At 39.0% G+C, this 107,406-nt stretch overlaps 34 protein-coding genes and 1 long non-coding RNA gene across 42 annotated transcripts in view; 13 read left to right on the plus strand and 22 right to left on the minus strand.

Moving 5' to 3' along the window:
* LOC108594325 (conserved oligomeric Golgi complex subunit 4) overlaps positions 1-1,559 on the plus strand; it is a 2,825-nt gene extending 1,266 nt beyond the window's left edge. Inside the window, exons 3-7 of the mRNA XM_017979475.2 lie at positions 1-90; positions 152-285; positions 341-1,130; positions 1,184-1,410; positions 1,472-1,559. The exon at positions 1-90 is cut by the window's left edge and continues 226 nt beyond it. Of these exons, the coding sequence (XP_017834964.1) occupies positions 1-90; positions 152-285; positions 341-1,130; positions 1,184-1,410; positions 1,472-1,514 (1,284 nt within the window). The 3' untranslated portion in view covers positions 1,515-1,559. The remainder of the gene's footprint in view (positions 91-151; positions 286-340; positions 1,131-1,183; positions 1,411-1,471) is intronic.
* Positions 1,500-4,031, minus strand: LOC108594326 (gamma-tubulin complex component 4 homolog). The gene is made up of 9 exons (XM_017979476.2): positions 3,889-4,031; positions 3,676-3,832; positions 3,412-3,614; positions 3,272-3,354; positions 3,066-3,219; positions 2,508-3,002; positions 2,084-2,450; positions 1,738-2,020; positions 1,500-1,679 (listed from the first exon to the last, which is right to left on the minus strand). The coding sequence occupies exons 1-9, from the start codon at positions 3,955-3,957 to the stop codon at positions 1,523-1,525; spliced, it is 1,968 nt and encodes a 655-aa protein (XP_017834965.1). The 5' UTR covers positions 3,958-4,031; the 3' UTR covers positions 1,500-1,522.
* Positions 4,032-5,782: 1,751 nt separating this feature from the next.
* On the minus strand, positions 5,783-19,145 carry LOC108594312 (RNA pseudouridylate synthase domain-containing protein 2). Of its 3 annotated transcripts, none has more exons than XM_017979457.1 (11): positions 18,873-19,145; positions 15,022-16,010; positions 8,557-8,643; positions 8,408-8,495; positions 8,131-8,353; positions 7,900-7,987; positions 7,559-7,779; positions 7,311-7,501; positions 7,023-7,250; positions 6,601-6,884; positions 5,783-6,542 (listed from the first exon to the last, which is right to left on the minus strand). In XM_017979457.1, the coding sequence occupies exons 2-11, from the start codon at positions 15,895-15,897 to the stop codon at positions 6,450-6,452; spliced, it is 2,379 nt and encodes a 792-aa protein (XP_017834946.1). In that variant the 5' UTR covers positions 15,898-16,010; positions 18,873-19,145; the 3' UTR covers positions 5,783-6,449. The 3 variants fall into 3 exon arrangements, with proteins under 3 accessions (XP_017834946.1, XP_017834945.1, XP_017834947.1); XM_017979456.1 differs by having other exon boundaries at positions 18,777-19,145; XM_017979458.2 differs by lacking the exons at positions 5,783-6,542; positions 6,601-6,884; positions 7,023-7,250; positions 7,311-7,501; positions 7,900-7,987 and having other exon boundaries at positions 7,659-7,779; positions 18,777-19,145.
* A 3,604-nt stretch (positions 19,146-22,749) lies between these two features.
* LOC108608239 (RNA pseudouridylate synthase domain-containing protein 2) lies at positions 22,750-26,556 on the plus strand. Its single transcript, XM_017999525.1, has 9 exons — positions 22,750-23,038; positions 24,750-24,909; positions 24,975-25,197; positions 25,254-25,341; positions 25,404-25,624; positions 25,683-25,873; positions 25,931-26,178; positions 26,238-26,393; positions 26,447-26,556. Exons 1-9 carry the CDS (start codon positions 22,808-22,810, stop codon positions 26,510-26,512), a joined length of 1,584 nt encoding a protein of 527 aa, XP_017855014.1. The 5' UTR covers positions 22,750-22,807; the 3' UTR covers positions 26,513-26,556.
* On the minus strand, positions 26,513-30,906 carry LOC108608236 (lysosomal alpha-mannosidase). Of its 2 annotated transcripts, none has more exons than XM_017999524.1 (10): positions 30,673-30,906; positions 30,018-30,388; positions 29,757-29,962; positions 29,561-29,697; positions 29,134-29,267; positions 28,419-29,059; positions 28,143-28,363; positions 27,680-28,091; positions 27,187-27,629; positions 26,513-27,134 (listed from the first exon to the last, which is right to left on the minus strand). In XM_017999524.1, the coding sequence occupies exons 1-10, from the start codon at positions 30,787-30,789 to the stop codon at positions 26,592-26,594; spliced, it is 3,225 nt and encodes a 1,074-aa protein (XP_017855013.1). In that variant the 5' UTR covers positions 30,790-30,906; the 3' UTR covers positions 26,513-26,591. The 2 variants fall into 2 exon arrangements, with proteins under 2 accessions (XP_017855013.1, XP_017855012.1); XM_017999523.1 differs by lacking the exon at positions 29,134-29,267 and adding an exon at positions 29,366-29,499.
* Positions 30,907-31,450: 544 nt separating this feature from the next.
* LOC108605473 (pickpocket protein 28) lies at positions 31,451-33,348 on the minus strand. Its single transcript, XM_017995164.1, has 9 exons — positions 33,220-33,348; positions 33,022-33,171; positions 32,465-32,966; positions 32,291-32,409; positions 32,076-32,230; positions 31,960-32,022; positions 31,801-31,907; positions 31,631-31,745; positions 31,451-31,580 (listed from the first exon to the last, which is right to left on the minus strand). The coding sequence occupies exons 1-9, from the start codon at positions 33,345-33,347 to the stop codon at positions 31,465-31,467; spliced, it is 1,455 nt and encodes a 484-aa protein (XP_017850653.1). The 5' UTR covers position 33,348; the 3' UTR covers positions 31,451-31,464.
* A 254-nt stretch (positions 33,349-33,602) lies between these two features.
* Positions 33,603-34,150, minus strand: LOC108605595. Its single transcript, XM_017995373.1, has one exon. It carries the CDS (start codon positions 34,137-34,139, stop codon positions 33,627-33,629), a length of 513 nt encoding a protein of 170 aa, XP_017850862.1. The 5' UTR covers positions 34,140-34,150; the 3' UTR covers positions 33,603-33,626.
* Positions 34,151-34,245: 95 nt separating this feature from the next.
* Positions 34,246-44,247, minus strand: LOC108597178 (thrombospondin type-1 domain-containing protein 4). 2 transcript variants are annotated; one of them, XM_033294500.1, is made up of 9 exons: positions 44,195-44,247; positions 43,673-44,133; positions 40,007-40,191; positions 39,766-39,929; positions 36,416-36,617; positions 36,184-36,365; positions 35,130-36,134; positions 34,928-35,078; positions 34,246-34,665 (listed from the first exon to the last, which is right to left on the minus strand). In XM_033294500.1, exons 2-9 carry the CDS (start codon positions 43,882-43,884, stop codon positions 34,529-34,531), a joined length of 2,238 nt encoding a protein of 745 aa, XP_033150391.1. In that variant the 5' UTR covers positions 43,885-44,133; positions 44,195-44,247; the 3' UTR covers positions 34,246-34,528. The 2 variants fall into 2 exon arrangements, with proteins under 2 accessions (XP_033150391.1, XP_017839089.1); XM_017983600.2 differs by lacking the exons at positions 39,766-39,929; positions 40,007-40,191; positions 43,673-44,133; positions 44,195-44,247 and adding exons at positions 36,717-36,847; positions 39,215-39,294 and having other exon boundaries at positions 34,251-34,665.
* LOC117134944 lies at positions 41,359-42,306 on the minus strand. Its single transcript, XM_033294506.1, has 2 exons — positions 42,190-42,306; positions 41,359-42,126 (listed from the first exon to the last, which is right to left on the minus strand). Exons 1-2 carry the CDS (start codon positions 42,235-42,237, stop codon positions 41,446-41,448), a joined length of 729 nt encoding a protein of 242 aa, XP_033150397.1. The 5' UTR covers positions 42,238-42,306; the 3' UTR covers positions 41,359-41,445.
* A 5,859-nt stretch (positions 44,248-50,106) lies between the features above and the next one.
* LOC108599947 (A disintegrin and metalloproteinase with thrombospondin motifs 18-like) lies at positions 50,107-53,364 on the minus strand. 2 transcript variants are annotated; one of them, XM_017987200.1, is made up of 6 exons: positions 53,274-53,364; positions 52,772-53,050; positions 52,340-52,715; positions 51,114-51,312; positions 50,901-51,058; positions 50,107-50,849 (listed from the first exon to the last, which is right to left on the minus strand). In XM_017987200.1, the coding sequence occupies exons 1-6, from the start codon at positions 53,291-53,293 to the stop codon at positions 50,295-50,297; spliced, it is 1,587 nt and encodes a 528-aa protein (XP_017842689.1). In that variant the 5' UTR covers positions 53,294-53,364; the 3' UTR covers positions 50,107-50,294. The 2 variants fall into 2 exon arrangements, with proteins under 2 accessions (XP_017842689.1, XP_017842681.1); XM_017987192.1 differs by having other exon boundaries at positions 52,340-52,718.
* A 118-nt stretch (positions 53,365-53,482) lies between these two features.
* Positions 53,483-54,647, minus strand: LOC108599958. The gene is made up of 5 exons (XM_017987212.1): positions 54,512-54,647; positions 54,232-54,449; positions 54,013-54,180; positions 53,617-53,946; positions 53,483-53,562 (listed from the first exon to the last, which is right to left on the minus strand). The coding sequence occupies exons 1-5, from the start codon at positions 54,633-54,635 to the stop codon at positions 53,497-53,499; spliced, it is 906 nt and encodes a 301-aa protein (XP_017842701.1). The 5' UTR covers positions 54,636-54,647; the 3' UTR covers positions 53,483-53,496.
* Positions 54,648-54,757: 110 nt separating this feature from the next.
* LOC108597199 (sm-like protein LSM4) lies at positions 54,758-55,484 on the minus strand. The gene is made up of 4 exons (XM_017983638.1): positions 55,428-55,484; positions 55,316-55,357; positions 55,155-55,253; positions 54,758-55,103 (listed from the first exon to the last, which is right to left on the minus strand). The coding sequence occupies exons 1-4, from the start codon at positions 55,428-55,430 to the stop codon at positions 54,819-54,821; spliced, it is 429 nt and encodes a 142-aa protein (XP_017839127.1). The 5' UTR covers positions 55,431-55,484; the 3' UTR covers positions 54,758-54,818.
* Positions 55,485-55,532: 48 nt separating this feature from the next.
* Positions 55,533-56,169, plus strand: LOC108597208 (RING-box protein 1A). Its single transcript, XM_017983650.1, has 3 exons — positions 55,533-55,622; positions 55,672-55,786; positions 55,842-56,169. Exons 2-3 carry the CDS (start codon positions 55,681-55,683, stop codon positions 56,060-56,062), a joined length of 327 nt encoding a protein of 108 aa, XP_017839139.1. The 5' UTR covers positions 55,533-55,622; positions 55,672-55,680; the 3' UTR covers positions 56,063-56,169.
* LOC108597192 (NAD-dependent protein deacetylase Sirt6) lies at positions 56,154-57,386 on the minus strand. The gene is made up of 4 exons (XM_017983625.2): positions 57,302-57,386; positions 57,115-57,242; positions 56,508-57,054; positions 56,154-56,442 (listed from the first exon to the last, which is right to left on the minus strand). Exons 1-4 carry the CDS (start codon positions 57,365-57,367, stop codon positions 56,167-56,169), a joined length of 1,017 nt encoding a protein of 338 aa, XP_017839114.1. The 5' UTR covers positions 57,368-57,386; the 3' UTR covers positions 56,154-56,166.
* A 44-nt stretch (positions 57,387-57,430) lies between these two features.
* On the plus strand, positions 57,431-58,580 carry LOC108607974 (methionine aminopeptidase 1D, mitochondrial). Its single transcript, XM_017999131.1, has 3 exons — positions 57,431-57,486; positions 57,639-58,312; positions 58,369-58,580. Exons 1-3 carry the CDS (start codon positions 57,431-57,433, stop codon positions 58,557-58,559), a joined length of 921 nt encoding a protein of 306 aa, XP_017854620.1. The 3' UTR covers positions 58,560-58,580.
* An 8-nt stretch (positions 58,581-58,588) lies between these two features.
* LOC108597712 (cilia- and flagella-associated protein 20) lies at positions 58,589-59,431 on the minus strand. Its single transcript, XM_017984406.1, has 2 exons — positions 59,156-59,431; positions 58,589-59,074 (listed from the first exon to the last, which is right to left on the minus strand). The coding sequence occupies exons 1-2, from the start codon at positions 59,429-59,431 to the stop codon at positions 58,751-58,753; spliced, it is 600 nt and encodes a 199-aa protein (XP_017839895.1). The 3' UTR covers positions 58,589-58,750.
* Positions 59,432-59,763: 332 nt separating this feature from the next.
* LOC108602751 (CD2 antigen cytoplasmic tail-binding protein 2 homolog) lies at positions 59,764-60,936 on the minus strand. Its single transcript, XM_017990922.1, has 3 exons — positions 60,759-60,936; positions 60,499-60,691; positions 59,764-60,443 (listed from the first exon to the last, which is right to left on the minus strand). Exons 1-3 carry the CDS (start codon positions 60,860-60,862, stop codon positions 59,796-59,798), a joined length of 945 nt encoding a protein of 314 aa, XP_017846411.1. The 5' UTR covers positions 60,863-60,936; the 3' UTR covers positions 59,764-59,795.
* Positions 60,937-61,247: 311 nt separating this feature from the next.
* LOC108604238 lies at positions 61,248-61,974 on the minus strand. The gene is made up of 3 exons (XM_017993614.2): positions 61,603-61,974; positions 61,401-61,544; positions 61,248-61,337 (listed from the first exon to the last, which is right to left on the minus strand). Exons 1-3 carry the CDS (start codon positions 61,908-61,910, stop codon positions 61,334-61,336), a joined length of 456 nt encoding a protein of 151 aa, XP_017849103.1. The 5' UTR covers positions 61,911-61,974; the 3' UTR covers positions 61,248-61,333.
* A 421-nt stretch (positions 61,975-62,395) lies between these two features.
* On the minus strand, positions 62,396-63,866 carry LOC108599269 (ER lumen protein-retaining receptor). 2 transcript variants are annotated; one of them, XM_017986075.2, is made up of 2 exons: positions 63,716-63,866; positions 62,396-63,552 (listed from the first exon to the last, which is right to left on the minus strand). In XM_017986075.2, the coding sequence occupies exon 2, from the start codon at positions 63,461-63,463 to the stop codon at positions 62,825-62,827; it is 639 nt and encodes a 212-aa protein (XP_017841564.1). In that variant the 5' UTR covers positions 63,464-63,552; positions 63,716-63,866; the 3' UTR covers positions 62,396-62,824. The 2 variants fall into 2 exon arrangements, with proteins under 2 accessions (XP_017841564.1, XP_017841558.1); XM_017986069.2 differs by having other exon boundaries at positions 63,633-63,866.
* Positions 63,867-64,103: 237 nt separating this feature from the next.
* On the plus strand, positions 64,104-65,030 carry LOC108596620 (small nuclear ribonucleoprotein-associated protein B). The gene is made up of 2 exons (XM_017982568.2): positions 64,104-64,229; positions 64,372-65,030. The coding sequence occupies exons 1-2, from the start codon at positions 64,227-64,229 to the stop codon at positions 64,960-64,962; spliced, it is 594 nt and encodes a 197-aa protein (XP_017838057.1). The 5' UTR covers positions 64,104-64,226; the 3' UTR covers positions 64,963-65,030.
* Positions 65,031-65,081: 51 nt separating this feature from the next.
* On the minus strand, positions 65,082-67,177 carry LOC108596612 (WD repeat and FYVE domain-containing protein 2). The gene is made up of 6 exons (XM_017982556.2): positions 66,814-67,177; positions 66,405-66,752; positions 66,062-66,174; positions 65,880-66,006; positions 65,621-65,817; positions 65,082-65,567 (listed from the first exon to the last, which is right to left on the minus strand). The coding sequence occupies exons 1-6, from the start codon at positions 66,972-66,974 to the stop codon at positions 65,287-65,289; spliced, it is 1,227 nt and encodes a 408-aa protein (XP_017838045.1). The 5' UTR covers positions 66,975-67,177; the 3' UTR covers positions 65,082-65,286.
* Positions 67,178-67,317: 140 nt separating this feature from the next.
* Positions 67,318-69,810, plus strand: LOC108598005 (TBC1 domain family member 16). Its single transcript, XM_017984624.2, has 2 exons — positions 67,318-69,091; positions 69,149-69,810. Exons 1-2 carry the CDS (start codon positions 67,574-67,576, stop codon positions 69,770-69,772), a joined length of 2,142 nt encoding a protein of 713 aa, XP_017840113.1. The 5' UTR covers positions 67,318-67,573; the 3' UTR covers positions 69,773-69,810.
* A 117-nt stretch (positions 69,811-69,927) lies between these two features.
* Positions 69,928-71,296, minus strand: LOC108602010 (transcription initiation factor IIB). The gene is made up of 4 exons (XM_017990018.1): positions 71,206-71,296; positions 70,734-71,145; positions 70,439-70,673; positions 69,928-70,382 (listed from the first exon to the last, which is right to left on the minus strand). The coding sequence occupies exons 1-4, from the start codon at positions 71,220-71,222 to the stop codon at positions 70,099-70,101; spliced, it is 948 nt and encodes a 315-aa protein (XP_017845507.1). The 5' UTR covers positions 71,223-71,296; the 3' UTR covers positions 69,928-70,098.
* A 150-nt stretch (positions 71,297-71,446) lies between these two features.
* LOC108597427 (E3 ubiquitin-protein ligase CHIP) lies at positions 71,447-73,288 on the plus strand. Its single transcript, XM_017983985.2, has 6 exons — positions 71,447-71,852; positions 71,926-72,124; positions 72,189-72,330; positions 72,398-72,503; positions 72,567-72,623; positions 72,689-73,288. Exons 1-6 carry the CDS (start codon positions 71,730-71,732, stop codon positions 72,929-72,931), a joined length of 870 nt encoding a protein of 289 aa, XP_017839474.1. The 5' UTR covers positions 71,447-71,729; the 3' UTR covers positions 72,932-73,288.
* A 74-nt stretch (positions 73,289-73,362) lies between these two features.
* LOC108597418 (replication factor C subunit 5) lies at positions 73,363-74,721 on the minus strand. Its single transcript, XM_017983973.1, has 5 exons — positions 74,562-74,721; positions 74,048-74,498; positions 73,778-73,992; positions 73,641-73,718; positions 73,363-73,582 (listed from the first exon to the last, which is right to left on the minus strand). Exons 1-5 carry the CDS (start codon positions 74,662-74,664, stop codon positions 73,431-73,433), a joined length of 999 nt encoding a protein of 332 aa, XP_017839462.1. The 5' UTR covers positions 74,665-74,721; the 3' UTR covers positions 73,363-73,430.
* A 74-nt stretch (positions 74,722-74,795) lies between these two features.
* Positions 74,796-76,396, plus strand: LOC108596597 (probable trafficking protein particle complex subunit 13 homolog). Its single transcript, XM_017982530.2, has 5 exons — positions 74,796-74,882; positions 74,941-75,328; positions 75,383-75,695; positions 75,747-75,875; positions 75,930-76,396. The coding sequence occupies exons 1-5, from the start codon at positions 74,840-74,842 to the stop codon at positions 76,371-76,373; spliced, it is 1,317 nt and encodes a 438-aa protein (XP_017838019.1). The 5' UTR covers positions 74,796-74,839; the 3' UTR covers positions 76,374-76,396.
* Positions 76,397-76,460: 64 nt separating this feature from the next.
* Positions 76,461-78,617, minus strand: LOC108596606 (protein limb expression 1 homolog). Its single transcript, XM_017982543.2, has 4 exons — positions 78,467-78,617; positions 77,770-77,968; positions 77,537-77,700; positions 76,461-77,472 (listed from the first exon to the last, which is right to left on the minus strand). The coding sequence occupies exons 2-4, from the start codon at positions 77,840-77,842 to the stop codon at positions 76,897-76,899; spliced, it is 813 nt and encodes a 270-aa protein (XP_017838032.1). The 5' UTR covers positions 77,843-77,968; positions 78,467-78,617; the 3' UTR covers positions 76,461-76,896.
* A 653-nt stretch (positions 78,618-79,270) lies between these two features.
* LOC108602280 (FERM domain-containing protein 5) lies at positions 79,271-81,957 on the minus strand. Its single transcript, XM_017990344.1, has 8 exons — positions 81,820-81,957; positions 81,418-81,522; positions 81,306-81,348; positions 81,073-81,246; positions 80,628-81,007; positions 80,471-80,559; positions 80,200-80,417; positions 79,271-80,140 (listed from the first exon to the last, which is right to left on the minus strand). Exons 1-8 carry the CDS (start codon positions 81,907-81,909, stop codon positions 79,500-79,502), a joined length of 1,740 nt encoding a protein of 579 aa, XP_017845833.1. The 5' UTR covers positions 81,910-81,957; the 3' UTR covers positions 79,271-79,499.
* Positions 81,958-82,252: 295 nt separating this feature from the next.
* On the plus strand, positions 82,253-83,762 carry LOC108600912 (selenide, water dikinase 2). Its single transcript, XM_017988747.1, has 4 exons — positions 82,253-82,459; positions 82,513-82,888; positions 82,944-83,137; positions 83,196-83,762. Exons 1-4 carry the CDS (start codon positions 82,294-82,296, stop codon positions 83,576-83,578), a joined length of 1,119 nt encoding a protein of 372 aa, XP_017844236.1. The 5' UTR covers positions 82,253-82,293; the 3' UTR covers positions 83,579-83,762.
* A 294-nt stretch (positions 83,763-84,056) lies between these two features.
* On the plus strand, positions 84,057-88,550 carry LOC108608166 (cullin-associated NEDD8-dissociated protein 1). The gene is made up of 8 exons (XM_017999423.2): positions 84,057-84,147; positions 84,225-84,608; positions 84,663-84,952; positions 85,010-85,172; positions 85,233-86,591; positions 86,653-87,871; positions 87,928-88,074; positions 88,139-88,550. The coding sequence occupies exons 1-8, from the start codon at positions 84,103-84,105 to the stop codon at positions 88,267-88,269; spliced, it is 3,738 nt and encodes a 1,245-aa protein (XP_017854912.1). The 5' UTR covers positions 84,057-84,102; the 3' UTR covers positions 88,270-88,550.
* A 42-nt stretch (positions 88,551-88,592) lies between these two features.
* LOC108608167 (ATP-dependent Clp protease proteolytic subunit) lies at positions 88,593-89,874 on the minus strand. Of its 2 annotated transcripts, none has more exons than XM_017999425.2 (4): positions 89,762-89,874; positions 89,545-89,691; positions 89,038-89,463; positions 88,593-88,974 (listed from the first exon to the last, which is right to left on the minus strand). In XM_017999425.2, the coding sequence occupies exons 2-4, from the start codon at positions 89,581-89,583 to the stop codon at positions 88,678-88,680; spliced, it is 762 nt and encodes a 253-aa protein (XP_017854914.1). In that variant the 5' UTR covers positions 89,584-89,691; positions 89,762-89,874; the 3' UTR covers positions 88,593-88,677. The 2 variants fall into 2 exon arrangements, with proteins under 2 accessions (XP_017854914.1, XP_017854913.1); XM_017999424.2 differs by having other exon boundaries at positions 89,758-89,874.
* A 627-nt stretch (positions 89,875-90,501) lies between these two features.
* LOC108606366 lies at positions 90,502-90,810 on the plus strand. The gene is made up of 3 exons (XR_001915447.1): positions 90,502-90,577; positions 90,635-90,671; positions 90,728-90,810. It is a non-coding gene; the product is annotated as an uncharacterized LOC108606366 (long non-coding RNA).
* Positions 90,811-91,467: 657 nt separating this feature from the next.
* LOC108607973 lies at positions 91,468-92,226 on the plus strand. Its single transcript, XM_017999117.1, has 3 exons — positions 91,468-91,499; positions 91,560-92,059; positions 92,122-92,226. Exons 1-3 carry the CDS (start codon positions 91,472-91,474, stop codon positions 92,224-92,226), a joined length of 633 nt encoding a protein of 210 aa, XP_017854606.1. The 5' UTR covers positions 91,468-91,471.
* A 2,898-nt stretch (positions 92,227-95,124) lies between these two features.
* On the plus strand, positions 95,125-97,290 carry LOC108607969 (P protein-like). The gene has a single exon (XM_017999103.1). It carries the CDS (start codon positions 95,125-95,127, stop codon positions 97,288-97,290), a length of 2,166 nt encoding a protein of 721 aa, XP_017854592.1.
* Positions 97,291-98,752: 1,462 nt separating this feature from the next.
* On the minus strand, positions 98,753-100,796 carry LOC108597784 (P protein-like). Its single transcript, XM_017984498.2, has 2 exons — positions 98,965-100,796; positions 98,753-98,903 (listed from the first exon to the last, which is right to left on the minus strand). The coding sequence occupies exons 1-2, from the start codon at positions 100,705-100,707 to the stop codon at positions 98,841-98,843; spliced, it is 1,806 nt and encodes a 601-aa protein (XP_017839987.1). The 5' UTR covers positions 100,708-100,796; the 3' UTR covers positions 98,753-98,840.
* Between the last annotated feature and the right edge of the window lie 6,610 nt (positions 100,797-107,406).

Below are 107,406 nucleotides of genomic sequence, written 5' to 3' on the forward strand. Positions count from 1 at the left end.
CCCAAGGATATTGATGCTATTATAGCTGAAATAACAGTTATGCATTCCAGAATAGAGCTATATTTTCGATTTATGCGCCGTCGCTTGCAGGTGAGTCCAAAATATATAAAAATATTTATTAAACGCCTTATAATAAATTGTATATTGGCAGGTGAACGCTGAAACATGCTTACAGGAAGCTGATGCACAAAAGAAAATATTAAATGAATATGAGAAGATTGTTAACCGCTGTGATTTAAGTCGGCAAATGCAAGAAATACTCAGCACCTACTTGCTTTTCGAACGGTACGTTTCATATACAATTGTAAGTATTTATTTAATATATTTTTTCTGCTCTCAGCTACTTTATGGAGGAGAGCGTGCTTAAAGCCATTGGCCTGGACACCTATGAGGCAGGACAGCAGTGCTCTTCCATTGTAGATGATGTGTTCTTTATCTTGCGAAAATCTATACGTCGTGCTTTGACCACGCAGTCTATAAATGGCACTTGTGCTGTGATTAATAATGTTGCTGCTTGTCTGGATGGTGATTTCGTCGCTGCTCTTAAAGCACCGTTAAAGAGTGGCTACCCCTCGGGCTATATAGATCTGGCGCAGGCCTATAATGCAATACAAACCAGCTTGCAACAAGGCAAACTTCATTCAAGTGATGCGGATCGCGTGCGCGCAAACTTTATAGTGCAACTGAATAATGCAGACATGTCCACAGAGTACATAGAGACACTATGGCAAGCTATGGAGCAAGAGATAGCAGGCACTTTTCCGAGTATGAGCGCCGTGGAGCGACAATTGTTGGACAGCTGCTTGACAGAGCTGAAGAATGTGCGCGATGCGCTCAAGGCAACCGTTGATTTTGGCATACAACAGCTGAGATCGAGTGCAATACGACCACGACTCAATCCTTGGGTAGATGAGTTTTTAAATTATAGCCATCATTTGACAGAAGAGGAGCTGGCTACATATGAAGCTGGAGAAACATTTGTGCAGTATTTTATAGTTCAACTAGACGGGCTCTTAAATTCCTTTAAGAATGCGCTTAGTCCGCGCAACTATGATGCCTTGGTTAGCATATTGGCCACGGAGGTGACAAATCGTCTGGAACGTGCTATTAAAAAGAGCACGTTTAATAGGGTACATAATATATATTTTTTTATGTACTTTGGCTAAACTATTCTCGTTTACAGCTTGGTGGACTTGTTTTGGACCAAGAAGTTCGCGCCTTGGGCACATATCTTACAGGTGCTACCTCCTGGTCTGTACGTGATAAAATGACGCGGCTATCGCAGATTGCCACGCTATTAAATTTGGACAAAGTCGCTGAGTTAAATGAGTATTGGAATCCAGAAAATAATAGCGATATGCCCTCTTGGCGTCTGACCTCCAATGAAGCACGCACCATTTTGACCTTAAGGTAAACATTTGTCAGCTAGTTCAACAACATTTTTAATTTAATTCAATTTCTATAATCGTAGGAGTGATTTCCGCATGGAGGATATAAAACGCTTGCAGCTTTAGGCCTTAACTTATTCCAAATTTGAAAACGATGTGTGTTTGCCATTCTTGGCACTAAACCAACGATTATAATCCAATCTGAGTATAAGCTGCGATAGCGTTCCAAAACTAGTTGATGACTTAATGTCAACTAATAATTTGATGAGGTTTGCTATGGATACATTGAATCTAAAATAAGAGTAATTTTACAAAAATATATTTACGATATATGTATTTTAAAACTTACTTTTCTTCGAGTATTTCAATCTCTTTTAAATCGTTCTGCGCTGGCTCTTCAAGACAATTTATGTTACTAAACTTTTCACATATATTAAATATTTCCAATATGGTGCCATAGATGGGATATTGAGATTGATATGTTGTCTGTGACAAATCTGGTTTCAACTCATTGGCTTCAGTAAGCAAAAAACACTGTGAGAGCACATTGGCTAGAAAAACGGAATGTCCTTTTTGTATTTCGCCAAAGTCAGCCTTGCTCTTAATAATGTTCATGAAAATGCTATATTGACCTGCAAAATAATATAATTAGCTTGATTGCTAGGTTTTAAGATAAAATAATATGCACAACTTACTTTCCAGCACATCAACTTGTATATAATACTGTAAATTGTCCATAAAGAACATTAGATGATTGCGGAAATTCATAATATTAAGGCTAACTGGTTGCTTTAGTTTGCTTGCCCATTTATGACGTGCCCAGACTAAATGCAAATTATACTGTAGCTTCTTGACGATTAACAGAAATCGAAATACTTTGTTGTAACCCTCATTAACTATAGGGGAAAATAGCAGATTCAATGGCCACTTGCAAACGTATTTCAACTGCAGGTTTTGCAATGTGGCGTATTCACAGCTCTCATCAAAATCAATGCTAGATTTTTGCACGCTCAGCGTAAAGTTGTCCAAGTCATCAGTAATGCCCATGACATTAGCGGCATTCTGTAATCATAACATATAAATAATTATGTATTAACATAATAATAATGCAAAACTCACCTCAAAAGCCTTGGTATAATCCCTTTCGCTCATACTAACTACGTCTTTGGTGTCCTCATATAACTGGCGCAGAAACTCCAAATAAAATTCACCGCGCCCCAGAAGATAGAAGTCTTTGATCAAGCCCAATTGACGCTCCAAGTCATCTTCCTTTGCAGCAATTTCCGATAAGCGCTGACTTACGTGTCTTTTGATTTCATTCACAACATCTTCCAGTCGAAATATATTAAGCTTATCTTCCTGGCTGAGCGCTTCAATCAATTTATAGAATGTTGACTCTTTGCCATCCCAAAGTTCGCTGATATCATCGCAATAGGATTTTTCTAGTTTGGTGGTCCAAGCATTATGCTTTTTCAAATTGTTTTCCAATTTGAAAACTATAACAGTTTGGCCAACAAACAAAATCTTTTCAGCTAAAACGCATGAAACAAATCCTGGCACTTGGCTCATATTTATTTCATACTGCCAAACTTCCTCAACGCTGCTGACTGATAACTGTGGAAGGTAATACACATGTTATGTTAGCTTATAGTAATATATTTTCAGAAGATTCCATACCATACGAGAGTTGTTGGGGGATATTTTATCACTTGAATTTGCTTCTAACGGTTTGTGGTTTATAAAGAACTCGTCATGCGGATCATCAATTAGGCCAAACAGCATCCACTGCGCCAAGTGTGCGAAAAATAGCGTTTTAACTGGTTTGGTAACTCTAAAATATATTGAAATTATTAATAATATAAAATATTTGTAGTTCAACTTACTTAGAAATAATAATATCCATGTCAATTTCCCCGTATTCCGATTGTCGATGCAGATTCTGTAGCACGGCACAGCCATGGAGCTTCTGAAGAGAAATTGTAATCAATTTGTTAGCCTTATTGTTAATATATGCTTAACATGCCTGTATTTTAGCGTCCTGTATAAGCTTACGTAAAAAACGTATAGCAGGCAACTGCAGCTCAAGGGTATTATAAATATATATTAGCGACTTTTCTGCAGTATTCTTGTATAATGACTCCAAGCGCTGTATTTCCTGATAGCACTGCTCCAGCGCGCTTTCCACTCCAATTGCAAATTGTTTAATATAGCAGCCAGTAGAGTATTCTGCAAGATCAAAGGACAGTCAGTCAACATGTATGTGTAAATTTATGTACCATAGTCTGACCTGAAGCTTCATCGAAGTCGTTGACATAAGCAGGCGTAGCTATGCCAAAGTAATTTGCAAATCTTACAATCTCACTGAGCTTATTCAAGATACTCATAATATCCATAAATACTTGGCGCTCGCAGGGATGTATAAATTCGTCGACAGCATTTGTTGTCTGCAAAAAATAAACATTAAAGCGCACATGTCAACAAAATGCTTGTTAATTCTTACCAGAAACTCGGTAATGACCAAGCCTTTGCGGCTTAAGCTTAAGCATGATATCAAAATGTCGTGAATCATTTTTGAATATAGTGCATTTGAGTATTAATGCTTATTTAAATAAATTTAAAGAGCCGGCGCTGCTAATAGCGTTGTTGTGGTGCGAAATTTATCAGTAAACAGCTGTAATCGGTTGCAAATTGACAACCGACAGGCCTCCACGCCTGTTCGAATTCGAATTATTGTAGCCATTGCGCGCGTTACTTTTAAATCTTTTAAAATGCCCGCAACTTCACAATATTGGTACCCATATTTTTTTTTGCTGAAATGCTAAATGGCTCGCTCGTTTAAAGTCTGCAAGTTTTTTTCATTCTATAAGCTGTCAAATTTCTTGTAACAATTTTTTGGTTTTTTTTTTAAGTACAAGCATGTGTGAACAACAAAGGAGAAATATTTTTGGCAACACTTTGTTTTATCTATGTGTACTAGCTCATAAATAATCCTTGGCGCTTTCATAGCATGTAGGCGCATTTTTATTGTCTTTAGATGCGACAGTGTTGACGTTTTACACCCTAGACACAATAAATAATGTTCGTGTGTCGTGGTCGGCGTCTCGATAACCTGGCCAAAAATGTTAACAACTATGAGTGTGTGTGTGTGTGTGTGTGCGAGCGTGTGTTTGCTTACGGTCAGCTTTTATTTTGCACTACTGTTGCAAGCATAAACTTACAGCTATGCAAAAGGACCGAGAGACTTGAAAAGAACATTAAAAGGAGTATGAAGCGACGAACCTAAGCATCCTCTTTGGTCATGTTGCTTGGTCATTGACTAAACTCTGCTGACAAAGGCAAATGGCTAACAAACATAATATGTACAATGGGGTAAAGATGCAAAGTGTAAAAACTTTCGTCCATCCCCACTATGCAGTCAAGCCTTCAAGCTCAATTTAGCAGCTTTGAAGCCAAAAAGGGGCGAAACTGCAATGGTACCGGTCCGGAAATATTTCAAAAAAAGCGCTAAGCAACTTATTTAATTTCGAACGCGCCCCAGAGTGGTGTTGCGATTTTATTTTCATTTTAATTACACTTTTGTTAAATTATGCAGCCACTTGACTTGGGCAAAAGTGCAACCTGGACTAGAAGCAGGACAATACAGTCAAGTGCAGCAGTATTGGTCAGCTGAATTTCGAATTTATTGCATTTTGTATATTGTAGCATGTATTTTTAATTTTACTGCTACGTTAATTAAATTCTATGCGCCACTGTAAGCGGCGACCCTTTGCCATGTTCTTGTTTCAAATAAAGTTGCAACTGCAGAGGGAGAGAGAGAAACTGCGAAATGAAAATGCGGATGCGGAGGTTCCTCTACTTGCTGCCTATACATAATAAATGCGGTTTGAAGTATGGCTGTTTATGTGTGTGTGTGTGTGTGTGTGTGTGTGTGTGTGAAAAGTTTTGAAAGTTGGCTAAATGAGTTTGAGAAGTAAATGCTATAAAAATGTAATTAAAAGATTTCTATTTGAAGTAAAATTGAAATTTCAAAAAATTTAATAAATACAAAAAAATGCAAAATTATTTTAGCCAATGACATGCAACTTAATTAATTCAACTTTGTGTCAGCTGTATAGCCTTCAAAGCAATACAAGTTTTACACTTTGCTACACCAAAAGTTGACCTCAGCGCGCAGACCAAACACAATTTATATTTAGATATGCTTAGCATATATGCTAAGTCTTAGCGCCTCTAATCTCAACCAATTTATGGCCTAGTAGGCCGCACATATTTAGAAGAGCCAACTCTCTGGGATGCCAGAAATACCAACAAACAACGCAGCATTGTAGATGTTTTTTTTTGGTAATTTTTATTTTCTAAGAAACATTTGTAAAATTTATTTATAATCTTTACGTAGTATGTATTGCACTAGATATGTATGTACACACAATATAAAATTAACTATGATATTATATTATGCTTTCTATTAAGTAAAACGCAGCTGTTCTGACAAAAAACGAGTGAATTTATGCACAGAACAGTGTTTTGTTCATTAAAAAGGGCACGGCGCTTAAGTTAAGTTTATTAAATGTTCACAAATTCTAAAAATGTTGTTATTGTGCCCAGTTTGTTGTTGTTGTTGTTGTTATAAGTAAATTTGAAATTGTATTGCATGTCTTTTCAGCTCTTGATTAGTATGTAATATAATATTATTGATTCATGATATGGGGGTGCTGCACACCTAGTAGTTTCTTAATACCAACAAAATTTTGTTCACTAAACTGCGCATAGTTCTACACAAAGCCATAGAGGTTTACGAAGTGCAACTACCAAATATATATATATATATATATATTATACCAATTTGAAAGGCACATTTTGCTTATTGATCTTAACATATGATATTTAGAATTTCAGTTAGATATTTTGTTTTTGGTCAGTTTGTCTTCACACTTTAGCTTGGTCAATATTTGTGTAATTATTCAATATGCATTATTTATATTGCTTGAAAACATTTGCATTATAAATTATCTTAAGCTAGACTAAGTAACATTTATTAAAAATTATTTCTGCGCAGCTGCTTCAATCTACAACTTTATCCACAATTGCTTCACTATCCTCCCAATTGGTTTGCGCCCAGCTTGGCAGCTCCGTTTCGTACTCCCAGCCAGGTCCCTAAAGTTAATGTATTAAATATTAATTGCACAAAAGTTGAGCTAATTAGGCAACAAACCTTGTATTTCCAGGCGTGCAAATACATGACGAGATCCTTGGGCTTGGGGTCGCGATAGTGAACTTTGCACTCATAGCAATGCTTATCAATAACAACTTTATCACTGGCCAGCGCCAAATCCACATTGGTCACTGGATTGGGCAAAGCTATAGCAGCTGCACTCACTGCATTTGTTGTGCACTGTTCTGGCTTATTGCTGGCAGCAACAGGTGGCTGCACTGGCTCTACGGGCGGAGTAGTCTCACGTGAGTTGACGCCCGCGTCATCATCGCTGTGATGCACAGCTGTGGAACAAAGTTGCAATAAAAATATTTTTATGTTAATTTTAAACTAAAGTGTGTGTGTGCGTGCGCAATTTTGTTTTATGTTGATATTAAAAAATGCAAGCGCGCTGTAAATTAAATTCAATTTAATGTGCTTACCGAAAGTTTGATCGCTGCTTAGGCTCTCCAGATCGGTTTCATCTTTAGTATTCTTAAACAGCGACAAGTCCGAGTCACAGTCAATGCCCAGCCAGTTTTCAGCATTATGTATATTAATGAGATCTCGTATAAGTTCATCATCCGACTTGCCGCCAATGTCGCCAGCGCGTCCCTTAACAGGACCAAATACCTCATGATTGTACAAGGGATCGTTCAAAATAGGATAACCTAAGCGAAATATAAGCAATTTATATATGTTTATTAAAGTTAATGTTTTTTAAAGCTCACCCAAGTACTGCAGGTGCACGCGTATCTGATGCATGCGTCCTGTCAGCGGCTTACAGAGCACAACGCTCGTCTTGCCATTCTGCGAGAGCTTCTGAAAGGTCGTAGTGCAGTCCTTGCCCTTCTGCGAGACCTTGCAGACGCCTATTTTGTAGCTGACCACCTCGATGGGCTCCTTGCACTCCACAACGCCGCTGTAGAGCGCAACATTTAAAATAAGCTTTGGCACACACTTTGTGTGTTTGACTTACTCTGGAAAAACTCCCTCAACGCGACAGATGTACTCCTTCTCCACTTGTCTATTGCGTATTTGCTGCTCCATTTGTCTGGCCTTCTTGGGACTGCGTCCGAAGAGCAGCAGACCTGAGGTCAGACGATCCAGACGATGTATGGTGCGTAGATTCTTCAGATTGAACTCCTTGGCAAGTATAAAGACTACAGTATTGTGTCTATAGCGACCACAGGGATGCACCTGAGCAATTAAAATACACAAAGCAATGTTTATAACAATTAAATGATAATGCTGCAGTATTAGTTAGACTTGGTTAGCTGATTACAGCTAATTGCAATGGCAGTCGTTAAAGCCACTTACGGGTATTGAGGCCGGTTTATTAACAACCACAATGTCCTCATCCATATGCACTATGGTGATAGGTTGGCAAGTGACGGGTACTTCGTGTCTGCAAAGATATTTGATGAATTGCGCTGGATTTAGTAACAGTTGGCGCAAATGCATGAGAGCAGCAAACGAAATAAAACTTTGCGCTGTCTTGTGGCAAAAGTTGCTAACAAATTCAAATTCAAAATTTAACATAAATATTACCTGTGCACTATGTTGGCCAAAAGATCGTTGTGCTTCAGCCTGTAGTCAATGGGAACTTTCTCAAAGTTAACTGTCAATGTGCCCGTTTGTATACAACGTTCATATTCCTCAGCTGGATGTGCGCGAAACTCTTTCGAAAATATATCCAATATCTTTTCACCCACCCAACGTCCCTTGGTAAAGGTAGTAAAGGTGAAATAATAAGGATACACCTTGCGTAGACCTGCAAATATAAATATTTATATAAAATTATAAATTGTTAGGCCTGTAAATTTACCATTTTCTGTATAATAGGAAGTCTCCTGATAGCGCTCATCAGTAAATCCCGGACGTTTAGCCTTCAAAGCTTTTGTTTCTAGTTTGGCCTACAAAATTACAGCAATAAGTTAATGCTTGTTTTTATATTCGAATTAATTGCACACTTGCCTTTTTCAAATCCTTAATTTGCTCATTATCCTCAGTTTTGCGCTTTTCTGGTATTTTAAGTTTTTGTTTCTCCGCCTCGCTAGCCAGCTAAAAGAAAATAAAAAATTAATAAATGTGCGCCATAACAATTAAGAGATTAGCTTAGTATGTGTATAAAGTTAACATATATATGTTTGGCATGCTGGCAGCAAATTTGTTTAACAATAATTTAGTAGCCCCTGCAGGCTAGATTTATGCGCAAAGTATTTAATATATATATCTATATAGCCAAAAAAAATAAGAAAAACAGACTGATTGATAGCTGAAGCTGTGACGTCTGTGTTAGGCAGAGGGCAGCAGTTGGGCAAGTTACTTAGAAATCCATCAAGTTATACTATTTATAAATATTTCTGTCTGTTCTCGCTGGCATTTGAAACTTTTGTTGTAATAACTGAAGTGTGCGCTCAAGTGGTACAAAGCGTACTGAAAGGCTATATTTTGTCAGTGACATGCATATGCTATATAATGCACTATAGCTATATATATATGCAAATGCATGTGTGTGTGTGTGTATTGTATATTTTAGTTAGTTGTCGCTGCTAGCTTGAGTTCTTGAGATTTTCATTGGCAGTGCGCCCAACACAAAACGCTGATGAACGCATAGCTTGTGTTATTGCTCTGTTTCCAGTGGTGGGGGAGGGATGTGGAAGGTGTAGGTTTCAAGTAGAGTCTGCTCGTCTGGCTGCATTTATAGGCGTGATTTCATAATTGCATATGCTAACACTAAAAAAGGAAACATTTACTTTCTACTTTGCATGCCAATATTAACTGTGGACTTGCCAAAGTTCAACACTACAACATAAACAGCGGCTAAAGTTCTAAAAATAATAAAAAACCATTCATAAAATTTATACATATAAGCAATATAATATATGCGTTATCAGCTAAGAACTTTTCAATACTTTGACTAATCCAAAACTCTTTGGTTTATGCACTGTGCTTTAATTGAAAGTATAAGTTCGTTAGTTACATAATTTTAAGCATATTAAGCAAATCGAAAAATACCATAGATCAAATTATATAATCAGTCATACAATCTTTTCAGCAAACACATTTTAAGCGCTTTCAATAATTGTTTATAAATGCATTTTGGCGCTAATTTTGTTGCAGCGTCAACTTATTGCAGTCGTGTCTAATTAGTTATTGACACTGCTTAATGAATCGAGCATTAATGCCAATTTTGCTTAATTAAGACAGACAATTCGAACATAATCAATAATAAGCGCACGCGTGTGCGTTTGGCGAAATAAACTGTTTCATTCAACAGATAAATAGCTATATAGTATACACTATATATGCATATTGCTGGCCACTCAGGCATTTGATGTTTCATCAGCGGCGACTTGATAAATTAATTGAATCATTCAGCAGCCGTGGAGACCTGTTGCCAGCAACACTGATCTTGGCAAGCGTATGCTACATATCTATATATATATATATACATAATATGCATCATATATTGTTCATATCTAGTTTTGATATTGTTCCAAGCAACATTATGCCCGCCGGCTGTCTGCCAGTTTGCCAGTTGGACAGCAGCCCAGTTTGAAGCATCGCCGTCGCCGTCGCCGCCGGCAGCAGGCCCACTGCTAATATTTATGATTGTATAATAAGCATACACCAACACCCACACAATAATAAGAGCTGCACTATCTACACACAGCCGCTCTCCCACTCTCTTGTGCTCTCTCTCTCGCTTTTTGTAGCTGCTGAGTGCTTCCCACGTTTGTTGGCCAACTGGAACTACGTATAAAAATGCTGCACGTGATCTCTCGTCTGCCCCACAAGCTGCGGCTGCTTAATTATCATTTTTTTGTTTTCAAGAACATTCAACACTTGAAAATAGCTGACGCTTCCATTTATATATTTTATAGTTTCTAATGATTATTATCGTGGTTCAACTAATGATTGTTCAATCAAAGGGCAGCGGCAGTTTAATAATAAAAATATAAATATTGTAATTTTAGACGAATTGTTAATCCCCATAATAATTTCTTAAGTCGTTAAACTGCTATTTTATGTACTTGGCTTTCAGCATTAAATGTGTAGATTAAAACAAATTAGAAACAATTCATTAGCCGCTTGTTTTCCTTGAAAATTCCTTGAAATTTACTTATTTTAAGCAAACTTTGACGTAAGCTAATATATCATTGTATATAGTTAAGTGCTCTAGAAATTTGATCAAAGTCGTAGCAAAAGCTATATAGCTATATGTCGTCGTCATTGTTTGTCTTCGCCTGAGTACAAAAATATGTTTTAAGAAAACACAAGCGGCGGCTAAGAAACAAAAATTCTTTTAAATTGTCACTTTGGACAGCGAGAAAGAAAAAAAAGCGGAAATGGCACAGGTTGTTAAAAATGGTTTTTCGAAAATTGTAATTTATAATATTTTGACATTTCAAATCTGTTGATTTATAGTTGCAGCTATTAGTTTAACGATATGATAGGCAGTTGAACACTTTAAAGTTAAGCAACATTTAGTGCCGTAATTGAAACCAGCTTAAGCTAGAATCCTGCTATAATTTAGAGCAAACTGTTCAGACGCAGACGCAGACGCTTTGGATTGTTGCATTGACAAGTTGACCGGTTGCTGCAACTTGGCAACTGCGTGTGGAAACATAAAACGCATTTAGACCTGACAACTTGGCCATATCAGTTAGACATTTACCGTTTGCGCGTTCAGTTTGGATTTGTGTGTATATTCTAGTTCTGTAAAAAGCAAAAAAAATAAACTACAACCAAGCATGGAAAGTTGCCACAACAAGTTGCACAAATCCTGCTTTCGTCATTGTTTCTAAACAAACAAGAGCAGCAGCCGGAGCAGCAAAAAGTATAAAATTAATTCTCTACTTTTTTGCCTTTTGTAGTATTTTGTTTATTTGTCTATACAGTTCGATTTGAAAGATAATTAAAAACTTTCTGAGGCTACTTGAAACGCTTTTTTTTCATAGGTATTGATATTTCTGATATTTCTTTTTACGCAAGTCAACGGAATTGTTTACGTTTAGATTTTGTTGTTTGCGTTTTGCTTATGTTTACCTTATCAGTGGGATTATAGTGTATATATAAAAAATAAAGTTTAGTTAACATTGACAGCGCTTGGGCTAATAAAAAAGTTGAACTAATTGCTTGTATGGCAGCTCGATAAAATAAACGAAAATTTTATGCGTAGGCGTTCAAATAAAAAGAAAGCAAGACACAAGTTCAGGTGATAGAAGTTCGATAGTCTAGACTGTAAGCATGCAAATCGTTTATAATAATAATATGAATAAAATACATAACATTTGTTGTTAAGCAAGTCAAATTTATGTTTTAAGCGCTAGCAAATATTCCAAATTGTTGCTTTGATTGAACAACTTGTATAAATTATTTGTAAGCAACATGTATTTAAATTTAATTACATGCTAAATTGCAACTAATTAATTTAGCTCACTGTAGTTAAATATAATACACTTATTATGATTAAACTAAAGACCGCAGCGTGAATAAATCTTGCAAGTTAAATGCTCCGTCTGCATTACACAAAGTCCAGCAATTATGACATCTTAACACATGCGCTTATTAACTTGTTGCAGATACACACACACACACACATGCATACACATAAAAATATAAACGCGTTTGTATTCATCTTAACTTGTTTTCAAGGGCCGGCGCATTCATAACTAAAGATCGCGTGTATGGCCAACGTTTAACTTTGTAAGAGCACACACACACACACACCAATACAGCTGCATTTACATAAGTGTGCGTATTATGAATTTTGAAGACAAAAGAGCGCTTTTGGCTCTTGCTGTATGTGGCGGCTACTTTATGTGGACTAAGCGAGAGAAAACCTTGACCAACTCACTCAAGCGAGGTTTGGCGCACTTCATGTCGGTAGCGGGGGGTGGTGGGGTGTTGCATTTCAAAAGACTATGAGAAATCATTGCAGTCAGTAAGCCACCAACCAACTAACTAAATGCGTAGCCAGGCGGAAAATCTGAAAGGTCTTTATGGCCTCATCATACGCAAGTTGGATTGCAACGTATACGTAATATTTATTTTATTATTTCGCACGTATGCATTTAACAACAAAACTAGCAGCTAATTACTTAAAGTTATTTTTTTTTTTTTTATACGTATGATTTTTTGTTTTGCTTTGTTTAGCAATTATAGAAAATACTTAGCAAAAACACAATCACAGTGCCATATATAATTATATGGTCTGTTTGAAACCGCGCTACACGTAATAAGTAATTTCTGATTACAATCAAAGTGAATGTCCAAAAAATATAAAAAAATGAGGCTTAGCGTTTAGCAAAGCGTCAACAACTTCATGAAGTTTTATTGCCACAAAGCCAATTTAACTAATTTATCTTTAATAGTTATATACTACTTACAATCAGTAGCAGCATCAGCGGTAGCTGGCACTGCCAATAAACGTAAATTCAAGTGTTGTATTACGTCGAACAATGTTTAGTTTACTATAAAGCATCCGCTTCGCTGTTTTCTTAAGCTCTATGAGTTGAATTTTCCAGCGAACTCAGAAATCATTTATAGACAATGCTGCTGAATCATAGATAAAGCTACAAAATTGTTTTCAAATACATTTTGTAATATCCGCTAGGTAAATAAATAACAACAAAACCACAAACGAAGTGTAAAAATATTTATAAAAGTCTTTGGAAACATAATATGGCATTATATGTAATCATTTAATCAACACAATTTAGCAAACAGAACAGAATTTTAGCGCATTTGTGCTTAAGCTAATGTTTAATAAATGCTTAATAAAAAACTGTCACAGCTGTAAGCGCATTTAGTAGTCTGCTACTACTACTTTAGCTACTACTTTTTATTACAGCTTGCTACTACTTTGCTGCTGCTGTAAGTTATGAGTTTTAATAAGTGTAATTATTTCACAATGCGCTTTTGATTAGTGTTTGTGCGCATTGCTTAACAAGTGTTGTTAATTTGTTGCAATATTTTAATGTTGAATTGAACCCTTTCTATTTCTAAGAAATTTATTAAGCTCTTATGCAATTAGGCATCCCTTTTACTTTGCATCATAATTGGCTTAAGTTGTCTTTAGCTTAAGCCTGATTTAAGGCACTTGAGAAACAACAACTGAGCAGCTGACCCCTTTTCCCCATTCACTTAACCAGCTGCCCCCTCAAGCTTTCGCTTGCTAAACGTTTTGTCATGATTTCTGATTGCCAAGCAAGCATCGCATCGCATCGCATTGGGCACCTGCAGCAATCAAGCACTTGAGCGAAGGTCGTTGAGACAGACACAATTGATGTCAGTGCGGCGGCCGAGTAGCCCGGCCAGCTGTGTCTGGCTTACGGCGTGCTCTTGAACCGCAAGTAACATACATTACAGAGCCACAGCGAGCTCCATAGCTTCGCAGCTATGCATGCAATAATAAGTAATAAAAAAAGTCTCATGTGAGCTCATCATTGGCTCACCGGATAAAGATTTATCGTTACCAAAAGCTGTCATGCAGCTGTACACAAAACATATAGACACTTATATATATTATGCATGTACTTAGCGTTATGTACATAAATTCCTAAGGCGCTCGGCATGTACGCAGCTCATCTAAGCGCGTTGTAAGAAATTGTTTAAACAATAAGCCAGCGACAAGTTGAAATTTGTTTTGTTTGCTTGCTTGTAGTTAAAAAGGTGCAGCATTAATTAAAAATATTTATAGGAAATAAAGAGAAAAGCAGCGTTGAGCTGTAAACGAGCATGAGATACACTTTAGAAAAAGAATTGAACGCCATAGCTTATAGCTTGAATATTCAGTCAGCAATTCAATATCTCAGTTACGCAAATCAATAACTCATTATTAATCAACAGTGTTTTATTTAATTAATAATATTTTTTTATAAAATTTAGCTACTTCTACAAGTTACAAGACTTGGCCTAATTTTAAGCTTTAATATTCAGTTTACACCTTCAGTTACTCATATCAATAACTCATTATTAATCATCAGGAATTTATATAATTTATAATATTAACTTTAACATTTATTTACTTGAACCAGTTCCAATCTTTGGCCTCATTTTAAGCTTGAATATTCAGTTTATAAGTCAGAAATTTAATATCTCAGTTACTCATATCAATAACTCATTATTACTCAACAGTGTTTTATTTAATTTATAATATTATCTTTAACATTTATTTACTTCTATCAGTCACATTTTATTCTTCCATATAAATTTCATATCTAAGTCTGAGTAAGAAACTTAATTCAACTCAAACTTCACCCAGATTTGATCAAAGTTTTTCTATAACTTTTAAAACTATAAATTTATATAAACTTAATTCTACCATTTAGCACCCTTAGCCTCAACTTAAGCCACCCTTTTATCCCCTTTTATCAAAGTGTATGCCTAGACGTACTTTAAGCGTTTTATACTTAACAAATATTTGCGTACCTTTCGATTTATAGCAAGGGCGGCCACAGCAGCGCCATTGGGCAGCGCCTTGATGGAATTTATATTGTTGTTGCTGCTGCTGTTGCTGCTGTTGTTGTTGGGGTTACGCAGCGACATGACACCGCCCAGGTTGAGATTAATGGCGGCTAGATGTTGCAGCTCCTGTGGCAGGCAATTCAAAGGCTGCATCAGAGCACAGGCAGAGGAGGCTGGTGGTGCTGCGCCGGCGGCGACTGGGGCACGTGGCATGGAAACGGGCATGGGCACAGCCTGTTGGGCCGTTTGTGGCGGCGGCGCAGGCAGCGGCACTTGCTGTGCGGACAAGGAGACGCCACCAAAGACATGATTAGCATTGGCCACTGCGGCGGCATAGTAGGCGCCCAACGAGAGCGGCGCATACAGCGAAGGCGGCAGCAAGTGCGTCTGGGCATGCGGCTGCCCCAAGGCGTGGGCAGCAGCCTGAGTGTTGCCATAGGGCTGACCGAAGCTGTAGGCAGCAGTTGCAGCAGTTGGCGGTGGAGCTGCTGCAGCTGCGGCGGCGGCGGCGGCAGCGGCTGCAGCTAGAGCATAATGGGTGCCCGCACTTGGATGCAATGCTGGTTGCTGATAGTTTGTTGGCGGTGCTGCTGCTGTGTTCGGCGAGAGTTGCTGCTGCTGTTGCGCATGATGATGTTGCGACAAATGTTGCTGCTGCTGCTGCTGATGTTGTTGTTGCTGCTGTTGCTGCTGTTGATACATAGCGTGGGCTGTTGCTGGCTGCGGCACACCCACTTTGTCCATAAAGGGCGTCTGCATGGCCAGCAGCTTGTGGTGATGCTGCTGGGCGGCCACTGACCACGGCAGGTACCAGGAGCAGGACGACGCCGAGTTCTGCATGCTGCGTTTTTATCACTTTGCGCTTTGCTTTAGTTTTCAACTTGTTTATTGTCTATTGTTTGCTTTTCAAATATTTGCACTAAACTTTAGTTTCAAGCTTGTTGCATGATTTCCTTTAAGCAAAAAACAAATTCAATTTTAGTTAATCTTCACATTGTTTACGCCCCGTATATAAACATATGTGATTTTTATAAAGCATTAAATCTTTAAATCGATCGCTATATGACACGTTTATTCGCCTTGTGGCTGCCTCGCTATTTACCTTGCTGCTTTGTTTATAATTTAACAATTTAATTAGCTATGCGTAAAAATAATTTAAGTTTATTTTTTTCCAAGCAACTGCTGCCAGCCTTGACTTGCTTACCAAGTTCTAACTCTAAATTTCACACCTTGTTTCAATTTGCTATTAACATGTTTATGTTAATGTGTTAACAGTGGCGACAATAACAGTGAAGCGAAAGTTAAAAGTTAAGGAAATAGTTGAGTTGCAATAAAAAGTAGCAGCTCGTGTTGGAAATTAAAACTAAGTATAGAATATATTTGAAAACTTGTTGTAGTAGTAAAAATTTCAAGTTCAAAATTGAATAAACTAAAGCATTGATTTATATTTAATTTGGAAAATCAACTGCTGCTTAAATTTATTGCATAACATTTTGTTTTAAATAATTCACTTAAATGCGTGCTACAAATTTTTATGTATTTTTAATTGCTTAACGGCTGATTAAATATTCTTTTAAATAGTTGTATTTATTGTTATTGCTCAATCTTAAAGCAAAAATCTGTTATGTCAGTTATTCAAATTGTATTTTTATTTTCTTGATTTGAGAAACGCCATTTAAGCAAAGCCACAACTTTTGTCTATTTTGAACAAACACCTACAGTGCGCGGCATGAACACGTGTGTGTGTATATAGTACATATATTCATTTTTTTTCTTTAATGTTTTCTATGTGTTGATTTGTAAATTTGCTGCTGTTGTTAGCGACGCACTGTCAAAAAGTACGCAAAGCCAAAGGCACACTGACACACACGAACAGAAAACAATAAACACCTAACACACACCTATATATGTATGTGTATTGTATCTATAAAAAAGCCGTCGGACAAGCAGCAACAACAAATACAGCAACTACCTGTCTTGACGCAATGAATGTTCAACTGAATGTTGGGTGCACTTGTTTATCGTCTAATAAATGAAAATGGAATGGAACAATGGAAGCAAGGAAAAGCCACTAAATATAGCGTAATGGATTTTAAATGCACATTCGACAACTGACGTCTCTGGGTTGATAGCTGCTGCTGTTGCTGCTGCTGCTCTGCTGGGCTGTTGCTGTTGGTTTTGGTTTCTATGTTGTTGCCTTTATTTTGTTTGATGGACTGCCATCAATGTAAATAGAAAATTTTTTTATGCTTTTAGCGCATTTTTTTATGTATATAACGCGGGCGTGTGGGCTAGTGCCAAATCGCGTGTTTTAAATTTGTTTGCTTGTAACACGCTGCGTATGTGTAATATTAGCTTTTAGTTTAATTTGTGGCCTACTATTAGTACTAGAGCAACTATATTTTTTATCGTTAATATTTTGAATCCACAGCCAGCGCCTTACACTATTTGACAATGCCAGACCCCCCACCCACTGCCCCACCCGCTATTAACTCATGCAGCTGCTGCTATCTATCTAAACTGTGTGTGTGTGTATATTATTTACTTATGTATTTAATTTTTCGGGGGCTTTGTGCTAAAATAAGTCTGATGTATTACTTCTAGGCTTGCCTGGCAAGCTACTACAAAAGAAAAAAAAATATTCTACAAATTATTTTGAAAATTGCTTTTTTCATATGTGTACCCAAATATTTTTACACACACACACATACACACATATTAAGCTATATAATATATAGCTTTATCTGGCTGTGTGTTTTCAGATTTGAAAGCAAATTTTCTTTTTGTTTGATCATAGACAAAAGACACAACATGAGTTCTGTTTTAACGAGTCGTTTTATTAAACTAAATATACAAGTTTATATATCTTGTAGTGTCGGCTGTGTGGTGTAAAAGGATGTGTCTCAATAGAAATGTCAAATAAGCGTTTAGCATTGAAAGCATTATGAGCAATATTTAAATAAAAATTTGTCTGCACATAAATTTTAATTGCAAAGTTTTTGTCGCTTGTTAAAATTCATAGCATAGCGCTCGACTACTACAATATAAGCAAATTCTAAATATTGGCCAATAGTTTACATTAGGATTGTTTGGCTTATGAAATATTTACTGCTGCTGCTTATATTAAGTAACCGCATGTGGCGTTTTGGCTTTTGACGTTGATTAAAGGCCAGAATATCTTTTGTGCTGCGGCTACTGAAATTTACTTGAGAAAAATTTATATTTGAGAAACGTCAGTTCAAACTACTAAAGTCTGTGCCAAGACAAATTTTGTTCGTTTTGAAAAAATATACAATTTTTGTCAGAACAAAAACTATTTGCGTACGGTGAAAATGGACGATGTTCTACGGCAATGGCGCATATTTTTGGTACAGAGCCATGCACGGGCACACACACAAACACATACACATGCTAAGGAAAACAAATATTCTAAAAACGTTGTCCTCAAATAGCTTTGCTCATAGACACACTCCTACTATTTAGTTACACGTCAAACATTTCTAAGCAGACTGATTATAATTATAATGACGTCTAGTCTGTGTGGCCCAGATCAAAGATCATATAACAAGTTGGCTATAGAGAGTGTGTGTGTGTGTGTGCATTTGTTTATAAACAAAACAACAAGGATTGCTATGCAGTGCAGTGGCTGCAAATAAATTTTAAATAAGTAGTTCACATGCCAAGCGCGGCATTTATTTGTAATTGACTTGATTACTAACTTTGAATTCACTTCACTTCGATATCGACTTGCAATATGCTTTGATTGATTTGATAACGATCTGGGGCTTAATGTTGTGGGCTTTGCTAGTCATTACCACGCAAATAAAAATAAACCTCGATTCGTTCAGGCTCGCGTCGTCGTTATTAGTATGTTTTGTTTTTATACTTTTTATTAAACTTGCGTCGCGCAACTCCGCACCCGCACCACACTCTTAACTCATTTACAGCGCCGCGTTGTAAGCCATCAAATGTCGAGACGACTTGTCGACGCTTGTAATTTCTTTCGTTCGTTCGTCGCACACGTTTTAGACACTCGATTGCGCTCCCAGTCACGCGTAGCACACGTCTGAACTGGCTCAAAGCGGGCGACCAACTGACAACTGTTTGGAGCAGCGCCGCCAATGAGCTGCACAGAAATTCAAATAACGCGCGCGCTCGCTCACCTGCTGTGGCGGCGGCGTAGAGATGAGCACGGGCGCGAAACAAATCCAATCAAATTTTCTATTGCGCGTATCCAGCTTGAAGCAGTATAACAAACATAAAAAATAAAATAATTAAATATTTAAGTTTAGTTAATTGTTATTAGTAATTTGTTTGTACCATTGTTTGTTTGCAATTATCCTGCACGAAGCTAATAAACTTTAATTGCTCACGAGGCCCGCTCTCATCTCTAGTTGGGCGCTCTCTTGGGGCACTTGCTCTCTCTCACTCCCGCAAGCTGTGTGCGCGCTCCAAGTAGTGAGTGCGCAGCGGTGTTGTTGTTGTTCTTGCTGCTGCTTGCAAGATAAATTGATAATAAAGTATTAAATCTATGTTGATCAGCGCTAATACTGATCGCTAATACGCACATTTAGCCATATTTTGAAATTTTTTAAATGTTTCTCAGCTGTTTGCAATATTCTGAAGAATCTTTTTATTACGCTCTGTGTTCTTGTTGTTGCTTTTTTGCACTTTGCGAGTTCATTGAAGAAATAACAGCTTATGAAGTAGCAGTTATTAATCATTAAAATATTTAAACCGGTTAGCTAAAAGTGTATATAAAATTATGAACTTTATTAGTTGATTTGAGTTTGTTATAATTAAAATATGAAATCATGCTTAAGCTGTGTTAAATTTCAAAACATAAATATAAATACTTGAACAACCGAATGAAACTTGAAAAGCATTTTTATTATTACGCTTTGTCTGCCAGCATCGTTTGTTTTAATTTTTGTTGTGGTCAAGCATAAAAGTGATATTATAATAAATTTGCCAGCCTAAGTCCTCATAAATACGAATTCTTTTCATGACACACTTGTACTACATACACATACATACATACGCATGCTTTGTATATATGTATACACGTGCCATTACGTATACGTATATAATTGTTTACTTATAGACAATATAGACGTATGAGCGACAACACATAGTACATATGTATAACCATTGTTATGTTTAAATTTTGATGAAACTTTCATACTGTTACGTGAAACAAAAGAATGATGTTTTTTTTTCTGTTGGCGTGGGCCCAACAAAAATTAAATTCCTCGTGATTAGCTGCACAGGGCTAAAATCATCTACAACCAGACTATTTAGATATTTTTACGTACGCAATATGTATTAATTTATGTACGTATGTATTACTGCGGCAAAGACGACTAGACGTCTTACATAGACGGATATGCAAAGATATTTTACGCTCATTTAATGCCACTGTCTCGTAACTAAAAGGAAATTTATGAGTTACGCTCAACTTATGCTCAGTGCAATGAGCTGGAATAGCTTAAGAATTCAAAATTTTCAAATTTGTATTTCACTTTGATATTTTCATGTGTTTGCTATTAAGCTGAAGCGCTACAAACTCTTTTAAAATTATGATTAATATTTGTTGCACGATTTGATAAATTGACTTGCTTTTATTGCTGTTTAAAGTTAACATGGGCGATTAATGTGAATCAAAAAGCTGCAATTAAAGCTTTTGCAGTTAAATATAACTTGTAAATATTAAAATAAAAATCAGTTTGCCAACTGTAGTAGCATTTGAACTTTCTAAATCAACATCTATCCAGGCGAACATGCATGTTTGTAATTTATGCATGTTCGGGGCGCTGTTTATTGTTGAGAGTTGGTTTATGCTGACCTACATTTGGTTAAGCATGTAATTATATTGCAATTATTATTGTTGGCGCTTCGCTATAAATACGATAAGGCGTTCAGGGCAGCGCAGGACAGCGCCGCGAACCCGTTTGGGACAAGTTGCCCTTCATTAAGTGTTTTGACATTGAAATCTCTTTAACTCAATTCCTTTCGATAACTGCGACAAAATATAGTCCCAACCTGTGCTGTTGGCCTCGTCTCTCAGCAGTTTTTGTGCTAAAATTAAGTTTACCAACTTTATTACTTCATATCTGCGGTATACTAATTTTCGTAATGCTCTGACGTAATTCAGGGGGAGGGAAATGTCTCCAAAAAAAAAAAAAAAAAAGTTAGGCCAGAAAGTATCGTGTGTAAAATAGCAAACTATGAGCGCGATTATTGCATGTCCGACTGCGTGACTAGTTTAGCACACCTGCACTCTCCAAAAACTAGCTGCTCTCCCTTCAGCCCCCCGCATGGGCTTTCTATATAAAAAAAAGGACATTCTCCTTGAAAAGCACTCGGTCACGAAAACTACACAACATCCTTCTGTAAAGCCAACAACTCACTGGCTATAAGGCGACCAAAAAAAAAAAAAGGCTTGCCTTATTTAGGGCAACATTTAATGGCCACTGGCCATAAGGCTCTCGCTTCTTGGATAATCAATGTGTGCGGGCGGGCGGGCGGCGGCGCTGAGCGGTGGTTAGTGTGCGTGCATATAGGACGGAGAGTAAAAGTTGGCATTTTGCTGGTGCCAACGAAGAAAGTGATTAAATCAGCACGATATTTTGTAGGTGTGCGCGCTCACCGATTACATATTTTTTATAAACATTCTTAGTATGCGTAGACACACACACACACGCTTAAGCCACAACAACTAAGTATGTGTGTGTGTTGTAAATTGACTTTTCACCTGGACAGGGGAAAAAAGTTAGAAATGACGACATCACGCTTCCTCATCAAAAACTATATAAAACTGTAAAAACTACCCACAGCTACTGCTGCGTGTTTACAAACAATATTGTGAGCAAAATCTTCTATATACAAATATTTATATGTTTATCCGTGGGATTTATATGTACACATATGTATGTTTGTGTGTAATTGCAAAGGTGTGTTTTCCATTATGAAAATCTATCCTCTAGCGACTCAGATTGTATTTAATGCTAACTAAATAGTTAGTTACTAAGATAAGTGCATAAAAGTTAGATAGACATTCTTACATAAATTTTGAAAAACCCCAACTCAATTGAAACCTGTTTTGCGCTGTCAATTGAAATTTACATTTTATGCGCCTTAGCCAAGGTAAACGCTGAACAGATATAAACTATATGAATAATTACATCTACTGGTTAGGCAAACTACAACTTTTAGTTTTATTTTATATGTGCAATAACTGCAATAGTGTTGCATAAAAATAGTAGCTGAATGCACACAATTTGTTTGTTTATCTACATTTCAATTAGCTTAAATCACAAGCACGACAGTTGCCAATTGGATTTTTTGAAAATAACCGCCAATGTGTTGCGCTCTTTTGGGCAACTGAGCGAAATGAACCAGCTGAGCCGATAGCACAGTTCGATAGGCGAATCAGCTTAATGTTATTATCGAACCGCTGCTGTTTACTTTGTTTTTGTTACGGTTGCAGCTAAAAGACTAATTTATTATAAATTAAATACTCTATGAAGTGCTTGCATAACGCCCAACGCTTATTACAATTGGCAAGTGTTGTTTTAATAATTAAATTCGAGTGATTTATGTGTACGTTTGTTGTTTTTCACATGTTTGTGTTTTCGCTTTTGCCGCACACGTGTTGATGTTGTTGTTTTTGTTTTGTTGTTTACAGTTCTTGTCGCGACGTCTTATTAACGCGAAAATCAAAAGCAATAAGAGTCTTAATTGGCCAATTATGACATTGCCCAGGAGTCAACGACATGTGCAAACGCAACATGGAGATGAGCACACTGCGGATATAAAGAATATATTTCTTTTCCAAGCTGCTTTGCAAGACAACCAACCAAATGCGGCTGATGCTGCTGTTGATGCGACAGCAACTGTTGCTGCTGAAGATAAAGCTGTTGAAGGCAAGGAGTGTGTGTGGATACATGATAGTGATGCCAATGATGATCGTGAGAGTCCAGTAAGTAAAGCTCTAATCATAAAAGCATTGTTAGCAACTGCTGCTAATATAAATGCAATTTACCTTAGTCAATGCGTAGATTTAATTAAAAACGCAGATTCTTTAGTCTACGATGAATAGCATAAAAACAAATAGACAACATTTCTAATACAAATCTTTGTATTATATACACGAGCTTATAAAGGCTTTGTATCCTATGCACAATAGAAAAATAAGAGCTGCAATCTATTGATGCCGCATATCGATTTAAATATTTAAAATAGTTTCGCCATCCGCTTGTGTCCAGCCTCAGTTTAATGAATTTTTCAAAAGGCAACGCTTGCGGCTAATACGCTTTAAATGCTGTCAGTCAGTTGTCGCCTATATAGCATATCAATGGCAGGAAGCTTTTAATAAAGCAAGGAAAACTGTCGCTGCCGCTCTTTACTCCTTGACTGTTGTTCCTGCTGCTGTTTGTCAGGCAGGCAGCCAGCCAGGATGGGCATCCATTAGGCGCTGAGTTGTAGTGTAGCTTATGTCAACCACTAAATAAACTCTTACACATTTGTAGCTACCAACCAGCCACCCACATCTCTCGCCCCCACGCTCCACTATTATATTGTGGGTAGCTTACCTTTTGTTTGGGCTTGGCTGGAGCTCCAGAGCTGTAGTTGTAGCTGGTTAGCCGACAGCTTATGGCGTTTGTTAGACGTCGTTTACCTTCCATATTTTAACCGCGGATTTGGCATAATTATTTCTCATTTTGCCATTTTCCTTTTTGGCGAGCGTGTTTCAAGAGTGCCTTTCGTCGTTTTGCTTGCGTTTTGAGCGGAGCTGCTGCTGCTGCTCCTTGGCAAAGTGGGCAAAGCACAACCTGACGCTTCCGCAATTATCAGTCGCAAGTCTCAGTGGCAGTGCCAGTGTCCCGTAACCATGTCCATGTCCGTGCCGTAGTTTTTTAAGTAGTCATACTATTTGCCAGGGCTGTTTGAAAAGTAAATTGCTCCAAATGTTTTTGTCTTCCATTATGCGCCTATTGTGTCACTTGCATTTAAAGCTGCTAACACACACACACACTCACAGAGAGAGAGAGAAGGATATGTACGTATGTATGTGTGGCATCTAGAAGTGTGTCTGCTCGTACTGGCGGCTATTGAAATAAGAAATGAGTCTACACATTAAAATAGAGAATGTCAAATGTGTCTTGGTGTCTACATGTATAAGTGTGTATGTGTGTGTGTGTTTTCACAAGCTGTTTTGTTATTCCCGTTACGTGTTTTGTTTTTGTGTTTTGTTCTTGAATGCAGCCTTTATACACATTTGCTTGGCTTGCCGCCCAGGACCCCAGAGGTAGTCCTTGCGGTGTGTCAACGTGATTGTTTGTGTGCCAGTCCGTCCATCCGTCCGTCCGTCTGTCTGCGTCTTTCTCTAAGATACGATACGAGCACTGAACGCTGTTTTATGATGACAATTTCGGTTTGTTATAGCTCTCTATCGTATATTTTTATATTCATTAGAAACTTCAACTCCAGCTTGTTGTTGTGGCGGCTGCTGTGGGGCTGTTTAACGGTCTCTTAAAGTTCTTTGCTGCTTGCAGTTGTTGTAGATGATGAAAAGCTACTCAGCCAACTTAAAATTGGGTCAAGAAGAAGTTTAAGTTGGCCTGTGTCTGTGTCTTGAATCTTGCTTTGACAACAAGTGCTGCTTAAAGATCTTTTCTCTCTCATTACAGCCAGCTCAATTGCCCGAAAAACGCAAAGCGCCAATTACTATAGAATCACCTGCTGCGCCAGCTAAAAAGAAAGCCAAAGTTGATACTAAAGAACTAAAAGCTACACGACCTGGATTCAATGAGGAGCGCTATGATGAAACATCTTATTATATAGAAAATAGTAAGCATTACATATTATAATTGACTGCTTTATATGTAGATGCTATAGTCATGCGTAACTTGCAGGTTTGCGCAAGGTTTATCCTTATTTCTTTACCTTCACCACCTTCACAAAGGGCCGTTGGGTGGGCGAAAGCATTTTAGATGTGTTCTCACGTGAGTTTCGCGCACAGCCGCCGGAGGAATACAAGCGCAGCATTGAGGCGGGCACATTGACTGTTAACCATGAACAGGTGCCCATAGATTATAAACTAAAGCATAATGATTTGCTTGCCAATACGGTGCACAGGTAAACTAATAACTAATTAAACTGCTTATGACTGCGCTTAACTTTTTAATTTACAGACATGAAGTTCCGGTCACAGCTCAACCAATTAGCATAGTGCATATGGATGAACATATAGTTGTAGTTAATAAGCCAGCTTCAATACCGGTAACTGAGTTTATTATGCATAAGCTTATAATTAAATTGTAATTGCAATTTTTGTTGCTTAGGTGCATCCCTGTGGACGTTATAGGCACAACACAGCTATATTTATATTAGCCAAGGAGTTTAATCTAAGAAATCTGCTTACAATACATCGCTTGGATCGCTTGACTTCAGGCTTGCTGCTCTTTGGACGCACCAAGGAGAAGGCACGTGAGCTGGAGCAACAAATACGCAATAGACAAGTGCAAAAGGAATATGTTTGTCGCGTTGAAGGACATTTTCCAGAGTAGGCGCAAGCTTTTGTTTGCTAGCTTTATATAGCATTAATTTTGTTTTGCTTTTAGCGGTCTAATTGAATGTAATGAACCCATAGAAGTTGTAAGCTATAAAATAGGCGTTTGTAGAGTAAGTGCCAAGGGCAAGGACTGCAAGACAACGTTCAAGAAGTTGGCACAAGCGGACAACTATAGCATTGTACAATGTAAGCCGCTGACTGGACGCATGCATCAGATACGCGTGCATTTGCAATATTTGGGCAAGTAATTAGTTCATATGCTAAACTACTTTAACTAATGTAGACTTATCCTTGCAGGCTTTCCCATTTTAAATGATCCGCTGTACAATCATGAAGTGTTTGGTCCTTTAAAAGGACGCGGCGGCGACACAGGCGGCAAGACGAGCCAGCAGCTTATTAATGATTTAATTAATATACACAATGCAGAAAATTGGCTGGGCATTGAGGGTGAAGTGCAGCTGCCCTTAGCTCAAGACAATGATGTTGCGCTTAGCAGTCCAGTCCAAGTGGTGGCCACAGCTGTAGCGCCTAAGACGTTGCTTGAAGTAAATAGTTAATATAGTTAATTGATTGTTAAGCTACATTTTTGTATTTATGCTTGCAGCATAATGTTGCTACACAAACTGGACATGATGAGCCTGATAGCTGCTATAATGCAGCTAAACTCACTACAGATCCAAATTGCAATGAATGCAAAATAACATATCGTGAGCCACAGCCAAAGGACTTGGTAATGTATTTACATGCGTGGAAATATAAGGTAACGACTAAGTTATATATGTGAGCTTTAAATAAATCTAATAATATTTACAGGGCATTGGCTGGTCGTATGAAACCAAGCTGCCCAGCTGGGCTTTTGTGGATAAAATCGCAGCATAATGTACAAAATACTTAAGTGTTAGCATTGCAATAAATAGTTTGCAATTATTTATTGTATATATATCAATTGTATATAAAGTTAACCCAAGTATACAACAAATGTGCGTATTTCCATGGGACTCAATTCGATTAAATATTTATCCTGTGCCTGCTTGACTGGCTTGCTATGCATATGAGCGCCACCGCGATGCATGGTAAAGTGCTTGGACTCTACACTGCGCTTGATGCGATTGCTTTCGGCTGCCAATGGACCTGCTGGCAGCGCTTCGCTGGAGTAGAGTGCATCCAGTTGCGGTTTGTCCGCACGCAGCAAGTGCACGGACTTGGCAGCTCTGCTAAATGTAGCATAAGAATTGTAATCCTCGCCTGCAGCATCCGGCACAAACTGTAGACGCTGATGTTCATCTAACCACGCATTGCCATCCAAAGTGGTTTCACGCATATTCTGTATATTGAAGCCGCTAAGCACATCGCGCACATTAAACTGCACGTATTTGGATAAAATTGGATCATCTTGTTGCTCCAGTATGTGCTCGAAGCGCACCAGCAGCTCATTGTGGTGCCAAGGCTCCAGCGTAAGCAGATGTATATGCTTGGGCAGCGCTGAGGCAATGCCAGTGTACTGCAATTTATAGTGAAATTAATTAAAGTCTTTAAACAATTTGCTGACTTACCATATTTTTAAACTTGCTTAACCATTGTGTTGAACTAAATGCCGACATATTGCTAAAGAATCTCCAGCTGGGCAGCAGCGTTTCCAGCTGCGCTACACGCTCCAGCGCCTGCAGCGATATGCTTGGCCGCAAATGCGATTGTCCAACAAATAGATGATGCTTGCCACGCGCTATTAAGCCAGCGCCATATTCGGTTTCATTCAAGGACTCATCCACACCGAAGGCATCGTCATGCAGCAGGCGACGATGCACCATTAACTCAAGCGCGCCATCTTTGAGTGAGCTGCCGCCCTGAGCTCTGTCTGTTAGTATAGCCATGCGTGCCAACTTGTCCTCCAAAGCAATCTTAGCTGTAACTGGATAATAGTTGCCCGAAACTGCTTCATGTATGCGCACATACCAACTATCCCGATGATCACGCTGACGCTTCAGCATTTCGCGTCCTAAACAAAAGTTTTTAATAATTATATACACAAATGTAAGCTCCACTCACCATTGGAATCGGTATAGAATATGCCATTGGACTCAATATCCGAATTGAAGCGCGTTATAACCTCCTTGCCCATTTTATCATCAATGGGTATGGGACCCACTAGCCACTCAAACTCCGCATGATTGCTATCGCTATAAACACGCACCACTTGACTTATCCATTCATTAAACTGCTGATGCACTTCCTGCACCAAGTCGCCTTTGTATACAACAATGTCCACTTGATCTGCAGCAAAGTGATATTTGTTTTTATACGGACGGAATATGTAAGCGCCAGACGAGCGATTGAGGAACTCTCTATTGTCGCCTACAGCAGCTTCGTAGTATAGAAACTCCTGGCTAATCATGCGCGTCATTTCATCCGCTGTCACTTGTGAAAGAAAGCCATTGGTATCAAAAGTGAGTTTGATTTGCTGAAAGTAAACAAAATTAAACTTCGTACGGCTTGAGCCTGCAGTGCTTACCTTATTGCCTATGCTGGTGTAGCTGGAGGACTTCTTGGGCATAGCTGTGGGCGCCAAGCTTCTTGTTGCATTGCTGTTCTTTTCTATATAGTAAGTCTTATAACCTACAGGCGGCAGCTGCGTAGCTTGGAAGACGAGCTCAAAGGCAGCGCTGGACTTGCGGTGTTTGATTTGTATAAGAGCCTTGGGCACGGGTACAACTTGAGTGGGCACACGCTTGCCTAAAGGAAATATAAGCTATTAAGTGTCCTAAGTGTCATTTGCTTGACTGTTTACCTGCATGATCCAGCACTATATACTTGTAATCCGGAACAGGTATTCTCACATATTCATTTGTGCTATGCGCCAATGGATTATAAAGCGTCAGAGCAAATCTTTCATTTGTTTCGCTCACCGAGCAGCTGCTTATGTTTAGCAAAGTGCAAGTTTTAAACTCCAGCACATTGTTCTTGCTGCCGTCCAGCTCATTCTGTTTGCTGCCCAAGGATAAAGTGTTCAATATGTTTCTCATATTGGCGCCACAAGCGCGTATGGCCACACTCAAGCGCTTGGCATAGTCCAGCGCCACCTTTTGCTTCTCTGTGCCTGTTACTGCATCATGGTGTTGCATTATGCCCATGGTCTCACGCATGAATCCCAAATGTGCTTCAAACTCGGGCGACTGCTTGGGAGTCAATGCACCCAACTGTTTGCATACTTGTAGAAAATGATTGCCATCGCGTTCGTAGCGCTTGAGCGTGGGCCGTGAGCTGAAGTAACCTGTCCAGTAGGCATGCGGATCGGAGGCGTAGGGAAAGAAGTCGTCGCTCTTGGTGGGCCAAGAGATGCCGGCGTCATGCAGCGATTTCAAATAGCACGAGGGCGTGGAGTAAAGCAAATTAATGTTGGAGCCATTTGCTTGACGTTCATTTGCGTATCTAGAATTTGTTTATGCATAAATATTTACCTAACTAACTTTGGCGCTGCTTTTAACACAAACTCCCCTACTCACTTTATTAATTTATCCAGATTTTTATACCACATATCAGCGTTTTGGTAATGGAAATCTTCACCCATTGTTATTAACAAATTGGGCGTACGATAGCCTTTGGACATTTTAGTAACAAACTCAAAGAATGCATCAATCTAGGCAATCAAAGTTATGCAAATCTTAGTAAAGATTTAAAACTTTAGTAGTTAGGGGTTTTGGTTAAAAGCATGCCAAATGTTTATTAGTAGTTTACCGTATTAGTTTGTCCAGATTCTTGTAATAAATCTGAGCAGCTTGATAAGTAAAATCACCACCCATGGTTATGATGATATTGTCAGTGCGATAATAGTTACTTTGTTTCTCAACAAAATCAATAAAAGTATCAACCTAATGCAAAATTTAGTGTGGCAGTTGTTAAAATAATTGTATTATATGCCAAGCTACTTACCTTTTGCTTTACATTATTATCGGGACTATGCTTGCCATCTATAATGGGCTGATCGGCGCAGAGTATATCAAAGCAAAAACCTGGAGGCGCTTGATAATTATTGTACAAAGCGCCAGTAAACAAATCCGCTTTTTCAGCTACACAAACAATAATTGTTAAGCTTAGTCCGTAGTTAAATAAATGTAATATAGCTTACCCAAATTAGCTGAGCCATGCCATATCATTTCAGCTTTCTTTGTCATCAAGCGCTCGTCCTTATCCTGATAGTCCAGGCGACCAAAGAACATGCCATCGAATCCCATTTGCGCAAACATTGAAGCCATCTCTCTGGAATGTCCAAACGGATCGATTTGCCAGCCCACACGCGGACGTCCACACTCGCCAAAGGTGTCATTGAGCTTGCTATTGTTATAAACAAAAGTCAACAATATTATAAACATATATTTGTTGTACTTACCGCAAGCCCCATGCAAACTGATCGATTGTGCTTTGATAATGCGTTGTCGCCTCATCGTTCATGCTCCAAGCGCCGCCAATGAACTCCAGTCTGCCCTCGTTGACCAACATCTTAACCTGTTCTTGCAGCTCTGGTGTTTGCTCTTTCCACCACTTGAAGAAGAACGCCGACTCCACATAGATAAAGCGCTTCGCTGGATCTTTAAGCAGCGAAGCCACCACCGAATCAATTATATATTGCACTCCAGCTTTTTGTATAAGCGTTTCACTGCCATAATAATATTGATCGACTGTTTTAAGCCAGCCTACGTCATCATGCGTATGTGCAACAAGATGCACATTCAACATATTGGGTTTCGTTGGATGACAGCTCTGCAAAAATAAATTATAAAAAATAAACACAGCTTGCAAAAAGTACTAATAAAAAAAATATTGTGATTTTTCTAGTTTGCTGATAAGTAATGTGTGTTGTTGGTTTTCATTTCACTCGTATGTATACAATTTACAGCTGCGCACTTTATTAAGTGCTCACTGTAGCTAATTTGCCGGCACTTGTACTTGCCTCTAAATTCTCAATTTCGCGTTATCTTTTCAAGCAAAGCGCAATTATAATTCTACACACACACACAATTACATATGTAAGAATTATCACTCACCGCATATCCACATTTCGCTTCGGGGTCTGTTTTTCTAATATGCCGCAGTTCCGCATAATTAATTGTTGCACTAGATATAAATAATAGTGCTAGCCAAGCGCGAATATTGTTAAACATTACAATTGTTTATCGCATAACCTAATTGGATGCAAAGCAAAGTTCTTCTTTTCACAGCGATAAGAGTATACACAATTAAATTTAATTTAGCAGGGCGCACTTGACGTCCGCACGCGAGCACAGCTTGAAAAGAACTGAGCGCCAAAGTGTAGTGGGCCGGCTCATGATACAATAATACAAGGTAGCGGACTGTGCTCTTAGGTTACTTTGCTTCTTCTTCCTTTTTGCTGCTTTCTCGCTCTTTTCGTTTTGTATACGGCGTGAGCGAGAGCGAATGGAGCTAAGTACCCACACACTCAAAAAGAAGAGTGCAGTCCGCTACCTTGTATTATTGTATTATGAGCGCGAGTGTTGGCTTAAGTAATGCAATTCGGCGCTCAGCAGCGCAGTCGCTCTGCGCTCAGCTAACAGCTCAACGCTGTGCTCTCTGACTTGGGCATGCACACACATACACAGTCATGTACATATATGCATGTGTGCACTCTGCATGCATTTTAGTGATAAGAACTCTTGCACAAAGAGCAATGCAATAATTATTGAGACAGTTGTTTGTCAATATGAACTGTGAGCGCGTGACGTCACAGCTGCTTTGTTAGTCTATGCAATGCAAACGAAAAAGATTAAAAGAGAGTTGAGGTAACACAGCAAGCATTGTTTTTTATTTAGAATAAATATTTAAATTTTATAGCCAATCATATGCCATACTAAGCGCAACGTAAAGAAATAAATAAATTCCACCAGACCTAGCACACTGAAACCCAAATACAGACCCGCAGTGCCGCCAATGGAAACTGTAATAGTTTTGTTTATAAATAAATTAATACATGTTACAAACACTTACCTAAAAGATCTGTAAATGAAAATATAACCTGCCGCTTTAGTCGATTGCGTGGCCAGCTATTTACCAATAAAGAACTGCCCAAGCTGCCAAGCAGCTGCCTAGTGCCACGCATAGCCTAACAATTGTTTATAAATAAGTAATTAATTAAAAGTTACATAAAATTAAAGTACCTGTGGCTGTTTAGTTTTGATAACAGCATCGCGACAGTTTTGCTCACAATAGCAGGCAGCAGGTTCTTCATGTTTACTATCTTCTTCGTAAAGTTTTAGAAAAAAACCTAAAAAAAATGCTAAAATATTTAAAAGCGCTTTTACTATCGTAAAACTTACTAGCATGCTTAGGAAAGCAGGATTTGAGTACTCTATAGTTGCAAACAGGTTTAGGATTGCGTACTGCAAATAAAATTGTTTTAAATAAATGCAGGTTGTATATAGTTAAAACCTACTGTTATTGGGATAAAAGTGTGGAATGCAGCGACAAATTTTATAAGCCAAATTGAGACGACATTCCTGCTGGCAAATATTACGCGTATAGATAGGAAAATGTGTCAGGTTAGACTCGTGATAGAAACGACATTTTCGCTGTGAAATGCTAGCTTCCCTAAAATAAAATAATAAGAGCTGCTAACTAATATAATAGATTGTATTAACATAAGCTCACTTTTCTAAATTTGCATCAGCAGTGATTTCCTCGCTTTCGGGTTCATACGAAGTGCCCTCGACTGTATAACCAAAATTATTATCCACTTTCATTACCTCAAAAGGTGAATGCATATAGGTCTGTAATTGTAATAAACAATTAAATGTTAATAATTATAAACTAATAATTACTTACATCAATTGCTTCTGTATCAAAGCCCATTATAGTAAAGCCCACATCCTTTTCAAAAAATGTGCCAATTTTAACTTGCACAAAACGATTTGCATGCAAATATTTGTTATACTCCGGATACAGCCCAAATATAAAATAACGCGAGCTATATTCCTCGCTCAAATAGGAATTACTTAAATAGCATATGCCATATTCGGTGAGCACCTGTCTAACTCCTATATGAATCTGTCCATCAGTACAATGTATGCGTTGTCTTTCAATTGGCTCATAGGTGCCATCGAAGGTAAGATTATAAATCAGTTCCATATACTGCTCGGGGTGTATGTTTAGCTGATCTAGCGTGCTATCTATGCTGTCATAGACTGGTATGCGATCAAAGTTAAAGTAAGTGGAATTGGCCAAGTTCTCCAAAAAGTTCCAAAGCTCTATTTTAAACTTTTCTCTAATGCCATGCTGACGACAATATTTGCTGAAAAGACTTTCATTCAAGCGCTGCATGGGGCAACTGCATAAAATAGCAATTAATATTATAAGCAGCTATCGATACTATCGATACATACACAGTTATGCTGGGCAGTGAGGTATTCCAGTGATAGTAGTTGCGCTCCAGGCCAATATGCGTGCTCTTGTGCTTAAAGCGATCCACAGAAGATAAACAGGATATAATGCAGAAGTAAACCGATACTACCAGCAGTATTAACCAAAGCAGTCTGAAATTTACAACTTAGTCTTAGATTGAGCATAATAATAATACGCACCGCTCTAAAATTAGCAGCACTGTGAGCACCAAATAACGAAATCCATGTATGCAGCAGTTATTAAAGTAAAGCTCTATATAATTTAGTATTAGCCGTGACCATTTAAAGCGATATAATATGCCAAACATTTTGCTGCAGCTCAATTTAAAGTTTAAGCCCAAAATGGTTTAAACACTGCCTTATATAAGTGCGCTATGCTGTATTTAATAGCTTAAAGGGCATATTTATTATTTGTATATATAGTTATATATAGTTGAAGCTAGCATATGTCCTAGTTGTGCTTTGGCATTGACAAATTTGTTTGCGTGCCCGCAACTGAACAGCAAAAATGCATTTGCATTTGTTATTTAACTTTATTGTTACTTGTTATATATTTGGCCAATTATTAGGTCTAGTTTGTAACAATTTTAGCGCAGGTATGAATCATCTCTGACATAGCTGCTGGAGCTAACTATATTACTTTTAGACTTGGACATGAAGGAGCAACAGCGTTTGCGCTTTGGTTTATTTTTATTGTCAGCTGAAGCAATTGACGACTTTGCTGGCTTGGGCTGTTGGTTTTCATTGGTAGCACATACAGCGAAGTCAACGTGCTGTGGCAGTAACTGTGGCAGCTCCTTGACAAAACGTTGACATAGCAAACAGATTAGCATAAGTATGGCAAGTATGGAGGCAATTATGAGCAATATAACTGGCACTTTCCACCAAATTTCTTCATCTGCATCCGGCTCGCCAGCGCCGTCTGAATCTCTTTTCATAGCTGCATAGCACTCCTCCGCTGTGAGCAGCTTTAGCCTGTCCTGCTGCAGTGCATCCTTGGCATGCCGGCGATGAAAACGCGCACGACAAGCAGAGCAAACATTGTTGAACCATTTGCTGCAGCGCTTGGCTTTTAAATTATATTTACAATCAGCTTTCATGCTTGTTTATCACTGAAGTAAAATGCAAAGCTACATATTACGCATACGCAGCGTAAATAAAACTACAAACAATTTTAAAGAAATTATTTTAATAAGTATCTTGTAGCTAACATAAGCTCAACATAATTTGTTTAATTATATACGTATAATGTTTGTTTGTTGTGTGAGAAATTTTAGTACATTTTTTGTTGTTTTACGTATTCACTGTAATGCGCTTAAGTTTATAGTTATTAATTAAAATGTAAATGCGTAATTCACACTGAGAATTGTTGTGTCTATGCATGTGTCTGTGTGTGTGTGTGTGTATTGCATACAGTTCACGCTAAATATATTGTTTATGCTATTAAATAAAGCAAAAATTTAGTTTGATTGTTTGCAATTTTAATGTTTCATTGTGTGCAGGAATTACAGCAATTGTTTCTATAATAATCGTAGCTGCAGAGTTTCGCCTGCACCGCCCAACGGCAGTTGGGGAAATTATCCTTGCAGACATTGGCATCATCACTTTGCAGTTCGTTGATTAGATCTGTTAAGAAAAGATTTACAAATGCATTAGAATAATTAAACAAAACATATAAAGGATTCACAAAAGTTTTTTGCTTGATAACAAATTCGGAATATTTAAGTTAACTTAATGTTGAAGCAGTAATGAGCTTGTAGCTCAATTTTCATAATATTTCGTTCTAACTTTGTATTCCTATTTATCCTTTCTATGTTTTCTATGTCTAAATAATTTAGTTAATTCTAATTACTGCTCAACTGTATTTGCTGCTTAATTTTACTTGTACCTGCGCATTTGTTGGCATTGCAAGGACGATAGATGGACTCTCTTATGGCATATCTGCACTTGTTCGATTCTCGCAGCGCATTTAGTCGCTCATCGTATTCCAAGCACTTGACGCTGCGGCGCTGAGTGCCGCCATCGCAGGATTTGGTGCACTGCAAAGGGAAATGATTAATTAACTTATAAATGGGCTTAGCTTAACTTACCTCCGACCACTCGGAGTAGTGCCAGCGTGGCGCACAGTACTCCACTTCCTCATGCGAGCAGCTTTCGGTGGCCTGCGGCTTCAGCTCCGCCTTGCACTCCTCATCCTCTGTTATTAGCTGATTCTTAATGCAAAGTATGTGACGACTGCGCGTTAGATTGAAGCAGTCGCCATTGCAGGGCGCCCAGGGACCAGCAAACCAGTCACCCAGCTCGCAGGCATTGCGCTCACAAGGACGACGATTGTCGGGCGTATCGCGTGGCTCGCAGCGCTCCGCTTTGTTCTTGGGCCGATCGCAGAAGATGGTGCGATGCTCAATGCCGCTGCCACAAGCAGCGGAGCAGTACTGATTCCAGTCGGACATCAGCCAGACAGCCTCGCCCGCCAGCTTGGCTGTCTTATAGCGCTGCAGATGCGTGCCGTTCCCGCTCCTGTTGTCCTGCATGCGATAGCGCGCCGAGTTGTTGCGACGCCGCGTCTTGGGGCACTCGCAGGGCTTCTCGCTGGGCGGCTGCTCCTCCATGCACGCAGCCTTGTCCACATGTATAACAATGCCTGAGGCAAGCTCCTGCACGCAGCTCAACTCGCGTCGACGCAGCGCCTCGCCATGCTGACAACGACACTCGCTCCACTCATCCAAGCGCCAGTAAGCAGGACACGGCTGCGTGTTGCAGTGCAGCAGATTCTCGTTGAGCACAGGCTTCTCCGAGTGACTGCAGCGACGCTGCGAATAGTAGCGCACAGGATTCTCGCGAGCACAGCGTACTATGGGCGCTTGTGTGCCGCCGCCGCAGGACTTGGTGCAAGGACTAAAGCCTACCACCTTCCAGTTAAACTTGCGGCGTCTGAGCCGCGTGCTGCTCGAGCTGCTGCCATCGTCGCTAACAGCGCCAGACTTCAAAAAGCCATCGCTGCTCTCCAGCGACAATTCATTCTCCTCCGAGTCGCTAACAATAGGCAGCAGATACTCGTACTTAATGCCAGGATTCAAGCCATTGCTATAAACCTGCAATAGCAATTAGTAAATAAATAAATAAATTATTTGTTGCGCTTACCAAAAGTTCGATGGCTTCCTTTATGGGGCCCATGCTGGTAATCCATTCGGTGACGCCCTCGCCATGCTGCATGCCATCAATGCGATGATAATCAAAGCTGGCGCCCACTGCTTCATATAAACCACTCTCAGATGCTACATTGTCGCCATTGAATACATTCTTCTCCTCATTTGTGCGCAGCACTAAACAAATTTTTAAAGTTTAAGTTTGCATAAATTATGGGCGCGCTTACCAAGCAAATTTGGGCTATTCTTGAGTTCGGTTATGGATATATTGGAGGCACCAGCGGGTATGTTGGCTACATGCACATAAGCCTCCTCTGGCAGTGGATCTCTGGTAAAGATGCCAGTAACAGGACGACAGAGCAGCCCGCCACAGCTTACCGAACCGCTATTGGCATAGAAACCTTTGATGGAGCCATTGGACAATACGGCCTGTAAATAAATTTGTATTAAATTTTTATAATTTACAGCATCTCATGCTGTTGGCATTGCCTAATTTTAATATTTCTTAATACACTTATATAGACTCACCAGCCATATAAACAGCAAATGCCACAACTCACGCATAGTTGCAGTTAATTATAATTTAATTGAACTTTTGTTTACGTATTCGTGTGCTAAGTGCACTAAATAAACAATTTAGACAAATGCTTAATACCAAACTGTGTAAACAAAAGGCAAAGCATAAATAAATCAAAAAGCATATCAATTGCTAAGCGCATAAAGCATCTGAAATTTATACTTCCGCGCTCTTTGGGCTAATAGACTGGCCAATGTGTTTGGTAGCTGTGATAAAGTTGTAAATTGGCTGATCGCTGAGTGGCTGAGAGTGCGACTGTTGGCCAGATTACGAATGTGTCATACAACACCATTACCATTACCAAGCCACAGATAGCGCTGTCTTTAATGGCCAACAACTGAAGCTGAACAGCATTTGGTTGCAGTTTTTTGCTTTAGGCCTACACAACTTCCAGCGTCTTGTTTACGATGCGCGCAGAGTCGCAAAGATTAAAATGCTTTTTATACAAATACCACGCGAATTTTGAAGCCAGAAGAGTATTTTGTTGCAAAGCAAAGTATTAAAATAATTTTTAAATCATACAAGTATACTGAGAAAATATTTTAAATAGTTTGAAGTTAGCCAAAGCTTGATAAAAGTTACATTTTAAATATAAGCAGCAGCCTAACACATTAAAAATAAATTAAACTCATTTCTAGCTAAAAATTAATTTGAAAATTTTGGTAAGACACCAAAGCAAAGAATTAAAATAATTTGTAAAGCATTTAAGTAAACAGTGAAACATTTTAAATAGTTCGAAAATAACCAAAGCTTGATGAAAGTAAAGTTTTAAATATGTTTGTAACTTTTTAAAAATAAATTAAACACATTTGTAGCCAATAGTAGCTAAATATGAATGTGAAAAATTATGAGAAAAATATTTTCAGCTAGCATAAAAATAAAATTAAAAATATTGCACAACAATAAATAACAGCAACAAAAGCAGCAGTTAAAACAATTAAAATTGCAATCTAAATTTTGTTTAGAACTATTTAACTCTCCATTTCATAAAATCTATTGCATACTTTTGTTGGCTAGAACTAAATGCGTTAGCTATAAAAATTCTATTGTCTGCTTTTTGGCATTCGAGACTAATTAAAAAATTATACGCATTTATTTTAATGACACTCGATGGATATCTTGAAGCAAGTCAAGCAGCCAGTTCTAAATTGTGCATAAATATTAGCAACTTTTCAATGACTTTGTCTCGTTTGACAGCTTCCTTATGTTTATTTTGTGGCTCTTGAATTGTCAGCAGCCGTCAAATAGAAATTTTATTAGCCACTTAGCGCTTTCTTTTTTTTTTGTGTTTTTATTGCTAAACCAAGAGACAATTGCCCGCAAAGAAAGCTTTAATTAATAAAAAACAGTAAAATATGCTTTTTAAAAACAGCAAAAATTATAAATTCAAATAGCATTAACACATGCTAAAAACAAAACAATCTACGTTGAGATGAACCAATTTTTATTAAGATTGTATCCATAAAATCGAGTGTCTATGGCCGTTGAGTCTAAACAAAGCGCTGACTAAGACATTAAAATGCTATAAAACTAAAAGTCTTTATGCATTATATCTATATGTATTCATAATCTCTTTAGTGTGCTCTTGACAAGCTGTTGCATTTTTCTAAATAATTTTTTTGCGCAAAATGAAATTATATATCATAAAGTGTATTAAGCTGACGCATGCTTATGACGTAAATTCTTATTAAATTAATTTCAATTCAAATTTGCTTTACAGCAGGCCGCAAAATGTTTCTAATTAAAGTCTACAAAGTATTTAGGCATATAGTACATTAGGTTAATGCATGTCATGAGATTACAATATAAACATATATATGTTCACTTGTCTTGTCTTGTCTTGGCATTTCAAGTAGTACGCAATTTTTCAAGTGTTTTGCATTAATTGCAAAGGAAAAGAAAAGTATGGAAATTTGTAATTGCAAAAATTTAACAGGAAATGTAAGAAAAGTAAAAGCCTAAGATAAGTTCAATTAAAGATAATGTCAAGTTCTTTTTGTGCTAGTTCAAGAAGGAACTACAGATTTATTATACATGCCAATGTTTGACAAAAAATAAATAAATACAATTTTTTATAGCGGTCTCATGGGAAATACCCAAATATCAATTTTTGACTGATTCAAATATTTTACTTTTTGCTGCTTTGTTGTCAGGCACTTTTTTGAAATTATTTGCAGGGTAAGTTAGAGTTATAAAACAAACACACACACACACATTGAGTGTTAAACAAAATGGAAATATAATTGCAGTAATAAACCGCAATTTATGCGCACATACAGTTAATAACTATTGAAATCAAGCTGCAAATAATTTGTAGCAATAACAATAATTATAAATAAATCAATATTTTTTTCAAGACCAATGAACAACATTTATATGCAGTTGGCCTAAAAGCAATTAAGCATAATTTATGCCAATTCGATTGTCATTAATGTTAGGAAACCTGTACGCTATATATTTATTTTGTTTGATTTTCCGACGATGTGAGAAATACGTGCGCGCGATTCGATATCGAGATACGGAGAATACGCGTGTGCTGCGAGCTTCGATTCGGATAGCTAACTAAAATATTCGGCAAAGCGAATCATTTATTTCTAAAGAGTTTTTCATAACTTACGCACACACAGCCGCAGAAAGAGGCACAAAAGGCAACACTTGTCTTGTGCGTATGTATTGATCACACATACATGCACAGCTATGAACAATTGCTCTTAGCTACTTTTAATTCAAAGAGTTTCGACTGGCGCCTGTGCCTTAAGCATATCAAGATGTTTAAATATTCTAATCAGAAACACGCATAAATGCTCTAATTTAGATTGTGAGCTGGAATTGTAATTCGATTGGGCACACACACACTCACACGCACATACATGTGTATAGCATCAAGTTATTAGTTAATGGCTACTACTGTTCGTTCGTTCGTTTGATAGCCAGTTTTGTTTGTTAACTAATCGCTTGTAACTAACTACTATTATGTGTATAGTTTATTGTAACATTCACCTTGCATATGCCATCGACACACATAGCGCGACTCCAAGCGCTGGACTGGGTGCGATAATATTCCGCAGGTCGCTGACAAGGTGTTCCATCAATAACGGTATCATTCAGTGTGGCAAAGTATTTCATGCCCATGGGCTTACAATTCAATTCGCACTCCGCATCGTCTGATAAGCGTAAAGAGAGTGCGACAGCGCATTAAACGTGTGTCTACTGTACTTGTCACATCAATTTAAAGCTATACCTTTTATATACGGCTCCCAGCTATATTGCTGACCTTGAAAGTCAACTTTGTTGTAGGCCGCACATTGCTCGCCACGAAAATTGTCGCCAGCTCCAGCTGGACATGGCTGATCGTTGCACAGCTGATAGCGCTTGGAAAGTCCCACACAAGTGTCGCCAGTAAAGATTTTGCCAGTGGAGGGATTGCTGCAAAAAATTGGTTTAAATTCAGTTTAAGTTTTAAGTTTAATATGCTTAAGTGATAAAATCCATTCAAATCCAACCCAATAGAGTTCCATCAAACATTAAATATTCTAAAATTTCTTAAAATTCTAATCTATATCAGCTTATATAATTTAACCTTAACTAGATTAACTTACCTATACATAAATAAGAAAATATTAAATATATCTTAACTTAAATTAATTGTTAACTCTTTATAAATAAATATATAAAAATTTAAAAAAATATATAAATTGCTTTTAGTTTAAATATATTTCTTCACACCAATGCCAAATAGAAAATGTTTCAATTTTGCCAATTTAAATATTTTAGTGTCACATTTTATTTATAATTTTTATACAATTTGAAATTTTTGTAAAAAATGGAAAAGGGTATTATGAAGTTGTGCAAATGTATGTAACAGGGAGAAGGAGGCGTGGCAGACCCAACAAAGTATATATATTCTTGATCAGCAAGACAAACAACTATAAGATATAGAGCAACCAAATTTTTTATGTAGGTTCTCCTTCCTCACCCTTCTCGCAATTCGAAATAACTGATTACACCATTAAAAAAATATAAATAAAACATCTGAAATAAACCACAAATACGCCAAATATTGTTTTGACAGATGTCAAAAATTTCAGAACGATCAGATAAATAACTTGGGAATTATTTACATTTCAATTTTTAGTATTTACAACGTACAAACGTCGCTGCCGACGCAGGCGGCGCCGTCGCTGCTGACGCTACAGCGAAAAGGAGCTGTGACGCGTTGGGTATTTTGTGTGTATGTGTTTGTGAGTGCATGCGTGTGCTTGCTGCGATGCTCTAGTGAAAGTGTATACAAAGGTTGCGTCCACTTGTTGCACCTTATATTTATTTATTAATTTTCTTTTAATCAAAACATCTTAAACAGCTTGCGCTTTGATTAATTAATTGCTTGTTTGTCTGTCTGTCTAAATTTAAAAACAAGCTCCCACACTTTTCTATAAATTTGAATTGAATGGACTGTAGCTAACTGAATAAAGTACTTGAACTTTTGTGTGGGGCCTGGGGGGGGGCATTCAAATAAATTCCCACGCAATCATAAATAAGCAACAGCAGCATATAAATTAAGCTTTCCACACATATATATATTTTAATTTAATTTATTAACACACACAAATAGTTTAGTTATAGTAATGAGCAATGAATGGGAAATCGAATCGAATGGAATCAATCGATTTCGCAGGCAGCTTAGTTAGCTTCGATGAATTTCTTCTGCAGGAACTCGTAGAGCTCGGCATTGGACGGGTTGGTGATCTCGAACAGAGCCTTCTGCTTATCATCAATGCTCACATTCTCGGCCATGGCAGCCTGGGCCTGAGCCTTCAGTGCCGCAATCTCGCTGGCGAACTTGATGTTGGCATCGGCGGCCAGCAGCGTCTCGAAGAACTGAATGGAGTTCTGCAGATCCAGCATGATCTTGGGCAGCGAGTCCTTCTTGAGGAACTCGACAAACTCGGGTCTGAAAGTCGTTTGCAGATTGAGGAAAGCATTCTTCTTGGCCTCGAAGTCGGTCATCTGCTCCATAGCCTGCAGATCGGCAATAGCCTTGTCGGCATCAGCCTTGAACGAGGCATCGATGGTCTTATAGAAGCCAATGGCAGACTTGATATCCTCAGCAAGCTGATCCATCTGCAGCTGCAGCTGCACAAAGGCGCCAAACTCGGCAGAGAACTGCGCGGTCACACCCTTGACAATGGTCTCCTTCTCGGCAAAGTCCTCGGTCTTCAGCGCCGACTCGTAGATCTTGATGAGCTTCTGCAGTTCCTCCTTGTGGGAGCCATCGTCGTTGGCCAGGAACTTTTCATACTCCTGCAGCTGCACGCGTATGTGCTGATTCAGCGCCTCGGCAGGATTCTCGGACAGCGCGCACTTGAAGCAAAGTCCTTGTTAGTTAACAGCGCACTAAACGCTTCGGTACAGTTTGAGACCTACCTGGACAAGTGCCAGCGACAGCAGACAGATCAGTACTAATTTAGTCATTTTATTTGTTTAAAACTTAAAGCTTAAGCGCGTCTAGTCGAGCGTATTGTTGGCCGGAAACTCACGACTGATAAAGTCGCCAAGCTCGTATTTATAGTAAACCCCGACCATTCTGCATATTGGGGGATTTTTTGGTGTTTTTTATTAGTCGTTGGTCAACACGCACACACACACGCACACACAGACAGACAAAGTCTCGCATTGTTCGGATAAAACCTTCTATTTGTTGCCTTGTTCAGATTTCTCTTCAACTCAAAACAAGTCCACAGCGACACGTATGACAAACTGAGAACGTTGCATTTGAGGTATGCAAGGCTAATATATACTATATAGTAGTTGAAACATAAATCAACCATTTAAATATAGGCTTAAGACATTAAAAAATGCAGTAAAGTTACTTGGAAATAAATAAGTTTGCTTAGCTAAGCTCAGGCAATTGCAATAATTTGTGCAAAAATCTGTTAAAAATAATTTATAAGATTAGAAAATTTTGTAGCAAGCTGCTTGAACTATTCCTTTTATATTAAAAATATAAATGTTTATGTTAACCGTTAGCTATACGTAACTTTTAGAATGTAGCTAAAAAAATGAAAAGTTAATTTAGATGTAAATGTGCACAGCATTCTATATAGATTGAATATATATTTTAGCCAATATGCATGTATTTGGGTTTTGTTTAAATATTTATTTATTCCCTAACACAATTTCTATTTCAGCAATAATTTGAAATTTCTTTTACTTAGATTTAGACTGGTTTTAAATTTTTGCCTCTTTTTTTTTGTGTTTCTTTTGATTTTTATGAGTTTTGACAATGGCACAGCACACAAAGTAGATTAGTTAAATCAATAATTAACTTAAGCAGCAACAACTAAATTGTTTATTTATGTGCATGAGTTTAAAAAACAAACTAAAGGCACGACTATGAAATACCCTTTGGCTAGCATAGTTAGCTTTGAGTGCGTTGCTTTGTAGTTTAGTTGGCCAAATATAAACAGTAAATACGTTTCAAATGTTGACAATATAATTAGCATGCATTACTTTTTTCCAAGCAAAAACCTTTTTAGCCAAAAAAAAAAACAACAAATCGTCAAGGCAATAACCAGTTTTGACTTTACAAAAGCTGAACAAGTAAAATATAAGGCATAATGTAATAAAAATTAAGTTTACTTCCTTGCTATAATAAATAAATGCATAAAGATTTGTTGACTGAGCGACACGCACATCAAGATAAACCACAAAAAGGCGTGACCAGCCTCCTAAATAGCCAAATTTGTCACTACTGGCTGCATTAATGTCTAGACTTTGTGGTTTAGAGGGTCAGTGCTTGACGTCATTAAATTAAAATTGCTAATCATCGCAATAAACAGCCAGAAAACAAACAAATGGAAAATTTAAATACGCCAAATCGATTTCATGGAATTGTTTATAGACTTACCGATCAATGCAGCGACGCGTTTGCTGCATAATTCCGCCGCCACAGCTGCGGGAGCAATCGGAGTAGTCACCCCAGTTGGTCCAGCGTGGAAAGGGACGCGACTTGGGCTTGGCGCGCTTTGTTGTTGTTGTTATAACTTTGGGCGTTGTTGTTGTGGTTGTTGTTGTTGTTGTTGAACTTGGCCTATATAAAGCTTTGGTTGTTGGCTGCATCGGCTCTGCGGTTGTCTTCGCCTCGTTTATTTCGCTTGTTGTGCTTATGATAGTTGCATTCGTTGGTGTTAGCTCCAGTGCTGGGTTTAGTTTGGAGCTTACGGTTTCGTTTTCCACGTACACTTCATTACTACGGCTAGTTTGATTGGCTGGCTGCCAAAGCTTGTCAAACTCCAAATTGTATTTCCATTTGGTATACTTTTGTTTCTCTGTCTTAAGTTTATGTCGCTTGAGCCACTCTTGATGTTTCTGTTATAGAAATTAAATTTATTAATATTTTTTAAATATTTATTTTAAATGCCAAACTTACCTTTATGCGTTCATCCGCTAGAATCAATTGACTTAATACTGCAAGCACTAGGCAAATGCTGTAATTAATTAATTAGTAATTAAAGCTGCGCTTTAATAATTTGTTGAGCTACTTACGTCATTAAATAAATATAATTTGCCATTGTTTTGCATTTATAGTACGTTTAAAATACATAGGTAGTTAAATAAGAAGCTGCAAATAGTAAAGCAAGTTTAGTTTATAAAGAGTTGAATACCACCCACTAAAGTTTTTATGACTTAAGATAACATAGCGCAGTAAATTTAATTACATAATCCCTAGCTAGCGTCAAAGCATGTGCCTTATTTTATTTTATTATTAAGTAAGCTATAAAAATTAAAAGATAAAAGTTCAGCGCACGCAGCTATAGATAAAAGTATAAACAATAAATAAATTATAATACAAAAATATACAAGTTTATTAATTTTTTGTGTTATTCATTTTTAATGTTAATAAATTAACACACAATCATTTAAAAATTATAACAAAAGAGTTTAATATTTGATGTATTAATTTTTAATGCTAATACAATTAAATTTGTCTAACCAAACTATAATTCATTTAATTGATTAAACAGCTTAAATAGTATAAATAAAAAATTCAACGAAAATGCTAAACTATTAAAAACTGTATATAATTAAGTGTGTAACTAAATGATGTGCGTGTGTGTGTGTGTGTGTGTACATAGATTATTTCACATTGCGGATGCTTTTACGCATAGCTGAGCTTTACACACACACAAACAAGCACACACACATACACATATATGTATAGAATGAACGCATTGAAACATGTTGATCATTAATCTGCTCGTAATTTGCGCCAACTGTGCGACGAGCATTTTGACACGCCCATTTCTCATTTATAATGAGCTCAAAAACAGTTTTTTCGAAGCTCTGGGACTGAGGCTCAGGCTCAGCAACTATTGGCTACGAAGCATTTACATTGGCAAATTGTCTGAATAACTCGAAGCTGCCCCCACTCCCCCGCTGTCCACCAGCTGCGCAACAAATTAGCTGCGTATGTGTCTATATATATATATATTTGTATGTAGATTGAATATTGGCGATAGCTTACAAATTTTCGGGTTGAAAAGCGCGCATATTATCAGCAAAGCGCATCAGCAAAGTTCGTTGAGGTTTTGCATAAATATCTAAATAGCATTTATAACTACAAGTTAGTCATAGCAACTGCTGCTAATGCTTGTACTATATCAAGCCCAGCAAATCGCCCGTGACCATGCTAAAAAAAATTCTATACAAAGAAGTAGCAACATTCAACGATAGTGAATACAACAGCCTCAAACAGTTGCTGCTATCGTTAAATAATTTTTTTCTATTATTTTTTTTTTTTTTGGTTTTTTTTTGAGCCCCCCAGCAGCTTGTTTAGGGTGTGTACAGCTCTCACAGTCATGCAAATCTAAACACACACACACACACACGTATTTATTTATAAAGAATGCACAAAAATATTTGTTTGTCTCGCTATGTTAAATAGATCATCCAAAAATAGTAATACTATTGACCTTCATGGTGTTTAATTTTCAAAGTGAATGTTTGAGAACTGTCACAATTTTTATGTGGCATATGTGTTTTTATTTTTATTTTTTTGGTAACGCTACTTTTGGTAGCATCTTGTATAGATTATGGATATATAGAGCAGAACCAATAACCTTTGCGGTCTATAGAATAATAAGTTATGTGCTGTTAGCTAGTTAAAAGAAAAATGTAAAGAAATATTTCATAATAAAAAAAAATATACCTAATAAATAAAATTATGTGCGGGCTGGTAAAGTTTTCAACTTTGCGCTACTTTACAACACTTCTTTGCTTTAGCAACTGTCGCTTTACTATACACAAAGTAGTGCAAAGGTAGCTAATACACTTTAGTGTACTGCAGGCTATTTAAAAATAAATATAACATTCATTAGTATTTTTAAAAGCACAAAAATATGTTTGAACTTTTTTTAGCAACTGTTCCAAAGTAAAGTTAGAAACTATCCCAAAATATTTTTTAATGTACTGCAGCTTATTTAAAAATAAGTATAAAATTTATTAGTATTTTTTTAAGCATAAAAATATATTATACAAAAATATTTGAGGCGTTGCAATACATTCTTAATTTTTTTTAGCAACTGTCGCTTTCTATGTATTTGATTATACCCAAATTAAAGGTAGAAACTATCCCAACATATTTTTGAATGTACTGCAGCTTATTAAAAAATAAATATAAAATTTATTAGCTTTTTTTTAAGCATAAAAATAAATTATACAAAAATGTTTGAGGCGTTGTTTAGAATTTATACAACTGCAAATTAAAGTGACGTCTGGGACATGCCTTGAAATTAAAATAAATATAAATTATGGCTTTAAATTCCGCAGCATTTAACGCTACTTAGACATATGTCTACTTGATCGCAGCTGCATATAAAAAAACAATTCTATATATATATGTGTGTGTGTGCAATGTTTATATGTAAATTAAATGAGCTGCAGAGAGTGCATCATTCAGCGTTAAGTAACTTTAATGAAATCGCGCACTTTTCAAATATGTGTCAATCGATTCACGCACACACATATAGCATATATATATATATATATATTCATTCAGACATTCAGTCATTCATTCATATTTTTGTTGTTGTCGCTTTGGCTGTTTACAAACAAACAGACAGTGGCACTTGAAAAGTTGTGAACAAACTTAAATACTGTGTAAAGTAACAACTTAATTGCATATTTATGTAACAAATATATACACAAGTGTTTGCCTATGTGTGCGAGTGTGTGTGTGTGCTTCAATAAGGGCGACAAATGTACAAGTTACGGATACGGAAATAAATAGCCACCCACTTGAATATAATTCGCATAAAAATGTTGGCGCGGTTTTGAAGTTTAAGCAACAGCAACACTTAGCACACACACACACACACATACATATATATTTATGAGTATGTGTGTTATTTATGTTTTTTTTTAAGCAGCTGTGTACGTACAAAAGCCACAACATATCGCTGCAAATTATTGAACTCACTCTCTGCTCAGCTCCACATAAACAAAAACTAAAAACTTTTTGCCTTAAATGAAAATTGTTATAATTATAACAGCCGTCGTTTGTTTATCAACAGGCGCCAATTTACAACTTATGTAATGCATAATTTATTAATGTTACTGTTGTGCAACAATTTTTTTGAAAACTATTAATAGGCGGCTATCGCTTCATTTGCAGCTTGTATGTTATTGTCATGCAAACAATAAACTTGTAAGATTGATTGATGCACTTGAAAATGAAGGCAGAAGTCGGTAATGTCATTTGACTTTTTGACCATAAGTGCATTTTTAATATTTTCGACATTACCGTTGAAATGCTTGATAGCTATCAAAGCTTAGATACTTATATACATATACCCCCCCCCTCCCTCTATGACACACTACCGCACTTTCAATTCAATTCCCACCTACGGCAGACCTTTAACCCAAACACAATGATAACTGTAATTCACGCACTATAAACTCTATTTTCAATATGTACTGAAAGCGTAAAAACGTTAAAAATAAAGTCATTAAATCAAGTTGACTTGTTTCGGTAATTTATGTGCTCTGCCCATATTTTTACTATGTAGTTTAATAGTTAAAACAATATTTTTTAGCATTCTGTACAGTTTATTACCATAACGTAATTTCGTTTTGATAATAAACTTATTCGAGCTTAAATTAAAAATATGGCATTCCACATAAAAACGCCATGACAAAAGGGATTTATTTTTCGTAATAAATACAATTATTTTTTTAGGGAAAAGTAAACTTATGGCATATTTCTTCAATTGTTAAAGCTCCCAAAACGACAATTTTTGAAACTCTTAAGTTTTCTTTAGTTTCACGCAAAAAATAAAATGATGTCATAGAAGTTTTATAAGTTTTGCGAAATAAATTCCTTCAACTGAAATCTAAAATATGCCTATTGAAAATTTAAGCAAATAAATAAATTAATAAGAAATAACTGTCACCCATAGCTTTTATTGTTTGTGCATTGTCATAAAAAAAAACTATGATTAAATGTTAAATTTATGAACATTGTTAATAGGCACATGTTGAGGCTGCTTAGCAAATTTAATTGTTTAGTCCTTGTTGACTCACCTTTGCGTTAATTTGTTTAACAAAATATTTTTGAATTTTAACTAAAATATTTGAAACATTTGCACGATAATGCAGTACACTTTGGTACTTGTTGTTTTTATTGTAACTTGCACTAACAAACACTAAATATATGATAAAAATCGTTGAAATTGATAACTTATTAAAACACAAATCGAACAAACCGCCTACCAAAATATTGTCACTGCCCCGTTGAGTGAGTGTGAGAATGGGTGTGTGTGTGTGTGTGGTATATATTTCGTTTTCAATTAAAGTAGCCCGTCATCATCGCGTGGTACGCAAATCCAAACTAAAATCGCTGGAAAATCGTTTTGGGAATTGAAGCGCGATGAAGACAGAATCAGCCTCAGTCACAGTCACAGTCACAGCCGCAAAGCTACAGGCCGCAGCTGCGGCCGACGCAGACGCCAGCTACTGCTGCTGCTGCCTGCCTGCTGCCTGCGACACACACAGAACTGTAAATGCGCGGGTGTAAAGAGAAGAGTGAGAGGAGAGAGCAATGAGTGGTTGGGGTGTTGGGGCCGCGCAGTTGACGGCGTGCGCCCAAAAAGTCTGGATGATGCGTGTGTGTGAGTATAAATGCGAGTGCGAGAGTGTGAGCATAAGTGTAAGCAAACCAACGGTTGTTGTTACGCACTCTTTAAATCTCAAACCGTTTTCGAAGCTGTATGCAAGCCAACTAAACGAAATTTATTCGTACTTACATATGTATGTACTACGTATGTTTTATTATATGTATGTAAATCAAATACACATGGTTTTTTATCAAAAGCGGAAATGTTAGCTAAACATTAATGTGCGCAACATAAGCTTAAGCTTAAGCGCACAGGTGCATGCACAATGGACTTAACTTACATTAAATCTAACTGACTAACATTACATTCAATATTTGCTCGCTGTTATCTTTTAGAAATAAATAAACAATGAAATAACTAACAAAAATCATCGCTATGACAAATTTTCCAACACAAACTTATTAAGCACAAATTTATGTTCTATTAATTGAATGAAATTTGTAGCCACTCATATATTTTCGAGTATTCTCCATATCAACAAATATGTTTATTTTTCGAGTGTCAAAGTTCAGCGGCACTAAAATATGCTTGAATTATAAAATACGACTAATTTCAAAAAAAAAAAATGCCACAGACTCACTTATTTATGTGCACACAAAACATTAAGACTAAAGTTTTGAAAGTGTACGTTTAATTGTTTTTTATTGGGTACAATATTCCAAAAAATGTTTTCAACACAAATAGATTAGCATTGTATATACATACATATATGTATGGTTAGAAAAATGTTTATTGTATAAGCTTCGCTAATTCTATTGCAGAAATTAGCAGCAATATCAATTAAATGCCTTTTTGTAAAAGCTCATTGAGTTCAATTAATTGCATGATTCGCAAAAAAATATATAATTTTCGCCAATTTTGTAATTAAGCGCACTAATTGTGCCAAAAGTTATTTGAATTTTGCGGAAATAGTTGCTGACAAGCCTTAAACGAACGAAATAAATAAAGAGAGTGAGTAAGCTTTCAATTATGCGTAACCCCAAAACTAAATTTTGTTAAATATTTCCACACTGTGGAAAAGCCACAAAACCCAGCACCACACAATTGGGTAACCTGATAGGCAAGTTCCTACATATAAATTGAATATATATTCATTTGATTTCAACCATAATGAATAGCATACGTTAATTGATTTGATATTCTTTATTGCGAGCAATTGAAAATTAAAAAAAAAAAAACAAAAGTCTTTGCCCCAACACTAACTCGAGACTTGTGGCATCATTAGAGTCATAGATTTTAAATGGATAATCGTCTGAATTGACCTTTTTCTTTGACTTCTTGGCAGTAGGCAATTCAAAGAAAGAAAAGATAAATAGCTTGTGCGCTATATAAAGAAAAATGTGAAAGTGTAAAATATTAAACTTTTTGTATGGCACAATGGCAGCTCTCAGGCACTTGCTCTCTCAAAGGACACAGACTCGCAGCTACTTCTATGACATTGCCTTTGATTTGCTCCTGCATGCACTCAAAGCGTCGCGTGCGCTGCCCCAAAAGCTTGCCCAGCTCACACTGACACTCGCTAAAGCTGCTGGGACGCCAGAAAGCGTTGCACAGACCACGATTGCAATTGTATATGTCATCGCTAAAGGTGGGCTTCTCCACGCCCGCACAGCGACGTGGCGAATAGAAGTGGCTGGAGGACTCTCTAGCGCAAACACAACGAAATATGGGAGTTTGAGTGCCAGGACCACAGGAGCGATTGCAGGCACCAAAGCCCAGCAGTTTCCAAGTGAAGCGACGACGCTTGCGCTCCTTCAAATGCAGCGCATAATCTGTAGCATTCAAACGCTTGCCCGCCGTATTCCATATAGCTTGTAGCTCCTCATCCTCTCTAACTGCAGCTGAGGAAACGGGTAACGTATAGTTGTATTGTATAGCATTCGAGCGAGTGCTATTGTCCACTAGAAAGTACTGCAGAGTAACAAGTTAAAACTAGCTTTTAATATAACATATAAGCATTACCATTATAGCTACAGCCTTGTATAGAGGTCCCCTGGAGCCCAACCAACCCGTAGTTTCATTAAACTCAAAGCTATCATTATTAAACTTAAAGAAACCATCGGTTGTAAGCTTAGTGCGATCGCCACTTATAAGAAACACATCCTCACCAGACTTTAAAGCTATGAAAGTGCCAAATAATAAACTAACATTTACATATTGCAAATCGAAACTTACCGAATGAATTGTTGCTCTTTAAGCGCTGTCCAATTGATATATTCATAGCACCCACTGGCAATGTGATTATGGGCTCATAGTTCTTGGTGCGATTAGTCACATAATATATGCCAGTTATCAGTTTGCATAATACCGAGCCGCACTTCAGTCGACTATCGCGTGTGGTCACAGGACGGATCAAGCCGCTGCTGTGCACTGCCTACAAAAAAATTGATAGAGAGTGAGAACAAGTAGAGGAAGTGGCAGCAGCTTCTCAGATGCGCTGAAGATGTTGTAAATTGTGTGTTCGGTAGTTGCTTTGATCTTGTTACAAAACTTATCTCATCTTCTTGGGCGCTTATCCAGCATGCAGTCGTATTTTACGCGAGAGCACCTAAGTGCCACTTCAATGGTTTGACACAGTTTTTGGTTTTCCTAACGCTTCCACACATTTGATAGAGAGCGGGCTGGGGCGAGGGGCGAGTCATAAAGACAATGCAGAGGCTTTGTATCTGGGCTAATTACATATGTATGTAAGTATTTGTAATTATCTGACGATAATGAGGTCATGTCAACAGCAAAAACCCATGAGCAGCATTATCTTTCTTTTTTTGGACTGACTTTAACCCAAAATGTTACGGAGCTTTTCACTTGCGCACATACCACAGCAACAAATAACTAATTAAATTATAAATTGTAAACGCACACACACATACACAGAGAGAGGGAGAGTGAATGCGTGTGCGTGTGTGTGCGTGCAAGACAAATGTAACTCGTATATGGAAATCATGGGCTAACCGATATTAATTAAGATTTATTACAATTGGCAGCAATTCAAGAACCAGTTGACTGTGTGTGGCCACGGCCATGCCATAAAGCAGTTAAACCTACATACCCACAAACATAGTTATAAACAAATGCATGTGTATGCGTATGCGTATGTGTGTGTTTGAGTAATTTGCATGCATTTGGCTGCAAAATTGGTTTTAGCCAATTTAACTCGGCCCATAAAGAGTAGGCAAATGCATTGAACATTGAATACTTTTGTTGCCCTTGTCATTAAATTTCCAAATACATACACACACGTATGATTATATAAACTAACAATTTGCAAGCAACAAAATTTCACTACAGTTAGTTTTCTAAAAATAAATGACATCATGAGTAGCTGAATTAACACAATTTCTAAAAATAAACACACACATTCGTACAGGATTTAGACCTTAACTTCTAATTGTTATTCTCACCCGACAAATTCCCTCCACACACACCGCCTGACGTCTGTAGTACTGCGTATAGTATACGGCCGGACGATTGCAGGGCGTACCATCGGTGACAGATTGATTCATACGTATAACTAAATCAGAGTTGACGGGACGACAGAACAACATGCACTCGTCGTGCTCTTTCTCATATCCGACCCAGTTATAGAACATATCACGATATGGCACGCTGTTGAATCTTTCGCATTGCTCGTCACGCAAGTGTTGATTGGCCGCCCGGCAGCGTTCCCCCTTGCATTGGCGGTAGCGCTTTAGTATGCCAAAGCAGCCGGGCTTGCCAGCTCCAATTACAGGATAAAAGCGACGCTCCACAGCAGTTTCATTTAATACAGTCTTGGTGCTGCTTAAAAAATTACTATCTTATTATAAAGTTTAGTTATATTTATGCGTACTCACCGCTCCAGGCACTTGCGTTTTTTAATCTGCACACAGTTTGTGGAACACTTGCTCCACTTCTCCCAGCGATCCCATGTGTAGAAGGTGCCAATAGCATTGATGCTGCTTTGATTGCGCTGTCTGCTTTGTTTGTTTATTTCATTCTCGTCCACATAATCGATGTACTCATCGTCAGTGTCTTCAATTAAATCGCTTTTCAGCACTAAATTGCTTATAGTTGTGCTATCCAAATGATCGAGCATGGAGTGTGGCAGTAGTGTAGCCAAATATATAATTGCGCTGCAAGAGCAAACAATATTTAAACTTAATTTGTTTATTTATACAACAAACTGTCAACACATCAGTCAGCAGTACCACTTGACAGCTAATTAATCACAAATTATGTTCAAGGGCAGCGGCAGTGATTAAAATATAATTAGCGTTACAAAAAAAATGCCTTTGCTATATACGCATGTTTATAAAATATAATTATTTTGTTGATAAGCCAAACTATTGTACTAACCTTAAGTAAACTAGCTGCATTATGCTAAATCGTAATTTATTTTATTTTAATTAACGCGCGTGCTTTGTTTATGACGCTGGAAAATCCGAAAAGCAACTGAAAAATACGAAAATATTTCGACAGCAGCGTTTCTCTCTTTTCAAATAATGAGCATTTGATAAATTTTAGGCATTCTTCTTTGCTGCTCTTAATGTTAAACCTAATTTGTTTATTTTGTATTAATTTATGTTTCCTTTGGTTCCATGCGTTTCAGACAGGGCTCCTTAATGTTATATTTCTTGGCATATTTCTGTAAAGCAACAATTATTATTTAAGCTGTGCAACTTTAATGTTTTAAATTTACCTCGCAAAGTTTCATGTCCAAGCCACAAATAGCCTGTTGGGATTCTGTGTTGCTCTCTATGGCACTGCTGACGATGCTTATTTGTGGTAGTCCATCGTCGGCATTATCCAAGTGTAAAAGTTGCTCCTTGACAAGAAATGATATAAGCAATGCATTTTGCACCGTATCCATAAAATTTTTTGGATTTATAATGAGCTTATAGTAAGGTATAGGTTGATTGTTGTTGGCACGACAAATTTCTTTGATTTGTCGCATGGCATGATTAACAGCAGCGGCGCCTTCGTCCTTGCGTTCCAGATTATCGCTTTGAGTAGGACGCTTTTCCTCTGCCTGCAAGAAGCCAAACACTTTAGCGTTTTGGGCCAAACTAATTAAAGACAAAACTAATTAAATAACCTGATTGGCAGCAGTACGCGTGGTGCGTTGCCTCTGCACATGCTGTTTGGGCTTTACATCAATAAAGGGCAACATGCTGGCGTTTGTAAAGTGCGCCGTTCCATGTGGGCAAGCAAGTGCGCAGAGTACATCCCAATCTTCAGCGCTGTCATTAAAAACAATATTTTTCTTTTTCAGGCGGTGCTAAATGCGCAATTTCAATTAAATTAAACAACTCACAATTGCAGTGCAGAACATTTTATCCGTAATATTCGTATTGTATTGTATAGCTTTGGCCACAACTTTATGATTACGCCGTAGCAGCTCAGTATCCAGCACAAGCTCTGTAGGATTTGTGCGGCGGTCCTCGTAGCCGCTAACGATTTCGTTGGCCTTGTCCATAAGACCTTGTATAGCCGTCAGGGATTCGCCAAAGGAGCTTGATTCTATGTGGTGATCTTTTGAAAACAATAAGCATAAGCAAAATTTTATTGAGCAGCTATGCATTTGTCCGACTTACCTATATTTATGTTTTGTTCAATCAAGTCCTGCAGCTCAATAATACGTTCATTTTCCTGCGCTTGCTCAACAGCTTGAGAACTTTCCATATCTACATCCATTTTGCAGCTTACTTCTAAAGGCATTTACTTAGTAAATTTTACTATTGAAATATAAAAGCGCGAAATGCCAAACAGCTGGACTATGTACGATGACAAACTTATCGATAAAGTGCATCGACTAACAATATTCGCTTTTTAAATTGCTTATGTTTCTGCCTTTGACAGCAGTATTTATTCTTGTAAAACGTACGCTATATTAGAATTACATTACTTTCTAGGTTTGTTTCCCTGAGCAAGTGGACGATTCCCTTGTCCCTGTCCCTGATTGCCTTGTCGCATTCCAAAGTTATTGCGATTTCCATTACGTCCACCGCGCTGATTCTGGTTCTGACCAGCGTTTCCGCCGCGGTTTTTATTCATCTCGGCACGATTTCTTGACTTAGCTTGAGCATCCTCCTTCACCATGTCAATTACTTCGTCTGGGATACGGAGATACTTAATAGTGCTACCACGTATATAGCATTCCGGCATGCGCCAAAACCGGTCACCGTCCTACAACACAAAGAAACATTAACCAACTGCGGATATTTTGATAATTCGTACCTTTGAAGTGCAAATCACATCACGCAGGTTGATGTTCATCCAGGAGTCGCAGCTAACTAAATGTCCATTGTAGGTTTCGCCATTTTTCAGCTCCACCAACTGGAAAAGGTATGCGTTGTCAATAGGAAAATGTAAACACTGTAAACGTTTAGCGTACTTACCATGGGATGACTCTGTGCAGTCTTTAAAAGTGATAGTGGCAGCTGTAATTTCCAGTAAAATAGTATGTAAGATTTTCTATAGCACCATAATTCATTATTTAAGCAAACTTACCATTTTTTATAATGAAAACAATTCTGAACATATGCAAAACTTAATTAGAGATGATCGTCGATAGCTGTGGTGGCTAGCCAATAACTTACCGGCATAAGCCAAAAATGGCTAATAAGGCAGCACTAAAGAAGCTGGCAACTCTATTATTCAGCTGTAAAGTTGTTGTTGGTCATCTAAAATACTTATTGAAAATTGGTAAGCCCGAAAGATTTGTGTTTTAATTTCTAATTAAAGTGTCGTATAGATTGCAGCTATGGAAGTCGACGAAGAAGAGTTCGAGGTCCCCTCTTCGAGCAGCAAAGGAGATAAAAAACGCTTTGAAGTGAAAAAATGGAATGCGGTGGCGCTATGGGCCTGGGGCAAGTCCTTTGTTCACATCAATTTGAAGTAAAAATAACACTTTACTTATTTTAGACATTGTCGTTGACAACTGTGCTATTTGCCGCAACCATATTATGGATCTTTGCATTGAATGCCAGGCAAATCAGGCATCGGCTACCAGCGAGGAGTGCACCGTAGCCTGGGGCGTGTGTAATCATGCCTTTCACTTTCACTGCATCTCCCGTTGGTTGAAGACCCGTCAGGTGTGTCCTCTGGACAATCGCGAGTGGGACTTTCAGAAATATGGACACTAACTACAGGCATCAAGACTTTGAATATACATACATACTACAGTCATCAAAACTTTGAATATAACATACTCTTGCTTCAGGGTAAAATAAATGTCTTAGGTTTACTTTTATTCACTTATTTTTCGCTTTTTAAGTAACTGTCTTTCAACTATCAAGGGCTTAAACTTGCCACCTGGACGTGATTTTAATACTTTCTGAAATTCTTTAAATTGCTTATCCAATGCTTTAACATTGTCTTGTGGCAATGTCCATTCTGATATGTTGGAATGTTTTGTCGGGTCAGCTTGAGGAGAATACTCTGGAATCTCTACGCCCAAGCGCTTGCATACTTCTGATAAGATGTTGTCAATATAACTAGATATGATCAGCTCTGCCTTTTTGTCCTGTACAAATGAAAATTGTTAGAAATCAGGAAAACTTGATTGGCAGCACTATTTAGGTTACTTACATGTTTTGTGGGTTGAAGATTACAGATGACGAGTTTACCGCCATGCTTGAGATTCTTAAGTGGCAGGTTTCCACTTGGCACAATTTGCAGGGTGGTGCCCAGTGTGATATTAAGATCCGCCATATTGGAATGCATAAAAGACATGTCTAGATCACGCTCCGGCAGATCGTGCTCCCAATCTAAAACGTTGTCATGCATAAAACCGCCACGACAGCTGCGACTGCTACCCATTTCACTGGATCTACAGGGCCGTTCTAATGTCTTTTGACCCACTGTCTCCACCGCCGTCTGACGCACAAATTGTCGCCGACACTTTGGGCAAACTTCTACAAATATATTACCATGCAGTTCTGCAATATGTTTGCGAGCCAAACCAGATTTTAAATGTAATCCATCTATGTTTTGGGAGACTATGTATTTTACAAAGCCACGCTCCACTAAAGCACGAAGTGCCATATGTGTTAGTGTGGGCTTAGCCTCATCGAAAGATGTATCAAAATTAGGCTTCTCGCCTTTTTGCTCGAGAGTCCAGACGCCTTTGGGACCTCTATGGAAAAATACGAACAATTAGCACACATACATTAGAATTGATTTTCCAAGTACATACCTAAAATCAGGAATGCCAGCTGAGGTACTTATACCTGCGCCTGTATGTATAACAACATGCTGGGACTCCTTAATTAGGTCAGCCAACCATTTGCACTTTTTTTGCACCGTTTCTTCATCGTCAAAGTTCTGGTAATGCATAAACACTATAATATTTCATAAACAAAATATTTTAGGAATATGATTACCTCAGGCACACCCAAAACTCCTTTATTTTCATAGGCAGACAATCCTTCAGCGTAATTGCAGCTCATGCTTAAAAAATTGTTTACATATTTGTTGACCGATAACATTATCGATGCACATTTAACCCTGTCATGCAATCAGCTGTCTCTTATCAGTATGGCCGCAATGAACTTCCAAATTACAAGAAGTGCGTTAAGAAATTTAAATTTAAATCGACGTAGTTTATTTAAATTTACAAAAAGCAAGCGGTATATATTTTAGAACATAGTTGACACATAGGACGTTAATGGCATATAAATACGCTAAATTACACGCTTGAAATTATGTTTCACTTTGCAGAGAACAAGGAGCATGGGCGAAGATATGCGCAGCTGGGAAAGTTTCTGAGGAGCGCAGTGTGCCGGAGCACATAGAGAAGCCACCTTACTATTTTAAACAAATGCCAGCCGGCAACACTTTAGGCACACCAGAAATTAAGAATGCTGAACAGCTGGAGCATATGCGAGCCAGCGGCAAGCTGGCTGCTCAAATATTACGTGAATGCGGAAAGCTGGCGCTAGTGGGCAAGACTACAGATGAAATAGATACCTTTGCGCATGATAGCATTATAGCTAATAATGCCTATCCCTCACCACTGCGTTATGCTGGCTTTCCCAAGTCCATCTGCACGTCTATCAATAATGTGGCATGCCACGGTATACCCGACGACCGTCAGCTTGCCGATGGTGATATTATCAATATTGATGTAACAGTTTATAAGAATGGCTATCATGGTGATTGCTCGCAGACCTTTTTGGTCGGCAATGTGGATGAGAGCGGACGTTTTTTAGTTGATGCCACTCGGGACTGCTTGGACAAATGTATAGCACTCTGCGGTCCAGATGTGCCTTTTAATGAAATTGGAAATTATATACAAAAGTTTTGCCAGCAGCACAAGCTGGATACAGTGGCTGCCTTTATAGGCCATGGCATAGGTAGTTACTTTCATGGTCCTCCCGAAATTTATCATTATGGTGAGCATATACATACATACTAGGTAATTGGATTTATCAACACGCATATTTCACAGAAAACGATATGCCCGGTAGAATGCAGCCAGGTATGACATTTACTATAGAACCTATTTTGTCGCTGGGCGATGGTGACATTGGACTTTTAAAGGATGGATGGACAGCTGTTACCTTGGATGATTCACGGAGCGCGCAGTTTGAGCACACCATACTCATTACAGACACAGGCGCTGAGGTGCTTACGCAATAGCCGTACATCTTTAAGTTTAGTGTACATAAATGTTTTGAATTTTTTATTGCAAAGTTTTGAATAAAGCGTATAGATTGGACATAAAATGTTAATAAATACTTATGCCGGCTTGCATGTGAATTTATGTAGACTCGCGTGCATCTGCTAAAAATCATCTTGAGTTGATAATGATGTATTTTGGTGGTGGACAACTAGCTGCATATGGCCGTCGCTTTCTGCACTGGCTTTTGTATGGGTAGGAATAACTTGAATTCTGGCGGTAGCTCATCCTCCGAATATAAACGATCCGAGAAATATACGCGTCGTATTCGACAATTGGCATGAATTTGCACACGCAGCGTCTCCACATAGTTGGTGCCGTAGGCGCGGCGTGTAAAGTCCGATAGATTGAATTGGATTTGATTCCACCCTTCGTCCAAACGCATCGGCATTGTGCAAATAAATGGCTTCACCCGTGTGGTCGATTGATAGTTGCTGGCACGAAACCGCCGTCGCACATTCTTATCATCTAGAACCTGTTTTTTCACAAGGGGAAATAAACGTTTAGTTGCGAGTGGCGGATCAACAGCGTCCTTATTTTGATAGACAGCACTTACTTGAACTTCGAAGGTAAAGTACTTTTTCATATTCTTAATAATCATCACCAGAAATGGCAACTTTATGCCCAACGTCTTCTTTGGATCCGCCGGACATGTTATGAACGTTGTGCTTACATTGGTGCCCACAATTTCAAGCACCAGACTTTGGATGTCATTGTCGGTGATGCGCTTAATGTGTCCATTGCGTACCTTCTTGTCCCACAGTTGCAAGGGCTTGGAACCAATGCTATAAAGTATTGACAAAAACCCTGACTGAAACGTGTTTTTGAACATTTCGCGCGTTTGGTAAATTAAGTCAGTGTCTTTGTCTTAAGCTTTAGCTCGAACCTATTGCAATTTATTAATTGGCCAGTTGGGAGCTGGCCGATAAATTTTGCGTAGCCGGAATTTGTAAAATTACGAACACAACTACAAAAGTGTACTAATTTTTCATATGTCAATAACTTGTAAACAACAATGTGTTGCTATTGGAAACAAAGAAAAAACATGCTGGATTATAGTGTGCCGCTAGTCAACTGTCATCCGCAAAACACAAAATTCGCGCCCAAATTGTAAAGCAAGAATACGCTTTTAATAATTGCATTTTATTGCTAATAAAAAATGCATCAGCAACAATGTATGAATGCACTAAGCTTATTTACAAATACAAGTCAAAATCTATTCTATTGCTAGAATAAAAGTTGGAAGACTCTCCAACTTTTCGGACGTAAACACCTTCTTTAAAATATTTCTCTTGAGACCACTTCAACATTTTCTCTGTGCTATATGGCCCCTGTATTTCCTCATCTGCTTGCTTCCACTTGAACTCCCATTTTATTTCGTTTGTAGCTGGCTCCTCTACCTTCTCCGGGTGCTTGAACTGTATGGATTTGGACTCTTTTTCCTCAAAGTCATCTGCATACATATCAAATGATTCGCCAGCCGCTTTGCTGGTGCTTGGTAAATTACAAAGTTGACTCTTGATCTTTTCATAGGACTCCTGATATATATCCATGTTCCCTGTATTTGTAAGTACTTCATTTGCCAGTTCGGTTAGCTTGGCAATGTCTTGAGTTTCGCTACTCACAATGCCAGCTTTCTTTTGTTTCAATTTCTCAAGCGTGGATAGCTTGGGTCGTTTCTTTCCCAATCTTTGCAAGGCCATTTGAATAGTCTCACCGGGCTTCATATAGTCCAGCATTTTTGTTAGTGACATTGTCAGGTTGAATAAAGGTACAGGCAAGCTATCATCATCGGAATTCTCGTCCTCCTTCTTGGGATCAAAGTAGTTTTTACTTTTTTCAACCTAAAATATATATTTATATAAGCAAGTGCAGATTACAGTTGTTTTTGACATTTACCTTCACCCAGTCAATGTTATCCAACCAGTTATCCTTAATTTCCGCCTCTTTATTCCAGTGGTAGTGACCATCTTTGTCAAAGTGTCCCTCCTCTAGCTCTTCGCGCATATTAAAAGGTGTTATCTTGACATCATCCTCCACCTTTCCAACTCCCTCCTCGCCGCCCTCAATGTCGCTATCATTAAGGTTATCACTGAAAGCAAAACAAAACAATCTTTGAATTGTTTATAAAACAATAATAGTTGTTGTTATTCACGCACCGCTCGTAATCATCAGAATCTTCCTCATCCGAATCTAAAGTGTGTTTTTTAATAAACGTTTCGCTTTCGGTAATGCCTGAGCTATGTTTTCTCTTCGATGCCATATTAATTGCTTAAATGCAATACAATTTGTTAAATTAAAAGCCAAAACGTATTTTCCTCGTTGTTGTTTGTTTGTTGTTTTCTTTTTCAGTTCATTTCATAGTTCGCTATTGCAGCTCATTTGGTTCAATTGACAAGTTCACATTAAATACATCGATAAGATTATTTTTTATTAACAATAGTGAATATTTTGATATCAGCATTAAGAGATAGCGCACAATAATTTAACGTCAAATGTAATGACATGATATATATATATATATATATTATTTCTATTTATATACAATTAAATCTATAAATATTTAAATAACTAAAACTGTTTTATAGCTGGCCGATTTTGCAAAGCTTGTAATTCACTTAGTAACACGGCTACATTGTACCGCATACGCTGAAACATCGTTAATGGTAACTCCAATGTACGATATTCTCCATTTACCAGTTTGAAATGCAATACTATTGTAGGCTTATTAAGTTCAGCTAAACTACAATAAAAGAAGGTATTAAATAGACATATACAAAATTATATATACATATGATTACGTAGAGCTCAAGGATATATTAATTCGCCATTGCAAGTCCAGCATTTTAGCCCGTTCTATTTTAGTCTCAGCAAAATTTTTACTTAGAGTAGCTCGATGATTGACTAAAACCTTGGCTAGATCATCCGCACAAGCATCAGGAAGACTAAAAATAAATACAATAAGTAAATTAATTACTATTTCAAGTCGTTTCTGAGTCTTACCTTAAGTCGTCAATCAGACACTGTCGCAGCTCATGATCTTTTATTACACCCTTTGGATAGCGTAGATATATTTGCATTGTCAGCATTACCATTGTAAATAATTCACAAAAGTTTTTAGGAACTTCATGTCCTGCATTCTTGAGTTTATTTAATGCCAGTGCCAGTACATCAGGAGATGCTGTCCTCGTTTCTATATAGTGAACAGATCCTTGTATTAAAACGCGTAGGACTGATTTGGTAAGCTGTGGAATGTACACGCTATACGGTCGAACGCTCTTTAACAGGTGGTAGCGAAAATTTGAAGCCATTTTTTTTGCCTAAGTGTTGCTGAAAATAAATTTTCTTTGCAATCACTGTATACAAACAACAACCGAGAACAGATGTTTTTTCTGGTGGGCTTGCACCAGTTCAATTGAACATTCTGTTAATCATTTGAACTAGTTCGGTTTGGTTCTGACAAATTGCAATTTAAACTATCGTCAAGAATGAAGAAAGATTATTTTAAATTTTTCAATAAGTAATTATAAGACGACAATTTACAAAAATTATTATTTAATAAAATTTTAATTTGGCTCTGGAAACAGTTGCTGGTTTTAAAATATATATTTATTATTTAATTGTTTAATGACATATGTAGATGATGCTTATAAACGATATTTTGACTGATAAGATAAAATTAATAAACAAACGTTGTCAAAGTTATCTCGGTAGTCTTAGCACTGAACAGCAACGTTTGTAGAATTTATGGTTTTTATTAATTTTTAAAGTAAATCATAATTAGTTTACATTTTGATTTTGGTTTTAGGAATAGACAACGTAAGTTAAAAAGATAGCCACGGATGATCAATAAATTACGGCAACTGGATGCTTGTTGTTTTTTCTTTTTTGGAGTTATGCAGAAATGGAATATTCATAGTGAATAAATACAGTTTTGTACATTTGTGTATAGTTTTAATTAGCATGAGTTTTTTCTTAATGTGCCACATAATTAAAATTCTTACGTTCTTGTTTAAACTAAACGCAACACAAAAATGTTCCCGTTTTACTTTCGATATACAATATCAATGTTTTTTTTTATCGTTTTCTGTTCTCATTTATTATATGATTATAAACTACTATTAACGCTTAGCAAGCGGTCCACATTATAGATATTGCTGCTCCGTTTCTATGCTGTCATTGAAAAGATAAGACCGCCCATGAAATGGAATTAATTTTGCTACATTTATGCTGGCAGCTGTAGCTTTTTGCCTTTGAGCACTTTGGTAATATAAAGATAGAAGAAATCGCAGTAGAGAATGGTCTGGACGATGCCAGCGAAGATCGCAATTAGATCGTAGTGCGATTCAACCATGTAACGGTACACCCAGTTGACCAAGTATAGAGCACGATACGATCCAAGAGCGAACAGATAATGGCTTGTTATAGACTCAGCTTCGCCGGTCTTGCTGACCAGAAACAGTTGCGGCAATATGGCAACCGACTCCAAGTAGATCGAGAATGTCCAGAGAACCTCCATGACGGTAAATTCGTGATTAATCAACAACGAGAGCAAAGCACACGGTACCAGCAGAAATTCGATGCGGAAAGAATCATGATTATGGTCGTAGGTTGCCTTAAACTTCACATACATCAGATATACTGTGGCGCCCGATCCAGCCAGAAAGAGCACCTTCATCACAGAGTTGTAGAGACTCACGTATGTGGTGAACAGATCCAGATAACGTGTCAAGTAGACAATTGCGAACAGGATTTGAGATTTGCCGGAGATGCCGGCACAGCTTCGCGTCTTCCATATTTTAAGTAATAATATTATTATGGCAAATACGTGCGAGAGGTCGCCAACAAACCGAAAGATATTCATTTTAAATGACTCGTCACAGTTTTTTTTTAGTGTTAGTGTTGGGTGCTGCTCGTTGCTTGTTCTTGCTTCTTAATTTTAGCGGTTGACACCTTGAATTAAACGAAAGTAAATGCAAAGCGGTTGTAAACATGCCACATGTCTGCTATTTAGAAGAAATTTGATTGTTTACTTAGCCAATCCACGGTATTTGTTTTAATTTTTCACTTGTTTTGCCAACGAGCTAAAACTTTTTGTGTTGCGGTATATACGTACGTAGAATGAGAATGTCGGCACAAAAGAGAGCAGCAAAGAGAGTACCAAAGTGACGTGGCCAGATGGCACTAATGTTAGGTGGCAACGCTAATAGAACAATGACATTCACTTGTTATCGCTAGATATCGTATTTAAATCTGATTTGTATTAAATTAATGGTTCCACTACTTGTATAATTTTAAAAATGAAATGCTTGCTATGTTTTTACTTAAAATTGTATATGTATACCAAATAAAAATAAAATTCGTATAAATTATTGATTGTATATATAATAATACATTTTTCTACTCTCATTTTGAGTTTTTATTCATTCACGTGTTCATTCACAAACTGTATGAATATGGAGGCCGGCGTTTTTCTTTATTTGAATGGCAACAAAAAGTTGCGAAGCAAGAAGAAGAAACCCAAGCAAAATTTAAGCCGGAAAAAATAAAGCACATTTGCGGCATATTTTATTTACGCCGACAATCATTATTACTTTGTTAATAAAGTAAAAGATAACGGCTTCAAGATGGTATGTAACAAATGCATATTTCATATTCATTAAACAACATTAAGCATATGTAAACGTTTGGGCATCTTTGCCGCCATGCTTGTTTTTGCTTATGATAAACAATGTTTAGGTAATTTATTAATAATCAAATGCATTTTTCTAGACTATCGGCAAGAACAATAAAATGATACAGCACCTGAACTATCGGGTGCGGATTGTGCTGCAGGACTCCAGGACTTTCATAGGCACCTTTAAGGCATTCGACAAGCACATGAACCTCATACTGGGCGACTGCGAAGAATTCCGTAAAATACGTTCCAAGAATTCCAAAGTACCCGAGCGTGAAGAAAAGCGAGTTTTAGGCTTTGTGCTTCTTCGCGGAGAAAACATTGTTTCTCTTACGGTTGAGGGACCACCACCACCAGAAGAGGGTTTGCCTCGTGTGCCCATACCAGGAGCTGCGCCAGGACCAGGATTAGGTCGTGTAGCTGGTCGCGGTGTACCCATGAATATCTCCTCTGTGCCCGCGGGCTTGCAGGGTCCAGTTAGAGGCGTGGGCGGTCCAGCTCAGCAGCATATGGCACCAATGGGACGAGGTGTGCCAAGAGCGCCTATGATGGGCGCGCCACCACCGGGAATGATACCCGGTGGCATTCCTGCTATGCCCGGACTGGGACGCGGTGCGCCGCCTCCAATGCGAGGACCACCACCAATGATGCGCGGCGCTCCACCACCAGGACGCGGTGGTTACTAAGCCAAGCCCAAATACAATTTATACGTGTAGTAAATAAAATTTTTCAGTCAATAATTGATTATTTATATGGAATTCACATTTGAAAGATAAACAAAAATCTTTTTTATTGATATTCATGGATTTAGGTTTTACATCATTTTCAAGCTGATGAAAATATATAACTTATACAATGATTAATGTATTTATATAGGGGGCTAAACATTTCTTAATGTTCTTTCAATACTTTACATTTTACATGCATTTGGTAAATTTATTTTTCCTTCATACAATACAATATTTTTTAATTAATTTATGAAATTTGAAACATTAAGTCATGCGCAATTATTATGTCCAGATGGTGGACAAATCCCAAACCTTTATAAGCCGATCCTGGCCAACGGTCAACAAACGCTTGCGCTCCTCATCCAAATCCATATGGACAATGGAATGTTTGGCATCGTGAAATGAAGCCAAAGATGGACGTTCCACTGTTTGTAGCTGCTTGTAGCATGGATCGCAGCAACGTACATCAAACTCAAATCCCATAATGGGTATATTAATGCGATTGGTAGAGCAATTATCGCAGACAGCTTTGCCACAATGACGACAGTGATGTTGCCTTATGCCTAAAGATAAATATTAATAACAATCTTAAACGCAATTCATCGTTTCGACTTGCCCAATTGTTTTTGGTCCATCATAGAGCGGAAGTTCCAGAAAAATGGTCTTGAGCACAGCTGGCAGTTGTTGGACTCCACCCAGCCGGGTACTTCCTTACGCATTGCATTCATTTCCCAAAAGACAACGACGGAATCCTCACCACAACTGATCAGCTGTTGTGTTTGATTGGCATAGGCTAGTGCTGAGACTTTATTGCTGCAAGTTTTGATTTGCAAATGAACAAACAAGTTTGTTTTGTAAAAGGAGCGCTTGCTTACCTGTGACCCTGCAGTTCGTAAATGGTGCCACGCTTTCCGCCCACATCCCAAACAATTACAGATTGATCGCATGCACCGCTAAATAGTAACTGTGGCCCCTCCACCCAACGCAAGCAGCGTATGCCAGCTGAATAGAAGGAGAGATTAATATTTGATTTTAATTTGTTATTGTCATCAATTACCCGTGTGTCCTTTGAATGTGGTGATAAGTTGAACGCCCTGCACATCGCAGCGCAACATTGTGATCTGACCCGCATGATCTCCAATGAATGCATATTTAGCTAAGGCGTCAAATCTAAATATAAATAACATTAAATTAAAGCAATTTAAAAATAAGCCGGAATGCCTAACCTAACCTATGCAAGTTAAGCTGAGCTTATCAAATATTAAGAGAGCACTTGTTTACAAAGAGCGTATTGCAGTTTGCGCTTTACTCTCAGCACTGATAAGCTCAGCTTGAATTTGCTTTGTGTGTGTGTGTGTGTGCACTGATTGCCACTTTCTTTTTCTCACGCATATACTTACTGCAGTGCTGTGCAGGGCGTTTCAAAATTGTATCCGCCCACACGCGTCGCTGTTTCTGTGCAATGATATGCAAACTGTTTATCTTTGCCCGCAGATAATATCCAATTGTGGGTTTTTGAGAATACCACAGCCACCACACGGCCCTGATGCGACAAATAATCGCGCACAAAAGATAATCGGTTGCAGTCCTCGGATAGCGTATACTGCGTTACGGTTCCATTGTCCTGTCCAACGTACAATTGTCGCACATCTGGCACATACTCAATGGACGTGCAACCAGAGGGCATATACTGACAAATGCTCGGCCAATATTGTCCTGAATCGCGCTTGAGCCACACACGTACCGTTCTATTAAATTAAATTAATGTTATTATGACGTATGCATGTTGTTTGTTTAGCAGGTACTCACTTGTCATCCGATACACTAATTACACCATTTTCTCCGGGAATTAGTAAAGCGGCATTAACATCATCACCACTCCCCTCAAGTTTGCTGAGCAATTCCGGCTTTTTTGTAGTAAGAAAGCGATCGTTATTGCTCCGTTGAGCTGGTTTTATTTCTGCTGCCATTCTGCACTGTATGTGAGAGCTTGCGAGCTAGGCTGAAATTTTTGGGGGCCGCTTAATAGTATGCGTGTACGCCAGCAGCAGCAGCAGCAGCAGCGAAAATATAGATAGTCAATAACACTGATAAGCTCTCGTTGTTGTTTGCTTAATAATATGTTAAACTAATGAATGAATCACAAAAAATCTTATTGTATCCCAAATTACGAACAATGTGACCGCAGCGCATTGCAAAAGAAAATATTGGCACAACTGTGTATATCGATAGGCGCGTTTTATACCGATGTATCGAATATATATTTGACTTAATGTGAGCTGTAAAGTACGTTATTCCCATACCCGATCCAAGAACGGAAGGCAGCCAAAAACAGTCCCAGTGAAAAATTAAATTAATAGAAAAAATAAATTAAACCTTAATTTGATGAAACCACCCACCAGAAGTCTTGCCCAAGCATGTTAAGCGTATGAACAGAAAATAATTAAGGCGCGCCAGGCAATACAACACCAAAGCCTAAACTACGCTTTAGTTTAACGAAATTAACAAATCAAAAAGATTATTAATTAATCTAACACCGCAATTGCATAAAATTAAAATCAAATCAAAAATGCCCATTAGTAATATTATAAAAAAGGCATCTAACTTTATACTCGGCGAGGAGAGGTCGGATGAAAAAATCGATATTTCTTACGAAGACAATGAAATACTTTTTTGCAAGAATAACATTTGCATACATCCGCCGACAGTGGCGCGACAGGAATCAGATATCCTACACTATCCAGGCTACTTGACATGCACCACCAAGACCTTTATAGATCAGTACAATAGCGCCAAGAGACCCACTCTGCTGCTGACTTGGATACCAAATAGTTCGCTGTGTAAATGCAACTCCAACCATACGGACGCAGAGGCGGAGGAGGTAAGCCAACGTAATAATGACATATTGCTCAGCAATGGACATGGCTTTCCAACCTCCCAAGTGGCAGTACCAGCGCCCAAGCTTAACGATGAAGGGGAACGGGCCGAGGATGAAAACGCAGCGGAAATGCAAGAATTAAAAAACGAATTACAGCCGCTGCTGGGCGGACAAGCGGCTTCCATAGGTGATCTGACGGCGCTGCTCAAAAAGAATCCCATTACCTCGGTGAACATAACCATTTCGAATCCACAAATTGAGAATAGCAACATTTCCCAATCTTATAACTGCATCATCAGTACGCCGGAGCGGGAGAATGTTAGTGAAATAGGTGCTCCAGCTGCGCCACAACAACAGCTCAACTCGGATGGTTCGCTGTCCGATGAGAATCCCAATTGGATGACACCTGAGCTACTTGCATTCAAGCATAATCTAGTATTTCCGGATAGCGCCAATGCCACGCCTACAGTGCGTCGCAAGGCGGTTATCAAAGGACGTCGCTTCTCTGTAGATCTGAGTCAGATGCGTTCCTTGCGTCTGTTCTTCAACGATGACAAGTGCACTTCAGGGCAACTGGTGATAGCCTCAAGAGAATCACAATACAAAATATTGCATTTCCACTATGGTGGCTTGGATCACTTGGCGCAGGTGCTGCATCAATGGCATTGCTTTCTGCATAACATTACGCTAGCGCCCGGACAAGAGAAACTCAATCTGCCTTATCGTCACTTTATGGTCTGTCGCCCCGAGGTGAAGCAATCCGAAATGCATCCGGATGAAGGCAATGTTAAGCGCATTACGACCAACTTCTTCTATGGCACGCTGCTCAATGAGAAAGGACAAATCGAGGATGATTTGATGCTGCGCAAGTGCGTCTTCTTTGGTGGTCTGGAGAAGAGTCTGCGCAAGACTGTCTGGCCCTTTATACTCAAATGCTATTCCTTCTCCTCCACCTTTGAGGACAGAGCTGTGCTTATGGATATAAAACGTCAGGAGTACGAGGAGCTGACACGCAAGCGTTTATATTCCATGTCGCCGGAGCAACAGGTGCACTTCTGGAAAACTGTGCAGTGCATTGTGGAGAAGGATGTAGTGCGTACAGATCGCACCAATCCATTCTTCTGCGGTGAAGACAATCCCAATACCGAAATGATGAAGAATATATTACTCAACTTTGCGGTGTACAACACAAGTATATCCTACTCACAGGTAAGCCAAGCCCACAGTCAGTCTATGACTTTTTATATAAAAAATATATCTTTCTAGGGCATGAGTGATCTCTTGGCGCCTGTGCTGTGTGAAGTGCAAAACGAATCGGAAACCTTTTGGTGCTTTGTGGGCTTAATGCAACGAGCGTTCTTCGTCTGTACGCCAACTGACAACGATATCGATCACAACCTGAGCTACCTGCGTGAGCTAATACGTCTGATGCTGCCACGCTTCTATGCGCATCTGCAGCGTCATAATGAGGCCATGGAGCTGCTCTTTTGCCATCGCTGGCTGTTGCTTTGTTTTAAGCGTGAATTTACCGAAGCTGTTGTTATACGCATGTGGGAGGCTTGCTGGTCAAACTATCTCACGGATTACTTTCATTTGTTCCTCTGCCTGGCTATAATTGCTGTCTATGCTGATGATGTGATTGCTCAAAATTTGCGAGCCGATGAAATGTTATTGCATTTCAGCTCTCTGGCCATGTATATGGATGGACAGCTGATTTTGCGCAAGGCACGCGGTCTGCTCTATCAGTATAGACAGCTGCCCAAAATACCCTGCACACTGAGTGGTCTTTGCAAGCGTTGTGGTCCTGGCATGTGGGACTCGGAGCATCGACCGGCGCTGGAGTGTGTGGGGCATACCGATAATGAGAAGTGCGCTTTGGGTAATGATTAATTTTACTGTTGTATACCTAAATATTATAAAAAAATATATATTATGGCAATTATGTTAATGATTTATAAAAAAGCTTTCAAGCGTGTGCTTATAAATATACAAAATATAAATATATATTATACGCCTATGCTAAATAAATGTTTACTTGCATAAAGTTGTTTTTGTTGCTTTAATCTGAAATAAAATCGTATAAATTTTTCGTTGTTAATTATTGCCTTAAGAACTAGGCTTGTCCTACTAACAAATGTACATAAGTTTGAACGTATGTATATAAATGATAAATTGAGCATCGCATATTTCACACAAAAACTGTGAATAATTTTTTGTTACATTTGGGGTAATTGATCAATAGGTGTGGCGAACTTGAATTCGTCAGGGAACAGCTTCGCCGCATGAGGATACATTAACTTATACGACTGACGAATGGTAACATCGGCCACACCAGCTATGTCACCAATTTCCTTCTGACTACGCTTCTGCTCTGAGGCCTGCGAGGCCATATAGATAGCGGCAGCAGCAACAGAAATAGGCGAACGACCAGGTACAATATCCATTTCCACAGCTTTCTTAGCTATGTGTGTAGCAGCACGTTGAACACTATTGGGTAAATCTACGAACAAATGTAATTAATATAAATAAATTTCATCAAACTCAAATGCAACTTACTCAAGTTGGCGCAGAAGCGACACATGAAATCGGCTGTGGTTATCAAATCAACGCTGGTCTCCAGCGCTTTTAGTGTTAGCTTAAAGCAACGACCTATTTCCTTCTTACTAATTTTACTGACAGCACAAATTTCCTTAAATGTGCGCGGTACACCTTCTTGACGACATGCTATATACAGACAGGCTGATGCTTTCGCATCATTTGAACGTCCTTTCAGATTCTTGCCATCATGTACCTAATAGCCATAACAGGTATTAGCAGCGGCTACAAATACATATATGCACATTGTACTCACCTGTTTGAATAAATTATTTGCCCGATCCACAATTGTTTTGGGTAAATTAATGCGGTCAGCCATGGATGAAATTTCTTTGAATGCCGATATGAGCGAACGGTCTGAACTGCTCATTGTGCGTCTGTTTTGATATTTGGGTGCACCAAATGCATCAAAGGATGCTGAACCTGTACCAGGGCCAATAATTGTGGACAAGTCACCGCCACTAAGCAGCGGATTTTCTGGGCCACCCACACGACTCGGATCGACGCCACTTTTTTCATTGCTGAATGTACGCCATTCGGAGCCAACGTCAATAACACGATCGCCAACAACCAGTCCACATTCGGAGCATATCATGTCGCCAGCGCGATAATCTTCAATTAGCGGAGACTCTGGGTGTGCATAACAGCACACCTTGTTGTTTTCGAGTCTTTTTAGAAGGACACACAGCGATTAATTTACGAGCTTCGTTTAGCTAACTCATATTTACCTAGATGTTGAAGCCATTTATCTTTGTTGCGTTTATTTTAATTTCGTTTTGTTGAACAATATGTTGCTTTTTACACGCCTAGAGATGAACTGTCAGCTTGAAAAGCAAACATACAATAATATCGATATCAATAAATAGCTAACACAGTAGCTACTGATTTTTATGTATATTTTACCTGCTAATGCAAATTATATATATATTTTTTAGTAAATGCAAGTCAGTTTTGTACAATAACAAGTGTCGGCACATTATTTACAAATATTAGCATAAATCGATTAAAATGTGTTCTTATCGATAATATGTGTCAAGTTGCACATATACAACATATGTATTTCTGGTGAAAGAAAAACAATAAAAGACAAGGCTCTGAAAGTTTTGGTTGCATCAACTGTTTAACTTAAATGATACGACAGCTTCCGCTTGCTGTTGCCACTGCTCTGGATACTCCAGCCACTTTAACAGTTGCTACGTCGACATAAAACTATTTTTGAGGCAATAAGTTGAAGGAAATCAAATATATAAACATGACGAGCAAGCATATTTATTCCACTACCAATTTATCTGACTTGCAGCTGAAAGAGCAGGGCAATTGTTTATTCGCAGCTCGTAAATATGACGATGCAATTAATTGTTACTCCAAGGCCATTGTAAGTAACAATTCCTATGAATTTTAGTCATAGATAATAAGTGACTGTAACAAGTGCCTAATGATTTTTGCAGATAAAGAACCCCACAAATGCAACATATTTTACAAATCGTGCGCTCTGCAATCTAAAGCTCAAGCGTTATGAGCTCTGCTGCCAGGACAGTCGTCGGGCCTTGGACATTGATGCGAATTTACTCAAAGGACACTTTTTCTTAGGCCAAGGTCTCATGGAGGTTGACAGCTACGATGAAGCCATAAAGCACTTGCAGCGTGGTAGGGTATTCTCATTGATGCACTTTTAGAAAAGTTATATTTCTATTCATTTATTTCTCTTTAGCCTATGACTTGTCAAAGGAACAGAAACAGAACTTTGGTGATGATATTACATTGCAGCTGCGCTTGGCACGTAAAAAGCGTTGGAATGTGCTGGAGGAGAAGCGGATTAATCAAGAGATTGAGTTACAAAGCTATTTGAATCGGTAAATGCAAACATTAAACAAACACACACACACAACAATGTGGCTAAGTAACTCTAAACATTTTTAGCCTAATCAAAGATGATATGGAAAACCGTTTGGCCAATTTGAAATTAAATGAGACTATTAATGAAGAAACACTTAAGGATAAGCAACAGGAAATTGAGCAGGAGTGTGTAAGTTTAGAATATAGTATATGTAAACTAACTTTCTAAGTTTTTGTAAAATTGCTATCTTAGGACGATCACGTCAAGGAGCTCAATAACATATTTGCCAAGGTGGACGAACGTCGAAGGGTAAGTCATGTCAACAATACTTTGCTCAATAATATATTAAACAAAATGTTCGCTTTCCTATTCAGAAACGCGATGTACCCGATTTTCTTTGCGGTAAAATAAGCTTTGAGATTTTAACAGATCCAGTAATCACGCCATCAGGCATTACATATGAGCGTAAAGACATTGAGGAGCATTTGCAGCGAGTTGGTCATTTTGATCCAGTAACACGAGTTAAACTCACCCAAGATCAATTAATACCAAATTTCTCCATGAAAGAAGTGGTTGATGTTTTCATTGCCGAAAATGAATGGTCTTTAGATTATTAAGTGCTTTTTGTCTGAATATTAAACAACATAACAAAAAGTATGTGTATGTATGTGTGTAACTATGAAAACTGTTGAAAGCAGTTCAATTATATATAAAACAAAAGCGAAAAGATAATGAAACCTCCATGTACATTATAAATTATTTCACTTTGGTTATGACCTCAATAAATCATGTAATTTCCAGTACTGAAATTTCCGAAATATCAAGTCATTACACCTCATTGTTATAAATTATCTTACTGTTAATGTTACAATTTATTTCTATGGTAGTTTATAGGCTATATATGTATTCTGAACAAAAATCTGTGTATCTATTTAAAAAAAATCCTACTCGAAATTATTGGTGGATCTAAAATAAAGGAAATTCTGATGTAATATGGTTTTATTTTAATCTGAATTATGTATAAAACATTAAAAAACAAAATATTCAATGACGTGTGAAGTATTCTTTTATTCTGAGGGGCTGTGGCTTAACTAGTTTATATTTTGAGAAGTAGAATTAGCTTTCCAGAGATACCAAATCGCGACTTAAAAAGAAAGCTGATACCAGCGCTGCTGTTTGGGCACTCTCTGAACAGCCTTTGGTAAGGCGCTCCTCTACTTGCGCCAGCTTAACAATTAATTTGTTCATGACGGACATGGGCAGCTCCACTAAAAATCAGAGATACTGTTAAACTAAATGTTTGGCTTGAGCTAAGCTGATACATACGTCTCATTAAAAACAAATGCAACTCAGTGACAATATCCTCCAAGGCAAGGCCTCTCTGGCTCTTCGCTTGCTCAATAGCTGAAATTGAAAAAAATTGGTTGGATTGTAGTGCAAATTGGTATGTTCTAGTAGCTTACTATCAAATGCCGAGTCAAAGGTGGGAGCAGACAGCAACGTTTGCAGCATATGCTCAATTTCGCTTCTTAAGGGATAACCCACGCAGGTGTACACATTATCCTCATTAACCACGTCGAAGGCCATCGAAGTGCTCTGTAGCACATTTAATACCTTACGCATGTCGCCCTTGGCTAACGTCAGCAAGGCAGTCTTGCCATTGTCTGTGACATTTACACTAAAAGAAAAGGTTGATTAGTGAAATACATTGGTTCAATCTGACCTACACTTACTTCTCTTCCTGAATAATTTTATCCAGGCGTGGCAGCATCTGTTCCGGTGTTAGGGGAGCAAATCGAAAACGTGTGCAACGCGATTGCAAAGCCGGTATAATCTTGCTGAGATAATTGCAAATTATGCAGAAGCGCACGTTTTCCGTATATTTCTCAATAATACGACGCAGCGCATTCTGTGCATCATTTGTCATAGCGTCTGCCTCATCCAATATAATCAGCTTAAAGGTGCCACAGAATATCGTGCGTGTGGAGGCAAAGTTGAGTATCTGACCACGCACAATGCCAATACCACGATCATCAGAAGCATTCAGCTCCAGCACCATGGACTTGAAGTGCGACGGAGCATAAAGCTGTCGCGCGCAAGCTAAAATGGTACTAGTCTTGCCTGTGCCAGGTGGTCCGTAGAAGAGCAAGTGCGGCAGTTGTTTTTGGTTTATAAAGCGATTTACTGTAATTGGCAAACAAACATGTTTATTATTATCCAATTGTCTTCACGCAGATTGTAACTTACTAGTGGAAATGATTTCATCATGCGAAATTAGATCATCCAGACTATTGGGACGATACTTTTCTACCCAAGGCATACGTGCAATCGTACCATTGCTCTCTGACATGTTTAATAACAATTAATAAAAAGAAAATTTATAAAGTGCAATATTTGCAAAGCATTCGCGCCGTTTTGAACGATAACAATAATGATATTTTGTAGCTGGTAAAAACGATAGCAATAGCGATAGCGATAACCATTTGTTTACGTTTTGCTGTTTTTTCTGCAAACTATTGTAAAAAATGAATACCGTGGAAACTGAACAGCATTTGCTGGCCTTAAAGGGTTTGTTTAGCGTAACTATATATCCAATTAAAAATACTTAATTAATTTTAATTCATAGTCATGCGTCTTACGAGACCTACGTTGGTAGGGTTTGGGCCAATTGTCACCTGTGAGCCCAAAGATTTGCCACAAAGCTTTAATCGTGTTGTGGAAAACGATGGCATTGCTAGAACCTGTGCTGAAGCCTTGGGAGCTGGCCAAACCATGCTGCTGCCACAGTCCTTTGGTAATATATACCTGGGAGAGACTTTTTCCAGCTACATCTGCGTGCACAATTGCACGACACATCCTGTGGAAGGGGTCACTGTAAAGGTGGATCTGCAGTCCAATACCTCGCGCATCAATCTGCTAATGCATGAGAATAAAAAGACATCTGTGGTGCTGTCGCCAGAGGAAACACTTGATGATGTCATACGCTACGAAGTAAAGGAAATTGGCACGCATATGTGAGTAAATAAAAAGCTTAAAGGTAAACAGAATAATGTAATATTCAATTTTAGTTTGGTTTGCGAAGTTAATTATACCACGCCCGCTGGTTTTGCGCAGTCGTTAAGAAAATTCTTCAAGTTCCAAGTCCTAAAGCCTTTGGATGTTAAAACCAAATTTTATAATGCAGAAATGGATGAAATTTACTTGGAAGCGACGATACAAAATGTAACAACAGGACCATTCTGCTTGGAGAAAGTAGAATTAGATAGTTCGGAGCAATACACGGTGACTTCATTGAATACTCTGCCCAATGGTGAATCGGTTTTTACTGCCAAGAATATGTTGCAACCAAATAATAGTTGTGTATTTTTATATTGCATAAAGGTAAGTTATTAAATACTTATTAAAACAATATGCTTATAATAATTTTGGCAGCCAAAAGCGGATATAGCAAAAGATATAAAGGCGCTGCGAGAGGCAAACAATGTTGGCAAGCTAGATATAGTATGGAGATCAAATTTTGGTGAAGAGGGCAGACTGCAAACAAGTCAATTGCAGCGTTTGGTAATATATAAAACGACCTTACGAAGAAATGTAATAGCATTGCTTTATTTACAGCCCTTTGAGTATAAAGATTTGCGTCTGGAGGTGATTGACGCGGAGAATATAGTCAAGATCGGCAGCATATTTACATTCCAATGTCGTGTTACCAATACTGCTGAGCATGCCATGAAACTGCACGTCAGTTTGGAAACCAAAGTGAGTGCGGACTGTGCCTATACAGGCTCTGCGGACTTTTTGTTGGATACGCTGCGACCAGGCGAGGTGAAAGAGTTTCCACTTAGCATATGTCCAACCAAATTGGGACTTGTAAAAATTAGTCCCCTGCTGCTAACGGATACGCTAAAGAATGAGCAATACTATATAAATAAAGTGGTGGATGTATTTGTAGTCGATGCGGATTATCATCAGGATGGCACCTTTTTGCTGAATAAGCTTATACGTTATGAAAATCCCATTGAATCCTTGATGCAAAAGCAAGTGCAATTGCAGGTAGTCTAGCTTTAGTTATAGTATATAAAATGTTTAACTGCAATATATGTGTATATAAGTAAATATATAAATGTCAAAAATCAATTTATTTGCATACTTTTCGTTTTAAGCATAACGCACACATCAAATTCATTTTTCATTTGTCACAGTTAAGTATGAAAATTTCTAAATAAATAGTTGCTTTGCCAAATTAGACCATATTGTTTACAATACAAAAGATAAATTAAACTAAAAGTGTGTAATTGTGCGGCGCTTGGCGCTTTACGCAAATATAAAAAATTTAACTATGCTATTTAGATAAAGTCTCAAAATAATTCCATAAATGCAGTATTTAAAATCACAATTTTTTCGTTTTGTTTTGTTTTTGAATTAATTTTGCACTTAAGAGTGTTATATAGTTGTTGATTATAACTGTTCTGATTAATATTGATATTCAACGGATTTAACAGCACTCGAGATCATTTAATGGATATGCCAATAATAAATATAAACTGTAAGACTTTTGTTTTGAAAAGTTGTGCTCTGTGCTATTTCAGTTTTCAATAGATACTGCGCCCAAGTTGCTGCCACCCAGCTGATTATGTGCTATCATTAATATATCCTTTTTCTCCTTGGGAAAACGTAGCTCCCGACCAGCCATGCGTGCCTGCTCCAGTTCACGTTCAGCCAAAACCAATTCCCTTCTTAAAACACCTGGATTCTCTTGCTCACGAGCTATCCAGTCCAAGGCCATTTGTGCACGCATTTCATCATCCAAACTGCGATTGGAGTAGTGTGCCACCACCTCCTGCCGCGAACACTGGCGCTCACGCATGGCCTTCAAAGAGCCGTTCCAATGTAAGAGCTGAAACACTGTCATAAGCTCTTGAAACTCCAGCATGGTGCGTCCCTTATTGGCCTCCAGCATGAATCTAAAGGCGCCTATGCCAGACTCCGACTCTGGCAGCTCATTGGCCTGGCTTGTGCCCTTAAACGAAGCGCGTGCATCCTGCACAGCTTTCTCAATAAACTCATCGCTTATGCGGCGAGATGGGTGCTCGTTGAATACCGAGTTCATTAAAGCAATTTTGGCTGAACTGCGCCGTGCTTCAGCTTTTGTGGGACAATTCTGATGAAAAGCAATATATATTTAATATATATTCTTATGCACAATGGAATATCATTTTGCTTACCTGAAAACTGCCAAAGCAACTGCCTCCAGGTAAGGTAACAAAGCAAACGTAGGGTTGGCTACTGGATGGTATCGATTCGTAAATAACTAGAGCGCCGTTCTTAAGCTCCACGCCGCGCGTCTGTTTCATTTGCCAAAACTCTTGTAAGGCTTCCACAACGTTTACTGGAAAACAAAAAATTTTTAAATGTATTATTTTAGAATATTTTGAATCCCTTTTGCGCATATATTTACCCCTATAATCGCGATCTTCATATAAACCAGATACCATTGGTAAGGCCCAAAACGGTTCTTCTGGATAAACCATTATATATTTGCTGCTTTATTGTCAATTGTGCAAGAAATTAAATGAAAACTTATATTCGACTGCAACTCAAATCATTACAAACTGAAGAAACTTAATGTCCAGTGGTGAATGTGAAAATAAAGATTGCTGTAAAATAACAGAAAATATGTAAGAAATTCAGTTTGACCATTTAAGAAAACTTGTCAATGCATTTAACACCCTACGCAATCTGGCTTCATACACATACATGGAAGCATATTTACAAATGTGTGTGTGTGTGCTTGTGTCTGTGTGAAAGTAGTATGGTATTTCATCATCGGCATTTCCAGTTTGCTGCTTAAGTCTTCCGTTTTTAAGCAGCAGAAAATCGCAACGAACCCATACCAATACACACGCACTTGCAGACATCTGTATGTACACGTATGTATGTGTGTGTGTGTGTGCTTAACTAACTTGACCATAAAAACTAACAACCCACTTCGTTTTAGCTTTAATTTATAGCAAAATTTTAATTAATGTTAATAAACTAATGCTGTCAGACTTGTCTGCAGTTGCACTTTATTGAAATCTTTGCGCTTACACCAAACTACAACAGTCTGTGTATGTATGTAAAGATGTAACTTTATGATCACAAAAGAAACAAACCTGTAATTTATGAGAGCAAAGCAATATTTATTGAACTCTCTTGACGGCAGCCGCAAAACATTTTTCTTTAAGCGCAACACTTGCAATAACAACTTTATAATTAGCCGCACTCTTTATGTAGTAAATTTGCGTTTTTATTATAAATTATTTAGCTTTTAGCAATTAAGCTGAACTTAAAGGTTTTCACTAAAAATGTTAAATCAGACACTTTTTCATCTGTTATTAAAACCACTGTAAAATGTCCCAAAAATTTCCCTTCAGCTCGGACTACGAGCACGATAGACATACTCAAAATGTTATCGACTGCTGTTAACTATTAAGTGCTTTGGCGCGAACAATAGAATTTAAAACACTCATGCATCAAATATAAACTTTTTATTTATTTGTAAACAAGTGATAGTCTGTTGTTTAATTTCAGCTAAAAATATAAATAAAATAGTTTACGCTACGTTTATTTAACACTATATTTCGTTAGCTTTCATTCGTTTTTCTGTAATAAAATGATGTAGTAAATTGATAAAAAATTAAAAGCGTCACTAGTATCTGAAGAAATGTGCGCATTACAGGTATGTTTAGAGATTGGGCCACTTTATTGATCATATAGCTGCTTGTAAACAAAAATTATTATTCGAATGCAGCAAACTATAATCAAGTTTAATGAAAATTTATCTGAATTTAAAAATGCGTTTTATTAAATGTATAAAAATTATAAAGCGATTGAGTTCAATGTATAAATCAAGATATGTTTATATTATATATTAATAAAATGAATGACTTAAATAAATTAATTAGATGCGTAGCACAGCAGCTATATGATATGTATTGCACTGTTATAAAAGCGTTATAAAAAACGTAATCTGTTGTGTTGATTTCGAAGTAAAATTGTGTTGTCTTAGTGTTTTTTAAAAATACCATTAGAAAAAATTAACAAAATTATTAGTAAATTGCTGGTGCAGTTCGTTTTGTCAAGCACTAACAATTGTCCATCAGACAACTGTGATTGAATATAAAAAATATAAGATGCTCTATTCGTTTACATCTTGCGTCCTAATTTCTCTAAAACGAATTCCTTTAATGGCTGATAATACTGATAGCGCAAGCTTAACATTTCTGGAGAATTGCGTACGCGTTCAAACACATCCAGTTCGGATTCCATTATAAGGACTGCAGTACCTGCCATGGCAATGATTACAAATATAACCGACGGTATAAAAGCGTGTAACAAGTGGAATTTCCTCAAACTTTTGCCACTATTGGAGTTATGATGCGTGCGTGAGAATTTGCCTAAATGCTTCCCACTGTTAATGCCGCCAATGGAAGAGCTGGAATTAAAGGCGGGATTTGGCAGCGCATAGTACTGTTTGCCTGAGTAAAGATGCGTCTTGGAGTCGTGATTGTGATTGCCGCGCGGTTTGCCAGCGACATCATAAGCGTTGCCTGTCAGTCCGCTCTCCGTGGAAGAATGCTCTTGGGAGTCACGCCAGCCATATCCCGCTGACTCGGCGCCCATATGATTGAGCCTATCGATGTTTGAGGAGCGCAAACGTGCTGCCTCCTCGCATACAGGCTCCAGGCCGCCATTAACAGTTACATCTTGGCCATAAATATGTATACTTGGTGCCATGGAGCAGCCCATTGGCTCTGACATGGTCGAACGTGGCAAGCTGCTGTAGCCTGTAAAATACATACATATTACAGGAATGGAACAACCCTTTTAAAATTATGCATTTTACGTATTTGTGCGAGATCTCCTTGAGGACTTGAGGGCGTGGCGGGCACGCTGCTTGCCTTGCGTTTACTTGAAGTGGAATTTGTCATTTTCTGCTCACGCAAGGCATTGATACTTTCAGTCAGGATCTCACGTTCTGTGCGACCAGTGTAACGGAATTTTGTGCCCCAGGAGAAGAAGCCGCCGCCGGAGACAACAGCAGCATGTTGGCTATTGGGCAAGCTGTTGAGAGAACAGTATTAGTATTATAGAAAAATGTTATAAGCTTAACTTACGTAAAAAATAACATTTGTTCAATGGCAGATCGCCACAGATAGCGACAGGCTGGTCCTGAAGGACACTTAAAGCCTATGGTGTGCTTTTTCTGTAATTTAAATACAAATATATGTTTAGTTACTTTATATGCAAAGATGCAGATGGTGTTTATCATACCGGCTCCCGACTTGCATCCGTAAAGGTTAAATGCGCTATAAACATTTTACCCTCAAAGTTAATCTTATGGACCTCGTTCCAGCGAAAATGTTGCGAGCGTTTGCCTGCCACAAAAGTGCTTATGCCCCCATGATTGATGCCCACATAAAGCAGCGAGCCGCGATGATCCTTGACAGGATGTGGATCAATGCCGTAGGTTTCCAGGCCACGTGCAATGCCCATAAACTCATCCATAGCCACAGTGGGGTCCTGGCCAGGCTTACGCTTTTTATGCAGCTCAATAATCTTCTTTTCTAGATTCTCTGTTTGGCGTAGTGCGAGATCCAAAGAGGACACATAATCTCCTACGTGTATAAGCTCATCATAATCCCCGAGTTCCTCTATGAAAGGTACACAACAGTTTATAAAATGTAAATAAATATTGGATGGAATTGGATGTAGATACCCTGCACTATAAGCGCTCCAAGGGCAGCAGCCTCCCCCAAGGAACAATAAAGACGGCCATGACGTAAATCTCGTTTAAGCTGCTGGAAGAGCAGGATGCGACCATTTCCAGTAAGTCGAAAAGGATCCGCCGGATAAAACTTAACACGCAGCGAAAACAGCACAGGATCTATGTCTGTATAAATATATAATTATTATATGACGTTCCAAGCTATTATTCTATTTTCGACTCACCTTTACATTGTTTTAATATAGACTTGGCCAGGTCCAGCCAATGCTATAAATAGAAAAAGTAAGTATAGGTATATTAAACATGTGACAATCAAAGGTTAGCTCACATACTCACCCGTTGTTTACCGTTATCCACATAGCGTAAACCAAAATAGTCCTTCTCCTTAATATCTAATTGTGCACATATATGTTCGACCAAAAAAACACCTTTATGGAAGGGCTATAAATAAATGAATATAATTAATTATAACGTTTGTATCTTAAGCTGAGTTATTTTTAGCCAGCGCTCGTGACACGAGCCCTACCCACCACCCAACCACCCACTTTCTTTTATTATTCTATACATGTTTATGTGTTGTTGTCACAAGTTACCCCTCATTCACACACACATGCACACACACACACACATGTACACCAAGCAAACAAACAAACATACGCACATTGTAACGGTCTGTTTTTGGACATATGTAAATGTGTTTTTTATGCAAATAGTATTAGTATTTTTTATTCAACACACCTGAAATTCACACTCCAGCACATCTGAGTCGTCGAGTAAGCGTACGGTGCATTTATACACAATATTACATTCGTTTTTACTTTTAAACATTTTATTGCTTGTTGTGGGGGTTTATTATCGACTTTTGCAAAAAGCTCATAAAACGCCGCAATTTACCGGCTCTGTATACAAATATTTCAAAAATGTTTATTAAGCGGCTTGACTTGCATCGTTTTTGTAAATTAAATATAAAATTTAACTGGCTTTTAATTAAGATATAAACTTTGTTTGCCGACAATGTCAGTGTCCTTTATGTCGTCCTTAGCCTTTCCTGTTTCGGGGTGTTTTGCGGCGACTTTCTTTATTCGATTAACATTTGATATCGATTTACATAAAGTTTTATGTGGTGGCCGGCTTATCAAGCTGTTAATCAACATACAAATTTTAGCAGCTGTTCCTCGCAGTTGGACACTTGTCTTTGCACTATTTTTTAAAATGTTTAATCCAGAAGATCACGGACTGGAGGCAGACTTTCGTCTAACTAATTTCTCCACACTACGAGGGTGAGGCTGTAAAGTCCCCGAAGAGAAACTTAACCAATATCTCAGGGGAACAGAAATTGTTGGCAGCAATGCTAAAAAGCACGATGACGACTATATTGGTGTGTATCAAGGTCAATAATACTTATCAGTAACTATATAGTATTTGTTTTAGGATCTGGAATGGATTGTGCGGTTATACCACTTGGGCGCCATAAAAACTATTCACTTGTACAGACAGTAGATTTCTTTTATCCACTTGTTGATGATCCGGTCAGCATGGGCAGAATAGCTTTTGCCAATGTTGTGAGTGATGTCTATGCAGTGGGCGTGACTGAGATTGATAAGGTGGAACTACTTATAAGTGCTCCTTCGAATCTCACGGAGAAGCAAAGAGATATCATAGTGCCGCTTATTATGAAAGGCTTCCAGCGTGCGTCTAAAAACAGCGGCTGTTTTGGAAATGTTACCATCAAAAATGTCATAGTTAATCCTTGGTGCATTATAGGAGGCATTGCTACTTCAGTTTGTCGCAAGCAGGACATCATATTGTAAGTGTATTTCTATATAATTTAGTTTTAATTTTGATAATCTTAATAATTGTAGACCATCTAATGCCCAAGTTGGAGATGTTTTGGTGTTGACAAAGCCATTGGGCACACATCTAGCAACGAATGCTTATATTTGGCTAAATGAGAAAAATGATAAATATGAAATGTTATCAAAGGAGTTCAGCGATGTTGATATCAAGGAAACGTTTGAAATTGCCATAAAATCTATGGCTTATCTTAACAGAAACGGTACGTTAATCTATTACTAATTATAAATATTTCTTAATATATTTTGTTTTGCCTTCAGCTGCACTTTTAATGCACAAATATGAAGCACACGCTGCCACAGATGTTACAGGTTTTGGTCTTTTGGGCCATGCCAAGAATCTCGCCGAGTTTCAGAAGCTGCAACTGCTATTCAAAATTAACAAGTTGCCCATTATAAAAAATGTTCTTAAATTTGGCCAATTGCTCAATCAGACCACAAAGCTGTTGGCAGGCAAGGCTGTGGAAACATCAGGTGGACTCCTAATTTGTCTTACACCCAAAGCTGCTGTTGAATTTTGCAACGATTTTGAATTGGCTACGAATGGAGAGCAAAAAGCATTTATTGTTGGAGAGGTTGTTGCAACAGAAAAATCCGCAGCAGCTTTGGCAGATAATACTGAGCAGATCGAGGTTACATTATAAAAAATTGTCATGGCTACAGTTGAAATGTATCAGTTTGTATATTCAACTTATGACTATTATTTCATAAAAGCAAATAAGCTGGGAAATAATACGAATTGTGTTGTATATCTATATAACATATTTGATAATCATTTTGATGTATTTAAGCTGTAACATACATTATTTTATATACATATATTCTCAGGTAGTAAAACTGCACAAGAAAAAAACAATAAACAATTTATTTTTTACATTTTGTTAAAAACAATGCATATCTAAACATTTTAAATTTTTGCGCAGCATTGGCTCTTGGTGCAACTCTGTAGCCTCAATAGTTATCGATATGTATCGACGACATTTTGCAACTAACTCAACAGCTCGATTACATTACACGCAAATTATTGTGCCGGAAAAAAATTAAGCAGACTTATTTTTTGTTGTCTAAAACGAAAGAAATTTGTGTATTTGCGGTCACAAATCAATTGTCGGCAAGTGTACATAATTTCGCATATCAATAACACACAAGGTTCAATCAAACAGAGATCATGGCGTCACATCAATATCACCAAATTGCAAATTTGCTGGAAAAAGTATGTATAGAACAAGGGAACAGAGCAGAGACGGCAAAGATAAATGAAATTGCATACCACACTTAAAATTTTTGTAGATGACATCCACCGATAAAGACTTTCGATTCATGGCAACCAACGATCTAATGACTGAATTGCAAAAGGACAGCATTATACTAGACGATGAGTCTGAGAAGAAGGTGGTACGCATGGTGCTGAAATTACTAGAAGACAAGAACGGCGAGGTGCAAAATTTGGCGGTCAAGTGTCTGGGACCGCTGGTGAATAAAGTGAAAGAAAATCAAGTGGAAACCATTGTGGACTCTTTGTGCGGCAACATGATGTCCAATGTAGAGCAGTTGCGTGACATTTCCAGCATTGGTCTGAAAACTGTTATAGCTGAATTGCCGCAGTCCTCAAACTCCTTGGCGCCGAATGTGTGCCAGCGCATTACGGGCAAACTAAGCATTGCCATTGAAAAGGTGCGTTTTATGCCTTAACATTGCGTGGTCTTATAGTTTATATTGCTGTTACAGGAGGACGTTTCAGTTAAGCTGGAGTCACTTGATATATTGTCGGATTTGCTTTCACGCTTTGGCGAGTTCCTGGTGCCGTTTCACAGCACAATATTAAAGGCACTAATGCCGCAGTTAGCCTCACCGCGACAGGCTGTTAGAAAGCGTACAATTGTTGCGCTATCTGTGCTTCTAATACAGGCTAATAGCAATGCCTACAACGGCGTGGTGGATCATCTGCTTGAGGGTCTCGAAAATCCCCAAAATCCTGGTGCTGTGCGTACCTACATACAGTGTCTGGCTTCCATTTGGTAAAGATTTACTTAAGCTAATTATATAATTGATTTACTATTAATTTCTGTAAATAGTCGCCAGGCTGGACACCGTCTGTGTAATCATATTGATCGCTCCATGCAGCTGCTTAAGCAGTATAGCCAACGGGATGATGACGAACTGCGTGAATTCTGTCTGCAGGCCTGTGAGGCATTTGTGCTGCGCTGTCCAGACGCCATACATCCACACATTCCTATGGTGATTGATAACTTGAATGTCAAAGCAAAGCAACATCTAACATAATGTGTATTTTTATAGATACTCGATCTTTGTCTCAAATATGTTACCTACGATCCCAACTATAACTATGAGGCCGATGATGGAGACACTGGCGTTGCCATGGATACCGAAGAGGACGAGTATGTGGATAGCGAGGAGTATAGTGATGATGATGATATGAGCTGGAAAGTGCGTCGCGCTGCAGCCAAATGCTTGGAGGTTTTGATTGCCACGCGTCATGAGCTTATCGAGGAATTCTATCGCAATTTGAGTCCAGCTTTAATAGCACGCTTCAAGGAACGCGAGGAGAATGTCAAATCAGATATATTTCACGCTTATGTCGCGCTGTTGAAAAATACGCGTCCAGCTGATGACATTGCACATGATCCCGACTCCATGGAGCAGGTATCAGGACCTACATCGCTTTTAACCGAACAACTGCCGTTGATAATCAAAGCCATACAGCCGCTTATGCGCGAAAAGTCCATGAAAACACGTCAGGATTGCTTCCTATTGCTGCGTGAGCTGTTAAACTCCTTGCCAGGAGCGCTGGGTCCACATTTGGATAGCATTGTGCCAGGCATAAGTTACTCGCTGAACGATAAGAGTTCCACAAGTAATATGAAAATTGAGTCACTCGGTTTTCTGTGCTCGTTGTTGCAAGGACATCAGCCGAATGTGTTTCATCCACACATACCCATGCTGGTGCCGCTGGTGGTCAGCTCTGTCTTTGATCCATTCTACAAAATTGCCACCGAGGCGCTGCTGGTGTTGCAACAGCTGGTCAAGGTGCTGCGTCCACTTGGTGCAAATGCTGTCAAGTCGGACTTTGATGTAACACCATTTGTGGGACAGGTCTATGCCTGCACGCTGCAAAAACTCAAGGTAACGGATGTGGATCAGGAGGTTAAGGAACGCGCCATTGCCTGCATGGGACAGATTATAGCCAACATGGGTGATTTACTTACGAGCGAGCTAAGCGTCTGCTTGCCCATCTTCTTGGAGCGTCTGAAGAATGAAGTAACGCGTTTAAGCAGCGTCAAGGCGTTGACCATGATTGCAGCCTCACCACTGCGCATTGATTTGTCGCCCATATTGCATGAAGTGTTGCCCACTCTGGGCAGTTTTTTGCGCAAAAATCATCGCGCTTTGAAGCTGCATTCGCTGGACCTCATCAACAAGATTGTCATCAACTATGCGGCCAACTTTGAGCCAAGTGTGCTGCAGGCAGCCATTGTAGAAATACCCGCTCTGATCTCTGACTCGGATTTGCATGTGGCTCAATACTCGCTGACGCTGCTCAGCACCACGGCGCATCGTCAGCCGCAGGCTCTGGTGGGCATACATGAGAAGTTTTTGCCCTCGGTGTTGTTGCTAGTGCGCTCGCCTCTGCTGCAGGTGAGCTTTATGAACTTTATTCATTACGTATATATATTTAGCTTATGTTTTTCTCTTACAGGGCACTGCCTTGCAGTGTACGCTGGAGCTGTTCCAAGCTTTGGTGCAGGCACAGCTGCCTGGATTAGACTATCAATCGCTTGTGTCCAAGCTTATGGAACCTGTGCTTGTCAGTGGTGATGCTGCCATACGCCATTCCCACGATAATCTGCAGTTGCATAAGCAGGCTTATCACTCCTCAGCCAAGTGCATTGCCGCCTTGACCAAACAGTGTCCGCAAGTGGCAACGCCTTTGGCCACACAGCTGATGTCAGAGCTGCAAAAGCGCAGCAACAAGGATACACAGATCATCTTTTGTCTGCTAACCATAGGTGAAATAGGCCGACACTTTGATCTGAGCTCCATACAAGTGTTGCCGCAGACTATAATTGAATGCTTTGGTGCGACCTCGGAGGATGTTAAAGCAGCTGCCTCGCATGCTTTAGGCGCTGTGGCTGTAGGCAGCCTGCCCACTTACTTGCCGCTCATCTTGAAGGAAATTGAAGTGCAGCCCAAGCGTCAATATTTGCTGCTGCATTCGCTTAAGGAAGTAATCTCCTCGCTGTCTGTCACACCCAATGGCTTGGCGCAGCTATTGCCCTCGGTGCCGTCCATATGGACACAGCTCTTCAAGCACTGCGAGTGCTCCGAGGAAGGCTCACGCAATGTTGTGGCCGAATGCTTTGGCAAACTGGTGCTGGTTAATCCAGAGGAGCTGCTGCCACAATTGCAGCAAGCTTTACGTTCAGAGAGCGCCACCATGCGCACGGTTGTTGTCTCTTCCATTAAGTTTACAATCTCTGATCAGCCGCAGCCCATTGATTTGTTGCTCAAGCAAAGTATTGGCGAGTTTCTCTATGCGCTGCGTGATCCCGAGCCACAAGTGCGTCGTGTAGCCTTGGTGGCCTTCAATTCGGCGGTGCACAACAAGCCCAGTTTAGTGCGTGACCTGCTGCCCACTCTGCTGCCTTGGCTTTATTCCGAGACAAAGGTGAAGAGCGAGCTAATACGCGAGGTCGAAATGGGTCCCTTCAAGCACACAGTGGACGATGGCTTGGATATAAGAAAAGCAGCCTTCGAGTGTATGTACACACTGCTGGAGCAGGGCTTGGAGCGTGTGGATGTTATGCAGTTTATGGATCATGTACAGGCTGGCCTATGTGATCACTACGATATCAAAATGCTCACATATTTAATGACAGCAAGACTGGCTGTGCTATGCCCCGATAAGGTGTTGCTAAGTACGTATAATTAATTACATTTTAAAATTTATACTAATTATGTTAAATTGCTTTAGGACTGGATCAATTTGTGCAGCAACTGCGCGACACTTGCACACACAAGGTCAAAGCTAACTCTGTGAAGCAAGAGTATGAGAAACAGGATGAGCTCAAGCGCTCAGCACTGCGCGCTGTTTCCGCGCTCTCTCAAATACCCAAAGCAAGTGAGTAAAGTGCATGGAGCTCAACGCAACATTATCTCACCCTCTCTTCTCTTCTCTTTGGCAGATAAAAATCAGCAGTTACTAGACTTTTTAAAGTCCATTAAGGAGACGCCAGATCTATGCAAGATTTATGATTATGTGCAGAAGGATTCCGTTAGCGGCAACTCAGATATTATTGCCATGGATCAGACATAGACACCTGGGTGTGCATGCATTCGACTGCATCTTCATATTAATCATAATTATTATATTAAGCAAGTGTGAACACAAAAAACTAAAAAAAATAATAATTTGTATCTGACAACTGATACAGCCATTAGTTTATTAACTATGCAATAAACATCAGTTTTCAAATTACTTGAGCGCTAAGCATTTAAAAAATAAACATAAACAGAACCTCAAATTGTCTATGCGCTGTCTACGCTCTCGCATTTAGCACTTAATAGAGCAACAAGTGAAAGTAATAAAAGTTTTTTCATGAAAACAATATTTATATTCTGTTTTGAAAAAATAAGTTCTAACTTCTGGTAGTCTACATTTGAATTTTTAAGAAAGATAATTTGATTGTTGGGGAACTATGTATATAAAATGCTATGGTTTTTTTTAAGCTGTCTGCTTGCTCCGTTTTTTGTTTTCGGCCTCAGAGTCCGACGATGATGCAGTCTTGCCTGTGGCGTCAGTGCTGGGACCGCTGTCTGAGACTGTTTCTGGTGGATGCTCCAGCACATGATCAATAATGCCTAGTACCTTGGCTTCCTCGGGCGTCATAAAGTGGTCACGTTCCATGCGCGAGCACATCTCCTCATAATTGTTTTTGGCATGCTTTACATAGATTTTGGTCAACTGACGCTTTATCTTAATAATCTCCTCTGCATGAATAAGTATGTCAGTGGCTTGACCCTGTTGGCGGCATTGATGAAAGCTAGCAATAGATTAAGTAAATAGCTTATATAAGGCACGCACCTGAGCGCCACCAGAGGGCTGATGTATCATGATGCGCGCATTTGGTAGTGAGTAGCGCATGCCTGGTGCACCTGCTGCCAGCAGCAGCGAGCCCATGGAACAGGCTTGTCCAACGCACCACGTAGCTATGGGCGGCTTCACGTACTGCATGGTGTCGTATATTGCCAAGCCAGCGGTGACAACGCCGCCCGGCGAATTGATGTACAAGTGTATAGGTTTGTTGACATTCTCAGATTGCAAAAACAGCAACTGAGCCACCACAGTGGAGCTGATGTCGTCGGTTATGTTGCCCATCAGGCAGATAATGCGCTCTTTAAGTAATCTTGAGAATATGTCATAGGCGCGTTCACCTCGACCCGTCTGCTCTACAACCATTGGTATAAGATTGATGCCTCGCGCAGAGACTGCCTGTGCGCCGCATTTTGCCTGTCGTTAGAAAACATATTAACAATTACAATTACACAATTACTTGCATATACATATGTACATACGTATGATAAGACTTACGGATATGTTTTGGAACAAACGTTGTGCGTTTCTCAACATTCTATATGCCCCCTCCGGTCCGGTGTTTTTGTTCGCAAATGTGACGCAAAGCAGCTATTTGTTGATGAGGCCGATGTTTTGATGTTGCTTAGTCAGTTAAAACCATAGCTAAAAAAATTGTGTGCCTGACATGTTTTACTGTGCTCTGTTACTAAACAAATGCTTACAACATACATACGTATTAAATAATAGAGTTTAATAAAAATATTTTCAGTCAAATTTCAAAGGCCAAGCGATTCATCGATAACTTTTAACACGTACATAGTAGACAGCTAGAAAGGTGAAAGTGAAATTTTTATTTACAATATAAACTAGCTGACACACTGACACTTCTATAAAATTATTGTTGTTTTGTTTTGCAATAATCTATAGATATGTGCGATAAAAAGTACTTGTCGATTTTTCCAGAGACTCTACTCGCCGGCCGCCACAATTAAGCTTAATACGATGCTCATTTTTAAATTGGGCGCCCAAAGTGCACTGTTGCTCTCTCTATCATGCATTTTAAATTTTATGTTTGTAATAATGTTATATTATTTAAAACGATTCAAAAACTATTGCTTTAAAATTAGTTTATTATAAGCTCTTACATTTATAAGCTATCACTATGCATATGCCCACGACTGTTTGCCTACACGTGTGTGTTTAATGACCGATATACCACCAAGAGCTTGTTTACGACGTGCCCCCTAATACGTTCTTAATGCTGCAACTAATACTAACGCTTGCTACCAATAAACCTTCATATGTATGTGTGCAGCATTATAAATGCATGTATTAGGCATTTGCGCATGTGTATTGGACTAGAATTCACGCAGTCAAGATCAAGGTAATTGCATCTAACCAACTGCCACTCCAGTTTCATTCTACAATTTTCTTTCAACGCGATTGGTTGTGAGCTCAAGCGCGATTTAAAAAGCAGTCAAAGTTACTAAATTACAAATTTTGCATAAAAATGTGTGGCAGACTTAAGAAAATACTGTGCATGCTAATTGTGAGTAACGGTAATATCAATTAGTGGTTAACACTGAGGCTTACATATTTTTTATAGATATTTTTGAGCAGTATTGGCGCTCAGGATTATGAGGGTAAGCATGAACAATTTTAAAATTTTAAAATATTTAAAACTATGATTCTTATCTAGTGGCCGATGTGCAATGCACATTTTCCACTGCTGGCTCGGATATGCAAGATCTTATAACGGCTACACTTAAAAGACCCGCGGGCTTTAAGGGCATACCAATTTTTGCTGATGATCGTAATAGCCTAAAGGAAGCATCTACACATTGTATGATCTCCAAGGATGCTAGTGATGCGGATGAACGCAGCTACAATATGAGAATTACAGATTTTACGCGCTGTGGTGTTTTCAAAAGAAATGTAAGTTATAGACATTTAATTAGATTGCTTACTAAACTTTCTTTTTAGGGCTTTGTACATGTGCGCATATGGTTTCCTCAATTTCCGGGTGTGGTAATGCAATCGGATCAGGAATTGATTATTATGTGCAAGCCACCAGAGCCAACAATAATAGAGAACAAAGCTGCTGGTTTTGCTGGCTCGTTGTAAGTGCAGCAATTACTTAAAAAAGGGAAATTATATTTAAGTGAAATTTGCTGTTTTCTTTTACTTTTACAGTCCACATGGCGCGCGTGTGTCTGGGGTAGTGGAGGAGACACCAAACCGCTTGGAATATGAGGTTGCGCTTTATAAAGAGGCACCACCCATTGCACGCGTCAGTGGCACTAACAATCCCGTTAGTTCATCTAATGACGCCAACGCTGTGGGCGTAGATCATGAGCAGGCCGTCGATCAGGCAGTGGCATTGGGCACCAAGCTACAGTTGAGAGCACGCATCAGTCAATCGGTTTGGAAGTATGTCAAGCTAATGGAAGTAACTGTGTCACCCGATGCTGGTAAGCAAACAAATAAAATTATATTAAATAGTATAAATATTGTTTATAAACCTGCTGTAGAAAATCCACGTGCGCCAGGCGCTGTCTCCTTGGTGCACAATGGTTGCCGCAATCGAGATCTGGCCACCATTATACCACATCAGCCGGCAAAGTATCGCGACAGACCCAATGAGGTATTTCTGGATTTTGAAGCTTTTCTGCTCAGCTCCATGAAGGAGAAGGCGACACTGTGGATACACTCGCAAATCAAGGCATGCATTGATATGTCCGACTGCACGCCAGATTTCTGCGCCGATCTGTACGAACCATCCGGACATGGACGTCGGCGTCGTGAGATAGCTGCCAACTCCACAGCTTCCGCCAACTCCATGCAGTTGAACTCTACGACATCAACGATGGCAGAGTTCAAGCGTTTCAAAGAAAACATTGAGTATACCGTTATAATGCCGGGTCAGTTTAAAAAGGGGCGTGGCCTGCTAATCGATGTTACCACACAATGCCGTAGCGTATTGCTCATTAGCTCGTTTTTTGTCTTTATGATTACGCTCTGCCTGGCCATCGTAAGTGCAATTATAAATAGTTGTTAACTATGCTCTATCTATATCTCTTTCTCTTTCTCTAGAGTTGCGTACTGGCCTTCCGTTTGCAGGCGGCAAAAAAGTTGCAAACAGCTCAGTTAACTTCTGGGTTCAGCACAGGCTATGCCGGTCGAGCAATGGTTCAATAAACTATTTATTCATAATTAACATTTATACAAAACATGCATGCATTTAAACAATTGTATTTAGTGTACTCGCGTACCTTCTTTAGTTAATCAAATGTGCTAGTTGAGCTTTAAATTAGTAGGAAAATAAATAAAAAGAAACTATAACAAATTAATTAAATTAAAATTGCATTTATAGACTTTCTCACAGCTGCTCTTCAGCAATTAAATTCTATTTTGCTGCTTTCAATAAAATTTGCCATTAAATGTTATCTAAGAGCAAACAGACGCAGCCTTAGCCACAAAAACAATAAGCTGGCTATCTAAATGGCCAAACAATAAAACTGTCAAAATGTCATTGGTTTTCGTATTTTGCAGTTAAAACGAAAAACCACACTAAGCTGCAAATGTCAGTATGGCAAAAGCCCTATTGCTACATAAAGCTACATTAATTGATTCATGTTAAGCCCAAATGCCCAGCAAGTCTCTCCACACACACACACACACACACACACAAACCAACACTTGACTGTTCAATAAGCCGTTTGTCCTGCCATCAAATAATCTATATATATATATCTATGTATATGCATGACTGCATGTAATTCGTATGGCATTATATATAAATCAATCGCAGTGTAATATGCAAAATCTGTTTGCTGTCTCGCTTATTTATTCAGCCAAACAAATGTGCAAACAACAATAGCAACAACAATTATGGTAGGCAGCGCAATTAATTTAATTTGTTTAATCTATTGTAACAATTAAATTATTGAAGCAAACACATTTTGCACTGGGCGCCGTTTGTTGCATTTGCAGTAAACAGAAATCGAAGGTACGACTTTTTGCTATGCTATAAAATATTAATAAATAAAAAGTTTATATTTTTCATATTAAATTATTTTAAATGTATAAGCGCCTTGGCGTAAATTGCAACATGCTGTGGCACAAACAAAATTGCAACTGAAGCGTTAATAAACAACTTTGCGAAAACTAACGCATTAGAGGGTAGAAAATAACACCCACACCCCCCTCAAACTTCCACTTTTTGTGTTGGATGCATGTAAAATGCTTTTAGCACGAAAGTTTTTGCTACTAAGTACGCTAGCAAAATAAACGCAAGTGCGCGTGGCTATTGAATGTTGTCTGAGCGCGCAGCAGGGCGTATGATTAATGTGTATTAGAGTGGCAGCATTGCTCATACGCCTCGATGGTGTTTAATTAATTAACCAAGCAAGCCAGCAGCCAGCCAGCCAGCTAGGTAAAGGAGCAGCGAGCGCATTAAAAAAGCAAAAGACAAGCGCGTGTTCTTATGAATGAATCAATGAATTGTGTAAATGAATAAATAAATGAATGAATGGGTGTAATGACTCTTTCATTGGGCAGTCGAGCGTGAATAAAGCATTAACTTACCCAAAGGCACAGCAGTGGCAGCGGCGACTTCGAGGGCCAGTTGCATAAATTTCCATTTAGACAAATGTGACAAACGGAAATTGCAATCGACGCTGCGACGCTCTCTTGCTCTGGCTCTCAACAGCATTTCAACATCCTGTCCCAGCAGCTGCAATTGAGCAAATCCACCAAGGACTCGAACTCGAGTACGGCAACAATGAAAGCGAGCACTGCTCATTTTATTGACATTTTGGCATTTTGGGCTGCTGCTGCAGGGCCAAGCGCTTCGCTTTTAATAAATGATGAGCACACTGAAGCATATTGAAATGTGATTCATAACTCAGTAACAGTTGATGAATTACGTGCCTGGCTCTGGCTGGCATGCCACACACACGCACACACAAAGGACACAGGACACACACCGTGCATGTTGCCTTTAGCATATATGCTGATTAAATTATACGCATATGTTCAAGAGTATGGCATGTCAACTTACAGCCAGTTGCAAGTAAGCTACTTACTTTGTTGCAAGCAATCATGCAGAAGTTGCAAGCATACAAAGTATGAAAACTGTAAAGTTTGCTAAAGCAGTAAAGATAATAATGTGATATTTACAAAAATTTGTAATAACAGTAATGAAAGTAAATGTTGATTTAGCAATGATTTAAAAGTAATATGAGCTATGTGCAAATAAAGTGTTTAAAATAATTATTAATATTATTATGATGCATTAGAGTTCAATAAACACTGAGCATGGCAATATGCTTGACGCTAGCACACGTCTGTTCACATCAAGCGATCTTTAGCAACTGAGCTCTTTATCTGTCGCAGCAGCTCTCCAAGCAGTTGAGAGCATGCGGATTTGCACTCCAAGCAGTTGAGCGCACGCAGAATTGCTCTCCAAGCAGTTGAGCGCACGCAGAATTGCTCTCCAAGCAGTTGAGAGCGCATCATACGATGCGAGCAAAGCGAGTGAAAGGAAGCTTCACTCACATACTACGAAGAGAGTGAGTGCTAAGCTACGCTCAAATTTACAGTTACAAATACTGCACTTTGTTATACTTTCCATTAAATATGATTAATAATTTCTTGTACATAGCGACAATAACTAACAGAAGCTGGCAATTTGGCAATTTGCAATTAATATTATACATTATATTATATTATATTATCTGTAAGCACACAAAACCTTTATATTAAGTTTTTAAAACACGTTTTATTAATTGAAAATTGAAAATTAATTCTTTAGCATTTTTCATGCAGAATTTAAATAGTTATTCACTTTGACATGTGAATTTTTTTTCTCACTGGTTGGTCAAACACTTAATTGAATTTATGGAAAACATAGAGTTATTTGTTAATTTTTCAAAATGAAATTGTATACAGATAGTAAGTTAGTAAAACATACATAAAACCCAAAAAAATTCGTAGTTTACAGAGAAAACACAGAAGTTGCGTATAAATTGATGAGTGGGACATTTGCGAATTGTCCCAACTCTTGTGTTTGCTTAATGTACCCGCAGCACGCCTATGGCATCAACGCATCCACATGCCTCACACGCACGACGCTCCTATCATCTGACGGATGACGATGAGCTGACCGAAGAGCAGCAGCGTCGTCATGAGCTCCGGGCGTTCATACTTAGCATTGTTAAGATTTGTGTTTTCGTCGCCATTTGGATATTCTTTTCGATTGTGCTGATGATATTTCCGCCGCATGATGAGCATCAGGATTTGGTGCCACTGGTTGCGAACAAGGCGAAGATGCTGAAAATTGCAGCAGAGCCCAGTGGCAATAAAATAACCTTAACGGTGAAGGGCAACATTGATTCGGGCATGACACAGAATCCGAAGCGTGCCGATGATGACGATCCACGCGTAGCTATCTGGGTGCAGTGCTGCAGCAAGGAGTCCAACGACTCCGAGTGGGAGTCCGCCGAATGGCTGGTGTTCCTCGGCTCTGATGGCAAAGCAGAGGGCGAGGTGACGCATGAGTTTAAGCTTTCGGGAAGACCCATGCCCAATAAGGCCTTGCAGCGAATGATGATGCGTTCGGATGATGATCGGGACAATCAGCTTTATCTATCGATGACGAATAAGAAAAACAAGCACGCAGCTGCTCTGGCAGTGCACATCAACACCTCGCCGCTGGATATATCCATGGGTGTCATCTGTGCTGTAGTTATACTCACCTTGCTCTACGTGCTCATCATATTGGACATAACGGATCGCGCCTTTGCCGCACTGCTGTGCGCGTCCATAGCGCTGGCCACACTAGCGCTGATGGGACTGCGTCCAACGCTGAATGAGATCATCTTGTGGATCGACTGGGAGACCATGATGCTGCTGTTCGGCATGATGATTATCTGTGCGCTGCTCTCCGAGACGGGCGTCTTTGATTATCTCTCTGTGGTGGCGTATCGCGTAAGCAAGGGCCGTCCCTGGATGCTCATCTTTCTGCTGTCCATGCTGACTGTGTTTTTGTCCGCGTTTCTGGATAATGTCACCATTGTGCTGCTCATGGTGCCCGTCACCATAAGATTATGCGAGAACATGGGCCTGCGCACCACCAAGGTGCTCATAGTCATTGCCATTTTCTCCAACATAGGCGGCACTCTGACGCCCGTGGGTGATCCTCCGAATGTTATAATTGCGACCAATTCCGTTGTGCAAAAGGAGGGCGTCAATTTTCTCAACTTCTTGTGCCACATGTTGCCGGGTGTGGCCGCCAGCATACTTGTCACCTGGTTTATTCTTTATTTCATGCTGAAGGACAAACTCTATGCCGGCAGCGATGAGGAAATGCGCGAGTCCTTGCGCAAGCTGCAGAAGACCGCCGAGAAGAATCCCAGAAATCAGGTGGGCTTGACCTATAGCGAGGAGCAAATGCGCGTTGAGGTGCTGAAGCGCATTGAGGAGCTCAAGGATCAGTATCGACGCAAACAGGACGCCAAGACGTTTGGCCTGCAACCAGCACGTAATTATATTGAAACGCTCGCGGACATGGAGTCCAGATATAAGATTAAGAACAAGCCGCTGCTTATCAAATGCACCATTGTCTTGATTATAGCTGTGCTGCTCTTCTCGCTCAACTCCTTCCCGTTCATGGCGGGCATGACCTTAGCCTGGGCCGCTATACTCTGCGCCTTTCTGCTGCTCATCCTGCACAACAAGCCGGACATGGACATTGTGCTGGAGCACATAGAATGGTCCACGCTGATCTTTTTCGCCGGCCTCTTTGTGCTCATGGAGGCGCTCTCCGAGATGGGTCTCATACAGTGGATAGCCGATCGCACCATTGACATGATCTTGCGCGTGGATAAAGATCACCAAATTGTTGTGGGCATTACGCTGATGATGTGGATTAGCGCCATAACGTCGGCGTTTGTAGACAATATACCCATTGTGTCTATGATGCTCAAGCTGGCCATTATGCTGGCCAGCAACGATGAACTGCATCTGCCGCTGCCGCCGCTGCTTTGGGCGCTCTCCTATGGCGTTTGCTTTGGCGGCAACTCCTCGTTGATTGCAGCCACCTCCAATGTGGTGGCCGCTGGTGTGGCGCGGCAATATGGCTATAAGATTGGCTTCCTAGAGTTCCTCAAGTACGGCGCGCCCATTACGTTAATCACTGATGCAATAGCCACAGTGTATCTGCTCATAGCACATGGCCTATTGTCATGGAATACTGCATAAATGTAATTGTGTCTAGAGATTGTTTTTATATTTTAAGCGGCAAATAATAAACAAGTGTTTGTAAAAAGTCGGTTGCGTTTAATTTGAGCGCCTAATAACAGCTGATCAGTGAAGTCGGCAGCGCTGCAGCAGAGAGCGCAGTCTATCAGCTGATCACGCTCAATTATCGAAGCACAGTCACAATTTGAATAAGTACGTTACACTCACGCTCAAGGGAATTTTTTAAATTCCCTTATGGGCATAAAATATCCCTTATGGCTGCCGCCGCCTCTGCTCTGCTCTGCATTTGCAATTGTCTAACGCTGTGCAAACTTTGCTTGACCAAAATTTCTTTTATTCTTCTTTTTTTTTTTGTGTGTGTGACAGAAACTTTTGAATTTCGCTAAAAACTTTTTAATGACAAAATCAAATCGTAGCGTCTGCCGCAAAAAGTTGCTCATGAAAATCAAAAAAAAAGAAATGAAGCAATGTGCAGCATGAAAAGAAAATGTAAAGAGAAAATGAAATGTAATTTGCTGCTTATTAAAGCAACGACAGCTGACGCATTAAATGCATATTTAAATGCCCGGCATTTGCGTCAATTGAATTGTGAGGCACTTCCGCTTTCTCCTTGACACACACACACAGACATACTTAATGAAATGCCCACAATGCCTGTTACAGTGTATTGTCGTTGTCCTTTGGCTGCGCTGTTGCAAAAAATTAGCTGTGCTCACTGTCTTGCCACATTAAGTTGCCACATTGGACGCATTCAAGCGGCAGACAGTTGCAGGTCAAGCCGTCAGCTCGAAGTTTCCACATTTATATATGAGATTATCAACGGTTTGTTTGTTGCAGTTTTATCGATTGTGTGTGCTCAAGAGTTTTCTTTATATATTTAAAGCAATAAGAGTGAAAAGCTTAAGCCTCGCTATGGAAGTGGAAATACTATATTATACTTCAGGTAAGCGTAACTTTATTAAATATTTATTTAAATAAAAAGCAGTCGACGACAGAGGTCATCTGAGTTCGGCCAAACGCAGTTGCTAAATCAAAGCAAAATCTTAACCAGACGAACATATTCGAATAATCTATGTTTGTGAGTGTGTGCGTGTGTTTGTTAAAGTGTATATAAAAGTTCGTTGCGCCCAACTTTAATTTTTTTATCCTTAAACAATTTCATGCTAGGCAGGAAAACGCTCCTGATACTACAATTATTAAATATAAACTTAAAATAGCAATATATTAACTAATGTGTTCTCTGTGGAATCGTCACTTATTTGGTTCCGCATGCCAAGCGAAGGCGCAATGGGCGATGAGCAGATAGATGGCGGCTATGCTAACCGTCAGCATCATAATGGGAAAGCCAATGTAGAAGAAAGTCTTAAACTTGATGTCATAGCCATGCTGGAGAGCAATGCCGACGGTCACAACGTTGGCTGAGGCGCCAATCAAGGTGCCATTGCCGCCAAAGCAAGTGCCGTAGGACAGAGCCCAGACCATGGGCGAGAAGGGCACACGCAGCTTGTCATCGTTGGCCAGCTGAATGGTGAGCTTGAGCATCATCGTGGTCACGGGTATGTTGTCCACAAAGGCCGAGAAGATGGCGCCAACCCACAGCAGGAGCATGAGAGCTACAGCGGATTGATGATCGGGTTCAACTTTCGTAATGAGGTCAATGATGCATTCACCCACCCAATCGATGAGTCCCATCTCGGCCAGCGCCTCCATGAAGATAAACAGTGCGGCAAAGAAAAGCAGCGTCGACCATTCCACATACATCAGCGCCGCGTTCAGATCCGGCAGGTTGGCCAAGATGAGCAGCAGAATGGCGCACATGATGGCAATCCAGGCGAGCGTGAAACCCTTCATGAAGGGCAGCGAGTGCGCAAAGAACAAAACGATGGTCAGGCACAGCACAACGGCGCACTTGATTAGCAAAATTCTATCGCGCACCACATAGATCTTCTGCATCTCGTCCAGCGTGCGCTCGAAGTTGGGCACGGGCTTCAGGCTGAAGAATTTGGCGTGCTGCGCATGCTGCTGGGACTCGGCAATGCGCTCGTTGATGGCCTTGCGCAGACTTTCCGGCGTGGGCATAGGTTGTGCATTCTGGCGCTCCGCCTGCTTCTCCAAGGCGACCACCATCTGCTCCACTTGCGCCTCGCTGCGCACATACAAAATATTGCGCAGCATAAAATACACCAAAATGAAAGCAATGATCATGCTGATGAGCACGCCTGGCAGCATATGCACCGTGAAGTTCATAAAGGTAATGCCATCACGCTTAACATAATGATTGGTAGCTATGATGACGTTGGGTGGGTCGCCGACGGGCGTCATGGTGCCGCCCAGATTCGAGAATAGAGCCACTGTAATCAGCACATAGTTGGGACGCAGCGTTAGCGCCTCGCACAGCCGCACGGTCACAGGCACCATCAGCAGCACAATGGTGACGTTGTCCAGAAAGGCGCTCAGTATGCCGGCGAAGAAGCAGAGAAAGAAGATGAGCGGCCAGGTGTTGCCGCCTGAGTATTTGTACGCCCTGACGGCAAAGTAATCGAAGACGCCCGTCTCGGACAGAATGGCCACCATGATCATCATGCCGAACAGCAGCATCATGGTCTCCCAGTCGATCCACGAAATGAGCACCGTAAGCGTCGGCCGCGCATGCATGACACACAACACGGCAATGGCCGCCGAGGATGTGAGCAGTGCGGCAAATGTGCGATCGACTACATCGAAGATGATCAGCACGTAGAGCAGGCAGAGCAGCACAAATCCCGCCCAGATGCCCATGCTGCGCGGCACTGGATTCAGATTGACAATCAGCGATACAACAATCTCATCGCGTAGGTCGGTCAAGAATGCCAGCTGCAGTTTTTCACCCTCGTCTGCGCTCTCCTCTCGCTTGGCTATTGTAAAATATTTCTTCACCACTTTGTTCTTGGCCATGTCGGCCAGGTAGATGCTCCATTTGGGCGACTCCCAAGCGCTGTTATTTGACTTCGCATTAAAGCGTTGCACTCGTATAAACATTATGGGATTCACATGGGAGCGCAGCGCTCGCTCCAATGCCTTTGCCGACTCCTCGTTCACCTCGCCACTCAGCTCGATGGCAATGCAGCCACAGCCACCCGTTGGCTCCTTGATGGTGTAATTATAATACTGCTCGGCCTGCAGCATTAGCATGGTGGGAAACGGATCGTGCGGCTCCTCCAGCATTATCATAATAGCAAAGAACAACCAAATCGCCACCAGTATGATTATCTTAATGATCATGCAAGCAAATCTGCCCTCTCTTTGATAACGCTCCTTGGGCGTTTCATCTTCCCGCACGACGACGCCCAGCAGCGAGTGCAGCTCAAAGCTGAGCCTGGACATGTTGGGCCGCTGGTTGGTCCACGCTCTTTTACTGCGAAACAAGGACGTGGGCATTCTAAACGCAAACTGGACACTCAATTGGCGTGCATTAATCAAACTATTTAAGCAATTACAGTGTACAAATTTTGATGTTAGTGTCGGAGGCAAATTATAAATTAAATGTAAATTAATTTTTATATGTTATATATAGAGTTAACTGTGGCCACGAAGCTGCAGAGTTTGCTAGTCACTTAAAAAGTTCTTTAATTTATGTTTAAAATATAACCATATTTGATTGATTTGAATTATTATTTTGATTAAGCAAACAACTTCACAGTTTGTAGCAATTTATTAAATATTTAAATAAATTATAGTCGAATCGAAACTTTTATTTTATCTTTGCAGGTGAGTTTGCTACTTACTTTAGGGTCACTCCCATGTGCGCCCAGTGTAAGTGGCTCTCTTTTGTATTTATTAAATATTTTTTTGAGTGTACTCCAGCTTGGTCAGTTGAGCATTTAAGCCCGTGTGTGTGGGCTAATCAATCAAATGCTTGTCAATGACAAGTAGCAGCCACAAGTCACAGCTCTCGCTCTTTCTCTCTCTCTCTCTCTCTCTCTCTCTCTCTCTCTCTATAGCTATGAAAATCAATAGATTTTGCTGAGGCAAAAGTTTTTTTCCTGCACTAGACTCATTTAAACAATCAGTCAGGCCAAAAAGCGACTGAAAACTACTTTTTGTTTGCCACTGGGGAGATTTTGATGGCTTCTTGTTTGCTGCCACTTGCCACAAATTGCAGCAGTCGCCAGTGGAAGCCAAACTCGCATATAAATTTTTGTATGCGTGCCACACACACACAGGCACACACCTACACACACGTATATACGGACTGCACAGCTGACACTGTCGAAAACATTTGAAAATGCTTGTGTCTATTTTAGCCAAAGTGCCCCAGACGCATATAAACATTTTTTATTTGACTTTGCCATGATTGATGAGACTTTAAAAACAAAAAATGTTTTTAAAGGCCCAAAGCAAACTTAGCAATCAATTTGGGCAAATCACTCTTAGTAGTTTAGTTAGCAGCATGTTTATGAAATATAAAACATTTCTTAGCATTTCTAACTATAATTAAAATGAATTATACGTGACAAAGGCCAGTTAATGTAAAGCACTGCTATAAATTTAATTACCCCTATAATAAAATCACAAAAGAGTTGAACTTAATTACTGATGCGTCTCAAATTCAATTTCACATAAGCGACTCAAAATTTTGTAGCATAGCTTAAGGCGCGCTCTAATGAAATATTTATGCTGCTGCTGCAACAACAAAAGCAAAATGGCCAGCTAATGAGCACTCGCTGCTTTTGCGTACACTTTTTTTGTTGTTGTTGTGGGTTTCTCTGGCTGGCAGTGACAGCAGCGGATACAAACAACTCTGACACTGAGATATTGCACCCATGAAATTAAAAATAACTCAAGTGAAAGATGCTTTTGAAAACAAAAGCGTTGGCAATTTATGAAAGCCGTAACGAAAATGAGTCCCGAACAACAACAACAACAAAAGGCTTGAATTGTAGTTTGAAAACAAAGGCAGCAGCAGCAGCTCAAAGAATGCCTTCACACGTTGATTTATCATCGACAATGGCAACTGCTAGCAGCATTCATACCTGTGCGCCCAAAAACGCACAAAGGTCAGCGCCAAACACGTGTAATTCAATAACAAGACTTCGAGCTATAGCTGCGTGTGTGTGTGTCTAACAAATGAGTGTGTAAATTGTGTTATAAATCAAATCAGCAAAAGTTTCTTCGATGTCGAAACTGCTGACAGACTATACAGCGCTGCTCAAATAGCAAAACCTCAACTATAACCTACGCCAAAAATATGAAACTCGTTAGAAGTATTCTTTGGCTGTTGACCAGCGCTAAATTGCGTACGAGGTGCTGTTGAGCACTTTAAATGAGTAAGTAAGTATTTAAATTCTATATATATATATATAGTAGTACGGCTTTAATGCCAGATACGCTTATAAATTTTCAACTTTCAATCAAATGCAAAATATTTTCTATTACAAAATTCTATAATTAACTTGCACGCTTTATTCAAACCACCCTCGCCAGTTGGTCAGCAGTTGGCTGCCCGCAATTTGTCTAGACCAGCAAAAAGAACTCGGCGTATATTATTTCAATGTCTGTTCATAATAAAGCAGCGCTTAAGCACACAAAGTGAACTTTAATTAAATTGTTGACCACAGCAAAAGGAAATTTGTACAAAAATATAAAATAGCAAGCCGAGTCATAAATAAATTGTTCGTATCGCACAATGGGGCGTATGCGTCATGTAGTTGAAAATGTAATTAAAACTTGCACTAAAGATACACAAAAGTGTATGTAAAGTGTAAATACACACACACACATGCATGCTTGTATGTATGTGTGCTAGTTAAATGGAAATATGTTAAGGTCTATAACAAAATTAAATGCTTCAATTGGCAAGCAAAAAGGCAAATAAATTCTGCTCTCTGCATAGAAATTAGAATTTCAATTAGATTCTAATTAGTTTGATAAAATGCTAAACTTGCAGCCATGATTCTTATGCTTGATTTATTTAGCTTGAACATTTTTGAGCGACGCCTTGAAGCAAACTACAGTAAATTTCGCTTTAAGCTAATTCACTAACAAACTCATTTTACTTTGCTAAGCTATTAAGCTTTACTTTAATGCATGATTAACATAAACTCATTTATATTTTAATTAATTTTATGTAATGCAAAGTTGCCTGCTTTAAAATGAATTATGAACCTCTCGCGCTTGATTGCCTGTCCATGTTGTTGGCTTCGTTGTTGCCGCTGCTGCTGCCGCTGTGTGTGGCAGCTACACGTGTTGTTTGCTTACAGTCATTTTTGTTGCTTGTTGCTGTTTTTGTTGCATGCCAATGCCTGATGTGTTTGCCCTCGCCTGCTCTTTGCCTTTGCCTGCAGGCAGCTTAACAACTGACGCATGTTTTGCACAAAAAGCACTCGAAACTTGTGTTAGACATGGCGTATGCGTTACTTTTAGCAACGGCCAGCCTCACAACATGACACGACATCAAAAACCAAACAGAAAAACTAAAAACTGCATTTGGCAGCCACAGCAAACAACAATCGGGCTAAAAGCAGCACAAAACAAAAAGTGTGTTTTTCGAAAATTAGTGTTGCTTTTAATCAATAATTTAGAGCACTGCGTGTGTGTGTGTGTGAGTTGGTGTTGAGCTGAATTTAAAGTGTAGAAAGTTTGATTTCATATTGCGCCTGTAGCTGTGGCCGATAAACGTGACTTGGCCACGTTTGTTGGCTTCTGGACAGCTGCATTGGGTTTTGTGCTTTGCCTGCAGCTTGTTTGTGCTATTCTTGCAGCGCCTGCACTAATGCCAAACACACACAAACACTTGGATACACATATATAGGATGTAAGCCCTGGCAGCTCGCTGGCCTGACATGCGCTCGAATTTTGCTGCAATTTGTCAGACTTTAACGGCCTAAGCCATATACAGCTGATGCATTAGCTTTGTGATAAATATGCAAGCTCAACTTGAAGTAAATTTGTTACATTTGCCTGACATGTATTAAAGCTTTAAAGCTTTAAATTATTGCGCTGCCAAGTTAATTAACTTGAATTTATATTGGCAAACGCTAATTGCTTTACTTATTTGTAGCCAAGCAGCATAAATACAATTACCGCATTAATTAGAAATGACTTGAGTGCAGGCAAAAGTAAAAGCAAGAGCCATAAGCTTAAGAGCAAAGGCAGCTGCACTTCTGCTTTATTTTTGTGGCTGCCATGCGGTGTTGATGTGCACTCATGTATATGTGTGTGTGTGTGTGTGTGTGAGTGTTAGGTCCTTTAAAGGGGGAGAGCGACAGCGTAGTGAAGCTAGACAAGCAGATTACAAAACAATACGCTGGCATTGAAAGTTAATTTGCAATTGAAATCAGCAAGTCAAGTTGTAAATGGGGCAGAGCCAGACAATTCACTTAGGACAATGCCAACTGTAAACTTAGCGATGGCACTCAACAGTGTTAGCCGTGAGTCACGAGTTTAAGTTGATTTTATCTCATCACTCATTTGCTTGTCCTTGCCGGACGCATATGCTTCATTTTCAGCTCTGTCTCTTTTGCAACTAGCTGTAATTAAAACCGGAAATAAAGTGTTTCAAATACAAAAGCTTTTGGCATTTTGAATGTTTCGCATAAATTATCACACTCACACACTCAAAGCGAAAGATAGGCAGTGAAATGCCTTTGCTGATTGTATTTGTATGCGCATAAATTTGATGTCATGAAGTTCTAACCAATTTGGCTGCTGGCTAATTGAGTGGACGCTCATTATTATGCGGCCGCTGCTCAGCTATGAAAAGTGCCCAACACACAATGCTCATGTGAGTTTTTGGCTAACACACACTCACACACATAACAGTTAAAGCAAAAGCAGTTGATTGCCGCTAAAAGTGGTAGCAGCGTGCTGTCATTAAATTGGCATTAAACGCTAATTGTGCGCTAAAAGAAGTTTAGCATAAATAGAGCGGCGTGCATAAAATAGAGACTGCAATAACATTATAGCTAAGCTGATAACAAAATTAACATAGAGCGAGAGAGCGAGCGCATGCAATATTTTGGGAGTGAGAGCCAAAAAAAACTCCAGCTGAGCAGCACTTAAAAGAAACAGTTGGCATAGTATTGATGCAGGCGAGCAGTGCATTTTAAACTAGGAGAGTGAGAGAGAGGAGAGAACTGCCCTTACGCGAGAGAACTTCCTTAGTTTGCGATCAACTTTTGCTGTAAGCGCAACTACAGCGTCGGCGCGCGTGTTTTTTTTAACGTTATTTTATTTGTGAGTTTATATTACAAGCGAGCGCCATACACAAGTTCTTAAAGTTTTCACGCTGCTATTTCTCGTGCTCTGCGTATTAGCTTAAGCCAAACTTAAGCCCCAAGCTAAGAAAAAATGTGGCAACATATCCTGTTGGGCTCAGAGCCTAATGCCAGCCATGTGCCTGCTACCAATATCCCAGAGAGCTATCATTTAGTTCAAAGAGCTATCAACGCTGAATCTGACTGCCAATCATGCGAAAGCAAAACTTAAAGCAATCACGGTTAACACAAAAAACAAACAACAAATAAAAGCACAATACAAAACCCCAAAGCGGCCAAAGCTTTCTTGAAGGAATGAAGCGCAAAAGCAAAATCACACAATGCACAAGACTAAAAATACAACAACAAGCGCAAATGCGAACTAGGTGCGAAAGAAATAGTGTAGATGAAAGGCGCATTAACACAGCATGAAAAGTGTGAGTGTGTGTGTGTGTGTGTGTGCTTGGGGATTTTGAGATGATTACACGTGGTGTGGCCTGGGCCACTTGGGCACGCAATGCCCAAAAACGAAACGAAACGAAACTGACCACGCAGCAATAACAAAACAAATCGCAAGTTGTGGATGAGGGGTGGTAACTATGGCGTGATAACACGGGCTTTCGAATTAACTCGTTACACAAAAGAAAATTGTTACTAAATCATTCGCAATTGCCGTTGCGAAACTTACTTGAAACAAAAACTTAGCATGAACTAACTCTGTGATCAAGTTTTCTCAGGCGTAAAGGCAAAGCTAAATTAATTTCCTGAACTACCAAGATAAGCAAATGCGAGAATTGCTGAAGCAAAATTTTGTAATTTGTGCAAACTTGTGCAGTTAATTTAATCTGCCTTGCCGTATGTCTGACTGTCTGCAATCAAATTGCAATTAGCACACAGTTAATTAATTACATTTTAGTCTACACACACACACACACACATACAGAAGGATAGACACGCACACGTGTGTAGCAGTAACACGTGTAAAATCAACATGTTGCGCTTTGCTTTATACTCGCAGCTGTGTGTGTGTGCTTGCTACCTGTGCACATTGTAACTGTTTGTAAGCCGTGCTTGTCTAGTAGGTCTTTATTCAGCACACCCTACTTTAGTTAGTGGGGGGCGGGGGGCTTACTGCTAGCGGCCTAATGCGCAACTGAGAGTTTCACACACACACACATACACCCCATGCCTGCACAAATATTTCTTCAACAAGTTTGCAGCGCTTGATTTTTGAGTTTTGCGACTTTTGTCTGCTTTACACTCAACCTCAGCCTCAGCCCCAACTTCATGTAATGTAACAAAACAAAACAAATAAACAAACGGCAGTACACACACAAATACAAACGCACACACACACACACACACACGCATCCACTTAGCGCACCTACATGTTACTCACTCTTACCCCCGCTTGTGTCCACAAGCTCATGCGCTATTTGTTTGTCAAAATAAAACTTTTATATTAAAGCATACAGTGTGCTGTAAGTTTGATAAAGTTAACTAAAAAAAGTTATAATGCAAGCAAAATATTTATTTAACGCATATAATTAGTTGTCCAGCAGCATACTAAAGTTGCGAGTTAGCATATTTACTTAAATTAGTTGCTTTGGCGCCACTGTGCGCCAGCAATGCCAATGTCGCTTTAGCAGCATGTGGGAGCAAGAGAGAAAGAGAGCACGCGTGCTGTGCTGCTAAAACTTACGCTCTTTGCCGCAGTTCTTTTTTACAACCACCCACAATATCCAGGGGTATTTCATCTGGAACGAATTGGCAATTGGCACACACAGCTGAGAGAGAGAGAGAGCGCGCGAGAGCATAACAGCGCTGTTGCTGCTTAACAGTAACAGCAGCTACTCAGTGTTAAGCACTAAACAGAGCATGT

The sequence above is a fragment of the Drosophila busckii genome, chromosome 2L (genome assembly GCF_011750605.1).
Source record: "Drosophila busckii strain San Diego stock center, stock number 13000-0081.31 chromosome 2L, ASM1175060v1, whole genome shotgun sequence".
NCBI lineage: Eukaryota > Metazoa > Arthropoda > Insecta > Diptera > Drosophilidae > Drosophila > Drosophila busckii.

Coding starts and splice junctions, on each gene's coding strand:
- LOC108605595 (XM_017995373.1), bottom strand. CDS start 34,139: ATGAAAGCTGATTGTAAATATAATTTAAAAGCCAAGCGCTGCAGCAAA.
- LOC108599269 (XM_017986075.2), bottom strand. CDS start 63,463: ATGAATATCTTTCGGTTTGTTGGCGACCTCTCGCACGTATTTGCCATA.
- LOC108599958 (XM_017987212.1), bottom strand. CDS start 54,635: ATGCCTTTAGAAGTAAGCTGCAAAATGGATGTAGATATGGAAAGTTCT. Junction 54,181..54,231: donor AAATGTTCTGCACTGCAATT/GTGAGTTGTTTA, acceptor CGCCTGAAAAAG/AAAAATATTGTTTTTAATGA. Junction 53,947..54,012: donor CGCGTACTGCTGCCAATCAG/GTTATTTAATTA, acceptor GGCTTCTTGCAG/GCAGAGGAAAAGCGTCCTAC.
- LOC108597208 (XM_017983650.1), top strand. CDS start 55,681: ATGGAAGTCGACGAAGAAGAGTTCGAGGTCCCCTCTTCGAGCAGCAAA. Junction 55,787..55,841: donor GGTGGCGCTATGGGCCTGGG/GCAAGTCCTTTG, acceptor TACTTATTTTAG/ACATTGTCGTTGACAACTGT.
- LOC108596597 (XM_017982530.2), top strand. CDS start 74,840: ATGAATACCGTGGAAACTGAACAGCATTTGCTGGCCTTAAAGG. Junction 74,883..74,940: donor GCATTTGCTGGCCTTAAAGG/GTTTGTTTAGCG, acceptor TTTAATTCATAG/TCATGCGTCTTACGAGACCT. Junction 75,329..75,382: donor AAGGAAATTGGCACGCATAT/GTGAGTAAATAA, acceptor ATTCAATTTTAG/TTTGGTTTGCGAAGTTAATT.
- LOC108608236 (XM_017999524.1), bottom strand. CDS start 30,789: ATGTTTAACAATATTCGCGCTTGGCTAGCACTATTATTTATATCTAGT. Junction 29,963..30,017: donor CAGTTTGCATGGGGCTTGCG/GTAAGTACAACA, acceptor TTATAACAATAG/CAAGCTCAATGACACCTTTG. Junction 27,135..27,186: donor TAAGCAAGTTTAAAAATATG/GTAAGTCAGCAA, acceptor TATAAATTGCAG/TACACTGGCATTGCCTCAGC.
- LOC108597178 (XM_033294500.1), bottom strand. CDS start 43,884: ATGCAGCCAACAACCAAAGCTTTATATAGGCCAAGTTCAACAACAACA. Junction 40,192..43,672: donor ACGCGTCGCTGCATTGATCG/GTAAGTCTATAA, acceptor AATTTTTTGCAG/CAATCCCTCCACTGGCAAAA. Junction 34,666..34,927: donor CAATGCCAACAAATGCGCAG/GTACAAGTAAAA, acceptor TTTTCTTAACAG/ATCTAATCAACGAACTGCAA.
- LOC117134944 (XM_033294506.1), bottom strand. CDS start 42,237: ATGACTAAATTAGTACTGATCTGTCTGCTGTCGCTGGCACTTGTCCAG. Junction 42,127..42,189: donor TGTCGCTGGCACTTGTCCAG/GTAGGTCTCAAA, acceptor CTTTGCTTCAAG/TGCGCGCTGTCCGAGAATCC.
- LOC108597192 (XM_017983625.2), bottom strand. CDS start 57,367: ATGAGCTGCAATTACGCTGAAGGATTGTCTGCCTATGAAAATAAAGGA. Junction 57,055..57,114: donor GCTGGCATTCCTGATTTTAG/GTATGTACTTGG, acceptor ATTTTTCCATAG/AGGTCCCAAAGGCGTCTGGA. Junction 56,443..56,507: donor ATCTTCAACCCACAAAACAT/GTAAGTAACCTA, acceptor TCATTTGTACAG/GACAAAAAGGCAGAGCTGAT.
- LOC108605473 (XM_017995164.1), bottom strand. CDS start 33,347: ATGTTTGGCATATTATATCGCTTTAAATGGTCACGGCTAATACTAAAT. Junction 33,172..33,219: donor GTGCTGCTAATTTTAGAGCG/GTGCGTATTATT, acceptor TGTAAATTTCAG/ACTGCTTTGGTTAATACTGC. Junction 32,410..32,464: donor TTGATACAGAAGCAATTGAT/GTAAGTAATTAT, acceptor TTACAATTACAG/ACCTATATGCATTCACCTTT.
- LOC108604238 (XM_017993614.2), bottom strand. CDS start 61,910: ATGGCTTCAAATTTTCGCTACCACCTGTTAAAGAGCGTTCGACCGTAT. Junction 61,545..61,602: donor TGTCTGATTGACGACTTAAG/GTAAGACTCAGA, acceptor ATTTATTTTTAG/TCTTCCTGATGCTTGTGCGG.
- LOC108608239 (XM_017999525.1), top strand. CDS start 22,808: ATGACATTGCCCAGGAGTCAACGACATGTGCAAACGCAACATGGAGAT. Junction 23,039..24,749: donor ATGATGATCGTGAGAGTCCA/GTAAGTAAAGCT, acceptor CTCTCATTACAG/CCAGCTCAATTGCCCGAAAA. Junction 25,342..25,403: donor ATAAGCCAGCTTCAATACCG/GTAACTGAGTTT, acceptor TTTGTTGCTTAG/GTGCATCCCTGTGGACGTTA.
- LOC108602751 (XM_017990922.1), bottom strand. CDS start 60,862: ATGGCATCGAAGAGAAAACATAGCTCAGGCATTACCGAAAGCGAAACG. Junction 60,692..60,758: donor GATTCTGATGATTACGAGCG/GTGCGTGAATAA, acceptor TTTTGCTTTCAG/TGATAACCTTAATGATAGCG. Junction 60,444..60,498: donor ATAACATTGACTGGGTGAAG/GTAAATGTCAAA, acceptor TATATATTTTAG/GTTGAAAAAAGTAAAAACTA.
- LOC108596612 (XM_017982556.2), bottom strand. CDS start 66,974: ATGGCAGCAGAAATAAAACCAGCTCAACGGAGCAATAACGATCGCTTT. Junction 66,753..66,813: donor ATTAGTGTATCGGATGACAA/GTGAGTACCTGC, acceptor TTAATTTAATAG/AACGGTACGTGTGTGGCTCA. Junction 65,568..65,620: donor GATGGACCAAAAACAATTGG/GCAAGTCGAAAC, acceptor ATTTATCTTTAG/GCATAAGGCAACATCACTGT.
- LOC108602010 (XM_017990018.1), bottom strand. Junction 70,674..70,733: donor CAAATAATTTATTCAAACAG/GTGAGTACAATG, acceptor TATGGCTATTAG/GTACATGATGGCAAGAATCT. Junction 70,383..70,438: donor TCGCTTCTGCGCCAACTTGA/GTAAGTTGCATT, acceptor ATTTGTTCGTAG/ATTTACCCAATAGTGTTCAA.
- LOC108607974 (XM_017999131.1), top strand. CDS start 57,431: ATGCAATCAGCTGTCTCTTATCAGTATGGCCGCAATGAACTTCCAAAT. Junction 57,487..57,638: donor GAACTTCCAAATTACAAGAA/GTGCGTTAAGAA, acceptor TTCACTTTGCAG/AGAACAAGGAGCATGGGCGA. Junction 58,313..58,368: donor TCCCGAAATTTATCATTATG/GTGAGCATATAC, acceptor CATATTTCACAG/AAAACGATATGCCCGGTAGA.
- LOC108602280 (XM_017990344.1), bottom strand. CDS start 81,909: ATGTTTAAAAGTAAAAACGAATGTAATATTGTGTATAAATGCACCGTA. Junction 80,560..80,627: donor CGGATGCAAGTCGGGAGCCG/GTATGATAAACA, acceptor TTTAAATTACAG/AAAAAGCACACCATAGGCTT. Junction 80,418..80,470: donor GAACAAATGTTATTTTTTAC/GTAAGTTAAGCT, acceptor TTCTCTCAACAG/CTTGCCCAATAGCCAACATG.
- LOC108597784 (XM_017984498.2), bottom strand. CDS start 100,707: ATGCCCACGTCCTTGTTTCGCAGTAAAAGAGCGTGGACCAACCAGCGG. Junction 98,904..98,964: donor AGATGGGACTCATCGATTGG/GTGGGTGAATGC, acceptor AATCCGCTGTAG/CTCTCATGCTCCTGCTGTGG.
- LOC108607969 (XM_017999103.1), top strand. CDS start 95,125: ATGGCATCAACGCATCCACATGCCTCACACGCACGACGCTCCTATCAT.
- LOC108607973 (XM_017999117.1), top strand. CDS start 91,472: ATGGAAGTAACTGTGTCACCCGATGCTG. Junction 91,500..91,559: donor AACTGTGTCACCCGATGCTG/GTAAGCAAACAA, acceptor AACCTGCTGTAG/AAAATCCACGTGCGCCAGGC. Junction 92,060..92,121: donor TTACGCTCTGCCTGGCCATC/GTAAGTGCAATT, acceptor CTCTTTCTCTAG/AGTTGCGTACTGGCCTTCCG.
- LOC108598005 (XM_017984624.2), top strand. CDS start 67,574: ATGCCCATTAGTAATATTATAAAAAAGGCATCTAACTTTATACTCGGC. Junction 69,092..69,148: donor CAAGTATATCCTACTCACAG/GTAAGCCAAGCC, acceptor ATATCTTTCTAG/GGCATGAGTGATCTCTTGGC.
- LOC108608166 (XM_017999423.2), top strand. CDS start 84,103: ATGGCGTCACATCAATATCACCAAATTGCAAATTTGCTGGAAAAA. Junction 84,609..84,662: donor TAAGCATTGCCATTGAAAAG/GTGCGTTTTATG, acceptor TTGCTGTTACAG/GAGGACGTTTCAGTTAAGCT. Junction 84,953..85,009: donor CAGTGTCTGGCTTCCATTTG/GTAAAGATTTAC, acceptor TTCTGTAAATAG/TCGCCAGGCTGGACACCGTC.
- LOC108597427 (XM_017983985.2), top strand. CDS start 71,730: ATGACGAGCAAGCATATTTATTCCACTACCAATTTATCTGACTTGCAG. Junction 72,125..72,188: donor CATAAAGCACTTGCAGCGTG/GTAGGGTATTCT, acceptor ATTTCTCTTTAG/CCTATGACTTGTCAAAGGAA. Junction 72,624..72,688: donor AGGTGGACGAACGTCGAAGG/GTAAGTCATGTC, acceptor TTTCCTATTCAG/AAACGCGATGTACCCGATTT.
- LOC108594312 (XM_017979457.1), bottom strand. CDS start 15,897: ATGCAGAACTCGGCGTCGTCCTGCTCCTGGTACCTGCCGTGGTCAGTG. Junction 8,644..15,021: donor CCCTTGCTATAAATCGAAAG/GTACGCAAATAT, acceptor ATTTTCTTTTAG/CTGGCTAGCGAGGCGGAGAA. Junction 6,543..6,600: donor TGCACGCCTGGAAATACAAG/GTTTGTTGCCTA, acceptor CATTAACTTTAG/GGACCTGGCTGGGAGTACGA.
- LOC108596606 (XM_017982543.2), bottom strand. CDS start 77,842: ATGGTTTATCCAGAAGAACCGTTTTGGGCCTTACCAATGGTATCTGGT. Junction 77,701..77,769: donor TGAAGATCGCGATTATAGGG/GTAAATATATGC, acceptor TTTGTTTTCCAG/TAAACGTTGTGGAAGCCTTA. Junction 77,473..77,536: donor GTTGCTTTGGCAGTTTTCAG/GTAAGCAAAATG, acceptor GCTTTTCATCAG/AATTGTCCCACAAAAGCTGA.
- LOC108599947 (XM_017987192.1), bottom strand. CDS start 53,293: ATGCAGCTAGTTTACTTAAG. Junction 51,059..51,113: donor AAAGAGCAACAATTCATTCG/GTAAGTTTCGAT, acceptor GCACTTTCATAG/CTTTAAAGTCTGGTGAGGAT. Junction 50,850..50,900: donor ACAAGGCTGTAGCTATAATG/GTAATGCTTATA, acceptor GTTACTCTGCAG/TACTTTCTAGTGGACAATAG.
- LOC108608167 (XM_017999425.2), bottom strand. CDS start 89,583: ATGTTGAGAAACGCACAACGTTTGTTCCAAAACATATCC. Junction 89,464..89,544: donor GTTTGTTCCAAAACATATCC/GTAAGTCTTATC, acceptor TTCTAACGACAG/GCAAAATGCGGCGCACAGGC. Junction 88,975..89,037: donor AGCCCTCTGGTGGCGCTCAG/GTGCGTGCCTTA, acceptor TGCCGCCAACAG/GGTCAAGCCACTGACATACT.
- LOC108597199 (XM_017983638.1), bottom strand. Junction 55,254..55,315: donor CTGCACAGAGTCATCCCATG/GTAAGTACGCTA, acceptor TACCTTTTCCAG/TTGGTGGAGCTGAAAAATGG. Junction 55,104..55,154: donor ATGTGATTTGCACTTCAAAG/GTACGAATTATC, acceptor TTTGTGTTGTAG/GACGGTGACCGGTTTTGGCG.
- LOC108594326 (XM_017979476.2), bottom strand. CDS start 3,957: ATGATTCACGACATTTTGATATCATGCTTAAGCTTAAGCCGCAAAGGC. Junction 3,003..3,065: donor CCCCCAACAACTCTCGTATG/GTATGGAATCTT, acceptor TACCTTCCACAG/TTATCAGTCAGCAGCGTTGA. Junction 1,680..1,737: donor ATTGAAATACTCGAAGAAAA/GTAAGTTTTAAA, acceptor CTCTTATTTTAG/ATTCAATGTATCCATAGCAA.
- LOC108597418 (XM_017983973.1), bottom strand. CDS start 74,664: ATGTCAGAGAGCAATGGTACGATTGCACGTATGCCTTGGGTAGAAAAG. Junction 74,499..74,561: donor TGATGAAATCATTTCCACTA/GTAAGTTACAAT, acceptor TGCCAATTACAG/TAAATCGCTTTATAAACCAA. Junction 73,583..73,640: donor GCATTTGTTTTTAATGAGAC/GTATGTATCAGC, acceptor TCTGATTTTTAG/TGGAGCTGCCCATGTCCGTC.
- LOC108597712 (XM_017984406.1), bottom strand. CDS start 59,431: ATGTTCAAAAACACGTTTCAGTCAGGGTTTTTGTCAATACTTTATAGC. Junction 59,075..59,155: donor ACTTTACCTTCGAAGTTCAA/GTAAGTGCTGTC, acceptor GTGAAAAAACAG/GTTCTAGATGATAAGAATGT.